The following is a 102,503-nucleotide window of genomic DNA, read 5'->3' on the forward strand; positions in this document are numbered from 1 at the left end:
TCCTGCAGGAGAAGCTCAAGCCGGGCTACCTGGAGCAGCTCCCGGGCAAGCTGAAGCTCTTCTCCAACTTCTTGGGGGACAGAAAATGGTTTGCCGGGGAGAAGGTACCACCGGGCCCCCGGAGGGGGTTGGTTGGGTGTTGGGGTGGGGATTTGTCCTCACTGTGTCCTCCCTGCCCCCCTCCCCGTCCCGTCCCCAGCTCACCTTCGTGGACTTCCTCATGTTTGACGTGCTGGAGCAGAACCGCATCTTCGAGCCCAAGTGCCTGGAGCCCTTCAAGAACCTCAAGGACTTTATGGAACGTTTTGGGGTGAGCGGGGGCCGGCCCGGGCATCCCCTTCCCCTCCCTGGGGAGGGCACCCAGGGGTGGTGGTGGTGGTGCTGGTGGTGGGGGGGTGTTGTGCCCTGGTGGGACGGGTCCCTGATGCTCCCCTTCCTCCCCCCCACCCCCCCGGGCCCCCCCCTCCACCACAGGCCCTGGAGAAGGTGGCTGCCTACATGAAGTCCAGCCGCTTCCTGAAGATGCCCATCAACAACAAGATGGCCAAGTGGGGCAACAAGAAGGAGTAGGGGCCCGGCGTGGGGCGAGGGGACCCCCCCCCCCAGCCCCCCCCGCCGTGCTCCTGACCTGACCCTCCCCCCCCCCCCGCCCCCTTCCCTTCCCCAGCACCCCGGCGTGGGGGTGGGCACCGCCAGCGTGACCACCCCCCCCCCCCCCCCCGACACAATAAAGTGCTTTAGATGTGGCACCCTGAACCCCCCCACCCCCCCCCCCGAGTGCTGCGGCGTGGGGGGGCGGCTGTGGGTGCGCTGGGTTTGTCGTCGTCGTCGTCCGTTCGTGTGTGTCCCCCCCCCCCCCAAAGCGTGGGGGGCTGGTGGGCCCTAACGGGTGTCATTGCCACCCCGCACCCCCCCCCCCCGCCCTTGGCTTGGCTTGGGTTTGGGGGGGCACGAGCTCAGCCCCGTGCTGTCCCCAGCGTGCCCCCCCCCCCCCCCCCACTGCCTCGCTCCCCTGGGAAAGGCGCCCTGGGCCCCCCCCCCCCCCCCCCCCCCCCCCCGCTCATTAGCGCATTCCTGCCCGCTAATGAGGCAGCGCTGATGGAGGAGGGGGGGCACTTGGTGCCCTGCCACACCACCCCCCCCCACCCCCCTGGGTGGGCTGGAGACAGCACTGTCCCCTGGGCCCCTCGCTGCCACCCCCGCCTTTCTCTCCCCCCCCCTCCCAGGACACGGGGGTCTGCCTGGGATGGGGGCCCTTGGGTGCTGCTGGGCAGGTCCCCACTGGGGGGGGTGGCACGCCGTGTCCCCCTCCCTGCCCTGTTTCCCCCCCCCCCCGCCCCCCCCGGGGTGGCGCCTGGGTGACACGGGGACCCATATGTCGTCCCCCCCCCCGCAGACCTCGGTGCTGTCACGCTCTTTATTTTCCACAGGGGACACTTTACACTTGGGAGGGGTGCGCACACATTTCACGGTGCCCGGGCCCCCCCGGGTAGGGTGGGGTGGGGGTGGGGGGGGCTGCCTGCCCCCCACTTCGCTGTGGGGGGGTCCAGCAGCGCATGTCCCCACGAAGGGGGGGGGTCCCCAAGAACCCTCCGGTGCAGCGGGGTGGGTGTCCCACCAGCCTTGTGTCATTGGTGGCTTTGGGGGGGGGGACACACGTGTTGCCTAACCCCCAAGGAGCGGCTCTCTGTCTTGGGGGGCCAGGCGGGTCGAGGGGTGTGGGGGTCCGTCCCCAGGACCCCCCCCCCCCGCCGGGTCCTGCAGTGCCCGGGGTGCTCCATCCTGGGAGGCGGGTGGTGGGGACAGTTGGGGGGACACGGTGTGGGTGGCTCAGTCCTGGGGGCCCATCTGCGGAGAAGGAGGGAGAAGGGTTGGTGGGGGGGGGTGATGGAGTGGGGGTGCAGGGCTTTGGGGGGGGGTGGAATGTCCCCTCACCCCCAGGGACGTCCTGACGGAGGAGAGCTTGAAGAGGACCCGCCGCCACTCCTCGGGACAGACGGCTCGCAGCTCGGCCGGGCTCATCTGCAGCAGCTGGTGGCCCGTCAGCACCCCCAGGCACCGCACCGTGCTGCGGGCGGACGGACAGACGGACGGACGGTAAGGGGTCAGCAGGGATTGACCCCCCCACCCCCACAAAAAAAAAAAAAAATGGAGCCACACGGGCTGGAGGGGCTCAAGGGGTCCACCTACATCTTGGAGAAACCCTTGTAGCTCAGCCAAGCTGTCACCTCCGCCGGCGAGGAGTTGGGGAGCAGGTTGGGGGGGCTGTCCTGCAGCGGGGGAACGCGGGGAGGGGACGGCGGGGGTGGCCCCCTGCCATCCCCTCCTGGTAGTGGGGGGGGGGGGAGGAAAGGAGAGGGGCCACCCACCTGGCTGGCGCTGTGCCCCCTCGTCCCCTGCCCCAGGGGCTCCAGGATGTTGCTGGGGACGTAGCCCTTCTGGCCCTGGCTGTCCTGCACCAGCCACCACTTCTTCCGCTGGTCCAGGACCTGGGTGGTGACAAGGGTGGTGATGGGGGGGTAGAACCCTGCTGTCACCCCCTTCCAGGCAGGGTGGGGGGTCCCCACTCCATCCTCCCCAGGAGCACCCATGGGTGGGACCTTCTGCCCCCCCCCCCCCAAGTTTCTACCTGCAGCGTGTCCCCCATCCTGACGCTCAGCTCCTGCAGGTTCCTGCCCTCAAAGTCATACAGGGCTCGCACCAGCCCCTGCACAGGGAAGGGGGCCCTGGAGATGGGGGTGTGCGTGGAGGGGGGGGGGGCATCAGTATCCAGCCGGGGGGGCTGAACCCCCCCCTCCAGCCCTCAGCATCCGCAGGGTGATGGGGACACTTACGCTTGGCCAGGATTGTCCCCCTGGCCGGTGACCGGCAACTGCGGGGGCGGCAGAGAGAAGGGTGGGTGTTGAGAGCGAGGTGGGGAAACTGAGGCAGGCGGTGGGACGTCCTGGCCCCCCCTGTGCTGTACCTGCTCCATCAAGGGGGGCAACCACCCGTCCGAGAAGACGGGGATGTAGCCGGGCAGCAGGTCACCGTTGGGGTACTCTGCCCTGCAGCGGGCAGGGAGAAAGCCAAGGTGGGTGCTGTGACCCCCCCATACACCCCCCCCAGGCTGGACCCCGCCCTTGGTGCTGGGTTGGGGACACCCCCCCCCCCACCTGGTCTTATTCCAGGCAATGCCGAGGCTCTTCCAGGTCCTGTAGTCATTCTGGTGCAGGGTCTTCTCCAGCAGCTCCACCGCCTCCGGCACCAGCAGCGGCGTCTCCACCGCCAGGGCCAGCCGGGGGTTGGGGCAGTGGTCCAGGACCTGCTCCGGGGGCGGGGGGAGGTGGCGATGGAGCAGCACCCCCATACCTGCCCTTCCCTGGGTGGGGGAGGTGGGTGGCGGGGGTTAGGACCCGCTTTTGGGGGCACTCACCAAGGAGAGGGCCGTGAAGATGAAACGCAGCACCTCAGGGGGGTTGGGTTCCTGCATGTACTGGTGGGTCCTTCCCTGTGTGGAGAGGGGAAAGGGTGTCCCCAGGCAGCCCCTCCCCCATCCCTCCACAGCCCCCCCCCCCCACGGCTCCGCACAGCCCCCCAGCCCGGCAGCAAGAGCTGGGCAGGGAAGTGCCAAGGACACCCACCAGCCATGGGGTCGCATCCCACCCAACGGGACCTACCACGAGGTTGAGGGCGTATTTCACCTTCTGGAAGAAGTCCGTGTACTCGCTGGCGGAGGGCAGAGCTGGAGGGGCAGAGAGCGGGGGGCTGGCACCGGCATGACACCCTCAGGTCCCCCCCCCTGTGGCCCCCCCACCCCGGGGCGCAGCTGTCCCTCACCACCTTTCTTCTTCTTTTTCTTCTTCAGGTTGGTGGTGCTGGCCAAGCCCAGGGCTGTCTTCAGCCGGACCACGAAGAGGTCCAGGTCGCCCAGCACGTGGTTGAGGACCTCCTGCGGGAGCAGGATGGGACCTGGTGGGTGCCGGTGGGGAGGGCTGGGGGTGTCCCCGTCCAAGAACGTGGGATGGGACTTACAACATCTCGGTCCACGATGGACATGGCCTTGCTGGGGGGGTTGGTCCATGGCATCTGCTGGGTGTCCGTCAAGCCTGGTGACAGCAGAGGCTCCCAGCTGGGCTTCCCGTCACCCCACTCCCACTGCTGGGGAAACTGAGGCACGTTGCAAACCCCCACCCAGGCGCGCCCCCGTCCCATGACTCACTGTAGTCCGAGGGGGGCAGCCTGCGCTGGGGGGGCGCGTGGAAGTTGGGCTCGGGGATCTCTGTCCACTGCTCCGGGGGGGCGTAGGAACCCTGCGTGTATGGGGGGACCGGGCTCCGCGGCATGTCCGGGCTGCTCCTGGGCAAGGAGGGATGGGGAGGGGGGAGATGAGGGGGGGGCTGAGCCTGGGGGTGGGGTACGGGGGGTGTGTGTGGGGGGCTGTGTCCACGGGGATGGGGTAGAAGGGGGGGGCCTAAGCTTGGGGATGGGCTATAGGGGTGCAGGGGGTCTGTGTCCACGGGGATGGGGTAGAAGGGGGGGGTCTGAGCTTGGGGATGGTGTGGGGTATGGGGGGCAGGGGGTCTGTGCCCATGGGTAAGGGGGGGCGGGGGGGCTTAGGTTTGGGGTGGGGTGCAGGTGTGTGGGGGGGTACAGGGGTAGGAGGGGGTCTATGCCCACGGGGATGGGGGGGGGGCTGAGCTTGGGGATGGGGTATAGGGGTGTAGGGGGGCTGTGCATGCAGTATGGGGTAAGAGGGGGGGCCTGAGCCTGGGGATGGGATATGAGGGGGGGTCCGTGCCCATGGGGATGGGGTTAGAGGGGGGGCTGAGCTCAGGGGTGGGGTATGGGGGGGTCTGTGCCCACGAGGATGAGGGGGGCTGCCCCTAGGGATGCAGTACGGGGGGTGGGAGGGGGTCTGTGCCCACGGGGATGGGTTGGGGGGGGGGGGGAGCTGAGGCAGGAGCTGGGGTACTGGAGCAAAAGTATGTGGGGGGGGGTCCACCCCCCAGGAAGGGTGGCGGGGGGGAGAATCTGCCGAGCGGCAGGAGGGGGGCAGGCAGAAGGGGGTCCGCACCCGTGGGGTGGGGGACATGGGGGCAGCGTGGCCTTGTCCCCCCACCCACAGGGAGACCCTCTACAACTTGGGAGGGAGGGGGGGGGGGATGGGAAGACTTGGCGGGCGGGAGGGGGCCAGGCCTGGCTGTCCAGGGGGGATAAGAACCATGTACCCCCCCCACGACCCCCCCCCAGCCCCCCGCTTACCTGTGCCCATGCTGCCTCCTCTGCTCCTCCTTCCACTGCTTCAGCAGCTTCTCCAGGCTGCTCTTCAGCATCTCCGCCTGCAGCAGACCCACCGCCATCAACCCCCCCGCTCCCCCCCCCCACCTCCCCCCCGCCCCCCACCCCGCCCGACCCTCAGGGCTCACCCCCAGCTTCTCGCACTGGAAGAGAAGGACGCTGGTGCCGGGGGGGTTCCGTTCTTGGACGCTGATGGCCAGGACCGAGTCGTAGCCGCCGTCGTCCTGCGAGGCCGAGCATCCCTGCACGCTGCCCAGCGGGTACATCTCCAGCTCCTCCTGCCCGGGGGGGGGACACACGCACACACACACACACACATGGGGTGCTCAGCCCCCCCCCCTGCCCCACAACGGCTAGCAGGGGTAAGGGGCTCTAAGGGGGTGTAAGGGTTTAGAGGGGCGCTGGGGGATAGGGGGGGCTCGTGGGGTTGCGGCGGGGTGTAAGGGTTAATGGGGGGGGTTGTGGGGTGGCATAGCCAGGCTTTCGGGGGTGCTGAGTCTGTGGGAGGGGGCGGCGGGGGGGGGGACGGTTATGGGGTAGGGTTGTGGGTGGCAGGCTTGTAGGGGTGCAAGGGTTGGGGGGTGGCAAAGTTGTGGGGGGTGCAAGGGTTGGGGGGTAGGGGGGTTATGGGGGGTGCAAGGGTTGGGGGGTAGGGGGGGTTATAGGGGGTGCCAGTGTTACAGGGGGACAAGGGTTGGGGGGTAGGGGGGTTACAGGGGGGCAAGGGTTGGGGGGTAGGGGGGGGTTATAGGGGGTGCCAGTGTTACGGGGGGGCAAGGGTTGGGGGGTAGGGGGGGTTATAGGGGGGCAAGGGTTGGGGGGTAGGGGGGGGTTATAGGGGGTGCCAGTGTTACGGGGGGGGCAAGGGTTGGGGGGTAGGGGGGGTTATAGGGGGTGCCAGTGTTATGGGGGGGCAAGGGTTGGGGGGTAGGGGGGGTTATAGGGGGTGCCAGTGTTATGGGGGGGCAAGGGTTGGGGGGTAGGGGGGGTTATAGGGGGTGCCAGTGTTATGGGGGGGCAAGGGTTGGCGGGTAGAGGGGGTTATAGGGGGTGCCAGTGTTACGGGGGGACAAGGGTTGGGGGGTAGGGGGGTTATAGGGGGTGCCAGTGTTACGGGGGGGCAAGGGTTGGGGGGTAGGGGGGGTTATAGGGGGTGCCAGTGTTATGGGGGGGCAAGGGTTGGGGGGTAGGGGGGGTTATAGGGGGTGCCAGTGTTATGGGGGGGCAAGGGTTGGCGGGTAGAGGGGGTTATAGGGGGTGCCAGTGTTACGGGGGGACAAGGGTTGGGGGGTAGGGGGGTTATAGGGGGTGCCAGTGTTACGGGGGGGCAAGGGTTGGGGGGTAGGGGGGGTTATAGGGGGTGCCAGTGTTATAGGGATGAAAGGGTTGGGGGGTAGGGGGGTTACAGGGGGGCAAGGGTTGGGGGGTGGGGGGGGTTATAGGGGGTGCCAGTGTTACGGGGGGGCAAGGGTTGGGGGGTAGGGGGGGTTATAGGGGGTGCCAGTGTTACGGGGGGGCAAGGGTTGGGGGGTAGGGGGGGTTATAGGGGGTGCCAGTGTTACGGGGGGACAAGGGTTGGGGGGCAGGGGAGTTATAGGGGGTGCCAGTGTTATAGGGGGGCAAGAGTCAGGGAGTAGCAGAGTTATGGGGGGGGCAAGGGTTGGGGGGTGGGGGGTTATGGGGGTGCCAGGCTTATAGGGGTGCAAAGGTGGTGGTGGTGGTGGGGGGGGGGTAGCAGGGTTATGGGGGTGCCGCAGGTGGGGGAACACCGGATTTACGGAGGTGCTGGGTCCAGAGTGGGTGCCATGGCCACGCTGGGTGCCCTGGGCAGGGGGTGCCAGGCTTCGGGGGTGCCTTGGCCGGGGGGTGCCAGGCTTTTGGGGGGGGTGCCCTGGCCAGGGGGTGCCAGGTTTTGGGGGATGCCTTGGCTGGGGAGTACCAGGATTTGGGGGTCCCTTGGCTCGGGGGTACCAGGCTTCGGGGGGGGGTGCCCTGGTCGGGGGGTGCCAGGCTTTGGGGTGTGCCTTGGCCAGGGGGTACCAGGCTTGTGGGGGGTGCCCTGGCCAGGGGATATGAGGATTTGGGGGGGTGCCAGGATTTGGGGGGGGGGGGTGTGTGTCCCTTGGCTGGGGGGTATCAGGCTTCGGGGGGTGCCCTGCCCAGGGGGTGCCAGGATTTTGGGGGGTACCAGGCTTCGGGGAGTCCCTTGTCCAGGGGGTGTCAGGCTTTGGGGGGGGTTGCCCTGGCAGGGGGGTGCCAGGCTTTGGGGGGGGGGGGGGGGGGTCCCTTGGCTGGGGGGTATCAGGCTTGGGGGGGGGGTGCCTTGGCCAGGGGGTACCAAGCTTTGGGAGGGTGCCAGGCTTTGGGGGATCCCCTTTCCAGGGGTACCAGGCTTGGGGGGGGGGGGTGCCTTGGCCAGGGGCTACCAGGATTTTGGGGGGGTACCAGGCTTCGGGGAGTCCCCTGTCCAGGGGGTGCCAGGCTTTGGGGGGGTGTCCCTTGGCTGGGGGGTATCAGGCTTTGGGGGGGGTGCCTTGGCCAGGGGGGTACCAAGCTTTGGGAGGGTGCCAGGCTTTGGGGGGGGGGGGGGTTGCCCTGGCCGGGGGGGTGCCGGGTTTTGGGGGGTTGCCCTGGCCAAGGGGTGCCAGGCTTTGGGGGGGTTGGGGGGGGGGTGGTGTGCCCTGGCCAGGGGGTACCTTGCTCTCCACATCCCTCAGCACCAGTTCCTGGTCCTTGACTTGCAGGATGAGATCCTGCCCCCAGACCCGTCCCTGGGCCTCCAGCACCTTCAGGCGCTCCAGGCAGTCCTCGGCGCTGCGCACGTCCCTCTCCAGCCGCACCGTCAGCAGGTGCTGGCGGGGACACGGCGCGGGACGTCACCCAGTGCCCTGTCACCACCCCGCGCTCTGTAAACCTTGGGGACCCTGGCAAGACTTGGAGGGGGCGGTTTGGGGGGGGTCTCCTACCTCGACGTGGTGCTGGAAATCGGTTTGGGGCTTGAAGAGGGTCTGGCCGTAGTCCTTGCGCTGATCTGTGGGGACACGCTGGGTCAGGGGACAGGGACGGGTTGGGGACGGGAGCCGGGGGGGGCAAGGGGGGCGCGTTGGGGTGCAGCCGTTAACTCACTGTAGATGCTTTTCCCGCTGGGGCGGGCGAAGCTGTTGGCCTGTCGGAGCAGGGGGTCGTCGTCATATTCGTTCCTGGACGGATGGACGGAGGGACCTCTGTGTCCTGCAGCTCGGTCCCCTCTCCCCACCCAGCCCTCAGGGGTCCCCAAGGTGGGGACACCCCCCCCCCCCACACACACACACTTCTGGGTACTTACCGGGATGGGAGGTTGCTCCAGTGGCCGAAGGCTTCTCCCATCTTGCCAAGGCCAGCAAGGGCGGCTCGATCCTGCTTACGGGGTCCTGGGATGGGCACCGTCCCCACGTCACCCCCAGTGTGTCCCCAACCACCTGCGGCCACCCCACACCATCCACCCCCCCACCCAGGAGGGTGGCAGGACCCCCCTGCCCCGCCGTGCCCAGCCATCCTGCCCCATCCCAGCCCCGCGGGCTTCACCCAGCGGCCGGACCCAGCCCCCCCCCATGTCACTAGATGGGGTCCCTGTCCCTGGGGGACACCCAGGGTGTCCCCGCTCACCCCAATCCCGGTGCCGCTGGCTCGGCCGCCCAGGCTGGAAGTGGCAGAGGGTGACGCGGGCGGGGGTAAGGGCTTGACGTCGGCACCGCACCTGCCTGCTCTTTGCCCCATGGCGTCTGCCTCGAGGCGAGGCGGTAGGGGACAGGGTGGGGGACAACCACCTGGCGTCACCGTCCCCACCCCGCTCCCCTCGGGGTGCCCACCCTGCGGCAGGGCTCGGTCACCTCGGGGGGCACCCGGGTGGGATTGCAGCCCGGAGCGGGCAGGGTGCCCCCCACACCCTAAGGCCAGCCTGTGTGTCTCCTCCACCGCCCCCCCCCCCCGGGGATAAACATTGGTGACATCCCACACGGGTGACACCCACAGACCTCTGTGCCCGTGCCCGGAGGGCAACGCCGGGCTCGCCCCGAGCCTCCGTCACCCCTGGGAAAAAATCCTTCCAGGGCGGTTTGTGACAAGGAGGGGACAGGATCCGGCGTGCGGGTCCGTGGCTTGGGTTAAGGCTGGTGGCAGCGGTGTCACCGTCCCCGGCACCGTGGGGTCACCCCTGTCACCTGCCCCTGCGTGTCCATCCCGCAGGGTCCCCTTTGCAGGATCCGTCCCTCGGCACCCCCAGGAGCATCGGGGTGAGCTCCGGCCCCAGTCTGTCCCCTCCGGCCGGGGGTCACTTGGGTGGCCACGGTGTGGTTGGCGCTGGCCGTGGGTCGTGTCCGTGGGACCGGGGTGACCCACTGACTGCCCCTCCCCCAGCACAGCGAGGTGGGTTTTGGGTTCATTTCGAGCCTTTTGGCTTCTCTGGGCTGATCCTGGGGCGGCTTGTGTGTGTGTGTGGGGGGGTGATGGGTCAGCTGGGCTGTGGCCACCGTGTCCCCAAGGGCATCGCTGGCTGCGTGGGGTCCCATCCATGTCCCCCCCCAGCCCCACAGGCTGTCACATCCCGGCTGGCCCTCTCTCTTTCCAGTTTCTTTCCAGGTTTTTGGGCCAAACTGGCCCCACGGCGGAGGGACCCCGGCATCGCACCCCCCCCAGGCATCGCAGGGAGCAGGCGGTGACACCCCTTTGGGGGCCTTCGGGGACCGCCGGTGGACAGGTACGAGGGGACAAGGCTGTGGGGGGGGGGCTGGGAATAGCCCTCAGGGAGCGGGGAGGGGGTGCGGGGGTGGGGGCTGTGGGGGGGTCGTGCCTCAGTTTCCCCATTGCAGGGAGGGGCAGGGTGCAGCGCCCAGCCGCGGCCACCAGGGGGCAGTACGTCCCCGTGTCACCCCTGTCCCCAGATGTGCGACCCCCCCACTCCCCCCCAGATGTGCAGGCCCCCCCCCCTCATATATAGGGCCCCCAGATGTGCCCGGTGACGCCCCAGGTCCTGCTGGCACCGCCGACCCCAGCGGGGTCCCTGGCGCTGGGGACATTCGGGTGACATTTCTTGAGGCGGGGGGGGGACACAAGCAGCCACATGTGGCACCATGGTCCCCATGGGAGGTTTGGGGTTACAGCCCCCCCCCAACCGCTCCGCTCCCCCCCCCCCCCCAGTAAATACGCTGCTGTGGAAGGGAACTGGGGGGTGTCCCTGACATGGTCCCCTTGTCCCCTCCTCCTTAGGGACAGGGCACCCTGCTGGGGGCGGGGGGGGGCTTGGGGAGAGTTTTGGGGAGAAAGGCGGGGGGGGTCTCTTGGGATATGGGCTAAAATGCCCCCCAGGTCCCCCCCCGCAAGGCACCAGTCCTGCTCTGGAGGGGATTTAAATGGTTTTTGGGATCCATTTAGGGCGCTGGGTGCTGGCTGGCTGGGGGGGGGGGTGCTTGTCGCTGTGGCTGCTCCCCAGTTCACCCAGTCCCACCCACCAGCCAGCACTGGGCCACGCTGGGGTGCAGCGCGACCACAGCACCCCGCGGGGAGCCTGGCCCCCAGCCCCCCCTTACTGGGAGCCGTGGGGAGCGAGTAACCGGGGTGTCACCAGTCTGTCCCAAACCAGCTCTGGTGGCTCCCCCGCAGCACCCAGGGCTCGCGGGCGCCGGGTCCTTCCCGGTGACAGTCCCCAGCAGCGGGGTGACCCCGGGGGTGTGACGAGAGGAGAGGCGGGAGCAAAGTCCCTGGGACCAAGGACAACAAACCCCGTCGGGCGCTCGCTAACTGGGGACGATGGTGGCACCCGCTCGGCCCCAGATCGTCACCTCGGGGTGGTCCCCCCCCACCCCAAGCTCCCCCCGCACCCAAGCCACGTCCCAAGGCCACCAAGACACCCCGCTCCCCCCCTACCCTGGCCGTGCCTCAGTTTCCCCACCGGCATCCCGCTGCCTCTCTGGGCTCGGCCCCGTCAGGCTGGAGAATCCAGCTCTTTATGGCACCCATGGGTGTGGGGTGGGCTCGATCCAACACCCCCCCTCCCCCTGCCACCCCCCCCCCCCTCCGCCGGCAGCACCCCCAGCGCGGGGAGGACCGTGGCCCATGAATGTCCACCCTTCCGCAGGGACAGGGTGCTCGCCCCGCCTCCTCCCAGCTCCTCCCAGTCACCCCACTGGGTAAGCTGGGAAAGGCGCTGGCTGCAGAAACATTATACAAAAAAAAAAAAACAACCAACTTTATTTTTATCCCCCCCCCCCCCCGATTCCCAGCCAGAGGTGACACCTCCCCACGCAACCCCAACCCCACTGTGTCGTCCCCCCCTCACCCTTCCCCAGGCTCGGGAAGTCCCCAAGGGCCACCAACCCCCTTGGGAAGAGCCGGGCAGGGGCTCGGGGGTTTCTCCCACCCCCACGCCGGAGCCTTTCACCATTTCGGCCTTAGAACCACCCCCCCCAACATCAACATGTGCTAAAAATCAGTGAGTTGGCCCCAAAACGCAGCTATTCGGGGGAGGAAAACGGCCCCATCCTGCACCCCCTTTTCCGCCCTGTAAAGCTTCTGGGTGGGGGGACACCCGCTGTCACTAAGGGGACAGCCCTGGGGACACAGCCTGATGCCGCAGCCATCAGCCACCCACCCCATCCCCTGTGTGTGTGTGTGTGGGTTGTGGTGGTGCAGGATCAGGCCCTGGGGACAGCCTGGGGTGGGCGCCAATTTGGGCGGGGGGGGGGGGGGGGGGGATAACCCAGGCGGAGTTGGGGAGACGGGACGGCGGGGCCACCGAATTCCTGGAATTACGGGTGACACATCGCTCCCGGCCAGGTGTCACCGGGGCCACCGCGGTACCAGAAAGCAGCTGGGTGCCAGCCAGCGGCGCGAAACCAACCGCCGGGCTCCGTCCCCACGTCACCGAGGCCAAGTGTGGGGCAGACCGCGGCGTACCCCGGACCTGCCGCCTAATTGCCGGGGACCAGCAGCTCGCCCCCCCCCCCCCCCCCGCCATCGTTATTTTGGGGACGCACGGGGGACGGTTTAACCCCCTCCGGGACTGGGAAAACGTGGCGGATGGTTGTCCCCCAGGCTGGGAGAATGGCACAGGGTCGGGATGTCCCTCTTGGCGATTCCCAAATCCGCGCGTCCTTCCTCCCTCCGCGGAGGGGTCTCCTTGGTGGTGACGGTGACACGCCGATGGCCCAACCATCGTGGTAGCCGGGCTCGGATGCCGTTTTGGGGTGATGTGGGGGGGGAAGGGGGCAGATGGAGGGATGCTCGGTGACACCCCGCTGTCACCCTGCCTCCCCGCACCCCCCTCGCTCTGTCCCTGGTCCACGGTCACCCCTGCACGCCGCGTCCCGTCCCTGCCCGTGGTTTTAGGCATCTACCGCAGGAGCCGGTGTGGCACCCGGAGCCACTGCTGGGTCCCTGTCACCCTGCTGCGTCCCTTTGCTGTGGGGGCTCGCTGGGGGCTGCATCTCCGCCGTCCCCGCAGGTCCCCGCGGGGTGCCACCACCAAACCCCTCACTTCCTCGGGGTCACCCCGAGGGAGAGAGGTCCCCTGGGGACCCAACCCTGAGCTCCGGGGACGTGGGGTGTCCTGCCCCACATCGCTCTGTCTTATCCTGTTTTGTTTTTTTCAGCTGAATCCCATCTCTTCGGAGGAAGGGGAAGAAATCTCCGGGGCTTTTGTAGCCTCTTGGCTTTCCAAAAATCCCTCCGGCGATGGCCTCAGAGGCTTTTCGGGAGCAGCGCCCCAGCGGGAAGCTGCCACCTCTGCTTTTTAACCTGTTGCTCATTTATATTGTTTTTTCCTCTCTCATTTCTGGAGGGTGATGGAGAAAGATGCCGGCGAGCGGGTGATGCCTTTGAGGGGGGGGGTTCCGAGGGTCCGTATCCGGCTCAGCCGGGGATGCCCGTGGCCAGCAGGGCATCGTGGAAACCGGTGACCTTCACACCGTGAGGTGTGTTTATTTTTGGTGGGTTTTTTTGGCTTTGAAAAGGCTCAAATGGGAAAAAGCAGCGAGGGAACTGCGGAAAACAAGGATTGCTCAGGTTCCCCCTCCACCCTGCCAAATCCTGACCCGGACACGGACAGGGCAGGAGCCCCGTGAAGGCACGGGAAAGCCACGTAAAAAAAGCCTTTTTAGCCCCAGGGATGCAGCCGGCCCCGCGGCTTCGCCCACAAACCTGCAAAAAAAAAAAAAAAGCATCTTGCTTTTGGGGTGAAGAGGGAAAAGCGGCGTCCCCGCCGTCACCCCTGGAAGCGGGGGGGGCTTCGCTCCCCGCCGTCTCCCATCCCACCAGCAGCGCAGCCCGGCCACGGCTCGGGGATTTCCAGAGGTGGCGGAGGCTGGAAGGCTTTAATTAGAGGTGACGAGGGCACGCAAACGAGCAGGTTACAGCCCCCTTCGGGGGTGGCCGAGCTGCTGCGAATCCCCGGAGGGTTTGGAGGTGCTTCTCGGTGTTTCCCATGCTCCGGGGCTGGGGGGGAAGGTTGGGTGTCGGGATAAGCGTCGGCTGGGGGTGGGAGAGGGCAGGGAGGTGGGTCGCGGAGGTCAGGCTTCCAAAATCATCCCTGCCCACGGATGCGTCCCCCTCCGGGATGGGGAATGGGGATCCCTGACGCGCGGAGCGTCCCCCGCGCAGCGCGGGGACCCCAGGGAGCCCAAGGAGAGTTTGGGAAGGGGTTTCTTCTGCTCCGGTTTTGGCATTTGGGATGAATTTCCCCATGGGAAGAGTCGGCATCTCCCCGTGCTGCCCCTCCATCCCGCTTCCCACCCCTTCCCTCCTCCTCATCGCTGCCCGACCCAGGGGGGAAACCTGACCCAAAAGCTTCCCGGAGCAGCACCCCCTCTGGCAGCAGGATCTGGCCCTTGGAATTTTCCTCCACCCCTAAACCCACCCCCCCCCCAAATTCAGAGGGGAGCAGAGCTCAGCCACCAAATCCCTCATCCTGGGGGGGGCCGAGGGACCCAGCCGGGTCTCAGCCTGGCATGGAGAGGAGCTCGGGAGCCCAAACTCTTCTCATTCAAGACAACGAGCCGAGTTTCTCGCCTGGACGGAGCAGCCGGAGCCGGTCGGGGACCCAAACCCATCCCCATGGACCGATGCAACCCAGTTGGGAGATTTGCCTTCGCGTATCGAGCCTGGGGCTGTGATGAGGAGGAGGAAGGTGGGGTCGAACGGTGCAGGCGGCGGCGTTTCCAGGGAAAACACATTTACCCCGGCGTCTTTCCAGGGAGGGTGACGGATGAGGTGGCACAAGGGCGACGGCAGCACATGATGCTGAGCTGGTCGGGGCGCCAAAAACGGCTGCGAGCGGGCGCCGCCGCGGTGGGTTCCCTTCCCCGGGTGATGTGCTGCTGAGTCAACGCTCAGAGGGACCTCGTGGGCCGTGGGATTGATTTGGGAGCCACCCGTGAGGTGACGGGCGGGGGACAGGCGAGGAGCGTGCCGCCGAGCACGGGTTCGTGGTGTCTCGCTCGATGGAGAAGCTCCGGAGGAAATTGTGAAAGGGCGACCAGACGCCGGCTGCGTGGGGCGGTGGGAGACGGGGCGTGAGGTGGGTGGGGGAAGCCCACGGCAAGTGGTTCCCAGGGCATCGGATGGGGTGGGTTCCTCCTCGCCCGTCATCGGATGTGTCCTCAACGGGGCGTCTTGGGTCCTTCCCACCCTCGGGGGTGGGAGAAGCTGGGTAAAAGGTGGTTGCGAAAGGGCACAGAGCCGGGAAGGGGGGAACTGGGGCAGGGTGAGGAGCACTACGGGGCGTTTTATGGGAAATCCCAGCTCCTACTCTTGCTATCAGGTGGCATCTCCCACACTTGTCCACGGTCCCTGATCCCACGGGACACATGGGACAGGAGTCCCGGGTGCCCCAAGTCACCCAGTGCCGCTTTCAGACCAACACAGCTGGGCCTTGCTGGGACGCAAACGGCTGGTTTTATCCCCCGAAAGGCAACTGTTTCCTGCCAGAAAATGACATTCCATCGATAAATACTCGGGATGGAAAATGTTTGACCTTCCTTATTCCTTGGCTCCCATGGGCAGCTGGCCAGGGAGGAGAAACCATCGGCTCCCCTTGTCCTCTTCAGCCCAGTTGCAGCTTCTGCTGGACACCAGGAGGGACGTGTGCCTGAATGCCATGAGCATCCGAGACCATTTGCCGGCCGGCGAGGGGGTGATCAGGTCCGAAAATTGCTCTACGTAAGCTTCTGGAGAAAAGTATCCCAATCTCTGAAGGCTTGGGCGCTCACTCCTTCTTTTTTTTATTGGGATGTCGCTGGTCTCTTTTATCTGCCAGCCCAGGCGGTGTCTTCAGCGTGAATCCAACCGAAAGCCAATGCCTTTTTCTCCCGGTTTGGAAGGTGTCCGGTGGCCGTGTCGCTGATGGATGTGGCAAAGGCAAGGGAATTAGCAAACCCAGGTGATTCACCGATGGGTTTGAAATAAACTCATCCCTACGAGTCCCCAGGGTTCTCCAGCAAGGGCTGGAGAAGCCGGTGGAGCTGAGGAGAGGAGCTGCCAAAGGCAAAGGGGCTCTGCGTTCCCTGGGGGGGGATTTTTGCCACGTGAGCATCTCCCGGTGCTCAGTTCAGCCTCCAAAGTGGCTTTTGAGGGACAGGGAAGAGACAAAGGCCAAGGACCATGAAGCTGGGAGATGCTGACGCCTCCTGAGATGCCACCAGCAGCTTCCTGGGGTCACAGAGCGAGCTGTGTCGTTGCTTATATGGGGCGTAGACGGTCCTGGAGGGATGTGGTGGGTCTGAGCTGGTGCCTGCAGACTTAGACCTCCCTGGTCTTCACCGGTGTGGTCGGAGACGCCTTGGCCAAGGCTGGTCTATGGGACAGGAGGGAGCTGAGTGTCTCTGCGCCATCTCGGGGTCTGGCAGCTGGAGATGTCAATGGAGGAGCTGGGATTCAGGTCCCTCCAGGTGAGGGACGGAGCGGTGGGGCAGGATGCTCAGCAGGAGGCCACGGAGAAGGGCCGAGCCCAGGGCGGCAGCTGGGATGGTTCAGGCTCATGGACACCCCAGCCCGTAAAAAGGGACCAGGTCTGGCTCCAGATGCTTGAAATCAGGCACTTGCTTGAAAATGTCAGCTTGTAGTTAAATGAAATAAAATAACAAAGCAGCTTCTAGCTTCCCGGGTGGTGCAAACCCAGACATCGAGAGCGCAGACGGCAAAGATCCCCGGGACCATGGGGCGGTGTGGGGCAGAGGGAGGGGAAAGCCCCGCTCCGCGGCGGCTCGGATCCCCGAAGGGATGCTCCACGGGGCTCCGTCCTCGCCGTCGCCCTTGCAGCTGGGGTTTTTTGGGCTATTTATTTGGGTTATTTATAACTTTCTCCCTTTTTTTTTTTGACTTTTCATCTGGCTGCTCCGGGAGGATGGAGATACACGGTCCGGCAGAGCAGAAACGGGGATTTCGGAACGGCGCGGGGGGCTCTGCACCCACCAGCACCCAAAGGTGCCCCAAGAGTAAGGAGCTGGGGAAGATGAATTTGCGATGGAGCCTAGCTCGCCGGAGGGGTTAAAGCTCCGCTCCCGGGAAGAGCCGGCTCCTTTCCAGCCTGAGTAAGGCCATCGTTCCTGCCAAAACCCGTCACCGAAGGCTGTTGCGGGGTGGGTTTTTTTTTTTTTTTTTCCGGCTGTAAACAACATCGATGCTCGCCGGTGCCGCACAGCCCGCGGGGCCGGCACCGCTCCAACCCAGAAGGCGTTTTGATGATGTTGGTTAATTAAGGAGCTGGCGAAAGGCATGACCCAGGCGCTGGCAGAGGAACCAGCTGCTGGGACAGGAGGGGGTCTGCAGCCACCCCGGCCCCTTCCCCGGCCCCGTCGCCGCTTTGGGGTCATATTTGGCAAAACCCTTGGGAAGGACGGCGGGGATTTGCGGCCGCGGCGAGGACGAGAAGCACCACGGCAGCGCCGGGCAGGGTGTCTGGCCAAACCATGGCTGCTTATTTTCAAATACCCGCCTGGACCACCCTTCCCGGCCCCAAATTTTCAGGGCATGGAAAGCCACCGGTTGCGTTGCAGTGAGGAGGGACACACCGGTGTCACCTCCAGGCCCCAGCCAGCGCGGTGGGACGGGCACAGCGAGGGGGAATGGAGGTGGCTGGAGGGGTTAAATCTCCTCTCCCGCTCCCGGGAAAGGGCCGGCTCCTTTCCAGCCTGAGTAAACCCATCACCCTGCCAAAATCCTACTCGGCGCTCAAGGCCGGCGCGGGGTTTTTCCGCCCGAGGAGCGACGCTCGATGCCTGACGCGGGGGTACGGAGCAGGGAACGCAGCCCAGCATAAGCTGGCTGTGAGCCGGTGATTCCAGCACCCCAAAATCCTGCAGGATCTGGCCCAGGACACCATCCAGCGCTCGGGGTGCCTGCGCTGGTTCCAGCCTCCGCAGCTCCATCCGGCAGCTCCGGCACAAGCTGCGCCGTTATTATTTGCAAGAAGGGTGGGAGTTTCGCCTTTACTTCCCTTTATTTTTAAATTTATTTTTCTTTTATTTTGGATTTCTGACTCATCTCGGCCCGTTGCCGGGAGGAAACCGGAATAAAAAGTGCCCCAAATATAATTTGTATCAGCTAAATAAAATCCTTCCCCAAATACTCCGGGGGGAAAGTCAAGCGGTGGCTCCTTGGGGCTGCCCAGGACCCAGAGCCACTTCTCCTTCCCCCAATCTCATTCCTACGGAGGAGGAAAACTCAAATTTTCCTCTTTTTTTCCAAACCACGGCAGCTGGTTTCCGGCTCTGTAAGCACAAAGCCAGGCCCGGAGAGGCTCACACGATCCGGGGGCAGAGGGGCGATGGATGCTCCCCGGCCCCTGGGTGCTCCCGCTGACTTTGGGGTACCCATGGGGGTACCCAGCCCCGATGCCCAGGGGATGCTCCACAGGGATGCAGCACCCGTGGGGCTGCCGAAACAGGGCACGGGGGGGAGCGTGGAGGTTGGGGGGGGGGGGATGCTCTGGAAAGGGTGGGCGCCCTGGAGGGGAGGATGTCGCATAACGAGGGGTGCCCAGTTAATACTGGTGCCCGGGAGATGAGGTTGCCCCATTAATGTGGGTTCTCAATTAATAAGGGTGCCCCAGAGATGCTGCTGCCCGTGAAATGGTCGGGGGGGGGGGGGCTTGATTTGAGGGTGTCCCGGAGATGATGGTGGTGCCCTATTAGTGCGGGTGCCCCATTAATGAGGGCACCATGGAGACAAGGGCACCCGAGAGGTGAGGGTCCCCTGTTAATGTGTCTGCCCCATTAACAAGGATGCCCTGAGATGGTGGGTGCCCCGTTAACGAGGGTGTCCCAGATATGCTGGCGCCCCATTCATGTGGGTGCCCCATGGCTGAGGGTGCCCCAGAGGTCAGGGTACCCCATAAATAAGGGTGCTTTGGAGATGAGGGCACCCCAGAGGTGACAGTCCCCCATTAACGTGTCCGCCCCATTACTAAGGGTGCCCTGGAGGTGCGGGTGCCCTGTTCGTGTGGGTGTCCCATTGCTGAGCGTGCCGTGGAGGTGTGGGTGCCCCAGAGGTCAGGGTGCCCCAGAGAGGTGGATACCCCATAAATAAGGGCGTTTTGGCAATGAGGGCACCCCAGAGGTGACAGTCCCCTGTTAATGTGGTTTCCCCATTAACAAGGATGCCCTGAGATGGTGGGTGCCCCGTTAACGAGGGTGTCCCAGATATGCTGGCGCCCCATTCATGTGGGTGCCCCATGGCTGAGGGTGCCCCAGAGGTCAGGGTACCCCATAAATAAGGGTGCTTTGGAGATGAGGGCACCCCAGAGGTGACAGTCCCCCATTAACGTGAATGCCCCATTACTAAGGGTGCCCTGGAGGTGCGGGTGCCCTGTTCGTGTGGGTGTCCCATTGCTGAGGGTGCCATGGAGGTGTGGGTGCCCCAGAGGTCAGGGTGCCCCAGAGAGGTGGATACCCCATAAATAAGGGTGTTTTGGCAATGAGGGCACCCCAGAGGTGACAGTCCCCTGTTAATGTGGTTTCCCCATTAACAAGGATGCCCTGAGATGGTGGGTGCCCCGTTAACAAGGGTGTCCCAGATATGCTGGCGCCCCATTCATGTGGGTGCCCCATGGCTGAGGGTGCCCCAGAGGTCAAGGTACCCCATAAATAAGGGTGCTTTGGAGATGAGGGCACCCCAGAGGTGACAGTCCCCCATTAACGTGTCTGCCCCATTACTAAGGGTGCCCTGGAGGTGCGGGTGCCCTGTTCATGTGGGTGTCCCATTGCTGAGGGTGCCGTGGAGGTGTGGGTGCCCCATGGCTGAGGGTGCCCCAGAGAGGTGGATACCCCATAAATAAGGGTGCTTTGGAGATGAGGGCACCCCAGAGGTGACAGTCCCCTATTAACGTGTCCGCCCCATTACTAAGGGTGCCCTGGAGGTGCGGGTGCCCTGTTCGTGTGGGTGCTCCATAACAAAGGGTGCCAGGGAGGTGAGGGTGGCCCAGAGGTGTGGGTACCCCATTATCGCGGGTGCCCTGGGGATGAAGGTGCCCGGGGGATGAGGGTGCTGGGTGCTTTTCATCCCAGGAGCGATTTCGATGAGTGTCTCCTCGTGGAAGGGGGCAGGCGGTGGGAAGGTCCCTTGTCCCCTGGCAGGTCCCTTGTCCCTCCGCCCAGCCAAGCGTGACTCAGCAGCCGAGCCTGGCTGGAATGTGTGAAGATCAGGGGAGAAAACAGCCCAAAAACATCCTGGGGGTGGGGGGGGTGTGTGTGTGAGCTGTGCCTCCGGCATGCGAAGCATCCACCCGGACACCCCCAAAGCCAGCCCCTCCGGGGGACGCATCCTGCCCCGTGACAGCGGTGGTCCTGCCTGCGCAGCCCCGGCCCCCGGCCCACGGGAAGGCGGTGGAAGACGCGGTGCCGTCGTGGGGAGGGAGGCTGAGTTCCTTGCTCCCCCCCCAGGGTCCTCCTTCCTCTGCTTTGCCCCAGGAAAGAACCCTGTGCTTGGCCCTGCAGCAAACCCGGATCCGCTTTTCCTTTTCCAAGGGGAAAAATAGGGGAAAAAAAGGGAAAAAAACCTGCTTGGCCGATGCTTGGCCACATCCTGCACGGCCCCCCCTGGGCCAGGTGAGCCCTGGGAGCTGATAGAAACCAGCTGCCGAGTGTTGGTCCTGACGCTGGGGGTGTGTGTGTGGGGGGGGGGGGGATAAATTTGCCTCCCTGACACAGGAAAAGGGTTTTGGAGGGATGGATGCTCTTGGCTTCTGCTCATCCCAATCCCAATCCCAATCCGTTTTCTCCCTGGCGCGATAGCAGCTCAGGTCCTGCTCGCTCCCGGTGCCAGGCGCCATGCAAAGAGGAGCCGGCAGCTCCGTCTGCACCCTTGTAGGTAGGGATTAAGCTTTATTTCTTCTTAAATCCGTAGCCTGGAGGTGATCCTCCTGCCCTGAAATCGGGGGGCAGGGGGGGAGTTCCTGTGGCTTTGGGTGCTGCACCAGGTTTATTCCCATCCGAAAAAAAAAAAGGAGATTTCAGCCCATGAGCGGCTCTAGTTTCATTTTTCCGTGCTGGGGGGGTCACGGGGCAGCTGTGGCTCCAGCTGCTTTCCTGGGATTTGACTCTTTTTTTTTTTTTTCCCCTCCCGTCCCGAAGCGAAGGTGCCGCTTTTGGGGTCGGGTACCTCGCGGTGACGCCGAGCCTCGGCTGCGAGGGGAAGGGCCGAAGCGAAGCCAAACCAGCCCAGGACCATCCCAGCCAAGAGACCTGGCGCTGGAGGGGGAATTAGCAGCTCCCAGCCGTTTGGGGGTTTTTCCCAGGGAGCCGATCCCGGCCGGTGTCCTGCTTTCCTGCTGCCTTTCCAGCAGCTCGGGATAACCGAGGTGTCGCCCCTCCGTATCCTGCCCAGCTCCCTGCTGCGGCCAGGTGTAATTTCGCCGTCCCTGGGGATGGACGTGGGCTCTGTGCCGCGATCACCGGGAGGAAGGAATATTTTCCTTCTCTTTTTTTTCTTTTTTTTTTAATCGGAGTTTCCCTTCCCGCAGCCGGGGGGGCTCCAGCGCCAGCCCCTGGGGTGGGATGGGGATTTGGGGTGGAGGGGGGCTGAACTGAGCCCCGGGGGACACCAGTGGGGGAGGAGGTGGGAGAAGGAGGACGCGAGCCACGCGGAAACCACAAACGGTTTCGATGTCTTTATTAGCCCGGGCACAACTTCCTTCCTCCGGCTTCGTTTCCCAACGCCGGCCGCTGCGTTGCGAAGCTCGAGCTTTCCTCTACATGCGGCGAGGGTGTGCAAGGGGGGGGGTGTGTGGGGGGGGATGCAGCACCCATAGTGCACGGTGACAACCCTGTCCTAGGGTGGCCCCGCGGGGTGGCTGCGCCCCTGGGACGGGGCAGCGGTGGGGTTGTGGGGAGGGAGGTGGGTGGCAGCTCCAGCGTGGCTGGGAGTGATGTCCCCGCGTCCGTCCCCGTGGGCCGGGGATGCGGGAGCAGCGCGTGGGACTGGGAGGGGTTCGCCGTCACCCCGGGGTGACGCTCGCTGTCGTGGGCAGGGTGAGTGGTGCCGGCCCTGGGTCACGCTCTCCCTCCCAGGAAAAAGTTCGGGCAAAGGTTATTTTTTTTTTTTTTTTAAAAAAAAAAAAAAAAAAAAAAAGAAAAGATAAGTTTCCTCTTTTCCTTCCTCGTCGGAGGCACGTGGTGGTGAGGTCATGGAGCGCCTGGGCTCGCGGCAGGACGTGCTTCCAGCTCGGCGTAATCCCATCCCCAGGGCCACGACGAGACTGTTCTTGGCGGGGTCCGGGCGAGCGGCGGGGGGAGGTTTCGGCCCCCCCCTGCCCCCATCCAGCAGCACTCACCCCTCTGCCCCCCCCACCCCCCAACTTCCACTGTCCCCCTGGTCAAGCGACCACATCCTGAGCCAGCCCTCGGGCTCTTCCCTTCGCTCCCGCGGGCTTTTCCGCAGCGGCTTCTGCATCCCAGAGGCCAATGTGGCTTTACATGGAAAATCAGCCCCAGATGTGGCCGAGCCGCTGCTGCTGCAGCGCCGTGAGCGGGGACGGGGCCCAGGGAGGGCTTGGGGACCTGGGGACAGCAGGGGGGACCTGTTGGGTGGCCGGGACCTGAGCTCCAGGAGCTCCCGGAGGGATTTATCCCACCCATCGGGGAGCATGGATGGGGGACAGCGCATCCTCTTTGCAGCTGGGTGCTCCCCGGGGAGGGGTGACGGGGGCACCCAGGGGGTCCCCCACCCTTGGGGACAGTCAGTGGGCTATGGAGCGGTGCCACCAGCACCGCGCTGAGCAAAGCCCTGGTGTTCTGGCCGGGCATGAGAGACCAGTGCGGGCTCCAGCGCGGCCGTGGAACCCTTGGATGGGAGAACGTGGGGCAGCTCCCCTTTCCTCGGCTGCTGATTCCCATTTTGGGGCTGTTTTCTGGGAAGCGGGACCGCTTGCCGGCAGAAGGCAGGTCCCCACGGCCGTGCCACCACGTCCCCCAGCAGAGCCACTGGGAGCTGGGCTCCCTCCCCAGCCAATGGCACAGCCATACTGGGAGGGAGGCGTGGGGGGGGGGTCATCATGAATTTTAACAGCTCAGGGATTCTTGGGGACCTCTGGGGACATCATGGCCCAGGTCCCTGGCTGAGCGTGGGGCTGCTGGCCCCCGCTCGGGGCAAACTGGCGGAGGGCTGTGGGGCGGGAACCACCCGCTAATCAAAAGAGGATGGAAAACTCTCGTGGTTGCTTGGAAATGAAGCTCGGCGAGGGAGCAGACCGCACCGGCCTCCAGATGCGACAGCAGCGGCCGGCGGGATGGAATTCCGCTGGAAGATACTTCATGACGAGCGCCGAGGCGGGGGGATGCGGCAGCACCAGACTGGCCCCACGGCATCGCCGGGCCGGGGGAGCGATGTGGAGCCCCTTCCCCACGGCCGGGAGCGAGTTTGGGGATGGATGAGCCCCAGCTCATGCCTGGGTCTCCTTGTTGAGGTTGGGACTTGCCTGGCTCACCTCAGTCCCTAAATGTAAGCCTTTCCAAGATCCTTGAGGATCCTTGGTCCATCCCGTTGCTTGGGATGGGAGGGATCATTTCGGAGGCTGCCGACTCTCTCTGGGATTGGAGGCACTCAGGGTCCTGCATCCTGGCCCCTCATCCCGCATCCTCCCCATGCAAAGACATGGAAGGTGACCCAAACTCGGGGTCCAGGCCAGGGGCCCCCCCACGAGCATCACCCGCTCTCCAGGGCCGCAAGCGCCTTTGCAGGTTCCCTATCGCGGTTTCGTGCTCTTCAGCCTCGCCGGGTGCCGTTTCCTCCCGCCCCGTTGCGACAGCTTGTTGCTCCGCGGGCTTTCGGAGGGGCTGTGGGGGCCGTTTTTTGCCGGCGGTCCCGGGGGGGGCCGGAGGGCTGCCGGGGCGGGAGGATGGGTGGAGGCGCAGCAACGCGTGCCAAGATGCATCAGCCTGTGTTTTTCTGGTGGCGGCTGAAGGTTGTTTGTGTCCCGGGGATGATACAACGCTCTTGGCGAAGGTGCACGGACTCGGCAGCCGGGCACACGCGGTGCTATCGGCCGGGAGGCGGGGGGGGGGCAGGCACCCTGAAGCATCTTCCCCCTCTAAGCATGACCTGCAGCCCCCCCCCCCCAAAAAAACCTCCTGTGGGACCTTATTTTTGACCAGCTTTGCTGCATTTATCAGGGAGGGGAGCCGTGGGATGAGAGGGAAGGGTTTTACACTGGAAGAGGGGAGATTGAGATGGGATCTGAGGAAGGAATTCTTGGCTGGGAGGGGGGGCAAGCCCCTGGCCCAGGTTGCCCAGAGAAGCTGTGGCTGCCCCATCCCTGGAGGGGTTCAAGGCCAGGTTGGACGGGGCTTGGAGCAACCTGGGCTGGTGGGAGGTGTCCCTGCCCAGGGCAGGGGGGGTTGGAACGAGATGATCTTTTAGGTCCCTCCCAACCTGAACCATTCTGTGATTGTATCCCTGCGTGAGCGCCCCGTTTCCCAGCTCTGCTTGAACCCCCCCCCCAACCCTGGCACCCGCAGCTCAGCTGATGCTCCCTGGGGCGGGATGGGGTGTTTGCTGCCTGGCGGAGCGGGGAAACAATTCACCTGCTCAAAGAACAATTAGTTTTCCTCGGGGAAAAAAAAACAAACGCAAATGCATCAAAATCAGAGTCTCCGACCACGTGCAAACAGCTGGAGCCGGTCGGCCCCACGGCTGGGGGGCTGCTCGGCTCCGCTCTGGGAACGGGGATGGAGGTTGCGATGGGTGGGGGGAAGAGGATGGGGAAAAGGGTGAAGGCGTCGGGATAGGAAAATATTCCCTGGGAGGGAAGCCGAGGCCGCTGGGATGGAGGCAGGAGCATCTCGGCCAGCTGGGAGATGGGAAAGGCCGGATTTAGCCTCGGCGCTGGCCGAGGAGCGTGGGAGCGTTGGGAACGGGACACGCTCGCCAGCCGGCGGCTTTTCACCGAGAGATGCCGGTTGTGCTCGGTCCTGCCGCGTTCCCTCTGGTGACGCCGGACCTGGGTTGCCTGGATGGCGGGGGGTTGGAGCTGCCATTTGTAAGGCATTTGTTTGCTTTCCCGCAGCCCAAACGACGCTTTTAATAAACCCCGAGTGGATTCCAGACCCTTTCCATGTGCGGAGTTTGGCTGGAGAAGTGTGAGGCCGGAGAGATTTTTCGCAACGCCCCGAAACTCCCATTCGCCCCATTATTGCCGCTTTTGCCCCCGCTGGCCGTCGCGGAGGGTCCGAATCTCCCGTTTTCCGCCCAAAATGAACCGCTTGGGCAGCGGGCTGCCAGCGCAGCTGGGCTCGCAGCACGCGTGTGCGGCGGCATCGGCAAACCCGGCACCGGCAGCTCCCCCAGCACCGCGATCCCGCCAAAAAGCCACCCAAATTGCATCTTTCCATGGAAAAGGGCCGGATCCAGGCGCGGAGCCACGTGGAGCTCTCACGGCTGAGGCTCGTTAGGGCTAAATTGCCACCGGCTTTCCTCGACCTGCCGTCGGCATCCCGTGCCCCCAGGTAGGGCTCGGGCTCTCGGGGGGCCACCCCAGAGCCGCGGGCAGGAGGGAGGGGGCAGTTTTAGGGTGTTAAAACCTCTGTCTGTTAATGAAAAACAGGCTCCGCGCGGCCAAACAGCTGATCCGAGGCGGGCGAGCTGAGTAATGCCTCGAATTCCTGGCAGGAGCCGCTTCCTTTCGGGAGGCGAGGGCTCCTTCCGTGGCGAGCGGGGCCCTTCGTGTGGTGTGTGTCCCCCCTGTCCCCGCTGTGGGGCTCTCCCCCGGGGACTGAGCCCCGCTTGGGGACGGGGCAGCCCCCCCGTCGCCCCCCTCGGGGATGGGGGTTGGCGTTGGGGAATAAAATGATGGGGTTTTGCACGTTGCAGGGGGTCTGGAGGGTGATGGTCGGTCTGTCTGTCTGTCTGTCCAGCCCCCTGTCCATCCATCCCTGCATCCATCCCTGCATCCATCCCTGCATCCACCCAGCTGGTCCCACAGGCACTTCTCTTGGTCTCCCTCTGTCCATGGCGAGGAAGATGATGGGGGCTTGAGCCCCACAGCCCCTGGGGATGAATCCTTGTCCCCCCAGGGTGTCACTTTGGCTGGCAGGGATGTCCCCTAGGGGTGGGGGGTCCCCCCGGATTCCCAGGATGCGAGCAGGGAAAGGGGGGGTGTGACTCCTGGGGAGGGATCTTCCCCCGGGGGGGGTGGGCAGCTGAGCCCCACAGCACCTGGGGATGAATCCTTGTCCCACCAGGGTGTCACCTTGGCTGGCAGGGATGTCCCCTTGGGGTGTGGGGGGGTCCCCCCGGATTCCCAGGATGCGAGCAGGGAAAGGGGGGGTGCGGCTCCCAGGAAGGGATTCTGCACTGGGGGGAGAAGCTGAGCCCCACAGCACCCGGTGTCCAGTGCGTGACCCCCAGGGTGTCACTTTGTCTGGCAGGAATGTCCCCTTGGGTGGGGGGGTCCCCCTGGATTCCCAGGATGCAAGCAGGGAAAGGGGGGGTGTGGGTCCCGGGGAGGGATCCTGCGCTGGGGGCGGGGGGGGGCGGCGGGACGGCTGCTGGGTGTGGAGCAGGATGAGGCCGTGACTCAGCCGGGGCTCTCGCACACCCCGCGCCGTCCCCTCGCCCCCCTCCTCCTTCCCCGGTGGCACCTGGGGACGCGGGGACGGGGCCTTGCGCGTGTGTGTGTCCGTCCGTGGCGGAGATCGGGGCCAGTGGCTGATGTCAACAGCTCCGGCTGCGGATAAACAACCGGCCCCGGCGGGGAGGACAAACGCCGCCTCTGTTTGTGGCCCCAGGCGGCTCCGGACCCTCCTCGAGACGCCCCAGCAGCGTCTCCTCCTTCGCTCGGGCTCAGCGGCTCGAAACACCCTCTTCACACCCCGCCGTTTGTGGGTGGCAGAGGGGTGCCACCCCCTTGGCCTGTGGCCGGACCCGCGTTGGGTGCAGGCGCCCAATTTGGGGGGCAAAGGAGGGATTTAGCCACTGGGACACGTGCCGAGGTCAGGGATGATGCTGTCTCCATCCATCACGGCAGATCGAGGGCGGTGGCATCCCAGGAGCTCGTGCCTGACCCCGGTGACACGCAGGGACCCCCCCCCCAGCCCTCCCGGGAAGGGTCTCCCCCCACTGTGGCGCCAAGGCTGGGCTTCCCTGGAGCGTTCCCAAGCCCTTTGCCCATCCTGCCCCCGGTCCTGGCGCGGAGCCACGCTCTCCCCGCCGCCGCTCGGCCGCCGGCCCCCACCTGTGCCCAGCTGCTCCCGGCGCAGCCCCCGGGACACCCCCCCGGGGGTCAGCGCCCTCTTGGCTCCAGCCGGGCTGAGCCGGGGGGTACCGGGCTGCACCCACATGGCACCATGCCATGGGCACCCGGTGATGCCAAACCGGTGCGAAATCCCTGTGTGGGGCTGAGGAGGGGATGGGGCACACTGGGGGGGCTTGTGACACCCCCACCCCCTCCCCAGCACATTGGTTCAGGGTATACTGGGGGTGCTGGGGAGCCCTGAGCACCCATGGGTGCAGTCCCACGGAGCACATGGAGATGCTGCGGGGTGGGCAGCCTCCTGCCGCCAGCCCAAAACCGCTGCAGCCGAGGGGCTGCCGGTGGCACCTCCTGCCCCCCCCTTTGTCCTCCCCTCCGGCTTCGGTGGGTGCCGGCGGGCAGCTGCCCGGGAAGGCTTTTGGCTCCATGTCCAGCCACATTCCTCGGTGGAGGGAGGAGCGGAGCCAGAGCGTGGTGTGACTCAGCCCCGGCCGAAGGCTGGGGACGCGCCGGTGACCCATGTGGGGCCGTAACCCATCCTCTGTCCCCCCTTACCGCCTGGGACGCGGCCCTGGCACGGGTGACCCCTCCTCCAGCCAAGGGGCTGAGCTTTATCCCTGCCCGGGGACCCCCCAGCGCGCCCCGGGTCGGGGGGGGATGGCACGTCCCGGAGGAGCCTCCGCGGTCAAGGACGGCCGGCCGGACCCCGGGTTATGATAACTCTAAAAAGGGACTTTCTCCGCGGGCGCCGGACACAGCCTGACCCTGCGGTTCCCTCGCTCCCAGCCTGGCCACCAACAGCCACCGGATCCGGCCAGCGCTCCCCTCCCATGGGTGCCCACCCTGTGGGGAGGGGGGGGCTGCTGTTGGGGGGACCCCGAGCACGGGGGTGATGGGGGCTGGATGGGGGCGGGGGTCCAGGGCAGGACGGAGTGTCCCAGTGCGGAGCAGGCGGGATGGGAGGGACGGAGGGGAGGAAGCGAGGGGCTCGCTACGGGATGAAGGCTCCATCCTCATCCTGCCGCCCGCTCGTGACATCTCGAGTCCCCACCGCTGGCAGCGAGCCGGGGGCAGCGCCCGCCACCCTCATTCCTCCGCTCCTCAAGGAACCGGCTCGGGTTATTCCCACGGGGATTTCCAGCCTGGGCACACACCGCTCCAACCCGGATCGTGCTGGGAAGCTGGCGGCGGGGCGGGGGGGGGGACGGACCGCGATCCTGGCTCCGCTGCAGCGCCCGGCAGACTCAGCCACCGGCCCCGCGGTGAATCACCGGGGAAGGAACTGATTAAAAGCAGGACTTTCTTGCTGGAAATAACTTTCTCCGCAGAGGCCGTTTGCAGCCCAAGCCTGGTCCCCTGATGCAGCTGGCGGCGGGGGGGGGGCGGATTTGGATGTCTTGCAAGTTTTACCCCTTCTTCGGTGCTTTCTGGCCCGAAAAATCCTCCCCAAATGAGGCATTGGGTTGGGATGCGTTTCTGCTCCCACCGGGGATGGGAAGAGGGGGAATGGCTGAAGCGGAAGCTGTCGGAGCAGCGTCGCTGAGCGGATCCAGGGATGCTCTGACCTCAGCCAGGGAGAAGATGTGGCTGCAAACGGGGTGGTACCGGCACCTGCTCCAGGCCTTTCGGAGCCGGGAGCATCCCGTGTCCCCTCTGCCTGTATCCCGCATCCCCTCTGCCTGTATCCCACATCCCCTCTGCTTGCATCCCGCATCCCCCTGCGCCGAGGGCCAGCAGACATGGGAAAGCCCCCGGGATGCCCAGGAACCCCCATGACCTCATCCTGCCTTTCCCCCCGCCGGGTGACAACCTTGGATATGGGTGCGAGGAAGATGGGGACAGCAGCAGGCCCCGGCCAGTACCAGAGCGGTAACAGCGCCACTGGTCCCAGTTTGCAACTGGGAGAGGGACAGCCGGCTCGGCCTCACCTCAAATTTTGCCTCCCCAAATTTTGCGGGCACGGGGGGGGGGGGGTGGGGGTGGGGGTGGGGTGCTGCCACCGCTGTCACCCGCTGCCGCTCCCGACGTCCTCTCGATTTCTGCCCCCCCCCCCCCCACCGGTGACTCAGGGATTTCGCAGGTTTGGGAGGGGAGGAGGGGCAAAAGCCACTTCCCTGCCAAAAAAAGAAAGAGGCGGCTGCTGCTCTCCCCGCTCCGCCACACCGGAGGTGGATTATTAACCCGAGCGCGGTGCCGTCCCGCTGTCCCTCCGTCCCCCTGCCCGCGCTCGCTTGTCCCATGACTTGGCGATGTCACACTTTTCCGGTCACTTAAAAAGAAGGTTGAGGCCGGGGTGGGGTGTGTGTGTCCGCGCGTGTGAGTGCGCGGGAGATAAGAAGGAGCGTGGTCCTCAGCTGGTGTCAAAGGGCCTCACGCGCTGGCACGGGGTCCCCGTGAGTCACCCCGCCGGGCTGCTGTCACCCGGCTGTGTCCCTTGGGTGCCCACCCCGCCGTCCTCCCACTGCTGGGTGCCGCTTTCCTGCTTCATCACGGAAAATGAAGATAACCTCTCGGCGTCGGGGGTGAGAAAGGGGGTTATTTTGCGAGTGCGGTTCATTTTTAACCCCGGTGTCCTTCCTCCCCCCTCCTCTCCCCGTCCCCATCATCCTCAGCGGGGATGTTTGTCTGCGCGCGGTTGCCAAGGGCCACCGGTGATAAGGACATGGGGCACCCACGCGGATTCGATGCCACTGGGGGCCTGTCACTGTTGTCCCCATCTCCGGATGGTGCCCAGCTCCTCCCCAATCCCAAATCCCCGTCGTTTCCCCCCGCCGGCTCCCCGATCCCCGTTCTCCGCTGCCTGGGGGTTCTCTCAGCTCCGAGAAAAACCTTCAGCAATTTGTGAAACTCGGTCAGCGTTTCCGCCCCGGGCCGGCAGATACCGCCCGCCGCTTCCTCGAAACTCGGATGTGGTGGCTGTCACCGACACGCGGCCCCGCTGTCACTGTCCCCATGTCACGGCCGCAGCCCCGGGGCCGTCGCTCGCACCCAGCGGTGTTTACGGAGTATTTTGCTTTCTGCTGCTGGCGAGGGTGACGAACGCCTTCGCAAGGCAACAGTTGGCCTCACGGCAACTAATTGTTTCCAGTTGCCTGCAAACAACCAGGCGGCCGACCAGAAAATCCCCCGAGCGGGGACGGATGGGGCTTTCTGCGCGGCCGGCGCCCCGAGGCCGGTGGCTTTGCTGTCCCCGAGTCTGTCCCCAGCCGGGTCTCTTCCCGCACTCCCTTCTCCGGGGGCTCCATCCCTGCGCTCGGGGCCGCGTGCGTGCACAGCCGTGCAAACGGAGCCGCTTGTGCACACGGGGATCCAGCCCTGGAGCCATGGATTCATCCCTGCACGCTTGGATCCAGCCCTGGGAGCCATGGATCCAGCCCTGCAGCCATGGAGCCGTCCATGCGCACGTGTGCACACAGGTCTGTCCACGCACACGGAGCTGCTTGCACATACACGGATCCATCCAGGCACACGCGGATCCATCCATGCACGTGGATCTGTCCATGTACACCCATGCAAACGGATCTCCTTGCACATCCATGGATCCATCCATGCACACGTGGATCCATCCATGCACACGGATCTGTCCATGCACACCCATGCAAACGGATCTCCTTGCACATCCGTGGATCCATCCATGCTCACGTGGATCCATCCATGCACAGGGATCTGTCCATGTACACCCATGCAAACGGATCTCCTTGCACATCCATGGATCCATCCAGGCACATGCGGATCCATCCATGCACATGGATCCATCCATGCACACCCATGCAAATGGATCTCCTTGCACATCCATGGATCCATCCAGGCACACGCAGATCCATCCATGCACATGGATCCATCCATGCACACCCATGCAAATGGCTCTCCTTGCACATCCGTGGATCCATCCATGCACACGTGGATCCATCCATGCACACGGATCTGTCCATGTACACCCATGCAAACGGAGCTGCTTGCACATCCGTGGATCCATCCATGCACACGGATCTGTCCATGTACACCCATGCAAACGGCTCTCCTTGCACATCCGTGGATCCATCCATGCACATGTGGATCCATCCATGCACACGGATCTGTCCATGTACACCCATGCAAACGGAGCTGCTCGCACATCCGTGGATCCATCCAGGCACATGCAGATCCATCTGTGCACACCCATGCAAACGGATCTCCTTGCACATCCGTGGATCCATCCAGGCACACGTGGATCCATCCAGGCACATGGATCTGTCCATGCACACCCATGCAAACGGATCTCCTTGCACATCCGTGGATCCATCCAGGCACACGTGGATCCATCCATGCACATGTGCGCACGCAAACCTGTCCATGCACATCCGTGCAAATGGATCTGCTTGTGCACACGGGGCTCCATCCACGCGCATGTGGCTCCATCCATGCACGTGGGTGCGCACGTGGATCGGTCCATGCACACACGATCCATCCGTGCACATGGATCTGTCCCTGCACGCAGGGATCCATCCCTGCATGTCCAGGCAAATGGATCTGCTTGTGCGCACAGGGATCCATCCATGCACACGTGGCTCCATCCATGCACGCGTGGCTCCATCCTTGCGCACGTGTGCACACGGATCCATCCACGCACGCCCATGCAAACGGATCTGCTTGTGCCCACGTGGCTCTGCCCGTGCGGACACGGATCCATCCATGCACACGGACTCGTCCACGCACAGCCGTGCAAACGGATCCATCCCTGCAGGCAAGGATCCATCCGTGCGTCCCACGCACACGGATCCACCCCCGCCCCGTGCTCCCAGGGGGAGGTTGTCGCCCCCCCCCCCGCAGGATTTGCTGCAGGAGAACCTCCGGCGCGGGACAGGAGCAAGGCAAAAAGCGTGTGCGTGTGTTGGCGTGTGCGTGCGAACACATGCGTGCACGCAAACGTGTTGGCGCGTGCTGCACGCGGGGTTGTGGGCGCACACCCGCGCGTGTCGGGGGTGGGGGGATCTGTGGTTTGTGCGCGTGTATAAACACGTAACCCCGGGGGGGGGGGGCTGTGCACACACAGCTGCACGCTTACACAGGTGTGCACACGTGTGTGTGTGTGCGCGCGTGCACATGTAGGAGTTTATGCACGTGTGCATGTGGGGGGGTGGGGGGGTGTGCACGCATGGTGTGTGTGCACGTGTGGGGGCCGTGCACGCGTGCGCATGTGGTGCCACGTGTGCGTGCACGCATATATGCACGCGTGCAAGCCCCGGGGCTGCGCGCGTGTGCAGGGGGTGCCTGTGCCCGGAAGTGACATGCGTATACACGTGTTGTGCGAGCCCCAGGGCTGCGTGTGCGCCGCGCGAGTGCAGGTGGGCACGCGTGCCCCGGGGCTGAGCACGCACGTACGCGTGTGCAGGCACCAGCGCTGTGTCCGCGTGTCCGTGCACACGCGCGCGCGTTCCAAGGGGTGTGCGCGCACCAGCCCTGGCATGTGCACGCATGTGCACACGTGTGCGTGCGCATCGGCCCGGGGACATGCGTGGGCATGCAGGTGTGTGTGTTATGGGGTGTGCATGCTTGTACGTGTGTGCGTGTGTACATGTGTGTGCATGTGCACGTGTCCCAAGGCCCGTGCACGCACATACCGTGTGCATATGTGTCCGTCCCTGGCACGTACATACACGTGCGTATATGCGTGTGCGCGCAGGGGCACGCGCGGACATACGCGTGTGTGCCAAGGGGTGTGCAGGCACTTATGTGTGTGTCTGTGCATGCGTGTGTGCACGTGTGTTCCTACGTGGGTGTGCACATACGTGTGTGTGCCTATACGCGTGCACAAGTGCGTGCATATGTCCGTGTGTAGTCGCGCCTGTGTGTATGCGTGTGCGTGTGTCATGCGTGTCTGTGCAGGTGTGCGCATGAGTATGTGTGTGTGCACGTGTGTGTACGCGTGTGCATGCATGTGTGCTTTCATTTACACGTGTGTGTATGTCTGAGTGTGCACGCATGTGGCGTGCATGTGCATGTTGATGTGCGCGTGTGTCGTGTGTGTGTTTGCATGTGCGTGCATGTGTCATGTGTGTATGCGCGTGTGTGTGTTTGTGCATCCATGTGTTGTGTATGTGCATGTGTGTTTGTATTTACGTGTGCGTGTGTCCACGTGTTGTGTGTGTATGTGCATGTGTGTGTCATGTGTGTGTGCATGTGTGTGCGTGTCTGTGCGTGCCTGTGCGTGTCTGTGCACGTCTGTGCATGTGCGTGTGCATGTGCGTGTGCATGTGTGCATGTGTGCATATGTGTGTGCCACGTGTGCGCATGTCTGTGCATGTCTGTGTGTGTGTGCATGTGCGTGTGTGCATATGTGTGTGTGTGCACGCCTGTGCATGTCTCTGTGTGCGTGCATGTGTGTGTGTGCACGTCTGTGCATGTGTGTGTGCGCATGTGTGTGTGTGCACGTCTGAGCATGTGTGTGTGCGCACGTCTGTGCATGTGTGTGCGTGCATGTGTGTGTGTGCACATCTGAGCATGTGTGTGTGCGCACGTCTGTGCACGTGTGTGCATGTGTGTGCATGTGTGTGTATGTGCATGTGTGTGCACGTCTGTGCATGTGTGTGTGCACGTCTGTGCATGTGTGTGTGTGCACGTCTGTGCATGTGTGTGTGTGCACGTCTGTGCATGTGTGTGCGTGCATGTGTGTGTGCACGTCTGTGCATGTGTGTGCGTGTGTGTGTGCGCGCATGTGTGTGTGTGCGTGTGTGTGTGTGTGCATGTGTGTGCATGTGTGTGTGCACGTCTGTGCATGTGTGTGCGTGTGTGTGTGCACGTCTGTGCATGTGTGTGCGTGTGTGTGTGTGCGCATGTGTGTGTGTGTGTGTGTGCGCGTGTGTGTGTGCATGTGTGTGTGTGCGCATGTGTGTGTGCACGTCTGTGCATGTGTGTGTGTGCACGTCTGTGCATGTGTGTGTGCGTGCATGTGTGTGTGCACGTCTGTGCATGTGTGTGCGTGTGTGTGTGCGCGCATGTGTGTGTGTGCGTGTGTGTGTGTGTGCATGTGTGTGTGTGCATGTGTGTGTGCACGTCTGTGCATGTGTGTGCGTGTGTGTGTGCGCGTGTGTGTGTGTGTGCGCATGTGTGTGTGTGTGTGTGCATGTGTGTGTGTGTGTGTGTGCATGTGTGTGTGTGTGCGTGTGTGTGTGTGCCTGTGTGTGCATGTGTGTGTGTGTGTGTGCGCATGTGTGTGTGTGTGTGTGCATGTGTGTGTGTGTGTGTGTGCCTGTGTGTGCATGTGTGTGTGTGTGTGTGCGCATGTGTGTGTGTGTGTGTGTGTATGTGTGCATGTGTGCATGTGTGCATGTGTGTGCCAGGCGTGTGCGATGCTGCAGGGGGGTCGCGCACCGCCCCCGCCTCCGCGCCTCCCCCCGTCGATCCCACCCGGCCCGGCCCGGCCCGCTCCGATCCCACCCGATCCGCGGGGCCCGATCCCACCCGACGGGCCCCGACCCGACCCGACCCGTCCCGAGGTGGGGGGGGGGGGGGGAGCCGAACGGTGCCGATCGCTCCCGACCGCGGCCGATCGCGCCGGGGCCTGGCCGCCCGCCAGCCCTTTCTCATAAACCACATGCTGCCGCCACGCTATAAAGGGCGAGCGCGGCGGCGGCGGCGGCTCAGCCCGGCCCCGCTCGGTCCCCGCCGCCGCCGCCCTCACCGCACCGTACCGCCCGGCCCCGCCGCAGCCGCCCCGGCCCCACGGCAGCCCCCATGCCCCGCCTCGGAGCCAAGGTACGGCGGCCCCTCTCCCGTGATACCCCCCCCTCCCCGCCCCGCTCTTGTCCCCGTGGGGTTTTCCCCTCTCCCCCCACCCCGGTGCCACCTGTGCGGGGTCCCCCGTAGGGTGCAGCCCCCCCCCCCCCCCCCCCCCCCTCCCCGCCGCTCCGTTAGCCCCGGTTCTCCTCGTACCCCCTCCCTCCGTCACGCTCGGGGGGACGTGGCAAATCCCCCTCGGCGGGGGTCGCGGCGGGGCGATGTTCCAGCCCCTTCCCGGTGCCCGGACCCGCCGGGTGATGTTCCAGCCCCATGCCGGTAGCCGGACCCCCGGTTCTCGGTTCCAGCCCCATCGCGGCTCCTGCAGCCGCGGGGTGAAGCCCGGTCCCGGTTCTCGGTTCCAGCCCCGTCCCAGTTCCCGGACACGGTGGGGAGAGGCTCCAGCCCCAGCCCCGTCCCGTCCCCGTCCCCAGCCCGTCCCCGGCGGGGTGAGGCTCCGGCCAGCCGTGGCCGTGTCTCGGTGGTGGCCCGGGCGGCATCTTGCAGTTTCACAAGAGGGAAGGATTTCTGGATAACCTCCAAGGGAAATTCCCCCCGCCCCATCACCACCTCCCCATACACACACACACCCATCACCCAGGCACCCTCTCCGTGCCGGTGCACCGGGGGTAGGGGGGGGCACACCCACCCACCCACCCACCCCAGAGGGTCCGCTCCATCCCCCACCTCGGGGGTCTTGGCCCTGGGATGAGCCCCGTTGCCCATCGGGGGGGTCCCGCCACGGTTCGGGGCCTCCCCGCTTCTTTGTAGGGGGATTGGGAGGGGAATTTGGGGCGACGCCAGAGCCGCTGGATGGAAAGAGCCCGGCGGGTGCAGGCAGTGGAGGCTGGGGGGGGTCCGGAGGGTGGGAAGAGGATTTTTGGGGATGGGTGGGTCAGTGCGTCAGTCGGCTCCCCAGAGCCGGGGCGGAGGAGAACATTTGCAGGAGAGCCGGAGAAATGGTGCGGGAGAAGGGACGAAGGCTTGCTGGGGAACGTGGAGGTGGCCGAGAGCCGTGTCCAGGCTGGTGCTGGCCAGGTTCTGGCCACGCAGCCCCCGCGCCGGGCACTGGGAAATTCCCCGCTGACCCAGCGCTCCTAAAAATAGCGGCCACAGCGGGGTTATCCCGCCGGAGCAGGGTCAAGCCCTGGTGGTGGGGAAGGGCAGGGGGCTCGGGATGGGGGGTTACTCCTGCTCTAAGCCTTTGCTCTGCCGTGCCCAGGTGTGCCTCCTCCGCTGTACCCTGCTGTCGTCCCTCCTCCTCCTCCTGCTCTGCAGCATCCATGAGACGGAGCAGAACAGTTACTGCCAGCAGATCATCACGGAGAAGCACCTGGCCGAGCTGGAGGAACTGGTGAGTGCCCTCCCCGGGCTCTGCCGCGGGACGGGGGCTCGTTCGGGGCCAGGCAGGCAGAAATCAGCTCCTTTTTAAGGTTGAAAATCAGCAACTCGGCTTCTTTTCAGCTCCGCCGGCAAAGTGATGGTACCCAGGAGCTGAGCACCGGTGGGCACGGGGGGACAAGTGGGCACCGTTGAGGGCGGGGGGTGTGTGTGTGTGTGTGACGTGCTGTCGTGCTTTTAGCAAGCGTGGCTGCCGAAAAGTGTTGATGGGAGAAATGGGAGAAGAGGGGAAGCGGGAGCGTGGCGGGGAAGGGGGACGCGAGTGGGGCTGGGTGAGTGCAGGGGCGAGGGGGGAGCGGTGGAGGGGACCGGTGACGCCGCCGCCGTTTTCCAGGCGGCTGCGCAGGGGTTAAGCCAAGGAATCCGGCTGCATTCCTGAGTCCAGCTGCTTGCCTGGAAGCTGGGCTGGCAATGGGGCTTGTGGGTGGGTGGCAGGCAGCGAGGGGGGCCGCCGGCCAGGCTAGCTGGGCGACGGAGCCAGCCAGGCTGGGGCGATGGGTGCCTTCATCCCGTGGGCCGCTGCGGGTGCTCGCACCCACCCCACGAGGCGGCAACTTCTGGCTTCATCCCGGTTGCCGGGGCCATATCTCGCCCTGGCCCTTGGCTCACCTCCGAGCGGGGAAATCACGCGGATGTTTGAGGAGGGGGGGGGGGGGGGGGCGGTGGGGGTTGAAAATGGGAATCGGGGCCACGCAGGGATTTGTTTGCGCTGTCGTCGCCCCGGCTTAAATTCTGCCGGGGCGAGAAAGCGATAGCGACGCCTCCTTCCGAATCCCCGCCGCCGGCTTCGCTTGCTTTGCTCCGAGCTCTTCGGTTTGCAGCGTGTAACCGCCGTGCTCGGGGTTGGGGGGGGGGGGGGGGGAAGCTGGCTTTACCTCTTCCTCTTTTAAGCACCGAGCTCGGCAGATAATCACATTTACGAGCCCAATTTCATCTGCCCCGAGCCGTCCCTGGGGATTAAACCCCCAGGGGATTAAAAGTGGGTGCGCGGCCTTGGTGGGGGGGGTGGGGAAAAAAAGGGGATGGGAGCAGGTTTGAATGGGAAATCGTGGGGTTTTCTTGCCGGGGATCGCAGCCCTCTCCTCTTCCCTTGCTCCAGCCCCTGCGGGATAATGGAGCAATTGTTTCCGGGCCGGCATCCCAGGCTGGGAGGGCGAGGGTTGCCAGAATTGCCGGCAGGCAATTCTGGCAGCCCTTGCCCTCCCAGCCTGGGATGCCGGCCCGGAGGCAGGGGGCTTGTTTGGGATGAGTTTTCACCCCCATCGGAAAGGGTCCGCGGTGTAGGGACCCCATCGTTGAGGGGGGGGGGGGGGGTTGCGATATGTGACCTCGGTGTCACGGCCACCCCCCCCACCACCCCCGCATGGCGGGGATGCTCTTTTGCAGCTGCGGGGGAGACCCTGGGAGAATGAAGCGGGGCTGCCGTGGCGCTGGGAGGAAGAAGAAGAGGAGGAGGAGGAGGAGGAAGGGAGGCGGGGAGGGAGCAGCCAGGGGGAGGCAGGCGTCCCGGGTATGGGGAGCGCGTTGTCCTGTGGGAGCGGGGATCCTGTGCTCATCCCTGCTGGAGGCTGGACATTTGGGAAGCATCTGTGAGGAGGAGGATGGTGTGGGATGAAGCAGGGGGGGAGCAGAACGGCCCCGGCCCTAAGGATTTGGGGGGGGCTCAGGTGCTCCTTCTGCCATCCTGGTGGGAGTGGGGATACTGGGATCATCCCTGCCGGAGGTTGGACCTTTGGGAAGCGTCTGTGAGGAGGAGGATGGTGTGGGATGAAGCAGGGGGGGAGCAGAACGGCCCCGGCCCTAAGGATTTGGGGGGGGCTCAGGCGCTCCTTCTGCCATCCTGGTGGGAGTGGGGATACTGGGATCATCCCTGCCGGAGGTTGGACATTTGGGAAGCATCTGTGAGGAGGAGGATGGTGTGGGATGAAGCAGGGGGGGAGCAGAACGGCCCCGGCCCTAAGGATTTGCGGGGGGCTCAGGCGCTCCTTCTGCCATCCTGGTGGGAGTGGGGATACTGGGATCATCCCTGCCGGAGGTTGGACATTTGGGAAGCATCTGTGAGGAGGAGGATGGTGTGGGATGAAGCAGGGGGGGAGCAGAACGGCCCCGGCCCTAAGGATTTGGGGGGGGCTCAGGTGCTCCTTCTGCCATCCTGGTGGGAGTGGGGATACTGGGATCATCCCTGCCGGAGGTTGGACCTTTGGGAAGTGTCTGTGAGGAGGAGGATGGTGTGGGATGAAGGAGGGGTGGGAGCAGATTTGGGGGGGGTTCAGGCACCCCTTCGTGCCATCTTGGTGGGAGCGGGGATCCTGGGCTCATCCCTGCTGGAGGTTTGACCTTTGGAAACCATCTGCGAGGAGGAGGATGCTGTGGCATCCCACAAACCCCCCCCAGCCCTGAGGATTTGGGGGGGGGGGGGGGGGGGGGCTCAGGCACCCCCTCATGCCCTCGGGGTGCCCGTCTCGGCTCCGCTGCCCCTTCCCGTTGTGTTTTCCGCCGTGGGGTGACGTCCCGCTCTCTCCTTCCAGGCTGACACCCAGATGCAGCACCCGGGCAGGGTCTCCTTCAAGTTCATCGATAAGATGAAGTTGGTGAGTGGCTCCTTGCTGGGCACCGGGGGGACAGAAGGGGACAGGGACCAGGGCTGGCTGGTGCATGGCCGGGGTGGGGGGGGGGGGGGGGGTTGTCCCTGGATGCTTTGGGCTGTCCGTATTGGGGTATATCCCATTGTCCTGAGCCCCCATCTCCCCTCTCCAATCCCCCTTGGCGGGAGGCAGCCCAGGAGGGACCCATCCTGCTTGTCCGGGTGGCCAAGTCCCAGCTTGGGCAGCCTGTGGGACCGCAGAAAGGCATTTTGTGGCTCTGTGCCTCAGTTTCCCCCAGGCAGAGCGGGATGGGTGGTGGTGCCACTGCCCCATCTCGTAACCAGGCTCGCTTTTTTTTTTTTTTTTTTTGGGGTGGGGGGTCCGCGTCCTCGCAGAACGACTCCGTCTGCTACGTGAAAGCCGCCTTTCCTCTGCTGGGCAAGATCCTGGAGCGGACGGAGTTCAAGGAGAACTCGTCCAACGCCAAGAAGATGCAGATGGTGCGCAAGATGTACAGCCGCATCGACGAGAACATCGACCCCTGCATCAGGGAGGAGGATGACGAGGAGAGGGAGGTACGGTGTCCCCTGCCTCGTGGTGGGGCCAGATCTGAGGGTCTGAGTCCTCAGCCTTGGGTGAAATGGGGTTGTCCGGAGCATCCTGGGGTGGGTGGGTGGGCAGGACCTTGGAGTGGAGCAGAGATGGGGATTGCGTGGGCACAGAGAGCCATGGAGGGGTCAAACCCCGCCCTGGGTGCAGCGTGGCACCCTGTGACGGTGACGTCGGGTGCCCGGGGCGGTCGTGGAGGCGATGCTGAGCCTGGTTCTTCCTCCAGCTCTCGCAAACGTGCTTTGAGGAGTTCACCACCTCCCCCTACGAGATGCTGGTGCTGGTGAAACAGTTCTTCCAGGACATCAACCAGCTGCTGCAGAACCGGGAGACCTTCGAGAAGGACTGCAGCCAGGTCTACCGCAGGACCTGCTTGGAGCCCAAGAATTCGGGATCCTCCCCAGGTGAGACGCCGAGGCTTTGCCTCGGCCCGGCGGATCCCTGCCGGGCTCGGGGAGCTTGGGCTCGCCTGCATGGAGCCGCTTGCCAGCCGTGCGTGCCCGACCCTGGGCACACGCGGGCGCCGTGGGCACGGCACGTGGCTGCCTTGGTCCCCGTCTCTGTCGCTCGGCTGGTGGCCGTCCCCGCGGGGTGGCCTTGGCGGTGTGTCGGCGAGCTCTGCGTCTGTGTCCGGGGAGAGCTGGGCTGGGGAGAGATGGAGCTGGCCGCCCTTTGGAGGTGGGATTTGGGCTGAATCCTGCTGGAAACAAGAGCAGAGAGAGATGCTGAGGGGGAATAAGGAGGCATCTCTGGCGGCCTGGCTGGAGGCATCGGGCTCGGCTCCGTCTCAAAGCCGCAGCGCCCGGGTTGAGCGTAACACGGAGAAATCGAGGTGCCGGGACCCTTCCGCCACCAACGTGCCGCATGACCTCGGCTGCATCACTTCAGCTGCCCCGTGCCTCAGTTTCCCCGGGGTGGAAGAGCCTGTCTGTGCTTTCGCGAGCGTCCGCGCTGCGTGTTTGCATGCCCGTGGAGGAGAGGTCTCGCTGCCATCTGTGTGTCGGAACTGTGTCCTGTCCCTGTGCCGTGGGGGACGTTAAATGTGACAGTCCAGGTCCTGCCAGTCGTGGATAACCTGCTGCCATCGGCTCAGGGGATCCTGCGCGCCGCTTGTCATCTCTGTGCTGCCGCGTCTGTCCCTGCCTGCTCCCTGCCTGCTCCCTGCCTGCTCCCTGCCTGCTCCCTGCCTCACCTTCACCCTCCCTTATTTTTTTGGGGGGGCACCCTCTTGCCTGGGGCTGCGGGGAGGGACGGGGGACGCTGCCCCCGACCTCGGATCTGCTGGCTGTGCCCCTCTCGGAGGCTGGTGACCCCACGGCCGTCTCTTCTCTCTGCTTCTTTCAGGTGTGGGGACAGATCCTGACTGCAATTGCCTGTCCCCTGCCCTCCCTTCTGCCACCCAGCCCTCCCTCTCCGCTGCCACCCATGCCGGCGGGGAGGTGGCACCCGCTAGCACCCGTGTCCCTTACAGCCTCCTCCATGCCACCCTCGCTGACTTAGACGCCCCGTCTCAGCCCCCCAGTAGCACGGACGGTGGCTCGGGGACCGAGGAGGTCCTGGGTGCCGGGGTAGGTGACACGGCATCAGTGCCGTCCCCCGCGATGCAGCCGACAGCTCCAGCCGATGGCGCCGAACCCCCCCTGGATCCAGCCAGGACCCTGAGCCTGGTGGCCCTGGACTTCCCCATCCTGCGCGGGGATGGAGAGCTGGTGGAGGGGGGCACCGAAGTGGTGGCCGGCCACCCGCCGCAGGATCCGGCCCAGAAGCAGGGAGCCTCCATCCTCCCGGACCGTGCCGGCGGGCTCAGGACCACCGCGCCAGCAGCATCTCCCAGCGCCGGCTTGGCGGGCGGCGGAGCCAGGAGCCGTCCTGCCGAGACATCCCAGCCCGTCACGCAGCTCCGTTTCTCCAGGATGGCCCCGGGGATACGGGGCCGAGCGCCGGGCGGCCCCGGGACTGGGGTCGGGGTGCGAGGCTGGGGGCTGAGCCGGCTGCGGGAGCCCGAGGACGGCGGGGCCGGCCCCAGCTTTGACTCTGGCTTTGTTCTGGGCGCAGAGCAGCGCAGGAAGGAGCCGGCCATCAGGGAGGGCCGCCGGGAGCCCCTGATATACATCACGGTGGCCAGCGTGGTGGCCGTCTTGCTGGCCATGGGAGGGCTGCTCTTCTACAAGTATAAATCCAGGGTAAGCCTGTCCCCCCCGCCCCAGCCCGTCCTGCCCCCTCCCCGGGTGCAAGCATCCTCTCCTGCCTCAGTTTCCCCACTCATCTCTCAGTCCTTATGGGCTGAGCCCCACTTTCCCATCGTTTTGAGATGGGGGGGGGGACGGGGACGGGACGGGACACACAAGTGGTGGCGCTGAGTGCGGTGGGGGGAGGATATTTGGGAGATTCGCCCCCCTCCCCTTCCCCAGGGCTCATCTCCCCGTCCCCTCTCCCTCCGCGCAGGTCCTGGAGCGGCCGCTGGAAGACGGAGGCTGCGACCCCGAGGAGCCGGAGAGGAGGTGGGTGCAATTCCATCCTGCTTTTTGGGGCGGGGGGGGGACATTGGGGACCCCCACCTGGGCCACCCTGCCCTAAACCCACCCTGTTTTCCTTCGCAGGGCGCTGCAGGGAGCGAGGGAATGTCCAGAGCTGGAGACTCAGGACCTCTAAGGTGAGCCGGGGCTGGATGGGACCTGGCACAGGGCTCCGGTCCAGGGCCGCGGGGACAGCGTTGTGTCCCCGGACTGTCCCCACCAGCCCTGACCTCAGCCACAGGCGGGGAAATCGGGCTGTTGGCAGGGGGTGGATGGGGGTGGGAAGCCAGGGAGAGGAGCAGGTCTGCGCCCCAGCGCTGCCAGCATGCGGTTTCGCAGCCCATTAATCCATTACCGGCACTTTCTTAATACATATAGTATTTTTTCCTGTGGTTTTTATGCCTTTCTCCTCCCCCCCCCCCGCCTCCTTCCCGTCCCCTTCCCTGGCAGAGCCTCAGCTCCCACTCATCCTTCTCCTCCTTTCCCCAGGGCCCCAGGCGGGATGTGAAGCCGCTCGGGGGATGGATGCGGATGCTCCTCGCCGTGCGAAGGAGGGTCGGTGCGCGCCGACCCCTCCGCGGTCCTGCCATGACGCTCACGCTCCCTCCTCCCTCGCCCCGCGCCGCCGGCCAGAGACTGCAGGAAAAAAAGAAAAAAAAAAAACAAAACCAAACCACAAACCCACCCCTCCCAGACAGGGATGGAAGGATGGGGGGGGATGCGCCCCGAGGGGGGACCCCCCGGGCACTGGGACGCGAAGGGCTGGAAGGCGTCGGAGCGTCACCGAAAGGCTTTGCCGGGATGGCTGATGTGACACCACGGTGCTGAGCGGGACGATGGAGACGCTGGTGTTGGGTGCGGGATGACGGATCCCGCTCGGACACGGCCAGCGGTGGCTGAAGATGGAGGGGGATCAGCTCCCCGAATCCTCCTCCCCCCGCCCGCCCTGGCTCTTCTCCCACCCCAGCACGGCGGGGTTTGGAGCAGCACCCATCGCCCCCCGCCTTCACCCTGCCTTTCCGGAGAGGCTTCAACCGGAGCATCCCAGATGCCGGAGCGGAGTGTGTGTGTGTATGTGTGTGTGTGTGTGTGTGTTAGTCGCCGGCACCCCAGCCCCGACTTGCAACTTCAACCCTCACACTGTGAATATTTAAAGCCCACCGGTGCCCGTGTCCCCACCCCGGGGCCGGGCTCGGAGGGGGCCGGGGGGGTGACCCTCAGCACCGTCCCCGTCCCCGTCCTCCTGCCACCGGAGATCTGGCTCCGCTTCTGCGCCCGAGCTGGCCTCGGCTCGCTGTCGCGCCGTTAAGGTTTTATTTTTAATATAGCGGATGAAAGTCTTTATCCCGCAGAAGTATTGTACGGGGTGGTGGTGGGGGGGGGGGACGGGAGGACACGGACACCCATCCTGCCCCCCTCACAGGGTTATTGCTGCGAGCTGGCCTCGCCCGCGACTGGATTATTATTATTATTATTAATTTTTTTTTTTTTATAACTACGCTTTAGAGAAGGGAAACGGGGCTGGAGAAGGACTGGATGGACGTGGGTGTAAAGGATGAAGATGCCCCAGCCTGGTACCCGGGAAGGGGGGGGTGGGGTGGGGATGCTTTTCGGCTCAACCCCCTCCCCGGTTTTTGGGAAGAGCCTGGCTGGGGGATGCAGCAGCCCCAGCGCTACCCCGGGGCCGCATACTGCCCCCCCCCCGACCCCCGCAGCATCCCTCCGGCCCCCCGTGTGAAGCGTGGCCCCGCGCTGCTCTTGCGTCTTGAAGTGTTATTTTTTTTATACAGTGGAAGAAAACGTGGACAAACCAAACCGTTTTTAAAGAAAGCCATTACTATTAATTTTTTTTATTATTATTATTATTGTTGTTATTATTTTATATGTGTATTTATGACTGCCAAAAAGGAGGGGGTTCCAGTGCAAGGGACGGGTGTAAAGCGGGAGGAGAGCCCTGACCATAGCAGGGAGGCTGGGGCCAAACTCGCTGCTGGTGTAAGCCACTGATTTGCACCATGGAGGAGAATCTGGCCCCGTTTTGGGGGTGGGGTGGGGGGGGAGGAGAAATCTCGCCTTTAAGCTGCGTCAGATTTATCTTGCCTCTGTTTTTTTTTTTTTTTTTTCTCTTTTGGTTGGTTTTTATTTTTTCTTCTCTTTTTTTTTTTTTTTTTTGATACAGTGAAATGTTGGAATATTTTATACAAAGTCATTTAAAGAAATCTATTTAAAGAAAATAATAGAAAACAGCTTGTATATTTAATATTATTAATAAACAGAGACGTGTAGCGCTGTGTTAAGTGTGGGAGCTGGGGGGGGGGGGGGGGGACAGGGAGGGGGGTGATGGGGGGGGACGCAGCCCCTACCCACCCCGGGGTCCCTGATGGGGGGGGGGGGGGATGGAGCGTGTTGTGTGTCGTGTCCCCTTTTCCGCCCCCCCCCCCCCAGTCCCGGCTCCAGGATGCTCCCGCTTTCCTGTTGATGCGGGGGGGAGGTCACGGTCACCGGCAGCGGGGGGGGGGGGGGCGGATTTGGCCTTCCTGCCCCCAGCCCCCCCATTCCCCCCCAGTCTCCCCCAACATTGCTTGGGTCGGGGGCTCCAGGCGCAGGGACCCCTTCCCCACTGACAGGCCCCCCCCCCCCCCCCCCCGCAAATCCCTGTGGAGGGTCGGGAAGCAGCTGTTTAACGCAAACACACTCCTGCCAGCGCTTGGCTTGGAGAGGCAGCGCTCAAAGAGGCATTTCCTTCCCCCCCCCCCCCGCCCCCCCCCCCCCGCCTCCCCTTGCCTTCCAGGAACGGGGGAGCCCCGCATCCCGCTCCCCTTGCCCGCATCCAGCATCTCCGGAGGGCGCGGGGGGGGTACCCAGGGCACGAAGGGGCTTCGACACCACGCTGAGCCCCTCCCCGCGTGCTTGTGTGGGGTTGGGGGGGTGCAGGGTTAAGCGCCCCCCCCCCCCCACCCCGCCCAACGCTCACCCAAGGGGGTTGGAAAGGGCAGGATGGGGCCCGGGGGGGGCCTTTTGCGGGTATCGGGGCTGAGCCTTTGCTGACAAAACAGGATTCCTCGAGGGGAGCTGACTCAGCCCAGCCTTTCCTTCTCCCCCCCGCCCCCCCCCCAGCAGTAGCCGGGGGTTTCCCAGGTCCACATCCCCTTCCCGGGGAAGTGGGACCTATATATATCCCGCCGGATTCAGGCCGCAATCATTATGGTCGGATTTTTTTTATTTTTTTTTTTTTTCTGGGGGGGGAGCGGGAGGGGAATGTTATTTAAGGTCAGAAATTGCTCAGAGGGGTGGGCAGGGTGCCCGGGCTTAGGGTCGCTAGGGGCAGCGAGCCCCTGCCCCGCAGGCAGCTCCAGGTGGGAGCCAGTTGCGCAGGAGAGGGTGTTAACTCTGGAGCTGAATGATGGCAGGGCTGTGAAGGCAGCTTTTGGTAGAGCTCAGAGGAGCAGAGGTGGGAATGTCCCCGGCTGCCGCGGCGGGGGGATGTGAGGAGCACCGATACCTGCCCCCTCCGAATTTGCACCCCGCAAACCCTCATCCCTGCCCCCCCGAGCAGTCCAAATTTATGACGGCATGTGGAAAATGCAGGAGAAAAAGGGAGAATCCATCTCCCCACCCCAGGGTTCGGGCCAGGAGGGTCCCTCTGCTTCTCATGACCCCAACCAGTGGCCTCTTCCCCACCCTATTACTGACCCGGCTGGGAGCAGAGAGGCAATTCCCCCCGCCCACACCCCCAGCCCCCCATAATCTGGGGGGCAAAACCTGCTCTCAGCATCCCCCCCCCCATCAGGACTCCCATGCCTGGAGGGGGCATGGAGCCATATTCCTGTCTTTCCAGGCTTGTAGGGGAGGGTGGAAAAGAAATCCCCCTCCCTGGGGCTGAGTGGGGCACGGAGGGCGGTGGCACCCCCAGGGTGCAAAATGGGGGTTTGTGCCTTAAAAAGCTGCCTGGAAGGAGGGGGAAAAAAGTGATTTTGGGGGGAGAAGACGGCTGGCAGAGGGGAAGGCATCACTGAGTGGCCCCTGGGTAGTGGCACCGCAGGGGCTGGCACGGGGTGGCACAGAGGGGGGGCGCCCTGCCAGCCCCGAACCTGGGGTGTCACTCGCATCCCCAGTGCTTGTGGCATCAGGGGGACTGGGACCTCCCAGGTTGTCCCGAGACATCCCCAAGCACCCCCAGACACCCCCCCCCAGGCATATCGAGACCCCCCCCCCGCCCCAAGGCCCCCCGAGAGGCCTCTGCCCACCCTGGGAAACCTCCCCCAGCACCGCCGCGGGCACCGCAGAGCTGCTGACGGGGCAGAGGCGCCCGGAAAAGGCCCCGGGGCCGCGGTTCCCGGAGGGCACAGCGGGTCTGGGACAGGGTTTTGGCCAAGGAGCTGCTGGAAGCTTTTGGTGGCCAGAAGCCATTTTGTGGCCAGACGCAGCGATTTTGGTTAAAAAATGTTATCTGTACATCCCCCCCCCCCCGCCCCAACCTCCCCAGCCCCGGGGTTTTAACCCAAACGCTGATGTTTTAAGCTTGTGTTTTAAGGGAATGCCACTGGGAAAGCAAAGCTGGAGCGGGGCTCGGAGCCGACTCCCCCCTCCCCACACCCCAGTTTCCCGTGGGGGGGTTGGGGACGGGGGTCAGGGTGGCCCTCGGGCAGAACCGCTGCCTTCCTGCCTGTCCTGGGGCGGAGGGACAAGCCTGTCCCCAGACCCTGCTCGGGGACACTATGGAGCTGGGGGTGATGCTCGGGCAGGGTGGGCAAGCACCCATCGGTGGGGCGGGGTGACGCCTGGCAGGACAGACGGACACCCATGGGTGGGGGGACAGGGCCCCTGCCTGCACCTTCACCCCCGGACCCCCCCTTGAGCACTGCCAGAGGGGTGCGGGTGCTCTCGAGCATCCCGGGTGGGTGCTCCGGTGGGTGCTGGATATGGCCCCCCAGCGTCCCCAGCCCCGTGGCCCCCTGAAATGAAGGGGCCAGTGTGGACTCCACGGTGGGGGGGACCCTGGTGCCTGGGGGCAAGATGGGGGGGGGGGGAGGGGGGAAGGCAGCCCTGCCCAGGCCCAGCACCCCGAAACAGGGCTCAGCACCCCCCACCCCCGGGCTGGGGAGGCAGCGGCTGGTTCCCAGGGATCTGGGTGCCCTGATCAGCTCGTTAATGGGTAACGAGGGCTGGGGAGGTCATGGACCGGACCCTGCGCTGGTGCTGAGCCGGGGGCTGCCACAATGCGGGCTGGGGGGGGGGGGGGGGGGGGGGGGGCGGCTGTCTGACCCTGCCCAGCGCCCAGGGGTGCTCACACACCCCCAGGGCCGGGCACCCACTCAGGGATGGGCACCCACCCTGAGCTGAGAACATCCCCCCCCCCCGCCCCCGGGGCTGGACACCCACTGGGGGCTGTGCACCCCTATGGGACCATGCACCCCCCCCCCCGGGACCATGTACCTCCCGGGACGATGCACGCACCCGGGGCTGGACACCCCCACGGGACCATGCACCCCCTCCGGGACGATGAAGCCCCCCGGGGCTGTGCACCCCCATGGGACCACGCACCCCCCCGGGACGATGAAGCCCCCCGGGGCTGTGCACCCCCCTGGGACCACGCACCCCCCCGGGACGATGCACCTACCCGGGGCTGGACAGCCCCATGGGACCATGCACCCCCTCCGGGACCGTGCACCCCCCGTGGGGCCGGGCACCCACTCAGGGCTGTGCACCCCCATGGGACCACGCACCCCCCCGGCACCGTGCACCCACTCTGAACCGAGCCCCCACCCGGGGCTGAACATCCACTGGGGGCTGTGCACCCCATGGGACCACGCACCCCCCCGGGGTTGGGCACCCCCATAGGACTATGCACCCCCCCGGGACCACGCACACCCCCCCGGAACCGCGTACCCACTCGGGACCACGCACCCCACCCCCCGATATCCCCGGGCTCCCTCTCCCATCCCGGGCCCGGAGGCGAGAGCGGGGCAGGATCGGGCCGGGCAGGGCGAGGGGGCCCGTGGGCGCCCACCCCACCCACAGCCCCCCCCCCCGCTCCCACGGGCCGCCTGCCCCCCCTCCCGCCGCCATCCCGCCCCGTTCGACTTTTCCCCGCGATTTCTCCATTTTTCTCGAATTTTCAATCCCCCGCCCCCATTTATTTTATCCCCCCGTGATTTATTTTAATTTTTTTCCCCCGGTTTATTTTTAATCCCCCCCCCCCCCCCATTTAACATTTCCCCCCCCCCCGAATAAACTCAAATTTCTTTTTCTTGAAAACAAAAAAAAAGAAGAAACAAAACTCCTCCTTTTGTTTTATCTTTTATGGTTTTTTGATGATTTAATTAGCGTTTGTTCCGTGATTACTTTCCCTTGACCCGCCCCCCGGCTCCGCCCCCTCAGCCTTGACCACGCCCCCTAAAGACCCCGCCCCAAAGACCCCGCCCCCTCCTCCAGACCCCCCCGCCATGGCTCCGCCCCCTCGCCCCCGACTCCGCCCCCGCTCTCCGCCGCCAGGGGGCGCCGCCCCGCCGCCCCCCCGTTCCTCCCGGCGCCGCCGCCCAGCCTCACTTGCCCGGCGGGTGCGCGCTGACGTCAGTACGCGCTGACGTCACGGGCAGGGCCGCCCCTGGCGCCGAGCGCGGCGGCCGCAGTCCCATCCGCAGCGCGCTGCCCGCCGGCGGCACCGGAGTCTCCGCCGTGGCACCGGCTGGGCCCAGCCGAGCCCAACCGGCCTAAACCGAGCCCAACCGGGGGCGCTCCCGCCTGCCCGCCCCCCGCCCGGTACCGCTGGCGGCCCGCCCCGCCACCTTCTCTTCAGGATGTCGGTGCCGGAGCCCGCCGGCGGTGAGGAGGTGAAGCAGGCCAAGGAGGTGGAGGACGCCGAGAAGTATTCCTTCATGGCCACCGTCACAAAGGCCCCCAAGAAGGTAGCGGTACCGGCGGGGGCCGGCCCGGTTCGGGGGGAGCAGCCCCCTGTTCGGCGGGGGTGGGGGCGGAAAGGCCCGGCTTCGGGAGGAGCACCCGCACGGGTGTGGGGGCGCTGGGAGAGCGGGAACTGGGCCAGTTTGGCGGGTGACTGGGAAGGGGGGGGGGCCTGTCCCCATTCAGCGGAGGAGGGGGACGTCGGTACCGGTGAGGGGGGAGCCTGATACCGGCGAGGACGGGGAGGAGGCGGGATGCTGGTACCGGCGGGGGGAGGGAGCTGGTACCGGTGAGGGGGGGCTGTTGGTACGGCGGGGGGGGGGGGGGTTGGTGCCGAGTCGGGGGTGGGGGTGTCGGATGAGGGATACTGGCCCATTTTGGGATGGAATGGGGAGGGATTGGGTACCGGGGAGAGAGGGGTCTGTACTGAGGCCTCGCTGGGGGTGAAGGGGTGCTGGTGGGGGGCTGGTACCGATAGGGGGGGGATGTGGCCCGGTTCAGGGGGGTGGGGGCCAGGCCTGGTCCAGCTCTGGGGGGGGGGAAGGTGGGGAGCGGAGTGGGGGGCTTGGCTGTGGCACAGGGGTGCCTGGGGGACAGGGTGACCCCGGGCAAGGGGACAGGTAAGGTCGGGGGAGCGGGTCTGGGGACCCTGTGTGATGGGAGCACTTGTGGGTGCTGCGTGCGTGGAGGTGACAGTGGTGGGGACGGGAGGAGGGGGGCCCATTAAATAAGATGAACTGGCAGCAGTCACTTGCAGATCCTGCTGTAGGTCACTCTGAAGGGCGGCAGGAGGAAATTTGGAATTTTTGGGGCTGGGGGGGGTGGGGGGGTGTTGGAGGTGCGAGTGGGAGCACCTTTGGGCTTGGGGAAGAGGCTGCCAAGCAGCCCCCGGTGCCGAGCTCTCCCGAGTCACCTCTTTACCCTCTCGTTCTTGAAGGCCTTCTCGCAGGAGCTCCTGAGATCTCCCGGTGCTGCTCCCCACCATCCGTCGTGCTCGTGGGTGCTTGTACGCCCTTACGGGGCGTACGGGTGGCACCGCGGGTGGGCGAGCACTGGCCATGCCGCCCTGGCAGGGTACAGGACCTCCACTAACATGGGTAACCGGCTTTTAGATGGGTGAGCGCATGGAGACCTGCACTCCTGGCTTGGTGCGGACCTGCTGGGCTTGGTAACGTGCCACTGAAGTCCTGGTCCTACCAGTGAGGCAGGATTTGTGCTCCCAGCGCTGCACGGATCCGCGCAGCCGCGGCCGGAGGTCCCCGCTGTGCTGAACGTGGTGTTCCCCCCGGGGCTGCAGCTGCCTGCCTCCGCGCTGGAAGCAAAGGCAGAGCAGTCACAGTAAATGGGAACGTTCTCCTCCTTTCTTGCCTCCTCCGTTTGGTGGTGGGATTAGGGCAGTGTCCGACCCTCCTGGAGGGGCTGCTGTCCATCGGCTGCGTTCCAGGCGTCTCTCCTCACCCAGGCTCACGGCTGCCTTTGGGGAGCAGGGGTCTGGAGCGTCTCCCTGCGCCCCGACCCTGTTTATCCGGGCTGTGGACATAGCCTGGAGGAAGGAGCGGAGGAATGCGGAGCTGGGATCTGCCTCTTCCAGCGGTGGCTCACCACAGCTCAGGCTCAGGGATTGTTTTTACCTTTCCGTTACCGTCGTCTTCCAGAAAGCCGGGGAGTTAACAGTGCGAGGCTGCGGCCGGCTGATCTGAGAGAGGGGGGAGCAAACTACTAATCCTGAAATATCCTATGGGGGCAAAATATGCGTCATAAAAAGAAACGCGATGTATGTGTAGGGGGGAATCGATCCAGCATCCTCGGAGGCAAAGTTTTCTCATGTCTCGGGGGGGGTGGGATGTTGTATCACCTTGAATTCGCTGCTGTACGCACAGCATGAGGAGCCGCCATCAGGCTCGGCGGTTGCTGCAGCCTTTCCTGGCTGGGTGATGATATTAAGGGTGCCCAGAGCGACACATGACATTTGAGGCTGATAACATCAGCAGCCAGCGAGATCTTGGGGAGCGTGCGATGTGGCTGAGGTCAAGGAACAAAATGCTTCGGGCCACTGTTTTCCTTGCCTGGCTAGTTACCGCGAATGGCGCTCGGTAATAGCGGAGGCGTTGGCAGAAGGATAAAAGGACGAGGAAGGGAGAATTGCGCTCCTGAGATAAGATGTGGAGTGGCCCCAGCTCAGATGCCTTCGAAGCAGGATCGCAATTAAACCATTAAAACGCCTTTTTGTTTCAACGCAAGTCGAAGTGACTTTTGCGCTCGCTGCCCCCGGAGCTCTCAGCGTGGTCAGAGGCCAGCGAAGATGATGGTTGGGAGAGATGATTTACCAGCATTGAGGTCGGGAGAAATCGTGGCGTGCTGCTGAAGCAGCTCCCTCCCTGGGTTTTTAGGCTCCTTGAACTTTGCCGATGCCGTTTGCGTAAGGCGTTTGGAGATGGGGAGGGTGGGAATGTGGCCAAGCTTTAGTGCAGGCTCCGTCTCCTCCGTGTGACCTGCCACTGAATAGCTTTTCAAAGAGGAACCTTAACTTGTGCTGGCGCTCGGGGAAGGTGCCAGTGTGCAGCGGAAGAGCCGGCGTGAGCCTGCTGGCGTCCCGTGGCCAGTTTGGAGCTGGGGGAGCATCACTGGAGGCACGTCGGCCCCACGGGTGGTGAGAAGAAGTCAGCGTCGTCCTTGCCGTTGGCAGGCTGCGTCGGGGGCACCCGAGCTGCGCAGCCAGCCTGGGGGATCGCTGACGTCTTTTGTTTCCTCTCTTGTCAGTGACTTGTTTAAGGTGAAAAAGTGAAACAGCGGGAGGTAAGAGACTAAGAGATGAAATATGATCCAGTCTGGTATTTAAGTAGGAGCCGTCACACTCGAGGTGAGCGGAGCTGTAGCCTTTCTGCAGAAATGGGGTGGTTTCCCCCCAAGAGCTGGGGTTGCCTGGCTCTGCCGAAGTTCCTTTTTTGCTGCAGTTTGTGGGAAATGGGGCTGTCAGCAAAATAACACCAGCTTTGGCCAGAGCAAAGCAGTTCTTTGGCGGGGAGTGGTTTGAAGGCAGAGGTGAGCGGTGCTGAGCTTTCTACTTTCTCCAGTGGGTGCCTTGATGTTGCCGGGGGCGGGTTGGAGACGCTGAGGCTTGTGGTGAAGTGAATATGAGCGTGGGGCTGAAGGGAGAGCTCAAGGGCAGGTTGTGCTCTTCCAGATCCCTGTGTGCCATCACCGTGGCATCCGGGCATCTGCTCTTCTGCCTCCCGGGAGACCGTAGGTGCCCTTGACAGCAGTTGCTTTCCAAATCCACGTCAGTCAGTCGGCGGAGCCTTAAACTCCCGGCCGAGCTGAGCCGTGGGTGCCCTCGAGCGGGCAGGACACATCGCCGTGCTTAGGGATGGGTGACGAGACGGAGCGGGGCTTGGCAAGTGCTGTCCCTGTCTGTCACTTCCCTGTTGCGTCCGTGTCGCGTGGAGGTTGCCGTCCTGGGGGGGCTTCTTCACGCCTAGGTGCCGGCAGGCAGACAGACGGACGCCCTGCAGCCAGATCTGCTTACTCATGCAGCACGCCTGGAGCGTGAAATGGGTTAAAGCCTCCGATGTGCTTTCGGGGAGGTGAGCTGCACAGCACCCCTCCCCGTGCCCTAAGAAGCCGGCGAGCCCGCGGCCCGTGTGTTTGGGTTGGTGCTGTGCCCCTGCGGATGCCAGCGCCGGAGGAATCCCGCTGAGGCTGTGCGGCGGGGAATGCTAATGCCCAGCACTGCCGCTTTGCAGGGAGAGCGATCCCGAGCCCTGGCACGGGGGTGGCAGGAGATGGGAGCTGGGGGAGGCTGGGGAGAGGGGGACGGAGTCCATGGGGAGCTGCCCTTCCCTAAGGAGGGCTGGACGCTTTCTCTGGAGCATCGTTTCTCCTGCTGCTTTTTTGCTGTTGCCTGCGGAGCCGCTCTCCCCCTGCCTGAGCGGTGTCTGACCTTGCTGCAGTCTGCTGTTTCCCTGCCCTGCGCACAGCCCCTTCCCAGAGCCGGGTTTTCTGCCCCATTTTTCTCAGTCCCGAGTCATCTCAGGTCCCTGCAGCTCTGCCAGGCCGGGTGCTAATAAACCACCTTGCCCTTCAGTCTTGTCAGGGGGACGAGACTGTCCTTGTTTGTACTGACAGAGCGCCTGGAGCCGCTCGTTTTTCCTCTTTCTTTAATTTCATCCCTTTGACTGGCTGCTCATAAATCCACTGCCTTTGTCCGCTTGTCCAGGGCAGCGGCCACCATCTCCTCTCCTGATTGTTTAGCCAGACGCCGTACACTTGACTGTCTTTGCTTCCTTCCCCAAATCCGCCGATCTTTTGCTTTCTCGCACTCCTCTCCCTGCAGTTTTTCCTTCTCCTGACGAGCTGCCTGGGCTGGGATGAGTTGAAAGGCTCATCCTGCTCTGTGTGGACCAGCTGGGATGGGTCTGGCCTTCCTTGGAGTGTGGAAAAACCCTGGGAAGTGAAGACGTTGCTGTGGTTAGATGGTCACAGGCTGAGCTGGCCATACCCTGACCCACGGTGAGAGCAAACCACGAGGCTGTTTTGAATGGAGATGATTTACTGGGGGCTGGGAGCAGGCAGGTCACTGGCGGTGCTATATTAAATGACAGGATCGTAATTATTTCTGTAATAAGGTGCTCTTTGGTCCTCCTCCTCACTTTGGCTTTTTGGAGCTTCTTACTATCCAGAAGGGAGGCCTGTCCTTGTGACCCAGCACTACTGCAACGTCAGAAGATGCTTCATTAAGTTATTGAACGGGAAAGCTGGGAAGAAGGGAGATTTTTTTTGAGGTCTGACAGACACAAGCCATCTTCAAAACGATGTGCCAGGGCGCGGGGCTCTTGCTTCTCCGTTCTCCTGCAGTCCCATGAGGTAGGCTGGGTTTCCACTCTGATGGCTGGCCTTTGGAGATAGGAAAGGAGCTGGGTGTTTGTTCTCTGCAGTCTTTGGAAGCATCTCTTGTCATCTTTTGACGGTGTGGGTGTGGGGACCACCCATCTGAGCAGCGCTGCTTCTCCTGCGAGTCCCGCTGTGCTGGTGGGAGGCTCCTTCCCACGTGGGCAACCAGCTCCGGAGTGCGGGAAGTCTGCTGGCAGCAGAAGCGCCGTGTTTTCTTTAAGCCTTTCCCAAAACGCGAGATTATCTTCTGCTAAGGACCAGCCTATCACAATACTTTCTTTGGGACCTGAACAGTTTTCACCGTGTTTTCCAGCCCGTGCAAATGTTGGAGCCTGTTCCTCTGCGCCTTGCTAGAGGTTGAGGCTGGGATTTTTTTTTTTTTGCTCTGGAAACTACACTCTTCAAGGCCAGGTTGGAGTTGATCCTTTCGGATAACCAACTGCCTGGATGTGGGGCTTTGCCGGTGAGGATCGTGTCCTCATCGTTCCTCCGAGGAGCTGGTGAGCGCTTCATCCCAGGTGCGTGAGCAGGGGAAGGTGTGGGACTCTCCCGCTCGGAGCAGCACTCGGCTGAAGAGATTTGCTTGTGCCTGGCCGCGTCTTTTATCATCAGGAGCTTCCTGCGGGCGACGTCTGCGTTTGCAGAGGGCTTGTTGCGTTTCCTGCTGAGCCCTTTGATCAGGGCTGCTTATCTGGGGACTCTGACTCACCTTCACTGAGCAGATGGTGGTGACACTTGAGGTGACTGTCCCCGGGGCCTGCTGCGGGCGCAAAGGACCTTGTGCTAACACTTCTGTCGAGCGGGACCCCGCTCTTTCTCAATGGGACCCTGGGTTGGATCAATGGGGGGCTGGGGGCTGCTGTAGGAAGGTCAGGGAGTCCCACCAAGGAGGCGCATCTTGTTACCATCTCAGCAGGGTACGCTGGAGCCCCTTGTCAAGGCCACGGGGACTTGGCCACCCTCAGCAGTGCCCAAACCTGGTCTGCACCGTACCCTTGTCGCCTTGGGCTAAGCATCACCTCTCGTGGTTTAACCATTCCTCGGTGTGGTTAATCCTTGGCAGGGCACGACATGGGGAACGGGTGCTCTGGGGCGTCTTGGTCGATGGTCCAAAGAGAAAGCTTTGCCACTTCGGGCTGTATTTTGCCCGAAGTGGGCTCCCTGCCTCCGAGAAAGCGGGATGCGGAAGCTGGAGCTATTCATGCCTTTCGGAGGCTGCCCCGGTTGCCCTGTTGCATTGGGCTGCTGGAACTGTGAATTTTAATTACACTTCGGGATCAATACGGTGGCCTTGGTAACGAGCTTATTGCTGCTGCAGAATTCTGTTTACTTCAGGTTGGTGACAGCCAAAGAACTTAGGTGGCCGAGGACATGATGTTCCAGCTCGTCAAACAGCCTGCATTGTAATTCGGGTGAGGCTCCCGCCGTCCTCGGAGGTGGCTTCATGGGTACAGTTTCCCCTTGGCTGCCTCCCGCGGACCCGGAGCTGGCTGGCAGGACCCGTTGGTGCCCGACGGAGGAGCCGCCTTAATTCAGGAGCCGTGATTTGGGTGGGGGCTGCGGGAGCCTGGTTTATCTACAAGGTGTGGGCGTAGGGAATAGCTCCTTCCAGGCTTCTATGGAGGGAGGGAGAAGGTAGGCAGCCTGGAACGGAGGTTCCTCAGGGCTTTGCCTTGCCGAAATTCATGTTTTGGTTTCCTCCTTCCAGCTGGCCTGGGGTGCGAGATTCAACCTGCGTCTACTGTTTTCTGTCTCCTCCTTTCACCTCCCTGCAGGGAGCCCCGAAGCTCGTACATTCTTGCACCGTGGGGAGAGGCTCGCATCCAACCTGGGCATGTTTTTTTGGAGCGAGAACATCTGGCCGATCCCTGTTGACCTTGGAGCCGTCAGCCTCTTGCAGGCAGCGCAGCCTGCATCTCCCCGCGTTAACTGGCCCCATCTCCAAATATTCTCCAAGCTCGCCATCCCAAGGATGTCACTTCTTATCCCTTCTGCCCCACTTAAGAGAAAGGGGCTCAATTTGTTTGCAGAAAGGGGTTGGCTTTGCTCCGACACGAGGAGTCGGTGTCCGGGAGCGTGATATTTGTCCATCCTGGTAGTGATTCCTCTGGGTCCTGAGCGGTGAACAGCCTAAGCTGAAGCCTGGGGCTTCTCTCCTGCCTTGCTTCTAACCAGAGGCATCAAAATCAAAGTCTTTTGAAGGGCTGAAAAATAAGAGTATTTTGGTAAGTGAGAAATGGGCAGCTCTAGGTGATGCACTGCGAGGGGCTTTTGGGGATCAGGCAGGGCAGGGGGAGGATGTATTTCCAATTTTCCCATTGCACAGCTGTATTTCCTGACTCTCTGGCACGTGTTGCAAACAGGTTGCTCCCCTTTCCACGCTGATGCTGCCGGACATTCTCCCTTAGAGCCGTGGCGCAGGGATGGAGGGTCTTCGAAGTGCAGCTGAGAGTAGCTGGAGCCTCGCCTGCCTGGCGTTCGCCGCGTTGGTCTCTTGAAAGACCAAAAGAGCTCTTGAAATGCTGGGATTGCGCAAGCTGGTTCTGGGGGAGAAAAGGAGGCAGGGGGGCTGCCAGGTAGGCCGTTTCCTTCCCCAAAATACGGGCCGCTTAAGTATCATGGAGGAGAGGTTTGGGGTTTTCCATTTGTTTGTTTGGTTATTATTTTTTTTTTTTGGTGGCGAACCCTCTCTTCAGATGCGTGTGGTGGAGCTGCCCGAGCCCTCTGACAGCACTTCCAAGCCTTCCTTTGGTCTTGCACAGCTGTGGTTGTAGAGGAGTTTTCAAATTAATTTAAAAATCGATGCTAATTAAAGATGATTCCCTATCAGCTCTAACGCACACACGCGTAGTTCCATGGACTTGCAGCCCCGAAGCGGCCAGCCAGCCTGTTTGAGGCCGTTAGTCCTCGGTTTGTCGCTGCAAACGATTTAACCCGCAGTCCTGTCCACGCAGTGCTCCCGGCCGGGTAACTCCCAATTAATACCAGTTACCCAGTTGCCCAAACACTTTTTGTGCCCCGGGCACACGGCTGCGCGGGCGCCGCAGATGAATCCATAGGTTGAAAAATCTGAGATGTCTTTAAACCCATGGCATTTTGCGCTGCAGGGAAGCGATGTTTGCCCGTCCCGGTAGCCGTGCTGGGTTCCTAACGTTAACCTGCGGAACGCCGCGGGAGTTCACTGCCCTGAAAGATCCCAGTCTGGGACTTTTGCTGTTCCTGCTGTGAAGGAGATATCCCTCTGCGGCAAAGCTGGGAGCGAGCCTTTGCCTCCATTCCTGGAGTCCAAGGACTCGATGCCTTATCTGCTGGTGGGGAGCTTTCCCTCTGCTCTTGCTGGAGGCAGCGCACCTTTGACCTCAAGGTGTTTGTAAGGCGGCAGTCACTCCCGGTTACTATTTAACAGCTGGGCACTCAAAATCACATTTATTTTATTTAATCCCGCCTTCTGTTTATTTTTCCTTTAACTAGCCTTTACAGTGATGCCCGTGATGACTGAAATCTTGCGGGTGGTTTACAGTCTATTAATCTTTGGAATGGGCCCGTTTCTTGCCTGGTGTTTCTTCTTCTCTGACGAGCTTTGGGATTCGTGTGAAAGTCCTCAATTCTCCTCTTGTACTCGTGGAAACTCCCCCCCCCCCCCCCCCGCCCCCCCCAGTGCTTTACCCAACCAGCCCTTTTCTGCCAGGGAAGGATGGAGGGCTTGGCCCATCAGGGCTTGGCTGGTTTACTTTGCCAGGTCCTCAGTGCCCTTTATTTCCTTGTCGGGAATGGTGTAAAGGTTTCCAGGCAGAGATCTGGCTGCGGTTCCTGTTCGGGGAGGCGGCGGGGAGATTGCCAGGCAGGTCTCTGCCTCTCCGGAGAGGAAAAAAAACCTGCCCTGTGAACCCTGAGGGAGCTCCAGGTACAGCTCCAAGCGGCGCTGGATTCCACGCTGATCCCGCTTCCATCCCCAAAGCGACGCAGCACCCTCGGGCAGCTCTTCCCAGCTGTGTTGTCCGAACAAAGCACTCTGAGGGTTTCTTCTAAAGGTTTGGGGAACCATCAGGAGAAAGTCCTCCTGTTGCAAAGGCCACACCTGGAGCAGAAGCAGGTCCTGCTCCTCCATGTAACTTCTCTAGTCGGGGCTGTGCCACTTCTAGCTCTCCCCAGGGCCCTGGGTGCTCCACCAGCGGGTGTGGAGGATCAGGAGATGCCCTGCGGAGCACCCGGCTGACGATGGGCTCCTCCAGCATCCCTGCAGCACGGTGGGGCATTGCTAATGCAATCCCACCCCCCCTCCCCGGCCGGCGCCCGGCTGGCGTGCTGGGCTGGGGTATCTTTTGCTGCTGAGCTGGTTTGAATGGGGAATCTGGCTGTCCCCTGAGCTTGGCCGCAACCTCCTGTGAATTCGTGCAGCTGCCTGTCGTCCAGGTGCGTGCCGGCTCGCTTGGCCGCAGCTTGGAGGTGGTAAAACAGGGTGGTTTATGAATCACGTAGCCAAATCCCCCCCAAAAAACCTCACCTTGCTGTTGGTTTGGGGGTGAGGATGGTGCGCGGTCGGGGAGAGCCTTACTGATCCCAGTGCCCCCATCCCTCTGCTCCGAGTACCTGATTTTTCCTTTCCTTCCGTCTTTATGGGATGCTTTGGTCCAGAAATCCCCCTCCAGGGCTGGGTAACCTCACCATAAAACATCCATGTCTGCCTTAATGATTTTTCACCCCCAAAATCCCTGTGTCCTGCTGGGTAGTGGAGCGGGAGTGTTGTTCCCCCTGTGTGCCCGGAGGGCTGGGGGCTGTGACAGGTTCCCTGCCTTGTGTCCAGACGCTTTCCTGCGGGAGCAGGGACTTGCTCTCCCAGCCTGGAAGCAGGGCAGGGGGGCTCCGAGGACAGCGGCAGCCAAGTCCTCTAAACAAACCGAGCGCCCTGGCGCGGCCGCGCTCACCAATTCCCCTGGCCGCGGCGGGACTGTCGCCAGCCCTGGGGCCAGCACAGGGGTGGAGAAACTGGGAACCTGTGGCCAGCGGGCTTGGGATGGCTTCAGCCCCTCATCCCAAGGTGGCCAAACATGGCAGGAGGCTGTGGGTGGCTTTGGGGAAGGCACTTTCCCCCTGGTCAGGAAGCCTGGGGTCCCCTTTGGGACCTGGGTGGCTGGAGCAGGGCGCAGAAAAGTGCTGTCCCCTCTCCGAGGAGGTGGCACAAGTAAACCTGCTGCTCGGCTCTTCTTTTTGACCTAGAAGAGAAGAAAAGCCTCATGCTGGTTATTTTATTTTATTTTATTTTTTTTTTTCCTTCCACTGATGCGTGGCTGAAGAGACCTCAGCCCCTGGGGGTGCCTCTTCCCTCCCTGGCTGCTGCGTCGATTGAACACGGTGACTCGCTTCTGCAAATAAGTGGATTAAAACAACTTGTCAGTGCGGCAGGACCCAGCTCCTCGTGGAAAAACCAGTCGCAGCTACCCGGGAGGAAACGGTGCTTCTGCAGATAACGAATCCTGGGCGTTTGAAGGTGTCCATCTCCAGGTCTGTCAAACCCAGCCCTGGTCCAAGCTGCTGATCGCGTCCGATGTGCCAGCGGGGCCGGTGAGGAGGATGAGTGCTGATTTGAGCTGTAAAGCATTTCCAGTCTGGCTGAATTTTCCAGGAACGACAAAGAAAAGATGAACTTAAAAGACAGGTCGCATCAGGGCTGCCTTAGCGGCGTGGGCAACTGGCAGTGCCCTCCCTGCCTCTGCCGGAGAGTTTTTGTTGGGGAGAAGAGATAAAATAAGGGGAATTGGCTGCCTTGAATAGTCCTGGTCTCTGCGGCTGCTGACTTTCTGCAGCCAAAGGAAAGGTCCCAGGACCCTGGATCCTTTCAGGTTTTCTCCTGGGAGGGCAGAAGTGGGTTACAGAGGTTTTTTTGCTTTCCGGCTGGTTGTGTTGCTGCGAGAACGTGCTCTGCTGCGATTTTACCGTTTGTCCCTGGGCGACTGCGCTGCGTCGTCACGTCCACGGATGTGGTGGAGGAAATTTAGGAGGCTGGAGGGTTTTGGGTGGTTCACCGCTTCCTTCTCATCTTGGGCGAAGTGCAGAGCCTCCTCTCGTACTCCCGTACCCCCCCCCAGGTACTCTGGGGCAGAGGTGGCTGTAAGGGCACTTCTCTTTTACACCACCGTGGATGTGCCGTCACTCCCGTTGTCTCTAATGAAAAATAATAATTTGGAAAAAAAAAAAAAAAAAAGGTTGCTGAGGCAAACCTGGTGGTGGGAAGATGGGAGCCTGGAGCCGTTCCCCGGCACGTGTCCTTTCCCCCGTGGAGCCTGTGCCTCGGTGAACGGGGTCAGCGTGTGGCCCCGGGGGTGGCTGTGGGTTGGTGGATGCTTTCCAAATCCTCCTCATCCTCCTCCTCCTCCTTCTCCTTCCTCAACCTGCTCCGCCGCTGTTCCCCGAGGCTGCGCAGGATGCAATCGGGGATGCGTAGCACGGCGGAGGAGCTCGAGCTTCATCTCCGCAGCCTTTCTGGGGATGCAAAGAGTTTTAAAATAAAAAGTGGGGTCGTCTTGTGTGAGAGGGACGTGCCTGGCTTATCTGTGCCGGAGGGAAATCCAGCTGGATTTACAAAGTCCTCTGCAGCTCGGAGGCGGGGGCTGGGGGAACTTCTCTTGCTCGGTAAGCTCAAAAAGCTGCTCTCCAGCCTGACTGCTGGGGAAAAATGCAAGATAAACCACCGAGGATGGCACACCCAGCAGTCACGAACTGCCGGTGCGTTTAGATGGTATCAGTCCAGATCTGGCATCTGTTTGCCCTTGCTATGTTGTAATAATTAAACAAACGAGGCTGTATGAGCTGGGGGCACGTGTGCTGCTGGGTTGGGGACTGCCCAGCCGATGTGCCCACGTATGGGCAGGTACCTTCTAACGTAAGGAGAGGTTCGTTGAAGCTGATTGTGGTGGTTTCGGGAAGCACCGGGCAGTGCAGCCAAACAAGGTGGTTGGTGTTTGCTTTGGGAGAGCTCAGGGGACCCTCTTTTGACCCATTTTTTGGGATGCAGTGGTGTATCAGCAGGGCCAGTCCTCCCTCACCTCCTGCCCAGCCAGACCCAGCGTCCAGAGGGGTGGTTTGAGCTGGAAAGGAGCGATGGCCGTTGTTGGGGAGTGTGGGATCTCCGTGGGAATGGGCACGGTCACGCCAGGTTTCGCAAGGGGAGCAAACGTACTTCTGGCTTGGCAGGTGTGACGGGGAGCAGGCTGCGTTCGGCGTTGCTTTGCGGAAAAACTTGGCAGGAGATGTTGGATCCTGGTGTTTTCCTATAGGACATCTCCCAAAAAAATCCCTGCTGTGCCGTTCCTGGCACAGGGCTCCATCAGGACCCCAGCCCTTTTCTCTTCCTGTAAGGTGATGCTGGAAAACACCCCGGCTCTGTTTCCGCGCAGAGAAATCAGTGCTGTGTTGTTTTGTCTCCTTGGACATGAATTGCCGGGATGAAAAAATATTTTCCTTGCTGTTAAACCCTTGTGCTCCACCCGGTTGGAAAAGCCGCTTTCAGCAAGGAGGAAGTTTGGGATGTGTTTTGCGCTCATGCTCTCCGCAGCCGGACGGTCCCCATCCCGGTCCCACCTCGCCGCAGCCGATTCATCCGCAGCCCTCGGCCGGGAATGCCGTTCGTTCAAATTCCCATGACAAGCTGAGGGATTACGAGATTTTCTCCGTCGCCTTAATGCAGCTAGAGAGCCCGGCACGTGGAAGGTAACGCGGCCGATGGTCACGCACGTCGCGGGTCGGCTCGGTCGCTTTGCCTTGACCGCGGCACCCGCCGTCCGCCCTCATCTTCCTCTCGGCTGGTCGCCGGACGCTGCGTTAATTTGCCGGGCTCGGAGGGGGTTTGATGTGCGAAGAGTTCATGGGATTCGGAAGCTGCTTGCAATGTTTGATGATAATTTTAGACAGGGCAGATTTTGCTAAGCTGCGGAGTTCAGATGAGCTCTGGTAAAGCCACGGCGGGGATTACTGTGGTTAATTCAGCACTTGGTTTCTTTAGCAGTGATTTCCCCCCACCCCCCCCCCCACTTTGGATTCAAATCCTGCGTTTCTAGAACTGTTGTTTCTCCTGAAAAGTGGGACTGTGCCTTGGGGCTGGTTCAACACCGGCGGCCGGTCTCCCGGAGGGCCTGATGGTGTCCGGTAGATCTCGGTTGTCCTGGTGGCGTGGGGATGGCGTGGAGCTGGGGAAGCGCAGCTCTCCATCCCCACCCTCTCCTTCCCATCGCATCCCAAATGAGCTTTCCTCCATGAGACCATGGAGGCAGTGTGTTTCACTGCCGGGGAGTGCCTTGCCCTGTGTTCCCACGTCCTGGATGCTGGAAGCAAGGACAGACACCCATCCACACCTTGGGCTGGAGCAGCAAAACCTGGGTTATCTGGGCTTTTTTTTGCCTCCCCTCCTGCATTCACCTCTTCCCTGGAAACCTTTCCCCGAGGTGGAGAAAATTCCTCGGCCAACACTTCAAGCTGGTTTAATGCCAGCAGCTGTTTTACGGGGCGTGTTTACACCCCCTGGTTCGATGAGTTGCCAGAGGAAGAGATGGGTGCGAAGGGGTGGAAACCTTGCTGTTCTGAAATTACTGATCCCTTTCCCCCGCAACCCTCCCCGCCTCTGGAAATGCCCCTGAGCAATATGCCAGCAGGGAGGTGGCACAAACCTTTCTCGGGCTGTCCGGGGAAGATTGATCCGAGCAACAGACCTTGAACAAATTCCAGCAATGTCATTCCTTGGTTGGGAAACTGCTGGGCTTGCCAGCTCCGGCCCCGCGCCCCGAGGACACTGCCGTTACCTGTCTGATTTGATGTTGCTAGAAGTGCTCCCGCGCCTCTTATCTCTCCATCCCAGCTCTCCCAGCGCTGCTGTAGGTTACGATGCCCTCCAGTTCCTCCCTCTGCGCCTTAAACCAGTTGCAAAACCAAACCCCCCCCCTCCCTGTTCCTTCCACTAATGCAAATTCGTGCAATTTGCGTCAGAATTGTAGGCCGTCTGCTGGGAAGTCTGGTCTGGGAAGCAGATGCCAGGCTGTAACGTACCCAGTACGGAGGAGCTGGCTAAAAACCCACAGAAATGCCCGGGATGCCTGCCTGGGTATGAGGATGGACTTGAGCTGGTGCTAGCTCCCGGAGGGGATGCCGGAGCCACCTCCATCGCCCCACATCACCCCACATGTCCTCCCTTAGACTGAACGGTGGGTTTCACGTCCCTGTTTCCCCTCCTGAGCTGCGTTTGGCCCATCAGCTGGGTTTCTCCAGGAACCGCGGCTCCATTTCCCAGCCCAAATAGCCATCCTGGTGCTGCAGACATCCCAGACTATGCAGATTCCTCCTTTCTGGAATGGATCATCTCAACTAAATAGTTTAATTCTTCTCCCCTTGAAGGCTATTTCCCGCATCAAAGCTTTGGGGGAGCTTTTGGGATGGTTGTGGCAAGGAAAACCCCTCCTTGAGGCCACTGAGGCTTGTCTGTCTCCATCGTCTTGATTTCTTCAGGACTCTTCTCGAGGTCTCCTGGGTCCGTGGGGATGCTTTGTTAATCCCACTCCCTGCCATGACATCTCATCCCTGTTAAGTGGCAAAATTAAATCCTGCAGTGCCGCGATCAGAGGGAAGAGGCTGCGCCGGGGTTCTTTGTCAGGGTCTCCTGCGTGGCAGTGTGCCGGGGAGGGGGGCATCAGGCTGGATTTACTGCCGCTTTTCCTAATTCCCTTTCATCTCCGTCATCTTTCTCTTGCAGAAGCAGCAATAAGGCTTTTTGCGGGCTAATCACAGGGGATGAGTGCAGCGGCTGAGCAGTTTGGGGCTATTTTTTCCCCTCCTTTCGGCCCAATGCACTTGAATTTGATGAGCCGGTGGTAGGTGCCGGAGCCTTGAGTTGCCTCTGGCCGAGAGAAGAAGGAGGGGTGGCTGTTTTAGGGCTTCTCTTACAAGGGAAACATCTGTAACGCGGAGGAGCCTGAAAGCCAATGCAATGTCAACTGCGTTTTGTTGAAACGTTCTCTCTTGCCGAGTTTTTTTTTCCCCTCCGCTTTTAGTGTCGGTTTTGGAAGGATGCGCCGTGTTTTTTAACCTGCGGGACGCTCTGCTCCTGGGGAAGAGCCCGGAAGCAGCAGGGATCCGGGTTTCTGCTGGGACCACCCCAGCTTTCTGGCTGCCACACGTTTAGGGCAGAAATCCGGCGGGACCGGTTGGGGTCGGAGCAGGGTCTCTTGCCTGCACAGGGCTTTTCTGGAGGGCTGCACCGTATTTGTGTTGTACAAGGAGTCTGACTTTCTTGGAGGAGCCTCAGGGAGCCGGGGATGTTTCAAGCCTCGCTGGGTGCTTTTTTTTTAAATAATCTTCAGGTTTTAGGCATAAGATGTGCTTTAACCTTCTGGTGACAGATGATCAGGCAGAGGAAGGGGTTGAATTGTTGGCATCTGTAGCCTCAAATCTGTTCCTTGACGCATTTGGTGATGCTCATTTCTGCGACTACAGTAGTTACAGTGGACTGAAGGGAGCCACGGGCCCGTATAACCTGGGAAGATGATGTGCCCTAAGGAGCACCTGCTGATTTAGCGCTTCTCTTTCTCCGCACTTTCAGCAAATCCAATTTGCAGATGACATGCAGGAGTTCACCAAGTTCCCAACCAAGACGGGCCGTCGGTCCCTGTCCCGCTCCATCTCGCAGTCTTCCACCGATAGCTACAGCTCCGGTAGGTGCTGAGCTCCTTGTCCGTGCGTGGTCCTCTCCCAAATCCAATGTTGGTACCATTACGAACACGCTACTCACACCACATCTCAGGATGCTCCGTGCTGTGTGTTGTACTTGGCTGTGGAGAAGATAATTCTGGGGGTTCCTGAGGCTCAGGCATTGATTACCAGCCGATAACCCAGTTATCTCTGGGTTATTTTAGGGAACAAGAGTGCCAGTTTCCTTCCGGATGTTGGCTTTCCTTAGGAGATTTGTAGTTTGAGCCACGAGTGTTTGTGTGCATGAAAGCTGGGAAGCAAAACGTAGCTGAGACCTGCCCAGAGGGTGAGAGGTCCCCAGACTCCGAGACCTGGGGTAACATGGGTTCCTCTCCTGGCTTTAGCTGCCTCCTACACCGACAGCTCTGATGACGAGGTGTCCCCCCGCGAGAAACAGCAAACCAACTCCAAAGGCAGCAGCAATTTCTGTGTGAAGAACATCAAGCAGGCAGAGTTCGGGCGCCGGGAGATCGAGATCGCTGAACAAGGTAAAAGTGGAGCCTGGGGTTCACGGGGCTTGTGGCCGGGTGCTGTGCTCCCCAGAGACCAGGAGCTGAGCCATGGCAGTCCCCACAACCCTTGTTACAGCCTTGAATACACCATCTTACCCCCCTCCCAAATCAGCAGATTATTTGAGGAAGAGCTAGACGCGACAGCAAGCATTGACGACGTGTGGCATCCATTTTCTAACAGCAGCCGAGCTCTTGCAGGGTTTAATGTTCTGGTGGCTTGGGATGAGAAACCTCAGTGGGCAAGGATCTTGCAACACCTTCGGAGACATGAAAACTGAGAGTCCCAACCCCTTCCCCTGGGGCTTGTGGGAAGCTGAGTTACCATTTCCAGTGGGGTGTGATTGGGTAACTTTGCTTTGGGGCTCCTTTTAGACCCATGTTGCCAAAGCCGTAGAAGGGGAAGATGATCCAGGCACACTTAGAGCAGCTTTTCTGAGATGCGGCAGCACCGTTTTCATCCTCTTTAGGTGCTTCTCCTTGATGCTGTTCTGCTGCAGGGCTGGCGACTGTCCTTAGCTACCTGCCTTGGGCATTGCCTGTCCCAGACCTTACTTGTTACGTGGCCAAATGACACTGGTGTTTAGACCTGCCAGGCCAGGGATGAGGATTTTTCACCCTGGCAAAAACCATGGGGCTGGACGTAGCCTGGGAGACCCCAGAAAGGAGAGCAGGTCTGGCAGAGAGGGGCCTTTCTGGACCAAGCCCTCATTAAAACCCCTCTCTCTTCCTTTTGCAGACATGTCTGCTCTGATTTCACTCAGGAAACGAGCTCAAGGGGAGAAGCCTTTGGCTGGAGCTAAAATCGTGGGCTGTACCCACATTACAGCACAGACTGCGGTGAGCGGCTGCTTATTTGGGGCATCTGGGGTAGGAGAGACCATTTTTTTTTTCCCTGAGGAAGAAAGTCTTAAGTTTCCCAGCCACGGGCAGTGGGAGGAGGCACCTTCGCTTTTCTGGAAACATCTTAGAGAGGTTCTGCCGCCCGTGTTGCCCCAGGGCGATGTTTGCTGGAGCTGATTTCTCATGGGTTCCTCGTTGCCCCCTTGCACAAGGCTGTGCTGGGGACCCTGCGCCGTGCTTGTGCCCATCGCCGCTCCCCTGGGCCTGCCGCTCACCCCGCTCTCTTCGCAGGTGCTGATCGAGACGCTGTGTGCGCTGGGAGCACAGTGCCGCTGGTCTGCCTGTAACATCTATTCCACCCAGAATGAAGTGGCGGCTGCCTTGGCAGAAGCTGGTGAGTACGGCTGAGCCCTTCCAGCCCCTCCTGGCTCTTCAGCCGCATCCCGGACGGCTGCTCGGAGGGATGGTTTGGACCAAATATCTTTTAGGGAGGGATAAATAGGTGTGATTCTGTTGTGGGCTGTGGTTTGATCTCTGCGTGGCCCCCCGGCCCTCCTGCCCGTGGCTTTCCTGCCTTGGCCAAGCAGGAGAGAGCTCTGCCCAACTCAGCAGATGCCAAGGGTGCTCCTCTTCTTTTAGGTGTTGCCGTGTTTGCCTGGAAGGGGGAGTCGGAGGATGACTTCTGGTGGTGCATTGACCGCTGTGTTAACGTAGATGGCTGGCAGGCCAACATGGTAATGAGCCTTCTTCCAGCCCTTCCTCTTCCTCCGTGGAGTGGTCACTGGGTGCTCCTCACCCTTCCCTCCCTGGGGCTGTTCCTGGGAGCCTGCTGGGGCTGCCTGGGCGCCTGCTGGTGGTGTAAAGGCCTCTGAGCCCCCGTTAAAGTGGGGGTCCCAGAGAACGGCAGCTAGAGCTGGGTTGGGGGCGGCCGTGGGGGCTGTGGGAGGTGCAGGGACAGTGTCCTGAGTTGGTACAGCCCAGTGGCACGGGAGCACCTCCTGCCAGAGCTGCCAACAAGTCGAGAAACCACGGGACCTCTTTCCCCGCAGGGTCAGCCCTGTGGGAGCTGCCCCAACCGACACAGATCCCATCTTACTTCTCCCAAAGAGAGAGGGGTGTCTGCGGGGAACCTTTCCCTTGCTGAAAGCAGATGACGCCTCTCACTGCCTTGATGCCTGGTCCGTGATCACTAACGATGCGACAGCGTGTGTCAGTGGGCCATGACAGCTCCCGCAGCCCTTCCTCTCGACTGTTTGCTTTCAGGGCATGAATGTTGTGGCGTCCTTCTGATCTCAATCTGTTTAGTTAGCGCTGCCTGTGGTCACGTTTCCAGGCTGCAGAGCAATAGCAGGGGCAGAAAAGCCTGTTAGGATCCAGCAGCTCCATGCAGGGGGTAAGAAATCCCCTGCGTTTCAGAGCAGACCCTCAGTTGCTGGCAACTAGGGGAACCCAGGCATCCTGGCCCCCAGGCCTCTGCCCAAACAGCCCTCCATCAGTGCCTGAAGATGCTCTCCAGCTCCGTCCTGTCCCCAGCGAGTGCTATTCCCAGTGGAAAGCTTGACTGCTCCATGCTCTTCCTTGCCTGTTCTCTAGATCCTGGACGACGGCGGGGACCTGACCCATTGGGTTTATAAGAAATACCCCAACGTATTCAAGAAGATCCGAGGGATTGTGGAGGAGAGTGTGACCGGCGTGCACAGGTAGAAGGTTTGGGAAGGCTGATCCGGAGGTCTCTTATCGGGTTGCTGCTCTCTGCTCTGACCTGCCTCTGTCCTCCTCCAGGCTGTACCAGCTCTCCAAGGCTGGGAAGCTGTGTGTCCCAGCCATGAATGTGAACGACTCCGTCACCAAACAGAAATTCGACAACCTGTATTGCTGCCGGGAGTCCATCCTGGACGGGTGAGTAAAACCCTTCTCCCCATCCCCACTGTCACTCTCACACCGGTGGATTGGGCTCCGGCTCCTCCTGGGCAGACATCTGGCTCTTCGCTGCTTTGCCCTTGCTGTGTGTTTGCAGGACCTGGTTTTGGGGGCTCTCGCAGAGGAGCGCTGCCCTGTGCCGTCAGCGGTGTGCGCTTGACTAATCCCAACACAGGTCTCTCTCTGTCCCCCAGCCTGAAGAGGACCACGGATGTGATGTTTGGAGGGAAGCAAGTGGTGGTTTGTGGTTATGGGGAGGTGAGTTTCCTAAGCGGCCGTCGGTGGAGCTGTGAGTCAGCCTCCCCTCGAGCCATCCTTCCCCTGCATTGAATTCAGGGGAAGGGGAATTCAGAATTCAGAAGCACCCTGCTTCTTCCCTGGGCAAAGACCACATGCCCTTGATGTAAGAGTAGATCAAACCTGGTGAGCGATTACCAGGGGAGTCTTGCTAGAACCTGCTGGGAGGCTGGAGAACAAGCGTCAGATTTCCCAGTTTGCCTGCAGATTAGCTGGGCTGCAAATACGACAGTTGCTGGGAACGCTGGCCTGAATTATAACTACCCATGGGTGCTTCCATCTGCTGTCCCTGGACCGAGTTCAGCATCCAGCCCGGCTGTCACCGAGCCTGTGACAGAGGAGGCGGAGGGGCAGGCTGTGTCTTGCTGGTGGATAATGTTCTGGCGGAGGGGAATCGTATCACGAACTTGTAAATGATTCTGCCCTGGAAGAGTACGGAGCCGAGAGCTGACACCTTCCCTCCATCTGTGCGCTGTCTGCGTGGGTGTTTATCTTCCCGCGCTGCGAAGGGCCTGGCAGTAGCTGCAAATGCTCTTCCCGGCAGGAACACGCTTACTAATTTATTTAGACACCAGTGGAGCCCAGCTCTGCTCGACCAAGAGGCTGCGCTGGCTCTCGCCCAGGCGCTCCGGGGTGGCGTCTCATTCTCCGGCCATGAGTTGTGCTGGGAGTTGTAGTCTCCAGGGCCCGTCTTGAGTTTTACTGGACTTCGTCAAAACAAGGGAGTCCCTCCACCTTCACTGGTTTCCCCTTTGGATGTGGGTTGGAGTCCCAGTTCGCCCTGCCCGGCTGTTTTCAGTAGACCTGTGGTTGGAGCTGGATGATAAGTTGAGGGTGTCTCTGGAGATGTTTCTTGTCCGGCAGCATCCTGCTGGTCAGAAAACGGGGCCGAGTCTGGGTACATGCAGATTATCCAGGTGTTAGTGTGGGTGAGTGGCGTGGAGAACTGAACGGCTGTTTAATTTTGTAGAGAGGAGATGGGTAGAGTCAGAGATGCTGTTCCAGGAGCTCTGCTCTCCCCTATGCTGATGCGGGGAGCGTGGGACGGAGGATCTGTCCCCCGATGAGTGCAGAACAGCTCTGAATGCCAAAAAACCCCTTTGGCTTAAAAGCAAGCGGGGGAAGTGCATGCTTGTCCAGACTGGGTTTAATCTCCTCTTGGAGGAGAGCTCGGAAGGGCTCCTGGGATGCTGGGGGCTGTGCAGGCTGCGAGAGTGTTGCTTTTGGGGAGCTCCTGCCAGCTGGTGGCCGTGCTGGAGGGCTGGTGGCCTTGGAGGGGGAGCTGGGCTTGCGGCAGAAGTGCCACTCGCCAGGTACATCGATGAGTTGCTCCTGGTGTCAGGCAGATGGCCGAGATGAGCATCTCAGCCTGGGACACGCTCGAGCTGTTTTAGGGAAGGGATTGTAGTGCTTGGCATGTCCCGTGTTCAGCTTCACGCTGACGCTTTGCCTCGGCAGGTCGGCAAGGGATGCTGCGCCGCTCTGAAAGCCCTGGGAGCGATCGTCTACGTCACGGAGATCGACCCCATCTGTGCTCTCCAAGCTTGGTAAGACGTTACGTGCTGCTGGTGAGCATCTCTTTGTCTGCTCCCTGGCTTCCTTTAAACCCTGAGAGAGGCTGAAGCAGAGCCAGGAGGATCTGTGGCTCACCTTGGAGACTATACATCTTGTTGGGGTGCGATGGGGAAGGGCTGGGGCAGCTTTGAGGGCCGTGGGGTACCAGGCGGTAGGCACCTGCACCAGCTGGCTTGGGAAGGCTGCTCGAGGGTTCATGCAGGGCTGGCTGAATGCTCCACACGTCCCCCGGCTCCTCCAGCCATTGGCGAGAGCAGGTTTGACACCGCATCCTTTGTGTAGCCTTTCCTCTTGCATCTGGCGTCCCGGGGGGTGTGGAAGGATAGCCTGGCTGCTGCCTGAGCGGGTCGGAGCTGCTGCAGCAAAACAGCCCTGAGATCCCTCCTGGCCTGGCGCAGAGAGGGCCCAGGCTTCTCCTCCTCATCGTGGTCCCTCTCCCCCTTTTTTGCCAGCATGGACGGATTTCGGGTGGTGAAGCTGAGTGAAGTAATCCGTCAGGTGGATGTCGTCATCACCTGCACAGGTAGGGATGGAGAAGGTCATGGATGAGCCTTGGAGCAGGCTGAGAAGGAGCAGTCATTCCCAAGCGGGTGTCTTGAGGGCTCTGGGGGAGCTGGGGACGGAGGACACTTTGCTGCCGTGTGCTGCTAATTTTACAAGAGCAGTAGCTGCGCTCTGGCAAGAGCTTTTCCTTTTACCCTCCCAGTCTGCTGTTTGGCCGCAGTCCTCCTCAGCCCCTGGGAGGAGGGACGTCACAGCCATGTGTCCCCAGAGATGTTTTGGGGTCTCCTAGAGCCTGGTTTATTCATGGGACCAAAGATCAGCGCTCATCCCGTGTGTGTACCTGTTGTCACGGCCAGGAGGACTCTCATCCTGGTGGAAGTTCATGTGATGTTGCCCCAAGCTGAGTTTCTCTGAGCCAAGTGCAGGGAAGGAGAAACCAGAGGGTTTATATTTCCACTGCCTTGGCTTCATCTGTGCTTTCTCTGCAGGAAACAAGAACGTTGTGACCAGAGAACACCTGGATCGGATGAAGAACAGCTGCATCGTCTGCAACATGGGCCACTCCAACACCGAGATCGATGTGGTGAGTCTGCCTGTGGCCTTGACGGCTGTGTCCACCCCACTGTCCCCCTGCGATGACTCCATCCTCTTCCTCCTCCTCTTGCAGACCAGCCTCCGGACCCCGGAGCTGACCTGGGAGCGGGTGCGCTCCCAAGTGGACCACGTCATCTGGCCGGACGGGAAGCGGGTGGTGCTGCTGGCCGAGGTGGGCTGAGAACCGTGCCATAACGTTGCTTTGGGCCTCTACCGGGAAATCACTGCGTGCCAGAGTTTGTAACAGAGATATAACCAGGTGGAAGGGTGCTAGGAGGAGGTTCAGAGCTCAAGAAAGGGTTTCTTGATTTTAATTTTTGGGGTTTTTTTTTTCCTTTTCTTGAGGCGGGGGAGGTATCACATACCACATGCAGCCCCAGAGGTGCCATCTGGCTCCGTTCTTTTGAGCCCTGAGCCATCCCTATCAGCCAAACGCCGGCTGCTGCTGGCTTTGGCAGGGTTTCTGTGCAGCAAACCAGCTGGGTTTCTCCTCTTCCCGGTTGAGCTCTCCTGGCAGGAGGGACTGGTCCTTTCTAGCGACCACAACATTTCCCTGCCTTTAAGCTAAGGGTTGGGGTGGGAACTGAGGCAGAGTGTGAATGCTCTGGTCACGCACGTGGCCGTCGCATCACTGCGCTGTGGTTGCCCGCTGCGCCAGGGAGGGGGTAGAGGTGAATCCTCTCTCGAGACTCGATTCGGTTTGGCTTTGGGGACAAGTTCAGCTCTCTGCAAACTCCTCCTCCTGTCTCCTAGGGCCGTCTTCTCAACCTGAGCTGCTCCACGGTTCCCACCTTCGTGCTCTCCATCACGGCCACCACGCAGGTCCGTACGCTGCAGGGCTGCGAGGGGTGGAGGATGCTCTGGGGCATCGCATGAGTCTCGGGGTGGGGATGGTTTGGAAGAAACTGGAAACACGCAGTTGGATGGGTCCTTGGGATGGCACCGGTGCCAGAGATACGATAGCCACCACCTCCTGGCTGGGATGCAGTTAATGATGATTACAGCTGGGAGAGAGCTTTTAAATGAGCCAGGCTTCATGGCAGAGCTCCTGCTGTGCCGTAAGCCACCAGAGAGCTCCCCTAGCACAGGTTTAAGCTTACCTCAAAGCGTGGCTTTGCTTTGTCTTTGGACTCTTGATTTCTACATCACCAAAAAAACCCACGCTGGGGTGAGTTTTGGGCATCTGGAGGTCGGTGGTTAAAATGCTCCCGAGTATTTCTGGCTCAGCTGCGCGGACGCGGCTTGTCTTGCGCCGTTTGTCGTGGCTCTGCCTGGCCCCAAAGAAAACGATGATTATATCTGGCTCCGCGCTGCGATCTGCAGTCGGCGTTGGCCCCCGGTCTGCGAGCGATGGAAGAAACCCACTGGGCTGGAAACACCGGCGGGGGGTGGGGGACGACACTGATGGCTGGGGACTGTGGTGAGGGGGGAGGACAGCCACGCTAAGGGTGGGGAGTTTCCTTATCCTCGCCCTTGTCGGTCCAAACCGATGGGGAGTGGGGCTGTGAGTTGGCCCTGGCCCTCACTTGAGGGAGGTGCAGTTTTATTTTCTGCTGGAGGGGCGGCCGTGGTTTTTGGAGCGATGCCACCAGCTTAAAACGAGCAATCCCTTCGTTTCTGCGTGACGCAGCAGCCGTACGGTTTAAAAGAATTAGGGCTGCTCCCCTCTCCTCTGTCCGTGTTCTGCTTTTCCCCGGGGCGTTGAGCTGCAAAGGAGCTGGGTGGCATCTCATCTCTCATCTCTCCGGTCCTCCCCCGGTGGCGGTGGGACTATGGAGACCCAGAGAGGGATGTACCCTTAGGTGGAAGCCTTTCCTTCAGGGCATTTTGGAGATGGTCGCCCCCTGCCTCAGGCTCCCCAAACCCTTATCTCCGCTGCCAAGAGCTTTGTGTCCAGCGCTGCCCGCTTTGGTGGCCGTCCCTGACTGTCCCCGGGCTGTCCCCTGTGATCTCTGCAGGCTCTGGCGCTGATAGAGCTTTACAACGCTCCCGAGGGCCGTTACAAACAGGACGTGTACCTGCTGCCGAAGAAGATGGGTGAGTGAAGGGAACCCGGACTGACTTATCCCCCGGGCTGCCGTGGGCCAGTGGTTTTGGATGTCAGGAGAAAGCCAAACCTGGGCTGGAAAAAACTTCCAGAGAGAAAATGAGTTGAGGGAAGCCAGCAGAGACAGCAACCTTAAAAATACACGCAGGTTATTCAGTTCGTTTTATTTTCCTTGATGTTCTGCTGCGTGACAGGCGTCCCTTATCCTGCAGCCTTCCTGTTCGGAGGTTTTTCCTGCGACCCTCGTGCCTTTTGGTGCACATCCAGCCTTGCTCGGCTCTGCTGTAGGCTTACGTGCCGGTGAACCCAGGGTGCTCGATGGCAAGGGCTGCCCAGCCAGACCCAGCGAGGTGGCCCCCCGCCGTTTTTGTGCCATACGATGAGTCCGTACATCATCTCCCCGGCAGTGTAGGGGGGGACGTGCACGCCTGATCCCCTTTTTCCTCTCCCCCTTCCCAGACGAGTACGTCGCCAGCTTGCATCTGCCTTCGTTTGACGCCCACCTGACGGAACTGACGGACGATCAGGCGAAATACCTGGGACTCAACAAAAACGGGCCTTTCAAACCCAATTACTACAGGTTAGTGCTGGCCGGGGCAGGGATTTGCCGTCTCCCCACCCAGTGGGTGCTGGCGGGGGCATCTCCTTGCACTGGGACAGCCTCAGCTCCCAGGAGCCGTGTCCCCGAGCGCCCACGGCCTCACTGTCCCCTCCCTTCTCTTCTAGATACTGACGGACCATACCCATGAAGGACCAGACCACACAAGGCAACATTAGAGAGATTATTTTTAAAGATCGTTTTTATTTTCGTTTACCTTTTTCTTTTTTAAACCAACCAACCAACCTGTTTTTACATTTATCAGTGTGATTTTAAGGTCACCCTTTTTTTTTTTTTTTTTTTCTTCCCCTTTTCCCCCCCACCTTCGGTTTCACCCTTTTAACGTGATCACATCTCTGTCTGATCTTGGCAGACAAGCTGGGATTCGCTTCTTGCTTTCATGTGGCTGAAGCCGCTGGTGGCTCCCAGCCCTGGCTCCCGGAGAGGGCGTCCCTTTCCCGATGTGCCAAGGGCAGTTCGTTCCTGCAGCGATTTTTTTGATTTTATTTTATTCCCCCCCCCCCCCCAACCTTTCCAGCCCACGTTAGTCTCGGCCGGGATCCCTGCAGATACGGAGATGCTGTTCTACCTTATCTTACTTTCTTTCTTTGTGTGGATTATCTGCAACTTCTAAATTGCCTTAAAGAGCCCAGTTTTAGCTGCTAGATCAACGCTCCTAGCGCTGCCTGGGAGCAGAGTGGCGCCTGCTGGCCACCTCGCGAATAGGTGACTGTCCCCAAGCCCGGCCAACGTCCCTGCGCCGAGGTGGCCCAGGCTTGGTGGCCGCTGGCCCAGGTTTGGTGGCCGGCTGGGTACGGGGGGGAGAGTTCACTGTTTCAGGGTGCTAATCTGAATTCGGACGGGGGTCGCTTACCCAGCATTATCCTCATCTCTCCTAGGTTTTTTTAGCCAAACTGCACCTTAATTGAGTTTAAAACATTTTTTTTTTGTCTGTTTATTTTATTTTTTTTTTCCTCTTTTCCTTTTTGATCCTTAAAGAGATGTTTTAAAGGGGGGGGATGATGCGGCTGCCTGTCGAGTCCGGGCGCTGGCTGCGTCCGAGCGGCCCCATCTCCCACCGAGAAGCGCGGGGTGGTTTTAAGGGTGTCTGGGGCATTTTTTTGGGGGTGTTTCACTTGTTTTGAGATGGACGCAGAGATGAGCCTTCCCCCCTACCCCAGCCTGGGCCCTCTGCACCACGGACCCCTGCGCAAAGCCCCCAGCTCCCCATCGCTGCCCCGGGGCTCTCTCAGCTCTTCCCTGCCCCTCTCGCAGTGCGTTTCGGCCGCTCTCATCGCCTCGTTCATCCCCCTTTCCCTGTGACGTGTTTCTCTTTTTTTTTTTTCCATCTCTTGCAGCTTGTCCTGGGATGGGGGAAGCTCCTTGCTTTTTTTATCTTCCCCAAATTGCCTCTTTCTTCCCCCAGCCAAAGCCCGGAGCAGGGAGGGAAGGAGGACCCCCGCTGCCTGCATCTCCCGGTACAGGGATAATGGAGATGCTGTGGTACCCGTCACCGGGGCTGCTCCTTCTTCTCCAACCCCCCGCATCCCGGGAATGCCTTTTTAGTCCCTCCCCGGGGGCTTTGCAGGGCTGGGGGTGCCGCCGCTTCCTCCGGGGGGGTTGCAAAGCTCCTTCCTAGGGACGGGAGGAAGGTGGGAGGGATGCTCATGGCTTTGATTCCCCCCCCTCCCTGTTTTCCCCTCCTTCTCCCTTGTCTGTCCCTCTTTCTCACTCTCCTCCTGGGCTGTCGCTGGCTCTCCCGCTCTCCCCACAGATTTTTGGGGATTGCCTGCCTCGCAGCGTCCCCTCCACCATCCCCCAAACTTCACGGGGTGGGGGGACACTCAAGGTGGGATGGATGCCTGGGGGGAGGCACCGAGGGTGTCCCCCTTTCCCCAGGGGGGGACTCAAGGCAGGATGGACGCCTGTGGGGAGGCAGCCAGGGTGTCCCCCCTTCCCCAGGGGGGGACCTACGCTCCATCCCCTGCACTTGGGGGTCGCGGTCCCCCCCCCCCTTTCCCACCCCCCTTAGGGTCGAACCTCGGCGTAAGGGCTCCATCTCTGTATAAGCCATGTCGGGGTTGGGGGGGGGTGGGGGGGGGAGCCCGGGGATGGCGGTGGCAGCGTCGGGCCGTGAGGGAGAGGTTTATTTTGTATATGAATGATTTTTAATGAATGCAATATTAATCCTTGCAGATGAGCAATAAATCATTAAAGTCTAATTAAACTATTAGGAAAAACCGAAGCGCTTTAGCTTGTGGGCAGTTTCTTGGGAAGAGCGAGCAACTGCAATCCATTGGGGACCCCAGGGCTGGGATCGGCCTTTTGCCGCCTCAAGAGGGGTTTTGGGTCCCCTCGGGACCCTCTGAGCTTTGACCCCCGTCCAAGCCCCTCTCGGCCCTTTCACTTGGGGTTTAAACCCCATGAGGCCCCTCTGTTGGGGTCTGGCTCCCCTCTCAACCTTATTTCCTTGGTGTGTGAGCTCCCCGAGCCCCTTCATTTGAAGATTTACTTGTTCTAGGCCCCTCAGGTTGGGGTCTGGGCCCCAAAAAGCCGCTCCGCCTCTTCCCGCCACTCCCAACATGGCGGCCTCAAGCTGGGCCAAGGGAGGGCGGAAGTGCCGCTCCCAAGATGGCTGCGGCCAGCGGAGGTGGGGGGGGGGGGGGCGAGGGGATGCCACACCTAAGATGGCCTCGCGGGGGCGGTGCTCGCCACCCGGCCGGCTGCCACACCGGCCGTGGCCACCGAGGGCGGGCAGTGACGCGGCCGGGGCGGCGGGACGGGCGGGCGGAGCCACATCGCGGCCACCGGAACGACCGGAGCCATTTTTCTACCTCCCGGTGCCACTCCCAACATGGCGGCGGCGCTGCCCCGGCTCTCCCTGCCGCTCCCGCGAGAGGGAGGGGTGAGTCCTCGCGAGAGCTCGGCGCGGTGGAGGGCGGCCGACATGGAGCCGGGCGGCGGCGTTGGCGTTGGCGTTGGGGGCTCGGGGCCGCTCCCGGGTAACAACAAGGCCCGCGGCGGAGCGGTGCCGCCCGGCAAGGCCCGGGACCTGGGCCGCCCGCCGCGCAAGGACTCCGAGGTCAGCGCCGCCGCTGCCGGGCCCGGCTCCGCGGGTGGGTGGGGGGGTGTTCCCGGCCGGGCCGCGTCGTTCTCCCCGCCGTGGGCCCGGGGCCTGCCCGTGAGGTGCTGGGCCGCTTCAGGCCTAACCCGCGCGGTGCTTCCCACCCTCCGCCATCCCCCGGGCCGGTGCTTCGGTGCCGGTTCCCCTGGGCGCCGAAGCCTTGGCCTGTAGGGCCGGGAGGCCTCTCTCTGCCAGGCCCGTTTGGTACCGGGTCAGCCCAGAGCCCGCCTGGGTCGGTACCGGGCTCGGGTGGGTGCTGGTTTCCTCGTCATCCAGCTCTTTGTCGTGTCTGGATCGGTTTGAGGTGTTTGTGGTGTGAGGGTGGCTCGGTCCTGGGTCCCCAAAGGGACCTGGCACCGGCCACCCTCCTTCCAGGGCTGCTCTGGGCTCTCACTGCCCCGGCCCGGGGCTTCTCCCAGCCAGTACCGGCCCGGTGTGGTGAGGGCTGGGTTGTCGGGTCCCTGGGCATCAGGTCAGACCAGGGGTGGCCCTGCCAAGAGGTGACCGACCCCTCCAAGGAGACACCGAGGTCCTGGTGGGAACCAGGAGGGTCATGTGGGTCTGGATGGAGCTGATTTTATCCCACAGCTTTTCCGTGGTGTCTCCCAAATCCGGTTTCATTCCTGGGATGGCTCTGGAGCCATCCATCTCCATGGGTGCCCTCAACTGGGAGGGGATGACACTCCCTGAAAGGACAGGAGAGGGCCGTGAGGAGGTCTGCGGGAGGCCCGGGGGCTGGGGAACGGCTCCCAGCCCCACAGAGCGGCTCAGACCCACACAGACCCACTGCTCTTTGAGCAGACGGGGGGCTTGGATCAGCCCCTCGCTCATGGGGCGGGGGGGGGGTGCCCTGAGATTTGGGTGGGTTTTGTTGTGGGTCCACATTGATGACTTACTGAAAGGGGTCAGACGGTTTGTGCTCTGAGGCTTCTCCTGCGTGTTTTTCCAGCCTCCCCAAAGCTGCTTGGAGTTGTTTCGTTCTCACTGTTCATTTGTGGGGGGGATAGCCGAAATTTTCACACATCTGTGCAAAATGGGGGAGCTCTGAGAGCTCCGAGACCTCCCATGTCCCCCATAACCCCCTTTCCCTGCCCCAAGATTAAACACGCCCCGTCTCGTGCTTTATTTTTTGGCCTTTTGGGGCTCCCGGAGTGTTTTAGAGGTGGTGCAGTGGCAGGGGCTGCCCGTCGGTGAAGCACAGCGTGGCTCACTGCGGCGGAGCTGGGGAGAGCTGGGATGGAGATGCAGGAGGTGGGTAGGAGTTGCCTTGGTAACGTTTACGCTGCTGCGGGTACATTTTTGGTCTCTTGAACGGAAGATACAATCCTGGATTTGCGGGAGGATGAGGTGAATTGTTGAATGTCTCGGGGATTTTGGTTTTCCTGAAAAACGCTGTAATTTAACGGAATTCTTCCTCTGCTTTTAGGGCTATTCAGAGTCCCCAGACCTGGAGTTTGAATATGCAGATACCGACAAATGGGCGGCAGAGCTGTCTGGTAAGGGACTCGTCCTGATGGATCAATTAATCAGCCACAATTTTCTTTCTTGGTAATGATTATAGGAGCTCTTTCAACTGCAGTATTGCTCCGTTGTTGTCTTTAAACGCATCATTCATGTTAAAAGAGAAGTGATACCGTGCAATTAATTTTTATAGCCTTACGCTGGGTGTATTTTTTGCATTTCCCTCATCTTGGATAAAACTGCAATTAACGTGGCTGAATTGCAGCTTTGTCCGATGGCTCAGTGCAGGTCGTTGGAGATTTTCCTCTGTGCTCTTTCGGCAGAGCTGTACAGCTACACGGAAGGGCCAGAGTTCCTGCTCAACCGCAAGTGCTTCGAGGAGGACTTCAGGATCCATGGTAAGACCCTTCTCTTGGACATCTCGCAGCTCTTGGCGGGGGGGGACAGGGCTTGATGCATTAGCGCTGCGTCAGAAAGCTCGAGCTGTGCGCTGATAATCTTCACGCGGTTTGTGCTGGAGACCTCATTAGTGTGCGTGGGCTGGCCCCGGAGCGCAGCTCGCTGCCTCCAACGCGTTCGGCGTTTGCTGATGTCGATGTCTGAGATGGTTCATCAGCGCCAGGACAGCTGTGCTGGAACATACTGGCAGCAGCAAGAGCATCCAGCTCATTTCCCATCAGCTGCCTGCGCCGGTTCAGATGGATGTGATTCATCTTGTCGTCTGATGGGAGGCAGGAGACGGTCCCTCTAGGCCGATCACGCACGCCTGGGCGTTACTCCCAGGAGCGCAGTTTTCCCTGCGGCACCCCTGTTTTCCGTCACGCTGAATCGTTTCGAGCTGTTCCTGCGATGTTTGTGTCCAGGGCAAGCAGAGGTGCCCCGTGCCCTCAGCCTGCCCGCTTTGGCTTTTCAGTGCGGGACAAGAAATGGACTGAGCTGGACAAGAACCAGCACCGCACTCACGCCATGCGACTTCTCGACGGGCTGGAGGTCACCGCACGGGAGAAGAGGCTGAGGGTTGCCCGAGCCATCCTTTACGTTGCCCAAGGTGACACCAGGCCTCTGCCCCCTTAGTTTCCCCTTTGCTAAATCCGAGTAGTGGATTGGAGACCGTTGATTTAAAAGATTTTAAATAATTTTTTTCCTTGCATCTTTGATTTCACCTGGGATGTCTGGAATTAACCTAATTCTTGTGGCAGCCAGACAGCTTATAGGAGTTTGGTCCAAAATCTGGCAGATTTCCCTGTGCAATCCCAGCTCTGCCAGACCTGGGCTGCGTTACCCGCAGGAGGACAGTTCAGTCCTCTGCATCTGACTTTTTGCCTTAAAATTAGGGCGGTGTTTTTCCTTCCCCCTGCAAAATGCTCTGGCGGTGTGGGAGGGCCTCGGGATCCCCTGCGGAGGTGGGATCCAGCGAAGGTATCGTTGCAGGTACGTTTGGGGAGTGCGGCTCCGAGGCCGAGGTGCAGGCTTGGATGAGGTATAACATCTTCCTCTTGCTGGAAGTGGGGACGTTCAACGCTTTGGTGGAGCTGCTGAACATGGAGATTGAGTGAGTACCTGGGGGAAAGCACTTCAGAAATGGCTCTGGAGCTCCTTGGCAGGAGTTTTTTTTTCCAGTTTGAAGCAGTCCCGTTCTTAGTCTGTCTGCCCCTAATTCCTGCAGCCACTGGAGTGATTCCCGTTGTTCTGGGTGGATATGTGATGTAGGATTATACCTGATTTATACAGAAATTCACTGTGAGTTGTGCTGCCTGGCAACGAATAGAGACGGGTCTGTTGCTCTGTTGATTGCACTGTGAACAAGGGGACTCGTTGCAGCGATATCTATTCCAGGGGTTGGCTCTGGCCTGTGGGCTCCTTGTGGCGGAATTAAAATGTCTCCCAAGGCCCCTCTGAGGCTGTTTTCCCTCCGCAGTAACAGCGCAGCTTGCAGCAGTGCCGTGAGAAAGCCTGCCATCTCCCTGGCTGACAGCACGGACCTGAGGTAGGCAGCAGGGCCTGGGAGGAAGGGATGCTTGGGGGGGCGAGGAGAGGGGGGAAACAGGGTTTGCTTGGTTTCTTTGGCAAGCTGAGACAGGCCAGCGGGCACCGGAGGGTGTCCCAGGCCTGTCCCACCTTCTGCCCTGGCTCCGTGAGCATCATCAGCTGCACTCGGGTCTGCTCAGTCCGCAGATGTCCCTTGTGCTCAACCTGCACAGCAGGCACGTGGCTGGTTGGGGACGCAAGAGCAATAAAGTATGGGAAAGCAGTTTTATTTTTTTTTCCCCTGCTTTGACTTGTAGAGACGTTTTTCCCCAGCGCCTGAGTGTGGAGCGGGTGCATAGAAACTGGCTGTGGTCTGGGGCTGATCCAGCCTCCCCCCAGAGCCCTGGGTGCTGGTGGTGCCTCCATAACTCATCCCAAACCTCTGGTGATTGGCCTGACCTTCTGCTTTTTGCAGGGTGCTGCTGAACATCATGTACCTGATCGTGGAGACTGTTCGGCAGGAGGCCGAGGGGGACAAGCCCGAGTGGAAGAGCATGAGACAGACCTTCCGAGCAGAGCTGGGTGAGGACCAGGCGCTTGGGGGTTGATGGGATGGAGGTTTCCAGGGCTGAATAGCGAGAGAGTGAGATGGGGTTTTGCTCTAGGCCTCAGTTAATAGGGACTGGCAGCACTGGGTTGGTTTTTTCCAGGCTGAACCTTGCTGGTGGGGCAAAGGAGGATGAGCAAAGGCAGCCAGCCTTTTCTGCTGTCTTGGTGCTCTCTCCCTGGGGAAAAAAATTGACTCTTGGGGCTATCATTTCCTCTCAACACAGAGGTAAGAAATCATGGAGGCTACAAGGTCTTGGAAAGGAAGAGAGGAGCTGTCTGGGATGAGACAAGGATCTTGGTGATGGGGAGGTGCGAGATTGCAGAAGCCGTGTGAGGGTGCAGGGGCTGGTGGTGTTGGCGGTTGGGGTGAGGACAGGGACGAGGAATGCTTGGCTATCGCTGCCGTGTGGTTCCAGGAGCCCCCCTGTACAACAACGAGCCCTTCTCCGTCATGCTCTTCGGGATGGTGACCAAATTCTGCAGTGGCCATGCTCCGCACTTCCCCATGAAGAAGGTGCTGCTCTTGCTCTGGAAGACTGTGCTGGTAAGGAGAGGCTGCGGCGTGCGCCGACACGCGTCCTGTGGTTTTTTTGTACAGCGGAGGAAGGAAGTTCTGCCCTCGGAGCTGGCTGTAATTGCTCCATCCTCTTTTTCTGGCATTCAGCTGTAGTAGTTTGTGCCCTATTAAACCCATTCTCAGGTTGCACCCTGTAGGGGAACATCAGGTATTGGTGTCTGGAGCTGGATACCAAGGACAGACCCAAAGTAAGGTCACCAGCTGGGGTCTGCATGAAAGAAAAGGTCCAGACACTTCAGTTGTGGATGCCTGAACACCCTCACACTGTCCCTTCTGCCTTTCACAATGACGAGAGCAGCATGGGGACAGGCAGCTCCTATTTTACACCCTGGGAGGGATTTGGGATTCCTGGAGAGCAGATTTGGGGAGGGCAGATGGAGAAGCCCTCAGTACTGTGTGTCGAGGAGCCCCCCGTGCCAAGGGTGCCGTGGTTTCCCTTGCAGTGCACCCTGGGGGGCTTTGAGGAGCTCCAGAGCATGAAGGCAGAGAAGAGGGAGATCCTGGGCCTCCCGCCGCTGCCGGAGGACAGCATTAAAGTCATCCGCAACATGCGAGCTGCCTCCCCGCCCGCCTCCGCCTCCGATCTCATCGAGCAGCAGCAGAAGCGAGGCCGGCGGGAGCACAAGGTGAGGCTGGCGCAGGGGACTGGGGACAGTGACATTAACAAGGGGACGGCTGGGGTCTGGGCACTGACCTCGGAGCAGCTTTTCCCCAGGATATTCACCTGCCTGCTCTATCTCCAGGCCCTGATTAAGCAGGATAACCTCGATGCCTTTAATGAGCGGGACCCTTACAAAGCTGACGACTCCCGTGAGGAAGAGGAGGAAAATGATGATGACAACAGCCTGGAGGGAGAGACCTTCCCCCTCGAACGGGATGAAGTGATGCCTCCCCCCACCCAGCATCCCCCCAGCGACCGCATCACCTGCCCCAAGGGGCTGCCCTGGGCCCCCAAAGTCCGGTGAGTCCGTGGGGCTGGTCTTGGGCCAGGCTGTGGGGAGAGCTGGAGCGGGTTGAGGAAAACGGAGGCTGTTAAATATTGAGAACTTCAGCAGGGGCGTGGAGGAGATCTTGAGGATAGTGTGGTTGATCTGGTGGTCACTTCAGTGGCTGTTCTCTTGGTGGGGTGGGCTCTGCACCATCTCCTGTATCTGACCGCGAGGCTTTTCCTGATGGCCTGGGGCTGTGGTGTATCCAGGCGGGCAGGAAGATGTGACTCTTCCCCTTGTCCCTTTGCTGCAGAGAAAAGGACATCGAGATGTTCCTGGAGTCCAGCCGCAGCAAGTTCATCGGCTACACGCTGGGCAGGTGGGTTTCTGCAGAGCCAGCCTGGGGGGCTGCTGATTTGAGGGGGGTTGTGACAGAGGCTGCTAGCGTGGGCGTTCTGTTGGCCTCTGCTTGGCAGCAGAGAAGTCCTGAGCTCACTGGCTCCTTCTTGGGGTGGCTCCTGTCCAGTTTTGCTCCTGCCTGCACCCAGCCTCGCTCTTTCCCTTCTCTCTAGTGACACCAACACCGTGGTGGGCTTACCCAGGCCCATCCATGAGAGCATCCGAACCCTGAAGCTGGTGAGTACATTGACAAATTCCTCCAGCCCCTGCTGTTGTGTGGGTGCCCCTTCCCCGTCCCCCTGCACTGGTCAGGGCCAGTGGTGCGTTTGCCTGACCCCTCTCCCACTTGCTCAGCCCGGTAATGGGAGAGGCCTCAAATTTTCATCCCGTCCTTGGTCTCCCAGCCTGGCTGAATCGCTTTCCTCACGGGCTTCATTCCTTTCTTACGGGGTTGTCCCAGGGGTGATGCCAGCAGCCACCACCCTGCCCGTCAACGTTGTTCACCACTGAGACAGGAGTAACAGAGGTCCCTGGAGGGACTTAAAAAGATGATGGGACCAGGCTGGGGCTGGTGGCGTTGACGGTGGGGGGGAGGCGTGGTGTCAACCCCTGCTCTCTCCCTGTGCAGCACAAGTACACATCGATCGCAGAGGTGCAAGTGCATATGGAGGACGAGTACCTGCGCTCCCCGCTCTCTGGGGTGAGTGTGGGGCTGAGGTTGGGACAAAAGCTCCTGGGCTGGGAGCTGGGGGCACTTGGTCCTGATTTGCAGTCCCTTTTGTAGGGCTGAGGGGTTTGCTCTGCTGGGGAGGGAGGAGCAACTTCTGTGGGGCAGAGGGTGGGGTGTGCGGGGAGGCTTTGGGCAGGAGACAAGGCATATTGTGCCCTTGGGGTTGGAGAGCCTGAGGCTTAGCCAGCACCGTGGCACCGGTGGCAGCTCCTGGTATGAGGTTTTCTGGTCTCCCCTGGCACCAGGGAGAAGAAGAAGTGGAGCAAGTCCCTGCGGAGATCCTGTACCAGGGCCTCCTGCCAAGCCTGCCGCAGTACATGGTGAGCTGGGGAGCGCTGGGGTTCCCCCGGGCCTTGCTCTGTCCTTCTGGAGCTGATCTGGGGGGGCCTCACCCCGGGGCCTCCCTTCACTGCTCCGTCCCTGTCCAATGGTGTCCCCTGGGTTTTCTTCCTTCCGCACATATGCAGCCCTGTTACTCCCTCCTATGGTGGGGAGGGGGGCCTGTGGCTGGTCCCCCTGTTCCCATCCGCTTTTCCATCTCCATTCTCCCCAGATCGCTCTGCTGAAGATCCTCCTTGCCGCAGCCCCCACCTCCAAAGCCAAGACGGACTCCATCAATATCCTGGCAGACGTCTTGCCGGAGGAGATGCCGTGAGTGACCGTGGAGGGGGACCAGAGGCAGCGGGTGATGATGGGAGCCAGGCAGAGTGGTGCGGTTTGGGCTGGGGCTGTTCTGAGGCCTCCTGGCTGATCCTGGTCTTCTGCTCAGTGGTGTGCCAGAAACTTTGTGTTGCTGCAGGAGCTGGCTGCAGGTGGCTGCTGAGAGCCCAGGGGCTGGCAGGACTGTCCTCTTGACACCTCTGGGGCTGGCGGGGTACGGACAGTGCCCCAGCCCAAGGATCCCTCTGTGTCTCCCAGGACCACAGTGCTGCAGAGCATGAAGCTGGGGGTGGACGTCAATCGGCACAAGGAGATCATCGTCAAAGCCATTTCTGCCGTGCTGCTCCTCCTGCTCAAGCACTTCAAGCTGAATCACATCTACCAGGTGAGGGGGGCCAGGGTCCGGCCGCTGTGCACGGGGCTTTGGGGATGGGCAGGACCCAGGATGGGTCCTCGTTCACCCACCTTTCTCCCCAGTTTGAGTACATGGCCCAGCATCTGGTCTTCGCCAACTGCATCCCGCTCATCCTGAAGTTCTTCAACCAGAACATCATGTCCTACATCACTGCCAAGAACAGGTAGTGGAGGGGAGCGTCCGCGCGCAGCCCTGCCTGGTGTGGGGAGGGGGGGTCCCTGCTTGTTTTGCCCCTCCGTGGTCCCTCCCTGGCCATGGCTCCGGCCATCGCAGGCCCAGGGAAGTGCCCGCTGCAGGCGATGGGTGGGTGGGAGGTGTGGGGCTGCGTTGCCCCCAGGCCAGGTAAGATCTGGGGGAGCAGCATGACACCCCCTCTCCCTCCTGCAGCATTTCTGTCCTGGACTACCCATACTGCGTGGTGCACGAGCTGCCGGAGCTGACGGCAGAGAGCCTGGTGAGTCGCTCCCTTCTCTGCCAGGTCCCAGCCACCCCAAGGTGCTCCCCAAAGGGTTTCAGGGGTGCAGGGAGGCAGCAGGGCATCAGCACCCAGCCCTGGCACCCTCAGGACTCTTGTGCTTTGCCCCGGCGCTGCTGGGACTTTGATGGGTGGCTGTGAGATGTCTCCTGCCTGTGTGCTGTGTCCCCTTGGGCAAGGGTCCTCAGACCACAACAGCCTCTCCTCATCCCCGCTCCGATCCTTGCCTGACCCCCTGTCTCCGCTTTCCCGCAGGAAGCCGGAGACAACAACCAGTTTTGTTGGAGGAACCTCTTCTCCTGCATAAACCTCCTGCGCATCCTGAACAAGCTGACCAAGTGGAAGCATTCCCGCACCATGGTGAGGGCTGGGGAAGGTGCTGGGGCTCAGCCCAGCCAGACTGGGCTGTCGTGGGGTGCTTGGACTGGGTGAGGGGGGGCTCTGGATACCTCGGGGTGCCCTTCATGGTGTCCCCCAGACCTTGCTGGGGAGCTGGAGGCGAGAGAGGGTGGGTGGAAGGCAGAGAGGGAGGGTGCCCGCTGGAGGAGGTGGTTGGCACGCGCGCAATGGGAAGTACCCACATATCCGTGTCACCCCTCTGTCCCCGGCTGTCGGGGAGCGTGTGTTGGGGGGGCTGTTCCCTGCAGATGCTGGTGGTGTTCAAGTCGGCACCCATCCTGAAGCGGGCGCTGAAGGTGAAGCAGGCCATGATGCAGCTCTACGTGCTGAAGCTGCTCAAGGTACAGACCAAGTACCTGGGCCGGCAGTGGAGGAAGAGCAACATGAAGACCATGTCGGCCATCTACCAGAAAGTGCGACACCGTCTCAACGACGACTGGGCTTACGGTAACGGTACGTCTTTCGCAGCGGCTGCAGAGCATCCTGTTAGCCGCTGTCCTGCCTGCTCCCTGCGGTGACATGTCTGTGCCTAGATGTGTCCCTTTGCTGCTTGGGGCTTGTGCAGCCCTTAAATCTGGGGTGTGGGGAGGGATTTGGGGTGGTGGCATCACGGGGAAGAGGGAGAGGGCTGGCGATGGCTGGTGGCTGCCTGCTCCCCACCCTGTGTGTTGATCTTCGTAAGGACGTGGAAAGCCCTTTCCTGAGGGATTTGGGCTGGCTGAAGGGCTCCCAGCTCCCCTCTGACGCCCCTTTTCCCTCTGCCCAGACCTGGATGCCCGGCCCTGGGACTTCCAGGCGGAGGAGTGTGCCCTGCGCGCCAGCATCGAGCGTTTCAACTCGCGTCGTTACGACCGGGCGCACAGCAACCCTGATTTTCTCCCTGTGGACAACTGCCTGCAGAGCGTGCTGGGCCAGCGCGTGGACCTGCCCGAGGATTTCCAGGTCAACTACGACCTGTGGCTGGAGCGGGAGGTTTTCTCCCGACCCATCTCCTGGGAGGAGCTGCTGCAGTGACGGACGATGGGGAGGCAGGAGGGGGGCGCTTTGGGGAGATTTCGAGGCTGGCCCGCTGCCGAGGGGCAGGAGGAGCAAGGCTTTGGGGGGTCTGTGTGTGCCTGGACCCCTTGGGAAGAGGCTGGAGCTGGGGGGGTCCTCCCTAAGATGCCGTCCTGCCCCTCTGCCTCCTTCCAGGCTGTGCCTGGCGCAGCCCCGAGCTGAGGGTGAAGGCTTGGTGGAGGCCACGGTGCCTTGGGAGTCTCCCGTTGGGTGGGGGGGCCTGTGGCGCCCCCCCGGTCGATGCTTTCGGAGAGCGCAGCCCCATCACCCTCCTCCTGCCCCCCCGCTACCAGCTGGGGCCGAGAAGGGGGAGCAGGCAGCGGTGCGGGGAGTGGGGCAAAGCGGGGTGAAGGGCCCTTCGGCGCTGCTGTGGGATCAGGGCGGGGGGCGGGGGCAGAGGCTGCTGTCCCCCTGCCCAGAGCCTGCCTGGGGACACGGCGGCGGGGTCGGGGGCGCTGGGAGGGCGATGGCGGCGTGGTTGGGGAGGGGGGGGGATTGAGGGGCTGAGCTCTCCCCAACGGGCTGGGGAGGGCTGCGGGCTGCAGTCTTCCCTCGCCCCGCTGGGTGGGGTGGATGAGCTGTACATATATATATATATATATATATTATTTCGCGATCTCTCTGACCCAAGCGTGTCTGGGCTCTGTCTCTGTCCCCGTATCTCCTGCCCCCCCCCCCCCAGGTCCATGATGGGACCCAGCGATGGGGCTGACGTGTGGTGCATGAGGTTTGTTGTCTCGTGTCCTCCTCCTCCCCACGCACTCGGGTCCCACGGGGGCGGGGGGGGGGGTTACCTGTCGCCGAACAATTTAATATTTACTTACCTTGCAACCAGATCGGTTGGCTTGGGGAGGGGGGGGAGCTGGTGACCTCGGGGGGGGCGCGGGCGGGAGGTGGCAGGTTCAAGCAGGCATTTGCCTGTCCCCTTCCCTCAACTGTCCTGCCTTCTGCCTTGGGATTTCTGACACCGGTGTGGTGGTGTTACTGGGATTTTCTTTGGCCCGTGCTCCTCACAGAGGAGCTGGGCATCGACCCCACCATCCCCAGAGCCTACCCTTGACAGAGCTCGCCCTTACGCCTTGCCGTGCCTCAGTTTCCCTGGCAGAAGGGCAGCGGCAGCCCTGGCCACCTCGTGTGGGTGAAATCCCGGGAGATTCACCCCTGTTTGAGGGGGGAGAGGCAGGGCAGGGGCAGAGGCGGCTGTTTGCTTCCCTGCCCGAGGGTGGCGGTGGGCAGAGGGAGACTGGGACAGCCGGGATTTACTCCCCGTCACCTGCTGGGATGCGTCAGGGCCGAGCCCGTGGCGCTCCAGGAGCGAGGGATGCTCGGCCCCTGCCCTGGAGCCCACCCCGCAGGCTCTGAAGGCAGGAGGCGGCAAACCCAACCCTTCGTAGACATCGGAGAAGCCACACCGGCTCAGCCCTGGTGGTGACGTGCATTTGGTAAGTCCCCGGAGCGGCGTGGCCATGAGACGGGCCGTGGGACCCATCCTGTCCTCCTCCCTCGTAGCCACGGGCAAGGGACGGGTGGTGACGCGGAGCCGGAGCCCAGTGACCCCTCCAAGGTCCCCAGTGCTGCACCCTGACCTTGTCCCCCCCCCCTGAACAGCACAGATTGGGGCTGGGGGGGGGGAATATCCTCAGCAGCATCCAGCTGGGGGGGGGGGGGGGGCACAACCACCGCTGTCGCCTTGCGATGGGTGAAAACACGTATTTCTGAGCCCCCCCAGGGTGCTCTTCCTCTTCCTGGGTGCCCCCAGCACCCACCCCGGTCCCAGTGCGGGAGGGGGCGCGGGGTGGGGGGGGGGGGTTGTGCTGGCGGATGAGGTGCAAGCGGATCCCAGCTCTCCATCACACCTTGTCCCCCCCGGCCTGTGCCAGAATGTTCCCCAGCTGCGCCGGGAAATCACAGACCCGCGGCTTTTATAGCGCTGCCGGAGCCATAAATAACTTATTAAAAATGTGTTTTATTGTTTATAAATGAATAACAAAATCCCCGCCGGTTGGGGGGGTGGGGGGGGGTGGGTGCTGCGAGAGCCGGGGTGGAAGATGTCCCAAGGCTGAGGGGGGGCACCCACCGTGGCCGGGCTGTGCCAGGGGTGCCAAGCCCCAGGGGTGAGGAGCACCATCCGCACAGGTCTTGGAGCATTTGGGCTCCCTTGGGCCAGAAACCTTGGGTTTTTTTGGCTGGAAACCTTCTTTTTTGGCTGGAAACCTTCTTTTTTGGCTGGAAACCTTGGAAAACTTGGGGTTTTTGGCCCAAATCGGGCTGGACGGGTGGTTTGGGTGCCTTCCCCAGGGGGTCCGTGGTGCCCAACTGAGGTTTCCCCCCCCTGCCACCATCAGGCTGCAGGAGACCAGGAACTGGGGACACGGCGGTTTTGGGGGGGTTTTTTTTGGTACGAGGGGGTGCTGGGCGGGGGGTGTGTGTGGTAACAGCATCTCCTGGCGACAGGGCGAGCGGGAGCAAGGGGACATCCCCTTCGTGACTCGGCCTCGGCTGGGGCCGTTTGCCTGCGGGGGGGGGGGGTGTGTGTGGGGGGGTCACACTGGCTGGAGGATGGGATGGGACGGTGCCACTGTGACCTGGCGCTTGGAGGGACTCGCGGTGACAGCGGGGGTGAAGCAGTCGGATGCCATGAGGTGCTGTCCCCCCCCCCGCCCCAGACACCCGAGACCGGCCATACAGGTACCACCGCTAAGGGGCTTCCTCCGGGCCCCCCAAAATGGGGAAAACCCTCCAAAATCACCACTTTTTCCTCAAATACCCAAACTGGGGCACGCGGGGGTGGTACCAGGGATGGGGGGGTCTCACCCCCGGGATTGAAGCACCCCCCCCCCCCATCGATCTGAGGGGCAACGGGGTGGCTACAGGTGACCCCACAGGAAAATGGGCTTTATCCCCGCAGCCCCCACTCCATACTGGTTTATTGCCCATCTTGGGGGGGGGGGGTCCATGCATTGCAGGAGCTGGGGGGGGGGGGGGGGGGGGGTGTCGTCACCCTGTGCCTTATTCCCCCTCCAAGGGGGAGCAGAAAGGGCTGATGGGGTGGTTTGGGGGGGCTCTGGGGGCTCCATGAACATGGTTGGGGGCTTTTTTTCTGCCCCCAGTAACCCCCCCCCCCCGCCTCGAGCACCCGCTGCTGTCCCAGCTTGTGTGGGTCTTCTGGGGAGACCCCAGTTTCTGCCATTGCTGGGCTGCACTGGGTGGGGGGGGGGTCAGCAGCCCAATTTCAGCTGGGGAGGGGGGCGCTACCCCCAAAACGACGTGGTGCCCCCTGCCACGGTGGTCCCCTGGCACTCCCCCCCCCCACCCCCCCCCCCCCCAGCACAGTCCCCTCCCTGGACATTCGCAGGGCTGGTGACCTCCCGGATTGGGGCGGGGGGGGTGAAATGCAGGCGGGGGGGGGGATGCAGATGGGGTTGGGGGGGGGGGGGCCAACGGGCTGCGACCCTGCTGCAAACCACCGGGTACCTCCATCAAATCCCACTCACCGAATGTGCTCGGGATTGGGGGGGGGGGGGGGGGGGGCTCAGGTTTTTCAGGAGCCGCTTTCAGGGTCCTGAGCTGCCAGTTCCAGCCCCGCTGGGGGCGGACGGGGTTTGGGGGTGACCCTTTTCCCTCCCCCAGGGGCCTTGCTTTGCCCCCTCCCCTCATCACCCACGTTGAGGGGGGGGGGGGGCGATGGCAGAGCGATGGAGCGGGCTGGGATGCAGGAGAGCGCTCGGAGATGGGGGTGCGGGGGGGGGGTGAGGGTGACCCCCACCAACCTGCTCCCAAACCGTGGTGGCTTGGTTGGGGGGGGGGGGCGGGGGTGAGGAGGACACGCTCCGCCGCGGGTGGGGGGGGGGATGCGTGGGAAACGGTCTGTGTCCCTCTCTGGGGGGGTGTTGGTGGCGGGGTGGGGGGGAGGATCACGTAGCCCAGTTCAGCAGGCTACTGGTCGCCTCTTTGCTCTTCACCCTCAGCGGCACCAGGGTGGGCGACTTGTAGTCGTGTTCGGGTGCCGGCTCGAAGGGGTGGGTGCCCAGGGCCGAGGCCGGGGGGAGGCCGTGCAGGGAGTAGAGGCCGTTGATGGCGGGGTGGGGGGCGGGAGAAGCGGGGATGCCCACGAAGCCGGCGATGTTGCCGTGAGGGTGGGGGTACGGAGACATGCAGGGGGACGGGATGCTCTCGGGGGGCAGGAGCCCCGCGGGACTCCCGGGGCCGGAGCTCGGCCACAGGTTGTTCTGCAGCTGGAAGAAAGAACCAAAAAAAAAAAAAAAATCAAAAAAAAAAAATCCCAAAGTAAAGCGGTGGGGGGGGGAACCACATCACCCCCCTTCAATCCCCCCACCCCCAGGGTGCAAATGGAGGATGCCTTTGCTTTAATGTAATTGCTTGGGGGGGGGGCGGGGGGGGTTGAATCCCGGTTGAAATCTTCCTCCCTACCCTGTGGAGGGCAGCCATGGAGAGTTCGGCATCGGGGATGCGCGCGGAGCCGGGTTTTAAATTTATTTTTTACGCTTTTCCACGTTGGGAGGAAAAAAAAAAATAAAAAAAAATTAAAAAAAAAAAATAACGCGGTTTTGCAGAAAAGTGGGGCAGGAAGCACTGATGGATGTGGGGCAGCTTGGGGGGGCCCACCCCAAAACCTGCCCCTAAGGGCATTTTGCCACGGGAGGCGGAGGGGGACAGTGACGCAGCATCTTCCCGTGTGTGGCAAAACGTGGTGCTGCCTCCGTCCCCCTTTTCCATCCGGGGCCACGCGCTTTTCCCGAGGGTGGAGAAAGGGCAAAAATAGGTGATGGGGGGCAACCCCGTGGGGACCCTGGATGCAACGGGACGGGACCCCTACCCTGGGCGGGGAATGGGACACGGTGGGGCAGGGGCAAGGCGCCGCGGCGTCTCTCACCTCCTGGATCTTCCCGTACCGTTCCCGTTTCCGCCACTTGGCCCGTCGGTTCTGGAACCAGACCTGGGGGGATGGAGGAGGGGGCTGAGGCGCAGGGACCCCCCGTTCTTCCCCTCCCACCTCCAGCCCTGGGGTGAGATGGGCAGCCCTCTGCCCGGGTCCCCGCTCATCTTCCCAGCAGGAAAAGAGCCCCGCTGGGACCGATCCCAATCCCAGCATCCCCGTGGATGGGAGATGACGGGAGAAAGCCGCCCCTGAGCAGCCCTGTTTGAGCTCGCCGGGCTTTTTCTCTACCAAGAGCAGGAATATCTCCTATCCCCCTTGGAAAATGAGCAGCCCTGCTCCGGGTGTGGCCCTTTTCTCTCCCTTGCGCTTCTGGGCTTCGTTTAATTCAGGTTTTTGGTGCAGAATGAGGTTTTTTGGGTCCTGCGCGGTCACGATGACCCACCTGCACCTCCCCTCTGAGCTGCTGGATGGGGCCGGGGACCGGAGCTGGGGGGGTCACGGCTCCAGCAGCATCTCCCAGAGAGGAGGACGCGGTACCGAAGGGGAAGACGCGGTACCGGGATGCTCACCGTGGGGCTCTCACAGGTAATTTCATCTAAATCCACCCCAAACCACGGCTCGGAGATGGCTCGGAGGCCACAGCGGGTCCCCTGCCCACGCCTCGTCCCCAGCTCCTGCCCCATGGGGAGGGCAGCGCCCAGGACTCGGTGGCTCGAGGCGCCCCGCACCCCATGGGTGCTCCCTGCTCTCTTTGTTACCCACCCGCCTTCTCTTCCCCCCCCCACCGGGTGCCCCCTTCCAGCCGCCTCTTCCCACCAGGAGCCTCAAACCACACGGAGCCGCCTCTGGAAGGAGCTCCCCGGCTTGACGCAAGCGTGATGCCGGTGGAGCCGGGGCGGTGAGGGAGGGTCTCATAGAATCATAGAATGGTTTGGGTGGGAAGGGACCTTAAAGCCCCCCCAGTGCCACCCCCTGCCCTGGGCAGGGACACCTCCCACCAGCCCAGGTTGCTCCAAGCCCCGTCCAGCCTGGCCTTGAACCCCTCCAGGGATGGGGCAGCCACAGCTTCTCTGGGCAACCTGGGCCAGGGGCTCACCGCCCCCACAGCCAAGAATTTCTCCCTCGGATCTCATCGAAATCTCCCCTCTTTCAAGTGTAAATCCATCCCCCCTCCTCCCATGGCTCCCCTCCCTGATCCCAAGTCCCTCCCCAGCTTTCCTGGAGCCCCTTTAGGGACTGGAAAGGGCTGGAAGGTCTCCCCGGAGCCTTCTCTTCTCCAGGCTGAACATCCTGCCCCGCATCCCGGGACATGCCACCCCCAGCCCCATCCAGGCCGAGCCCCTGGGCGTCCCTCTCCTGGGATGGCAGCTCCATCGCTGCTGGTGCTGGGCTGGAGGGAGCTGAGCTGGGGGAGGCTGGGGCTGAGGGTGCATGGAGGGGGATCACGTTAGGGAATGCTGGAGGGGAAGGTTGGCAATGACTTCCCAAATTTTGGCTCCTCCTCTCCCTTGGGTGCTGCAGAGAGGGAACAACTGGAGAGAGCTCGGAGAGGCAGCCGGCACCTGAACCCTTTGGTGGTGGGTGAAGCGAGCCCTTGGGCTTGGGATTTCCCCTCTGGGGCTGAGCAAAATCCTCCTGGGAAAACAGCTTCTAACTCAGCATCGGAGGAGGGAAAAGCACCCTCCAGCTCTGCCTGGCACCACCTGGGGCAGCTGCGTCCATCCCGACGGGAACCAGGGACCCATGCTCATCCCGACGGGAACCAGGGACCCATGCTCATCCTAACGGGAACCAGGGACCCGTGCTCATCCCGACAGGAACCAGGGACCCATACCCATCCTGATGGGAACCAGGGACACCTGCCCATCCCAACAGGAGCCAGGGACTCATGCCCATCCCGACGGGAACCAGGGACCCATGCTCATCCTAACGGGAACCAGGGACCCGTGCTCATCCCGACAGGAACCAGGGACCCATACCCATCCTGATGGGAACCAGGGACACCTACCCATCCTGATGGGAACCAGGGACACCTGCCCATCCCAACAGGAGCCAGGGACTCATGCCCATCCCGACAGGAGCCAGGGACCCGTGTCCATTCTGAAGGGAGCCAGGGACCCGTGCTCATCCTGACGGGAACCAGGGACCCCTGCCCATCCCAAGGAGAGACAGGGACCCGTGTCCATACCTGCACCCTGGCTTCAGTCAGGTCGGTCCGTAGCGCCAGCTGCTCCCGGGCGTAGACGTCGGGGTAATGCGTCTTCTGGAAGACCTTCTCCAGCTCCTCCAGCTGGAACGTGCTGAAGGTCGTCCTGTTCCTCCGCTTCTTGCTCTTGCTCTTGCCCAGGGGCTCGGGGAGTTCGGCGACCTCGTGTTCCCGCAGGTTGCCCAGGGGTGCTGCCAGCGGGCACCCCAGCTCCCCCGAGGCTTTGAGGGGGGCCCGGCAGGCTGCGGGCATCGCCTGGTACCCGCCTTTGCATCCCTTCTCGCCGCCTGGCAGGGGGAGAGGCGCGAGGCGGGGTGGTGTTAACGCTGCTAATGAAGCCAAGAGCTCTCCGTGCCCGCAGCCCCAGCCCACCCCAGCACGGTCCCAGTCCTCTCCGGGGGGATGCTGGGGTACAGTCCCAGGAAAAAGGGGCTCAGCAGAGGTGCGCAGCGGGTCAAATCCATCACCGGGGAGGGCAACGCTCACCGAGGGTGTTGGGGGGAGGGGGAGAAGCCTGGCTGGAGCTGCGGGTGCTTGGGGACCCTCTTGGATGTAGCTACTAAGGGATGGGTGAGGGGGGGGGGGGGACACAGACTCGACTCTCCTCATCCCTCTCCTCCCGCTCCCTTCCAGCACGGGCTGGCACCTCTGCCCTGCTCGGCTGCGCCCGGGGCGGAGACATCGGATCCACCAGTAACCCCAGCCCTCCCCGGCGCTGGGCCGTATCCAGACCCCCACGCTGGAGCTCGGTTCAAGGGGAGCCTCTGCCCGTCCCCCCCCCCCCCCCCCCGCCAGGGCCAGCATTTCCCTATGGCTGTAACTCTCAGGAAACCACTTGGAAAGGAGTGAAAAATACCCCCCACCCCCCCTCTCCCCCGGCTTTTTGCTCCAGCAGAGCTCCCCTTCCCCACCCTCCCGTGGGGCTGGGGGGGCCAGAGCAAGACATTTGGGGGTCCGTTCCCCGCCCCCCCCCCGCCTTCCCCTTGCTGCTGCTGCGTCTCTGGGGCATCTGATGAAATGGGTTCAAGGAGATAAGTCGCTGCCACGCGTTTCCGAGGTCACCTTTGTCCCCCGGGAGGGTTGTTTGTCCCCACGCAGGGACACGTGGAGCTCAGCGGCTCCGGCCGATGCCGGGTGCTACTGGGACCCCGAGGAGCTGAACTGGTGAAGGAAAAACCCAGGGGGAACTTAACGGATGGGGGGGATGGCTTGGGGTCCCCCGGCAGCTGAGGGGACACAGGGACGTCACCTGGGAAGGAAACAACCTGAAAATGCCGGGTTTTGCCCCAGTCTCACCCCCACCCCGAGCACCAGCTCCAGAGACTCGGGCTTGCTGCAGGTGGAGACCACTGGCCCCCTCAGAGGGGCAGGATCAGGCCCACGGCCAGGCCTCGAGCACAGCGCAGCGCTCGGGGCCGGCGAGGGGGGGGAAAATCGCCTCCTTCGGGATGGATCCTCCTTCCCGGCCCGTTAACCATCACCTCCCGGTGGAGCCGGGGAAGGGGGTCCCCATCCCTGCGGACCCACCGGGGGCTCCGCACCCCACCCAAACCAGCCCCCGCCGCGGCCTTTTCCGGACTTTCGTTTTTGATTTTTCAGTTGTTTCCTAATTAAGGCAATTTGGGGGTTACGGCTTGCAGCCGAGAGCCCAGGTCCAGCTGCTTTGAATTAAGGGGGAAAATGTTATCTAGGGGGGGGGGGTTTGGGGGGGTGATTGCTCCCCGTCCCTCCTGGTACCGACCTGTCTACGTGCCCGGTGGTAGGTAACGGCGAAGGGATGAGTCCAAATTACCGTTTCCTCCCCGCTTTGTCCTCCAAAGGGCTCAGCCTCCAGGCCGGGGGGGGATTAATGATAAAAAATAAGCCCCGCCAAGGAGCGGAGAGAAGGCAAAAATCCCCCAAGTGACCGAAAATGAAGAAAAATGACCAAAATAAAAAAAAATCCCGCTGCAAAGTGGCCCTATAAATGCATCGGATTTGGGGTTTTTCCCCCTTTTCAGAGGCAACGCGCCGCGTTTCCGAGCGACCCGCCGGGTTTCGGCGTTGGAGACAAATAAATAAATGGCCAGAAAGAAGGCGAAGGCAGGAAGGGAGCAGGATACGGGCACGTAGCTAAATAAACAGGGCGTCGCAGGGGGACAAAGAGGATGGGAAAAAGAGAAGATATAGATATTTCCAAGCTCCCTCCACCCACCCCCCCCACCCCCCCTTCCTAAACTGACACCCCCTGAAAGATTTGGCGGCGCTGGGGAAGTCGGCAGCTGGGGAACAGCTGTACCATACTTGGGTTAACCAGGAGGGGAAAGGAGAACTCAAAGGGATCATTAGCGAAGGGACGGGGGCACGGAAAGGGCTCCCAGGAACCGGGGTGTGTGTGTTGGGGGGGGGGGGGGGCGGGAAAGACACAGCGACCGCCAGCGACAGCCACCCCCGGGGACGGCAGCATCCCTCCCGCCGCACCGGGAGCAGGTAAGCGCGGTGGAGGGGAGCGGTCCGGTGTCCCCGGGGTTTTTTCCCTACCTGTTCCCCCACCCCCCCAACACACCATCACCCCGGTCGGGAGCGGGGCGGCTTTGCCAGGCCCCACCTGGTTCCCATTACACCCGCGGCGCTGCCTTTTTTCTTCTTATATTAAAGCGAACGGGGCGGGGGGGGGGGGATAAAAGGCCCGTGGGACCGGGGAGCCCTGGAGGGATGCGACCAGCTCAGTCGGCCCCGGATGGAGTCCCCGACGGTGCCGGCCGGGAGGGAATAGTGCGAGGGAGCGGCGGGTTGTTGCTCGGTCGGTGGAAGCGATGGGGAAAGCCCCGGGGAAGCGCCTTGTCCTGCCCCGGGAGAGGGGTGCGGAGCCCCGGCGGGTAGCGCCCGGGAGCCGGGCACCGGGGAGCGATGTCTACCGGGAGCCCCGGAGCCGGGAATCGGGAGTCCCGGAGCCGGGCAACCCTGTGCTCTGCCAGCCCCGGAGCCCCGGCTCCGTCCGTGCGGCCCGTTGCTGCCACTGGTCCTGCCCGGTGAGTCCCGGGCACGGGAGGCAGCGGCCGGTCGCCCCTTTCCAGCTTCCTCCGGAGGGACGGGGTCGGTCCCGGTCCCCGACCCCCTTAAAGGGCTCCGTCCCCATCGGGACCCGCCGATCCTCCGGCCGGGCCGGTCCCCGCCGTCGCGGCAGCGGGGCCGGGTCTCTCCCACCGCCTCTTCTCCCTTTTTCCTCCCTCTCCCCCTTTCTGGAAGGCGGGAACGATCCCGGAGACCTCGGTCTCTGTCGCGACACAGTCCCGGTCGCCCGACGCACAGGAGCACCGGCCCGGCCCTCGCCGGCTCCTGTCGGTCCGGGCGGTCTCCGCTCCGACGGGGCCATATCGCGACAGCGGCCGCCTCGGTGAAGCCGAGGGAGAGCGTGTCGGCGACAGGCCGCTTTTGAGGGGTGGGGGAGCGAGGGCTGGGGGTGCCGGCAGAGACCGAGGGCAGGATCGGGCCCGTCGGGCGGGGGTAGAGAGGAGGAAAGAGAAGCAGAAGGGGCCGGGGAGGGGGTTGGCGACCCCGGCTCGCCCCATCCACCCGCCGCTCGCCCCGGTACCTGCAGCCCCGGCCGGGTAGAAGGGCTTCCCATTGACGGCCACGGCGAGGGGGCCCGGGTTGGCGACCCCCAGGTACCGGGGCTCGGCCTTGGCCGGCGGACAGCGGGCCGGGCGGGGGCTGAGCGGCGGCGGTTGCCGGGGGGTTCCCGGTGGCGGAGCGACCGTGAAGGCGATGGGAGGCCGGGGGAGCCCCGGGGGGGGTCCGGCCCGACGAGGTGGAGGGGGAAAAGCCGGGCAGCCCGGTGCCTCCATGCCGCAGGTTGGAGGCAACGGCGGGGGGGGCGGCCGGAGGGGAGCGGATTTTGTGCGGGGGGCCGGGGGGAGGAGGGGGATGGTGGGGATGGGAAGGGAGGGATCGCCAAGCAAACACCCCCCCCCCTCAGCCCCCCCCCATACACACCCACAGCCCGCTTCCCCCCACTCCACAGCCAGTCACGTGCGTCCTCCCAGCCACTTCGTTAACCCTCTAATCCCAATTTCCAACACCCCCCCCCCCCCTCACCACCACCACCCCCCCCAGCCCCAAGGTCCCTTTCCCGAGTGGGTCGCACCTCCTCCATCCTCAAGGCAGGGGCCCTGCTCTTCCCCTCCCAGCGCTCCCAGTGTCTCCCAGCTACAGGAAATGCCCAGGGCCCTTCCTTGATTTAAAGCTTCATCCCCGACAGCTTCGAGCAGCTCAAAATCCCGGGCAGGGGGAGAAACTTCCATTTTTCAGACACCCTCGGGGTTTGTTTTTTTTTTTCCCCCCTTCCCAAGCTGTACCGAACCCATTTGTAGCCTTTTCCTCCCCAAGGCCGGGGCTGAGGCCTGGGCAGGTCGGTTCAGGGATGATGGTGACTCTGAGACACGGGATCTAGGGATAATGGTGACCCTGGGACTCGGGATCCAGGGGTGATGGTGACCCCGGGATCCAGGGATGGTGGTGACCCCGGGACACAGGATCTAGGCATAATGGTGACCCTGGGACTTGGGATCCAGGGAAGATCATGACCCTGGGACATGGGATCCAGGGATGATGGTGACGCTGGGATCCAGGGAAGACCTTCACCCTGGGACATGGGATCCAGGGATGATGGTGACGCTAGGACAAGGGATCCAGGGATGATGGTGACCCTGGGACACAGGATCCAGGATCCCACGGTGCCATGTCCGCCCTTGGGCTCTGCTGGCATGGGTGGCATTTGCTCCCGGCCCCGACTTGGTCCCATCCTACTCCCCACGTGTCCCTGCCGCTGGTCCCACGCCCCAGGATTTGGGTCCCCCCATCCCAGCAGCCCGGCTTTGGCTTTTCCAGCGGGCAGAGTGGATCAGAGCTTGCCTGGACTTTTTTTTTTTTTTTTTTTTTTTTTTTTAACCCTCTCTCCTCCCTTTTTTTGTCCTCTGCCTCCATCCGGAGGTGCTTCTGCTGCTCCCCCGGGGCCGAGCGTTTGGCTGGATGGAGGAGGCGGGGTGGGGGGTGGGGGGTATAGCACTTTGCGGGGGGGTTTGTGCGCAAAATGATGGGGCGGGTTTGGCGATTCGAAGGCCGGGTGACAAAGAGAGAGGGGACTGAGTAACAGGCACGGAGAAACGAGCAGGTATTTGGGCCGAGGGGTGATGTTTTACGCCTCCGTTTGCTGTTTTCCCTCACGCAGAACACGGACCGCGGCTTTCGGCTGGCCCCGGGGCATCGCTCCGCGCTCTGGGTCCAGGAAAAAATAACCTGCGGGTATCGGGGGGCTGCAGGGCAGGGGATGAACTGCGCGGGAGCAGCAAAAAGAGGCGGAGAAGGACCAGGCGGATCCCACACGTGATGTTAAATAGCACAACGGGGTAACACTGACCATTAAATAACGTTATTTAGCGTGATACGGCTTTTATTGGCGGTGCTGGGGCAGTACTTTGTTATCCCAGGCACGCTGCAAATCCGGAATCGCAAGTCGATCTTGTTTCGAAGAGCTTATGATCAAAATATAATGTGACCCCCCCACACACCACACACCCCCCGTCGCCGTGTCTTGGCAGCGGTTGCGGGATCGATACCGCGTCGCCGGGTCGTCGCAAAAACCGGCGTTATCGCCGGAGCGCCGGGTCCGTGGCGCGCGGCAGAAATCCCGGCTGGATTTTCCAGCCTCCCCTGGTCGGGGGAACCGGGATTTGCAAGAAAAATAGTGGCTGGGTCGCGATCCTGGCCTCAAACTTCTCCTGGCGGGGAGTCCCGGCCCTGCAAAGGGGGGGGGTCTGTGGGGTGCCCCCTCCTCGCCCACCCTTTCGATGCCCACGACGGCTCCCTCCGCATCCCGCAGCCTTCCCGACGCTTTCCCTTTGCAGCAGCTGCCGAGATTTTCCCTGTTGGACTGTCCGCGGCTCGCTGCGTGTTGTAAATTATTGCTGAAGGGGGACTGTAAGTCCTCTGGCACGCAACAAGTCATTAAATATTATTAAACGTCGCATAACTCCTGCAAAGGCTTATTAGTTTCAATGAACCTCTCCCAGTTTTACTGCTGGCATTTAAAAGGATTTTAAGAGCAGAGGGATGAGCCCGTCCACGTGTGCCGGTGGCGCGGAGGGGGCTGGTTTGGGATGTACTGGTTTTCCCGTCTGGAGCCACCGCCGGGCAGGTGGAAGAGGTCTCGGGAAGGTGTTTGGTGTGCGGGATTTGGGGTATTCGGGAGCTGAAGGCAGCCTGAGGAGAGGTTTGTGAGCTCTTCTGGGTGTTAGCGGCGTCGGCGTGCATTGGGGGAGCTGCCGAGGGGTTTGGTCCCTCCAGGGAAGCAGGGCTGAGGACCAGAGCTCCTGGGGTCTCCTTCTGGACCTGCCACCAACCCTCCGCCCTGCGTTTTCTTGCGCGTAGAGCCACACCAGGGTGCCTCCTCCTCCTCCCGGCTTGGTGGACGGATGCTTTTGGGTGCCTTGAGATCGGGGACAAAGGCTGCCGGGGGGAGACCAAGGTGGGCACCTCTCTCAGAGCATCATGGATGGGTGCCAGTAGGGGACTGACCGGGGCGGAGAGGTCCCCGGGGTGCCCCCGGGTCTTGTTGGGGTTTATTTACCGCAAACCAGATTATTTGTGGGCAAAGGACGATCCCAACAAACTCCTCGGCTGAAAAGCTTCCAGGGGAAACTTTTCACCGTGTCCCGACGTCCCACTCCGACGTCTCTGCAAGGGGAAGCGCCGCTGGGTCGCCTTTGGGATTGAGGTGACCCTTTGTGGCCCCATTTCAATTGCATCTGCCACCAAACGAGCCGTGGCAAGAGAGCCACCGAGTGCCGCGGGAGGACTCCAGCGGGACGCTCTGTGGGCAAAGCTTTTCTGTTTTCGGTTTCTCTCTCGCTTGCTGGGAGGAGGAATTTTTTTCCCCCCCCCTCTCTTTGCATCCCATTGGCTTTCCCAACCATCTCCAACCATCCCGGAGAGCTGCCTCGCCTCCCCTGGGATCACGAGATGTCACTGAAGAGCTCGGCAGGAGGCCGGGAGGGTTTGCATAGCTCTGTGGTTTGTAGGAACGTCCCCACGCGGCCGAGGCTTCCCAACGTTACCCAGAGCCTTGGAAAATGCCGGCGAGGAGCAATGGCTAACGCAAGGGAACGGGCTTCTCCTCCTCCTCCTCCTCCAAGGACACGCTTTCCCTCCAGCCCGAAGGTCGAGCAGCCCAGATGAGGACCAGCAGTGATGGTCCAGCCCGTGGGCTTTTTTTCTCAAGGGGGGGGGGGGTTGATTTTAAGTTTGGTTTGGGTTTTTTTTGCCTCTGCAATCTGTAGTTTGAGGGAGAAAAAAACAACGTTGCCGGGAGCCTGCTGAGACAAAGCTACGGCTTCCTCGGGGAAGGGGGGAGGCAGCTCAGCCCAACGTGGCTTCAGGGCCGAGGCAGAAGGGACAGAATCTGGGGACAACTGTCCTCCTGACGACACTGTTGGACACCAAAGCCCCCTCCAGCCCGTGGCATCCCCAGCTGTGACGGCTGACCAAGCTCGGACCAGGGCTTGGAGGCTCCAGCTCTGCTGCTCCTCTCCATGCCCAGGCCAGGTCCTCAGCCCGGAGAAACACCACGGGTGGACAAAAGGACAACCCAACGAAGGCCGTTCCCTCTGTCCCTTGCAAGGACATGCGTTTTGGCGGAGCCCGTGAGGTTTCTTCCCATGCCCGAGGAAGGTGAGGGACTCGGTTGGCCACGCTGGTGGCTCTTCTGCTTGTGTCCCCAGCCTGGGCTCCTCCGGGCTCTGCGCCCCACGGCGAGGACCTTCTCCAGGGAGACCTTCTCCCCAGGGGAGACTCAGCCCTGGGGGGTTTACGCCCCTTGTTGGGTGCCAACATGGTCTTCTAGTTTGTCTTGGGCACGTCCCTGCATCTCTCTGTCGCTCAGGGACAGCAATCAGCGAAGGGACTCTGTCCCCGTGCTTGACGTTATTTTTTTTTTTATTTTTTTTGCTAAAGCCGCGGAGCCATCGCGGCGTCAATCCTCAGCCCTTGTCCGTCTGCACGTCCCTCTCTGCCTCCCAAACATCCCCGAAAATCCTCCAATTCCCCCCTGCCCGCCTCAGCGCCCAGCCTCATCCCGAGCCCCGCTTCCGTCTCCCTCAGCATCGGCCTCGTCGATGGCAGGAAAAATGACTTTATTCATCGCCCGGGGGAAACGTCCCCCGCTGATGGCAGCCCCCTGCCGCCTTCGCGGGTGGGGAGACGGAGCCCCTCGCTCTGACCCTGCCGCCAACCCACCCGAGCCGGGGCCGGGTTCGTTAATTAACGAGGCTGACGACGGAGAAAACAAACGGTCCCCCCCGTTCCCAGGTCTGGCAAAAGGCAAAGCACCCGCGCAAACATCCACCCCCCCCCCCCCCGCCCACCTCGCCCCCCGCGTAAGAACCATGCCCGAAGGCAGGCGACAACCTCCGTGTCACCCCCGTGCTTTACAGGTGCGCATATATATATATATATATATATTTATACACGCGTAGATATATATTTATACAGGCCGATGTATTTTTCTCCGTGCGTTTTTCTCCGTGCGTTTTTCTACGTGCATTTTTCTCCGTGCATTTTTATATACGCGCGCGTTTTTCTATATGAATGCGCATTTCTATACCCGTGCACGCTTATATACCCATGCGTATATTTATACGTGCGTGCCTTTTTATATACGTACACCTCTTCATAGCCGTCCGGACGTATTTCTGGATAATTTAACCCCAAGCGAATGTCTCTTATGGTGAAAACACAACGGCGGCGCGTTTCTCCATCCCGTTGCCGGCGCACGGGCGCTAAAATCGGGGAAGTTGGTGCGTCTCCATGGCGGGGAGGTACGAAAGAGCGGGGTGGGAATGGCAGCCAGGCGCCGGCGTAAACTGCAGAAATCTCTCAATTTGTACCAATGTTATTTAGGGTTGTCACGTCTACGGGCGCAGAGCCCTGGGGATGAGGCGAGGAGGGACGGGCGTCTGCTGGAATAACACACGGACACGCTCGGTGCTGGTAATGGGGCGGGGGGGCGGATTTTTTTTTTTTTCCCGGAAAATAATGAATTTATTGAAATTGCGATTTTTTTTTTAATTATTTTTTTTTTCTTTTTGGCTTTTTTTTTTTTGGGGGGGGGGGGTGTGATTGAAATCTCTTGAGTTACCGTTGGCGTCCCGCGCTGGCCGCGGAGCAGCCTTCGGTGTGGGATGGGAGCGTGCCGTAAATTAACGGCAGCAATAACCGGCGAGGGGGACAAAAACGCCGGGCCAAAAAAACCCCCGGGGGCTTGCGGAGGGGACGAAACCCGCCGGGAAAGCCGA

The 102,503-nt window shown here is 62.2% G+C and overlaps 6 protein-coding genes and 1 long non-coding RNA gene across 18 annotated transcripts in view; 5 read left to right on the forward strand and 2 right to left on the reverse strand.

The window, feature by feature from the left end:
• The window catches only part of LOC134525725 (caskin-1-like), a 5,821-nt gene extending 5,251 nt beyond the window's left edge, over positions 1 to 570 (forward strand). Inside the window, exons 5-7 of the mRNA XM_063356857.1 lie at positions 9 to 104; positions 200 to 310; positions 475 to 570. Of these exons, the coding sequence (XP_063212927.1) occupies positions 9 to 104; positions 200 to 310; positions 475 to 570 (303 nt within the window). The remainder of the gene's footprint in view (positions 1 to 8; positions 105 to 199; positions 311 to 474) is intronic.
• Positions 571 to 1,770: 1,200 nt separating this feature from the next.
• Positions 1,771 to 9,036, reverse strand: EPS8L3 (EPS8 signaling adaptor L3). The gene is made up of 17 exons (XM_063356853.1): positions 8,606 to 9,036; positions 8,407 to 8,480; positions 8,247 to 8,311; positions 7,977 to 8,132; positions 5,409 to 5,558; positions 5,245 to 5,321; positions 4,202 to 4,338; positions 4,015 to 4,088; positions 3,820 to 3,931; positions 3,660 to 3,724; positions 3,416 to 3,490; positions 2,835 to 3,304; positions 2,630 to 2,726; positions 2,370 to 2,489; positions 2,191 to 2,270; positions 1,936 to 2,068; positions 1,771 to 1,848 (listed from the first exon to the last, which is right to left on the reverse strand). The coding sequence occupies exons 1-17, from the start codon at positions 9,034 to 9,036 to the stop codon at positions 1,831 to 1,833; spliced, it is 2,334 nt and encodes a 777-aa protein (XP_063212923.1). The 3' UTR covers positions 1,771 to 1,830.
• A 5,988-nt stretch (positions 9,037 to 15,024) lies between these two features.
• On the forward strand, positions 15,025 to 17,689 carry LOC134525607 (uncharacterized). Its single transcript, XR_010073815.1, has 3 exons — positions 15,025 to 15,450; positions 15,571 to 15,688; positions 16,651 to 17,689. It is a non-coding gene; the product is annotated as an uncharacterized LOC134525607 (long non-coding RNA).
• A 16,934-nt stretch (positions 17,690 to 34,623) lies between these two features.
• On the forward strand, positions 34,624 to 43,941 carry CSF1 (colony stimulating factor 1). Of its 2 annotated transcripts, none has more exons than XM_063356814.1 (9): positions 34,624 to 34,723; positions 35,967 to 36,098; positions 38,674 to 38,736; positions 39,126 to 39,305; positions 39,566 to 39,743; positions 40,684 to 41,522; positions 41,785 to 41,840; positions 41,940 to 41,992; positions 42,345 to 43,941. In XM_063356814.1, exons 1-8 carry the CDS (start codon positions 34,703 to 34,705, stop codon positions 41,989 to 41,991), a joined length of 1,521 nt encoding a protein of 506 aa, XP_063212884.1. In that variant the 5' UTR covers positions 34,624 to 34,702; the 3' UTR covers position 41,992; positions 42,345 to 43,941. The 2 variants fall into 2 exon arrangements, with proteins under 2 accessions (XP_063212884.1, XP_063212885.1); XM_063356815.1 differs by having other exon boundaries at positions 41,395 to 41,522.
• Positions 43,942 to 48,443: 4,502 nt separating this feature from the next.
• On the forward strand, positions 48,444 to 75,506 carry AHCYL1 (adenosylhomocysteinase like 1). 8 transcript variants are annotated; one of them, XM_063356903.1, is made up of 17 exons: positions 48,445 to 48,763; positions 64,231 to 64,342; positions 64,724 to 64,867; positions 65,628 to 65,728; positions 66,023 to 66,125; positions 66,371 to 66,465; positions 67,325 to 67,431; positions 67,514 to 67,630; positions 67,846 to 67,909; positions 69,407 to 69,495; positions 69,976 to 70,046; positions 70,516 to 70,610; positions 70,695 to 70,793; positions 71,375 to 71,443; positions 72,580 to 72,658; positions 73,128 to 73,248; positions 73,395 to 75,506. In XM_063356903.1, exons 1-17 carry the CDS (start codon positions 48,656 to 48,658, stop codon positions 73,399 to 73,401), a joined length of 1,581 nt encoding a protein of 526 aa, XP_063212973.1. In that variant the 5' UTR covers positions 48,445 to 48,655; the 3' UTR covers positions 73,402 to 75,506. The 8 variants fall into 8 exon arrangements, 7 of the variants coding, with proteins under 7 accessions (XP_063212973.1, XP_063212980.1, XP_063212979.1 ...); XM_063356910.1 differs by lacking the exon at positions 48,445 to 48,763 and adding an exon at positions 51,307 to 51,408; XM_063356909.1 differs by lacking the exon at positions 48,445 to 48,763 and adding an exon at positions 51,317 to 51,388.
• Positions 75,507 to 76,023: 517 nt separating this feature from the next.
• On the forward strand, positions 76,024 to 86,464 carry STRIP1 (striatin interacting protein 1). Of its 4 annotated transcripts, none has more exons than XM_063356687.1 (21): positions 76,024 to 76,171; positions 77,817 to 77,886; positions 78,175 to 78,249; positions 78,765 to 78,899; positions 79,283 to 79,403; positions 79,770 to 79,838; positions 80,295 to 80,401; positions 80,845 to 80,972; positions 81,449 to 81,631; positions 81,749 to 81,966; positions 82,248 to 82,313; positions 82,507 to 82,570; positions 82,962 to 83,033; positions 83,309 to 83,383; positions 83,617 to 83,714; positions 83,982 to 84,108; positions 84,201 to 84,301; positions 84,526 to 84,592; positions 84,869 to 84,973; positions 85,261 to 85,465; positions 85,779 to 86,464. In XM_063356687.1, the coding sequence occupies exons 1-21, from the start codon at positions 76,121 to 76,123 to the stop codon at positions 86,024 to 86,026; spliced, it is 2,385 nt and encodes a 794-aa protein (XP_063212757.1). In that variant the 5' UTR covers positions 76,024 to 76,120; the 3' UTR covers positions 86,027 to 86,464. The 4 variants fall into 4 exon arrangements, with proteins under 4 accessions (XP_063212757.1, XP_063212756.1, XP_063212758.1 ...); XM_063356686.1 differs by lacking the exon at positions 76,024 to 76,171 and adding an exon at positions 76,178 to 76,348 and having other exon boundaries at positions 85,779 to 86,463; XM_063356688.1 differs by lacking the exon at positions 76,024 to 76,171 and adding an exon at positions 77,562 to 77,641 and having other exon boundaries at positions 85,779 to 86,463.
• Positions 86,465 to 89,982: 3,518 nt separating this feature from the next.
• Positions 89,983 to 97,001, reverse strand: ALX3 (ALX homeobox 3). The gene is made up of 4 exons (XM_063356733.1): positions 96,749 to 97,001; positions 93,157 to 93,461; positions 90,963 to 91,025; positions 89,983 to 90,303 (listed from the first exon to the last, which is right to left on the reverse strand). The coding sequence occupies exons 1-4, from the start codon at positions 96,999 to 97,001 to the stop codon at positions 89,983 to 89,985; spliced, it is 942 nt and encodes a 313-aa protein (XP_063212803.1).
• Between the last annotated feature and the right edge of the window lie 5,502 nt (positions 97,002 to 102,503).

Source organism: Chroicocephalus ridibundus, chromosome 20 (genome assembly GCF_963924245.1).
Source record: "Chroicocephalus ridibundus chromosome 20, bChrRid1.1, whole genome shotgun sequence".
In the NCBI taxonomy this organism is placed as follows: Eukaryota; Metazoa; Chordata; class Aves; order Charadriiformes; family Laridae; genus Chroicocephalus; species Chroicocephalus ridibundus.

Bases quoted from the DNA above. Each gene is read 5' to 3' on its own strand.
- EPS8L3 (XM_063356853.1), bottom strand. From the start codon at position 9,036: ATGGGGCAAAGAGCAGGCAGGTGCGGTGCCGACGTCAAGCCCTTACCC. The intron at 8,312-8,406 runs GTGAGTTAACGG...GTGTCCCCACAG, and splicing joins CAGCGGGAAAAGCATCTACA to ATCAGCGCAAGGACTACGGC. The intron at 5,322-5,408 runs GTGAGCCCTGAG...GGTCTGCTGCAG, and splicing joins TCCAGTGCGAGAAGCTGGGG to GCGGAGATGCTGAAGAGCAG.
- AHCYL1 (XM_063356903.1), top strand. From the start codon at position 48,656: ATGTCGGTGCCGGAGCCCGCCGGCGGTGAGGAGGTGAAGCAGGCCAAG. The intron at 67,631-67,845 runs GTGAGTAAAACC...TCTGTCCCCCAG, and splicing joins CGGGAGTCCATCCTGGACGG to CCTGAAGAGGACCACGGATG. The intron at 67,910-69,406 runs GTGAGTTTCCTA...TTGCCTCGGCAG, and splicing joins TGGTTTGTGGTTATGGGGAG to GTCGGCAAGGGATGCTGCGC.
- ALX3 (XM_063356733.1), bottom strand. From the start codon at position 97,001: ATGGAGGCACCGGGCTGCCCGGCTTTTCCCCCTCCACCTCGTCGGGCC. The intron at 93,462-96,748 runs GTACCGGGGCGA...TCCCCCTGCCAG, and splicing joins CTACCCGGCCGGGGCTGCAG to GCGGCGAGAAGGGATGCAAA. The intron at 91,026-93,156 runs GTATGGACACGG...CCATCCCCCCAG, and splicing joins TGACTGAAGCCAGGGTGCAG to GTCTGGTTCCAGAACCGACG.
- STRIP1 (XM_063356686.1), top strand. From the start codon at position 76,214: ATGGAGCCGGGCGGCGGCGTTGGCGTTGGCGTTGGGGGCTCGGGGCCG. The intron at 82,314-82,506 runs GTGGGTTTCTGC...CCTTCTCTCTAG, and splicing joins ATCGGCTACACGCTGGGCAG to TGACACCAACACCGTGGTGG. The intron at 84,302-84,525 runs GTAGTGGAGGGG...TCCCTCCTGCAG, and splicing joins TACATCACTGCCAAGAACAG to CATTTCTGTCCTGGACTACC.
- CSF1 (XM_063356814.1), top strand. From the start codon at position 34,703: ATGCCCCGCCTCGGAGCCAAG. The intron at 39,744-40,683 runs GTGAGACGCCGA...TGCTTCTTTCAG, and splicing joins GAATTCGGGATCCTCCCCAG to GTGTGGGGACAGATCCTGAC. The intron at 41,523-41,784 runs GTAAGCCTGTCC...CCCTCCGCGCAG, and splicing joins TCTACAAGTATAAATCCAGG to GTCCTGGAGCGGCCGCTGGA.